Source organism: Acartia tonsa, chromosome 2 (assembly GCF_053477335.1).
Source record: "Acartia tonsa isolate MP-2025a chromosome 2, ASM5347733v1, whole genome shotgun sequence".
NCBI lineage: Eukaryota > Metazoa > Arthropoda > Copepoda > Calanoida > Acartiidae > Acartia > Acartia tonsa.
The window spans coordinates 4,153,016-4,260,944 of NC_137261.1; the positions used below are offsets into that span (position 1 = coordinate 4,153,016).

At 30.8% G+C, this 107,929-nt stretch overlaps 3 protein-coding genes across 4 annotated transcripts; 1 reads left to right on the forward strand and 2 right to left on the reverse strand.

Annotated features, from left to right (window-relative positions):
* Positions 1–5,873: 5,873 nt before the first annotated feature.
* Positions 5,874–23,155, reverse strand: LOC145312678 (uncharacterized). Its single transcript, XM_080151937.1, has 11 exons — positions 23,068–23,155; positions 22,318–22,521; positions 20,527–20,556; positions 19,824–19,902; positions 18,431–18,550; positions 17,923–17,998; positions 17,355–17,420; positions 14,313–14,408; positions 13,234–13,293; positions 11,410–11,498; positions 5,874–6,107 (listed from the first exon to the last, which is right to left on the reverse strand). Exons 2-11 carry the CDS (start codon positions 22,471–22,473, stop codon positions 6,097–6,099), a joined length of 783 nt encoding a protein of 260 aa, XP_080008063.1. The 5' UTR covers positions 22,474–22,521; positions 23,068–23,155; the 3' UTR covers positions 5,874–6,096.
* A 390-nt stretch (positions 23,156–23,545) lies between these two features.
* LOC145312363 (uncharacterized) lies at positions 23,546–75,008 on the reverse strand. Its single transcript, XM_080151601.1, has 19 exons — positions 74,943–75,008; positions 74,398–74,482; positions 72,651–72,758; positions 70,635–70,701; positions 66,482–66,550; positions 64,113–64,205; positions 60,934–61,002; positions 60,072–60,149; positions 59,733–59,803; positions 57,796–57,889; positions 56,370–56,448; positions 53,817–53,973; positions 53,261–53,307; positions 43,924–43,992; positions 43,241–43,300; positions 36,101–36,192; positions 27,824–27,956; positions 27,463–27,552; positions 23,546–23,760 (listed from the first exon to the last, which is right to left on the reverse strand). Exons 1-19 carry the CDS (start codon positions 74,965–74,967, stop codon positions 23,546–23,548), a joined length of 1,701 nt encoding a protein of 566 aa, XP_080007727.1. The 5' UTR covers positions 74,968–75,008.
* A 4,960-nt stretch (positions 75,009–79,968) lies between these two features.
* LOC145334233 (uncharacterized) lies at positions 79,969–82,339 on the forward strand. 2 transcript variants are annotated; one of them, XR_013884776.1, is made up of 6 exons: positions 79,969–80,054; positions 80,611–80,696; positions 81,147–81,226; positions 81,404–81,478; positions 81,694–81,757; positions 81,969–82,339. XR_013884776.1 is itself a non-coding variant. In XM_080179612.1 (5 exons), exons 1-2 carry the CDS (start codon positions 80,166–80,168, stop codon positions 81,207–81,209), a joined length of 594 nt encoding a protein of 197 aa, XP_080035738.1. In that variant the 5' UTR covers positions 80,070–80,165; the 3' UTR covers positions 81,210–81,226; positions 81,404–81,478; positions 81,694–81,757; positions 81,969–82,339. The 2 variants fall into 2 exon arrangements, 1 of the variants encoding a protein (XP_080035738.1); XM_080179612.1 differs by lacking the exon at positions 79,969–80,054 and having other exon boundaries at positions 80,070–80,696.
* Positions 82,340–107,929: the final 25,590 nt, after the last annotated feature.

The window sequence follows — 107,929 nt, forward strand, 5'->3', positions numbered from 1 at the left end:
TTTTTTTTAATGTTTTTAACTAATAAATAAGATACTTATTTTGTAGTATTAGGATAATTGCAATTGTTAATGTCAGTTTGTCGGGGAGTCTTATTCGTAGACATTTGCTTTTACAGATTTAGGTAGGAAATTTTAAAAGTCTATCATTTTTATTTTTATAATTTATGTCTCTATTCCCCCACGCACCTTTTAATCTTTCTATATCTGAATTGTCAAATATACATATTAAATTGTATCCCCCCCCCCTCCTCACCCCCCCCCCTTAACACACACCCATTATCACATATGCACATTACCTAATAATATTAAAGCCATCCTATTACCTCCCCCCCCCCCCCGCCTTCAGCATCTATCTGACCAATACGTGTGGGAAAAATCCATATTTTCAAAAAATTTTCATAATAAAGAAAATTATTATATGAATTGGACGCTATAATTTCTACACTAAACACAGTAGCGTAGCTACTCTACAAGTAATATTTAATGTATGCCTTAATAACTAGCGAATCTAAAGACACTTGAGATAAGGAATGGTGTAGGAGTCGATCCTCTGCTAAACAGTCCACTCCAACAGTTGTAGAAAAGCTACTCTGTTAAAACTCTGGCTAAATTTTAAATATATTTTTAAGGAATTTAAAGTTATTTTTAAGCACATTGTAAAAACGCTTTGTGGGTAAACCTTATAAAATTATATAATACTTGACTCAATTGACCGAAAAAAATATATTCACCATGAAAATTTGAAAATGTAGCATCACAAAGTAAAAATTGTAAGTTTAGCTATAAGTATTGGGATAAATTTGAATATTGACAGTGCTTAATCTTTATGCCATATACAATATTAATTAGATTTGCCCTATATGCAACCAGCTACTCTACGTAGATGGGAAGACATATATAATTGAATAGGACGGTTAAAATGAAGTTTTTTCTTAGTTCTACAACTTAAAACTACAAATTAAAACACTATTTCTAGCATTATAACCTAAACCCATCCCGTGACCTATGTAAAGCCAATCCTCAATCGGTTCAGTGGTGAGCGAGATCTTACCTGACAGACAAAAGCCTTGCTTCTTTAAAGAATGGGATTAATAGCTTATTATATTTTACTCTAAACTATGGATTATTTTCTTGTTTTATTCAAATGTTTTTTACCCAACTACCTTTTTGTTTTTCATTTTAAAAGTAAAACAGCAAAAGTTTCACCAATTGCGTCACAAGAAAAGATGTTTTGCAAATAATTGATAAATGTTTGTAAAAACATAAAATAATTTCAAGAAACCCGATGTAAATGTCGTCTTACAAATGAAAAAAATTTAATTAAAAAGATTCATATCTCAGAATTTGTATGAGTTATACTTTGGGAATACAAAGATATGATTAAAAATAATTAAAGCCTATAATAGCGTGTTTATAATTGACATCTGTTAGGTTACAGCGGTCCTCGGCTATAAGGTTGGGGCTTGATGGAGGCATAATGGAAAGCTGTTTTATATAGAACTGTCTAATTGCCGGGCTGACTTCAATTTTACCTTTCCCAATTTTTTTTATTCTGAAAACAAACTTAACAGTGCTTATTTTTAAGTTCTTCAATAATTGAAGAAATGTTTTTGCGGGGGGGGGGGGGGGGGGTGTGGTCAATTATTTTTAAAAGCAACGTATTTCTCACCTGATATCCAAGGCGGCTGATTTTTTTTTATTTTCATATACTAATCCATACTGTATATAGCTTACTTGGACCGTCGATCTGAAGGTCATGTTACTGAAGAGCGATACGAATTTTATGAAAAAGGGTTCCGTGATTTTCACTTTACAGTTAAATATTTGTTTTTTATTATGGCAATGATTTACTTTTTCTGTTGATCTATCAAAATATTTTGTGCTTCGCTACTTATGGAAAAATATGATATCCTGTCAATGTGACTGAAAATTAGGTCATAGTATAGAAATAATTATTAAAAATTCAAGAGTTCAAGTTGAAGTGTGCTATTGTTTCAAACCTTTATAAAATACAGAATATTCTAATAAATTTTAGTAGTATCTTTTAAAGCGTAGCTTCTTCAAACGTTAAATTTGTTGATCGTATTGATGCTCGGTTTAAATGCTAAGGCTATTCTATTATATAAAACTAGCGGCTACGCCCCTAGAAGCCTCTAGGGGCACTTATGGTTGGAGGGGGAAAAGCCGACATCATCCTATTTTGAATTTGAGTTTCAAAAGAGTAAAAAATATTTTTTTTTTTTGGGGGGGGGAGGCGGGGAAGACTCCCTCCCAAAAATAGTTTAAAACCTTTCAAGGACCTATAAAAAGCTTTACTGTAAAGGAGGACAATATCGGTTCAGCGGTTAGCGAGATCCTTCGGGACAGACAAAAAATGCTTACTACTTTATAAAATATTTTTTTTGGGGGGGGAGGGATTTTAACCCCCCAAGAATATAGCTTAAAACCACCACAAGATAAATAGGTATAAACCCTGAAGAGTAGAATCAGATCGGTTCAGTGGTTATCGAGATCTTAAGGGACAGGCGGACGGACGGACAGACAGACAGACATCATTCTACTTTGTATTATAGAGGAAACTAAGGTTTTTTGTCTGAAGTTTAAGATTTCAATAACTTCTAATCTAATTGGGTTCTCTTTTTTAGGGAAGCTTCACAAAGGACCTGGGATGGTTTATTATTTTTTCATTTAATCCTTGGGATGGTTTTAGAAAATTTTCCAGGCACTAGATGCTAGGGGCACAGCCGCTAGTGTTTCTATAAAGTAAGCTTTCTTTTACCGTTTTGCTTCCAATATTTCACTGTCTACTTTCACAATTTTTTTTGTGAGGATTCCCTGATCCTTAAGCGTCTTCTCTATAATTCAATTTGTCTGTCCCTTTTGAAATTTACTCTGTCCATACATCTTGTTATTTAATTTTTATGAGACAAAATTATCAAAATATTGAGGGTGAAATTTGCTGTAACTACTCTAGATTTAATGAAAACTTCCAAAAGTTCCAAACAACAACAGTTTAAATCTCTTGAAACAGTTTTATGTCTGAACCAAATTTTTCTTTGGTGCCACTTCACTTTAAACTTTCAATAAAATTTATACTGTTTTAGAGAAAATTTATATATATATGCTTTAATTTAATTTTACCCGGAAAGACGATAAATAATAAACAATTGTTTATACTATTGGGGTATATTTTGTATCGTATACCTGGATATACATGCTTGGTTTCCTGTCAAATCTGCCAAATTATGTCGATAAAAAAACATCAATTTTTTTCAATTTCTCTGTATTTTGAGAATTTTATATTAACCCAATTTAAGCCAAAATTTGATATTGTTAAGTTAAGAATAAGGGGAACGGACAATGTCTAATTATAGAGTAGACTCACTACAAAACACATACATAGATGTTTGTATCACAAAGATCTAAGCAATTACTTTACAAAAACAAAAATACTATAAATTATAGAATTTATTTTACAATCTCAATAAAAATTTCACAATTTGTATAGAGTGTTGGAAAATGCATTAAATACATAATATTATAGAAATCAGGAATATTGGAAAGTAACAAATTTAAGTATATTATACGACACAATTAATAAATACTTTAAGTCAGAATGAAAATAAGGGGGGGGGGTTAATGCAACCATCTCGTAATCAGTGAGCAAATGACACTTAGAATTCGAATTTCGATCTGAACTTTTGCATGAGTAATCCTTGGTAGGTCTATTTTCCCTAAATCGAACAAAAAGTTGGAAAAGTAACGGCTAGCGGCTCAGCCGTTCAGCCGTTTTTAGCCTATTTTCAGGGTAAATTCATCATCAATTACGTAGGAATCAACTTTTTAAAACATATTTTTGGTTTAATTCATGTTAAATGATAGCAATAATCATTTTAAAAACTTCTAGCACCAACAGCTACCGTGTAGAACCGTTTGATAGCGTTTTGGAGTAGAAAAGAGAGGTTTCGTGACTAATTTGCAATATAGATATCAAAAAAATGACAAAACAGCTGAGCCGCCAGCCGTTAGCCGTTACTTTTCCAACTTTTTGTTCGATTTAGGGAAAATAGACCTACCAAGGATTACTCATGCAAAATTTCAGATGGAAATTCGAATTTTAAGTGTCATTTGCTCACTGATTACGAGATGGTTGAATTGTCCTATCGATTTCAAGCTTTGAAAGGTGATTCTTTCAGTAGTTAGGTACGATTAAGAAAGTGTAGCAACTCTATAATCATTACCAGAATGTCTGTATGTCCATTTTAAACATGTCGATTTTTTTTACTTTTTAACAAAATTTTTTTATGTGATTTGATCATCCGAATTATCTATTTTTTGGTATATTGATTCCTGGGACAACAAAGTATAATGCTATAAGCGAAGCAACTCTATAATCAAGTCCTAAAAATGTAAGTATGACCATAAACATTATCCTGTACATAGGCGTCCAAGGGGGGGGGGGTAATGGGGCGATTACCCCCCCCAAACGATTTTACCCCCAAAATTTTTTTCATTTTACCCCCCCCATTCAAAATTTACCCCTACCCTGGGGGTGCAGTAGGCACCCCCAACCATTTAGGAGGGGGTATTTACCCCCCCCCAAACAATTTTGGGAGGTAAATACCCCCCCAAAAATAAAAAATTTCTAATAAAAAAAATTTTTGCGCGCTTCGCGCGCATTGTTAATACTATATATTTAATAAAATTTAAATTACCCCCCCCCAAAAATTTTACCCCGGGGGTAAATTTTGGGGGGGGGGTAAACTAAACTTACCCCTGCCAACAGATTTCAGGGGGGGTAATTACCCCCCCCCCCCAAGCAAATTTTACCCCCGGGGTAAAAGTTTTGGGGGGGGTAAAAAAAATTTATAGTCTGATTATTCGGTTCTGACAATATACAAGTGTTAATGTCCGTTTGACCTTTAATGTTGTTATATAAATTGAACTTACTTTTGAAATTAAGTTAATTAATTACAAAGAAGGGGAATGGAAACCTTTGAGTTGAGGAAAAGTTACAACACCTAATCCTAAAATGATAAAACCTTTATGAAAGATAGATACTATGAGACGTTTAGGAAGATAATAAAAAAGGTGATGAAAATTACAATAAGTTTTACAAACATAACCTTTAAAAAGAAATATAACTTAATATATTTTAAACTTTTAAACTATATTTTATTACAAATATTTTTTTTTTCAATAAACATGTTTGCTTTAACAAATACATACATCTAAATGACTTAATGGTTACAAATAGTGTGATAATATGAATTACATTTACTTAGGTTATATATATTCTTTAATTGTATAGCACCATTTTTCCTTTATACAGTGTGTTTTTTTATGAGAACTTTTTTGAAAGCAATTTTACCCCACTTATAGTTATCAGAATTTAATGATTAATGGCTTATTTTCTTCGTTTTTTAAGGGAAATTATGAAACAACAAAAAAAAATACAGTTTTTGTTGAAACAGTACAGTAAAGTTGAAAATTAAAAACTTAGGTGTCAACATATAAAAATGGTTTTAGCGCATTTTTCTTTAAAAAATGGATTTTCTGTAGTCGACTTTGGGGGGCCAGTACTCCCTCCCTGGTTGAGATATGACCTTCAAACTTTGATATGTTCTAGTACATGTCCCTAGTAGTATCTGTATACATTTTTAGCTCTATATCTCAAATTTGAAGTTTACTTTTTCAACAAAAACTGTAATTTTTTTTTTTGTTTCATAATTTCCCTTAAAAAACGAAGAAAATAAGCCATTAATCATTAAATTCTGATAACTATAAGTGGGGTAAAATTGCTTTCAAAAAAGTTCTCATAAAAAAAACACACTGTATATATTGAAGCATTAATGTACATTGTACCCAGCATTATTATTTTATTTAATATTTTAATACAAATTAAAACTGTTTTTTTTTCTCGAATTATTTTCTATTTCTCTTTCAGTTTGTAATTATATTTTATCAATTGATATCCAAAAATATTTTCACATATGAAGAAAAGTGTCCATTTATAAGTATTCCCAAAGTTTGTTGAATTTTTATTTTCACTTGTACTATCCAGACCGTGAAATTAAAGTTGCCTCAAACTCCTCTTCAATCTTTACCTAAAAAATCAATATAAATAATTTTTTCCAAATTCATTTTATTTTATTAAAGATTACGTATAAACCTTTTTTTATCGTTGAGTCTAAATTAATCTAAATATAACTCCAATAAACAGTATAACAAACATGCACCTAAATAAAATGGTGTAAATATCATTTTTAACATTAATTAAGAGGTTCCATGCTGATTCCACCAACAAAGGAACTGCACCCAATAAAGTACACAAAAAATGCTAGCCCCTTGCGAGCCTAAACCTTTGCCTAACCAATGTGGGGGCTGTCCTAACCTAATAATGTTAAACCTTAAATAACCTAACTTGGCTTAAACCAACCCAATTATGTGAAATGGGTCCAATCTCATGTGAATGCAAATCTGTGTTTAACTAAAGTTGAGGATAGGAATATATGCAAAAATAAAAAAACACACATGCAAAATAAACTTATATTACATGCTGCCCATTTAAGAATCTTTGTTAAAACAAGATGATACGAGGCAATCAGCTTATATTAACAACAAAATTTATTCGGAAAAATATCAAGAAACCTATTCGTTATTTCAGCTGTCGTTAGGGGACAACACATCGTAAAATTGACGACCTCTCCATTTGCCCCCCAAATATTTTTTTAGATCCATTTCGCATGTTGGTTATACCTTATTCCTGCGAGATAATTCAAGTATAAAGTATCTGTGTCTGTTATATATATATACCTCTATGTTTTGCTCTTTTCTTCTTTTTTAAAATTTAAAAAGATAAATATAGCTATAATTTCACAGTAAAAAGTGTTAACATATATTATGAGAAAACCAATATAATGTCTACTGAAAAAAGTATAAGCCAATACCATTATCACAAGGTATTACTGCTGTATACATATTGTACATATTTGTATGTAATTATATTATCCTGCTGGGAGTGGATTTTATAAACAAGAACAAACTCTCCCGTGAGTACACAAGGAAAATGATAGAGATATGTAGGCATAAAACAAATAATCCCTCTCAGATAACTGGACAAAGTGTATGACAAATCAGCCATGTGACGTCATAAAAATGAGAGAGTATCCATCTCTTTTTTATGGGTTTTCTTTCCCACTTTTCCTCTCATCTCCCTCATTTTTATGACGCCACTTGGATGATTTTTGAGACACTTTGTCTAGCTACCCTTCCAATATTATCATGGGATAATTTTTTTGCCTTAGGTAACCTTTCATTGTTAGAAGAAGTTAGGATTAATACTTGCATTGATATTATCCTCCTTCATGGACTCAAACCTGACACCATAGCTACCCGAAGACAATCGGGTACATTAATATATACACTATTATTGTGAATATTATAGGTCCAGGGAGGTTTTAATGTTTTTGAGCTCCTAAGAGAAATTACCGTAGTAAAAAAATGACATATTCAATAAAAATTAAACATATAAATTAACATGTGGGAAAATCAAAACAGAACAATGTACAGTGTGCTTGAATAAAGGTTACAGCTAACTTTAGGCATCTTTCATTATTATCATAAAAGAGGCTACGACCCTAGGGGCCTCTGAGAACAATTGAGGAAATGGTGGGGTTAGTCGACCACTCAACTTTTCATTTTATTTTTAAATAGAAAAAGTAAAAAAAAATTGTGAGGCTGGAGGTTAACTTCCCCAAAATAGTTATACACCTTCGCTGGACATATGAGAAGCTTCACTGTAAATGAGATTAGCGAGATCCTTTGGTAAATACAAACATCCTGCTACTTTTAGATAAAAAATAAACTGTATTTATCAAATTACATTAATATTTTCAACAAAATAAAAATATTTAATAATACAGAAAATATGCAAATTCCAATATATTATATTAAATCTAAAATTTTATATATACTGTTTGTTCTAAAAAAAAAACAATTACATAGGATAATAATATTATGTCAAATACACAACTAATTCTTAGAAATTAAAAAAAATTACATATTTTTTTAGGAGCTTAGCTACCCTATAAGTGAATTTGTTCGGCAATTCTGTGTTATCTACTATATTCTCTCACCTTTATACATACCATAACATACCATTGATAATAAAAAGGAAGGAAAGAAGTAGGTTAAGCCCAAACTTCAGTAACATTTTGGCCAAAACTTAAAAATAATCCTTCAAATAAACAACTACAGTGTGTTTTTTTTTTTATGAGAACTTTTTTGAAAGCAATTTTACCCCACGTATAGTTATCAGAATTGAATGATTAATGACTTATTTTCTTCGTTTTTTAATGCAATTAATAGAACAACAAAAAAAATATTACAGTTTTTGTTTAAAAAGTACAGTAAAATGTAAAATTCAAAACTTAGGTGTCAACATCTAAAAATGGTTTTAGCGCATTTTTCTTATGTTCAAATCTTCTACCTTTTGCAAAAATGGCTGCAAAACGCTTCAAAGTTGAGATCTAGAGCTAAAAATTTATACAGATACTATTGGGGACATGTACTAGAATATATCAAAGTTTGCAGGTCATAGTTCAATCCGGGAGGGAGTACTGGCCCCCCAAAGTCGACTACTGAAAATCCAATTTTTTTTCTAAAATAAGAAAAATGCGTTAAAACCATTTTGATGTTGTCACCTAAGTTTTGAATTTTAGATTTTACTGTACTTTTTAATTAAAAAACTAAAATATTTTTTTAATGTTCTATTAATTGCATTAAAAAACGAAGAAAATAAGCCATTAATCATTAAATTCTGGTAACTATAAGTGGGGTAAAATTGCTTTTAAAAAAGTTCTCATAAAAAAAACACACTGTATTTAGATTTTATTTCCAGAAACTTTATTTTTCTATCTGAATCTGTAATGAAAAAGTTTATAGAATATGTAATCTTCAGGCTGAATATTATGTAGGACAACTTCATGCAACAAATGTAATAACTAAGACAAACATGTATTTTTTATCCTACATACGATTTTTAAAATTATCATTTAAAAATCAACAACACAAACAAAGATTTGAGTAAAATGCTAGAATGGATGACAATATACTTGGATATTATAACAGAGAAAAATTATCGTTGCTATTTCCCCTGTCATTTATTGGTTAGTTTGTTTATGGAGGTGGAAGGGGGAAATCGTTATTTTAGCGGTTTTTGCTTTATTAGAGAACATAAAAATCTAGTGTATAATCAATGTTATAGTATATCAATTAATGTGACTTTCATGACAAAACTTAAATATATAGAAAAATGTAAGCCTAAATTTTCCATAGCTGAGCATTATTTCTTAAACCTTTGCTTGTTTCTAAATATTTAAACTATATTAATACTAGGGTTGGGCCGGATATCCGGCCAATTTCAATATCCGGATGGATACCGGATTTAAAACTAACTGGATATCAAATATCCGGCTGATTTAAAATGTCGGATATCCGGTTATCTTGCCGGATATCCGGTTATCTTGCCGGATATCCGGTAATTTGTCGGATATCTGGCGTTTTCCAGCTATCCGGCCCAACCCTAATTATTAATACTATATTTAATTAAAGCTAAACTAAGTTAACTATCCATGCTGTTAAGTAAAACGATCCTCCTTGGTTAGAAGTATATGTTATGAGGATTATGGTTATTGCTGATAGGTGATTCCTAAATAGATTTAATAATATTTTATCACATTAAGCTTCTATTAGATCTGGTACTGTACTCTGTTGTGATATTTGGAAAGTAAAACTCTTAAGGAACCAACATACGTTATGAGCGGTGTGTTTTAGTGTTATGTTATGCTTCCAGGAAAACAGGATAAGACAATGGATAAAATTTTTCATAATGTAAAAATTTTGCTTCTCAAAGTAAACCAATTTTTAAATGAATAAGGGATTTAAATATATCTAAGTGCCATTGTCATATCCCTACCTGCATCTTAGAACTATAAAGGATTGAAAAATGTAAAATAAAAATAACCAGCATAGTTTTAAATTCATGCAAAAACTTTTCTGTAAGTATACAGGGATATATTTTATTTTAATTTAGTTCAATCACAATGACTCTATTTTAAATGTTTTTTTATTAAATTATATTTCATTCCATCTTTACATCTTAACTTAACAATTGTACGGTACTGAAATTAGTTGAGAGGTACTATACAACACCCATAGATGCAAGGTATACCTAAACTTTTTTGTGATTTAAAATAATATTAAGTTTATGAAACAAAGAAGACTTATAGGAGGACTTTTAACCTTAAATGCGTTTATTAAGGCTTAATAAATGTTTCAAATTTTAGACAAATATATTCTTTTTAACTTTTTAAAAATGATGATGGATAATGAATGATGAAATAATGTGGACAATAACTAATATTTCCTTTTTAAACTTACAAGCAAATATGCTCCAAAAATTTGAATAGCTCCCATTTTATTCCTTACACTCATAAATGTATGAGCATAGTTGGGTATGACACCTGCCATGTTAATGGTAGGCTATGTCTACCTGGGAGACACCAGTTGAAACACCTGAAACTTTCAGTCTATTAGATCAATATTGGATTCCTTTCAATTAATTTTTGTTTATTTTAGTAGTCCTTAAGTTTAATTTAGATTTACTTTGAGTTTTTAAAAATGATATTCAAGCAAAAGCAAAATAAACAAAAGCATTTTTTGTCTTGTATTAAAATTATGTCTAGTACAGCATTTTCATTCAGCAAGCTTATGGTCCTTTAGCTAATTTTTGTTTTTAATTTATTTGAAATGTTATTTGAATTATAGAATTAAATCAATATGAAGTTTAAACACCTCATACTAATTCATTTAATACTTATTTAGATTTAAAGTACCATGTTAAAATTTTGGATGTATAAGAATTTCATAATCAAGCATTTCTTTTTGTATGTACAAAATAAAAATCATACTTTATACACATTGTAATTGCATTTAATTCAAAATAAATATTAGGTATAAATTCAAATTATGGGGATTAATAATGTAAAAATTAATAGCACTGTTAAATATCATATAAAAGAATTAACATATTCTACCTATTTTAATATTTTTACAATAACTCTCACTCAAGGGTTTTGGACGCTTTACATTTATGTATGCAATAGTTACTAACACATTTTCTTTCAATATACAAAGAACGGTGTATCACAAGAAAACTTGTGAATGATAAATCAAGTCATTGGGGAGAAAAGAAAGAAAATTAATTAGGTTGAAAAATATGCAACAATAAAATTTGTGACCCTGCAAAAAATGCTAATGTTAGATGTTAGTAGTATATAATCACAACCGAACCTTGTTGTACGTTTTAGTCTAGTCTTCATTTGATCTGTGCTATACATTACTAACCTTTTTGTCTTTCTGGTTTTGGTGAGGGTTTAACGTTGTCAATAAAAGCAAACAGGAGATTTTTATATTCTGATGGGATTTGGCTATCTCTGAAATACAAAAACAAAGATGACAAAATCCACAAGTTAGGAAGGTCAAAAATATTAAAAGATACCAACAAAGGAATAAATAGAGTATTAACACTTATGCCCCATTATCTAAAAATTAACAACCATTAAAACAGCTAGAAATCAAAATTATGATGTTACTATTTTAAAATCTATCCTTTCACATACAACAACTAAAGTCCCATAAAGGTTAGAAATCTTAAAATATCAAACTTATAGCTAAAATATGTGAAAAAATGTTACTTGTTCTTTCATCTTAAGACAAAATATCCCTTAGATAAAAGATAAAAGGGGTAAAAAATTTGATTAAAAGCATTCTGACTGCCATGGATGATCCATACTAGAAATGTTGACAACAAATCAAAGGTCTAGCTTTAATAGCATTCGAGTAAATCCTGCTTCCTCCATTTCTTAAGGTACGTAGACAAAGTGATTTATAGATAGCCTCGCTACTAAATGTTCTAAAATAAAAAGAAATAAATTCTGGCTGTATGATACACGTTTAAATGCAAAGGATCTAAAAACATTTAATTCAATTTTCTTCCAACAAAAAACGTCATAGTATAGATGAAATTAAAATGTCAAATTGACATTTAAACGTGTCTTATGTAATAAAAGGAATAGGTATTTAGAAAAAAATCAGATTTATTCCAACAAACTAATATTTTTCCTTGGCAATTCGAAAACTTTTATAATATGAAATTAACTTCCTTGTTGACTAACGGATTTGAAAATTTTTGATACTTAAACCTTAATTGAGTAATATAACAGCAATCGTACATGGATGTTTAATTGCCATTATTTCCAAATTTTACTTTTACTTTTATTAACCCGCTTTTATGATATTAAATCTGTATAAAACTTTACTGTTTTTATACAGAAATATTGTAAGTTTACCCTTCCCCTCACTTAAAGTTCCCCTAGAGGCTTCTATGTTTTTTTTAACGCTTCCCTGGTATCTTGATGTTTGCTTTGTATCGGATATTTAAATGTCATTTCTGTTCTTTTTTGACAATACAACTTTTGCAAATATTTAATAAGAAATTATTATGTAAATTTTAACACGAAAATTTTGTTCTATACATCTTAGATTTCGTAGTTGTTCTTAATTCAATAATAGTAGCAAAATATCTCATTCTTATTCACTTTTTTCAATATTTCCCCCTTTCACAGGCACAAGCCTATCCATGTTTATTTGATTCTGTTTGTTTTGCAGCATGTGTTTATGATTATCCTTGTTTATTAGCGTTCATAAAAAATATTTGTCACTGCAGTTCCTTTTGTATACGGATAATTAGTCTTTTATTCATACCTTTATTTATAACTAAACCTTTCAAAGTATTATAAATGGGTAGACAAACAAAATTAGGAGAAATTGCTTGGGGAACAGTTCGTTTCATTTCATAGGAATCAATACAGTTTTAAGTCGTGAAATAGTGCAGCTTCTGTAGTCTTATTAAACTAGCAGCCGCGCCAATAGGAGAACATAATTATTTTTGTAATAAAATATAAGTAAAATTATCATTATCATTAAATAGCAAATTCTATTGGATAGGGGTCAGTGATCAAGATTTTTGACTGATCTTTTGGAAGAGACAGTCTCTACCTTATTTTAAAAAATATTGTACATCAAAAATATCACTAGCCAAAAATGTGCTGGCAATCATAATAATTTGTCTACCTTCGTATATAATGTTGATTATGATAAATTGTTTACCTCTTATTAATATGACCTTGGAGCTTCTCTTTACTTCTGCTGGATCTCTTGGCAATAGACCTGCACATACAGGGGAGATTTACAGTCATTTATCTATTAATAATATTTATACAGGCTGGCCAACAAAAAAAAAAAACTATCGTTCTACCAAGTGTAGGTATACTTTAAAAGATTTTCATTATTTAGTTCGTCAGTCTGTCAAGTCTTAGCCCTCTCGTTTATAAATGTATGCTTTTATAGTAAAGGGGTAGTTTCACGAAATGCATTTGAACTTAATTTAGTGAACCGCATATTTTTTGCTAGTTAATGGGTTAAACTATATTTATATGGCATATATTTGAAAGAATTTAAATTTTCTACCACATAGTTTTAAAAATATCAATACTTGAAAATCGTCTTTTTGTGATATAAGCAATTTAAAAAGACGATTTTCAAGTCTTGATATTTCAAAAACTACGTAGTAGAAAATTGAAATTTTTTCAAATATATGCCATATAAATGTAGTTTAACCAATTAACCAGGAAAAAATATGCGGTTCACTAAATTAAGTTCAAATGTTATATGTATATTCATTTAAAAATAAGTTATCCCTAGGAGATTCAGTGGGGGAAAATAGTTTTTCGTTTGTTTCTTTATTATTTTAGGTTAGGTTAGGTTATATCGGGTACTTGGTAGCCCCGGGAGTTACAGCAAGGCAGGTTGGGACTTATTTTTCAATTCGTTTTTTTTTAATCGGCGGGGGTTTCAATGTCCAATATACACTTTCAGGGAAAGCATTTCCCTTGTTTATTGACGTCATATCCAAAGAAATAGATAAAAAAAAAAGTTGGAGAGAGGTAATAATAAAAGATTGTACTTGACCATTTCTAGTTTCCTGTGATTATATATCATCTGTCAAAATTAATGATACCATACTCTTTTTGTTTCCCTTCTGGCTTCATTAAATACGGCACAGGGTCTTAACAATCAGAATTTCTATCATTCTTCAGTTTTGGGGTAAAATCAAGACCAACGATTCATTAACCCCAGCCGTTTTGACGATCTTAATGAACTGGCACAATAATAAAATAGGTAATCACCTGATTAGGTACATTACAAGAGTGAGGTACGTAAATGGTGGTGGGAGCAAGGAATCCTGGTCAAAAAACTGGATTGCCAGGTTCAAACGGGCGTACCTGAAAATGTGTTGTAGTTTTTAAGAAGCAGTTTATAGTGCTTATAAAAAATCACGTCATACAATACAAATGACCAATGATAGGTCAGTTTATATTTTACCATTGGTCAATTAAATTGTATACTGGCCTATCATTACTCATTTGTATCGTATGACGTCATTTTTTATAGGTTCATTAAGCTGCTTCAGTTTTTAATGTTACTTTGATATTAGTTCTGGTCTAATTTCAATTCATCTCAGCGCAATGTTTATGTTTTAGTATTAAACAAGGATGACAACATCCATAAAAGCGAAGCACTAAAACAGTAGGACAAAATGACATGAACACTTATATAGTGTCAGAACTGAATAATCAGAATATAAATGTATAAGAGTCGAAGCAAAATTGTAAGTAAATTTGTTGAAAAACTGCTTTATACAGGATAATGTTTAGAGACATACTTACATATTTAGGACTTGATTATAAAGTTGCTTTGCTGATAACATTATACTTTGTTGTCCCAGGAATCAATATACCAAAAATCAGATCAATCGGATAATTAAATCACATAAAAATTTGTTGTTAAAAAAGTAAAATGGACGTACGGAAATTTTTGTAATGATTACAGAGTTGCTACGCTTTCTAAATCGTACCTAACTACTAAAGGAATCTCCATGCAAAATTTGAAATCGATAAAACAATTTTAACATGCCTAAATTAACGAAAAAAGCTATCCGTTACGGACGGACGGACCGACCCTAATAATAGAAAAGCTTCGCTTTTAAAAATATCTGCTACATATTTCTATTAGATGGAGGGATGGAAAAACACCAGAAAAACATTCTTGGTTCCATACATTGTAAAAGTAACAAGATGTCTGGCTGTCTCTTCCGCTCTACCGATATGTTTCTCTTTAAAGTGAAGCTTTTCACGGCTCCTTGGAAGGTTTACAAAAATTTTGGGGGAGATACCATCCCCCTCCGAAGAGAAATTACCCCTAGAAAAAAATGCCTCAATCTCAAAAAAAATTTAAAAAATAAAATGTATGTTATTGTGTATTCTCAAACTTTTTCCCTCAACTAATGTAATTGTTAATGTAATAATTGAAGTATACTACAATTATTGTTTTCGGATAACATTTATATTGATTATATTTATCAATATTTGTACTTTTTGTTTTTATATTGTATTATCGTGTGCCTCTTTGTAATTGTATGGTTTTATTCATTATGTAAGAGTAATAGCATAGTTGGGGGAGGGGGGGAATCATAGTCAGGGATGGGGAGGACATAAGTTGATCTACATCTCCAATAATGATACTCAAAATTACCACGTCTCTAGTTCCAATTAGTGGTTGAAAGGTTTGGGCACTCAACTTAATGAACCAATCAATCAAATTTAATAAAAGTATCCAAAGTTGTTAAGAAAATGAATTAAAAAACATCATCACAAAGCTTTGGAGACATGTGTAATAAACGTCATCTCTTTCCATCAAGATTTGATAGTTTTATCAAATCTTGATTAGTTGGTTCAATATAGCAGTGATCATATTGTTAAACCAATGATTTAATCTAAAGAAGGGATGAATTTGTTTATTGTCATTGGAAGTGTATATTGTTTTTATCATCTACTATCTTATCCCCTTCAGATCTCTCTTTATTTTAAAAATAAAGGTACTAAGAAAGAGAAGGAATGTCTGATTGAGCCAATAGGAGAATCGCATCGGTACATACATTTGATTTCATTGGTTAAAATTTTGTACAAATCTTGTTACGAATGCATGTTTTTTTTCATTTCATACATAGTTAAAAGTCAGCTGTATTCTAACGAGGTGGATTCTTTAAAAAAAAGTTAGGCTGGCTACTCGCTGGTGAGGCAAAATTATTTTTGTGAAAAATCCTCCAAAATCGAATAAAAAAATTTACAAAAATTAAATAAAATCTTAAAAGGGTTATTAACATATGATTTTGTTTAATTTTTGTAGATTTTTAATGTGCTTTTGGATGATTTTTCACAAAAATAATTTTGCCTCACTATCGAGTAGCGAGTCTATAATTTCTTAAGAATCCACATCAGCTTGAGTCGAAAGTAAACAATACTTTTGTCTGCTAGAAATGTTCCTCCTTAGATTTGACGAAAAAAGGGTTCAGAATATGCTTCTAGAACACAGTAATAGTGTCTGACTGATTATGACGTAACAAAAAAAATTAGCCAATGAGAGGCCGTTATTGACCAATGGTAAAATTTATAGTGGCCTCTCATTGGCTAATTTTTTTGTTACGTCATAATCAGTCAGACACTATTACTGTGTTCATGCTTCTATTCTTCTATTTCTATTATTTTAAAGTTTGTATTGAAAATATGTTTTTTAGTTCTTTTTAATTGACCCATCCGTTAACTTACGTATTATAGACCAAGATTGTATTTTTTTTATTTTCTTTCTAACATTTTTTTCATCTATTATACCAATGAGCGTTATGGAAATGTTTAATTTTATCGTCAGCTAACTACAAACATCAATTGTAAAGTTGCTTCGCTTGTACAACCAAGAATTTTTGGTGCAATCACTGTACAAGTATGAAATATTGTTCCCATTTGGCAATATGCTGTTTTTTTTGCATGCAAATTTAAAATTTATACTCAATTTAAACTTGTATTTTAGCGGAATTTTTGTGTATTTTTGTAATGTTTTCTTTACAAAATATAAAAATTTTACGTGTCAAGTCTTGATACCGGACGTACGGTTAAATTCTGAACCTCGTAAAAGTGTCGAACTATGACGTCAGAAAAAATTAACAATTAACCAATGAGAGACCGCTATATATCTTACCATTGGTCAATTACAGTGAATACTGGCTTCTCATTGGTTAATTGTTAATTTTTTCTGACGTCATAGTTCGACACTTTTACGAGGTTCTTAAAATCTAGTTACAGAGTAGCAGGGTTAGATACGCTACTAAAACTTACTTCCACTGTGTGTCTAGATTATCGTAGATTTTTCTGTAGGTAATTGTCATCATGACAATCAGAATTCTAAAATTCATATCCAATGTCATTTTATATTTTAGAGCGGGTGCACCCCTAGAGGACTAGGAGGATTAGGAAAATCTGTTTATCATAAATATATAAAAAAAAAACTAGATGGCGCTAGTATATTTAATCTTATTTTTTTTCGATTTCTCTAAGGAGGTTGGTTGTGTTTTCATGTATAGGAATGAGCAACACCCTTAATAAGAAAGATGCGATTAACCAATCAACGATCATTGTCCATAAGAGGGCCTAATTTTGTACAGTTCATACTATTTGCAATTGAGATCTACCTCGCGAGTATAAAGATCTAAAGTTTTTTTTCTAAAATATTCAAAACTAAATATCTATTCTACGCAGTTTAGATATTTTTTTGTCTTTGTACTTTTTAGGCTCTGTACAATGTACGTACATTCTTGGGTTATGTAATCTCACTAACCTAACCGACCATTATTTATAGGATTTTTGAGCAAAATTAAATTTCAAATTTTTTGGACAATTATTTTTCCTAAGTAGAACGACAGAGACTAAGAACTGATAGATAACCCACATAGGTACCACAGCTGTCTTCAGGTTCTCCTCTCCTAAACAATATATAATCGTTAAATCATAGAATGGCTGCGCCCCTCTGGCAAAATTAAAGGGTGGATTCACACTCATACATCCACCTTTACAAGGGTTAACACACCCCTTATTCATAAGGGGGAGGGGGGGGGGTGTAAATTTGCGTCAATTTAACAATTAGGTCCCGCATTTTTAATTCTTAGTGGGTTATTTGACAACAAGGAGGGTGTATACACCCCTGACACTAAAAATATACCCCCATTTTGTTTGTAATACACCCACTCTATATTGAATCAAGGGGGATTCAAAGTTTTCGGATGCGCTTTGCAGAAAAAAAACTAATAGCCAAAAACCATCCTTGGATCTATAATCTATATAAAGCTTTCATAATAAGAAAACTTTATAGATGTCCCTGTCATAAATTTTGAAGAGTATACACTAACTATACCTACCTAATCTCCTGGAAATAATACAGTCAAACATATCACTCTTAAACAGTTTCCCAGGTCCCGCCGCCTTGATTCGCTCCACCATACAGCTGGTGTTGTACATGGTGGCCATACGACATGCACCTAAAATAAATAGGGTTGATAACTAATTATAAAAGAAGTAACAATTATTTCTTTCATCGTATTATAAACGGCTTTCCGCGGATATAGAATGTACAATTATAAGATTAAACCCAGTTTTTTAGCACAGGCTAAAAAACTGGTCTTAATCCTATGATTGTACATTTTTATATTCGTAGAAAGCTGGATAATGATATAATACGATGCTAGACATAGTTTTTTCGTATGGATGAGAACCGGTTCCTATCCACCGGATTCGAATGAATACGAGAAAATACTATTATCAGTATCCAATTCTGTAAAGTAAAAATAATACGTTGTGTGTATGTGTGTGTCTTAGAGACAAAATTCTAAGAATCAATCCATTAGGTAGTCAATATATATTCATCATCATTTAAGATTTAATATATAAGATATATTATCTCTAATTTAAAGAATAGAAAATGACTAAACAAACATTTTTAGTAATTGCATTATTCACCATAATCTAAAAATTAATAATCTAATAAATTTAATAAACCTTGCATATAATTTTATCGAAAAAGGCTATGAAAAAAATATATTTAATTGAGTTACAAGCATACAAAATAAACATATTAAATGAGGAAAAATGAAGAATAATATGTTTACAAATATTCTGTGTAAATTCGCTTAGATGAACATAAATACATTTATAAGATTAGCATCAAATATGGAAATTTAAAGTAGAGTGTACAAATTATATTTTTACTTGAAACTATTTGGTTCAGCTTTGACAATTCAGTATGGACTTCATTTCTTCAAACCAATTTCTAAATGGGCTTATCGATTTGAAACCCCCCGTAAACCAAAATCGAAGAGGGTGTAAAAGGTGTGAGCTTTAAGTTTAATACAAAAGGGGGGTATATTTAATTGCCTAGGGAGTGGACACCCCTCCCTAGGTACAATTCAGAAAGCATTGTATATCAATTAACGTTACCAGAAATTATGTTGGTCCATTTAAAATATTAATTTTTACTTTTTGGATTACAATTTTTTATATGATAGTAGTATTTTATTTAATGTTCAATAAAATTTTAAGGGCATTTTTGTTTCATACCTTTTCACAAAATATTTCGTGTAAAATTTTTTTACTTCTTCAATAATCAATATTTATTTACTTTATCTACTAGTTTTACCTACTAGTTTTACCTACTAGTTTTAATATTTCAATATAACATATGTTGTACAATACATAAACTGGATAAAACATTTTTCCTTTTCAAAAATTTTACATTCATATATGTACATATGTTACCTATAGAATTAGTGTTAATCTCAGCAGATTTCTTCACCATACTTGACAGACAGTCTGCATCGAATGGTAGGTTTGTTACCTAAATAAATTAATCCTATTATATAAAGTGGTAAGTTTTTTTGTCTTTAGCGAAAGATCTCGGTAACCTCTCTTAAAAAAGATCTCGGTAAAATCTCTGAACCGGCATAGTCCTCCTTTACAGTGAAGCTTCTTATAGGTCCTGGGTTGGTTTTAGGCTGTTTCATTTTTATAAAAGAAAAGTCTGTTTTTATGCTATTTTTCTTCCCTTCAATGTCCCTTTGTATAGTAAGCCTCTAGATGCAAGGGGTGAAGCCGCTAGTATATAATAAAGTAAAAAGTTGTATTTCTGTATGTCATTAAATCCGTTTGAAATTTAGATCTAAATTTACTGGGTATATTGGTTAACAATTTTTAATAAAGTTGTGTTAAGATCATGGGCAGGTCATAGGATATTTTTTTGAATTCTCTTTAATTTAACCAATATAACTAGATAAGAAGGCTTTTTTTTAATGTATTATTGAAGGCGACTGAAAAGTATAAATTATGCATTTTAAAAGTTCATTATGAACAAGGATGAACTCAAGGAGAGAGAGAGAGATAAAAATATAAATAGAGCAGCTTTACAGATAGAAATATACGAGCACTTTAAGAGTGGCATCGCTGATAAACAAAAAAGTTTTACCTCATCATAGTCGGGATTTCCTCGGAATGGCTGAAAATAAAAGTTTAATTACTAAAGATTATCATGTCATATTCGACAGCTTTACATTTAAAATATAAGACGTCAATTTAATGGCGTGCAGAGTTTTGCTCAGGTTGGGTTGGATGTAAATCCTTGAGGGTTATCCATTCTTATATTTTGTTTTAGAGGGTGTTGATACCCCCTTTTTGCATTTAAATACGTATAATTAACCTAATTATGCAATTTTGCAACATATTTAAAGACCGTTTATGGCAAAGTATTTTCACAAAAAAAAGGTTTTTTAAGGGAAATAGTTTTTTAATTGTTTTCAACAAATATAGAGCCATATAAAAGTGTTTATAGATTTTTGGGGTTTAATTTGAGAAAATATAACAATTACAATTTCTTATGTTTTTTACAGTGTACTCTTTTGAGTGCAATTATCCTTGTTCATTTTACATACATACATAAAATATTTTGAGAGAGAGAAAGAGAGAGTGTGTGAGAGAGAGAGAGAGAGAGAGAGAGAGAGAGAGAGAGAGAGAGAGAGAGAGAGAGAGAGAGAGAGAGAGAGAGAGAGAGAGAGAGATAGGAAAGAGGGCAGAAGTTATAGTTTAATTAAAGTAAACAAAATTTAGTAACAAAATTTTCTCCCAAAGTTTGAGGGGGTAAATGTAATTCATTTACTCTGAACTTTGTTCAAATATGCTAGTGTGTCTTGGAAAATGCAAAATTTAAATCATGCATATAAGAAATGTTCTATAAGAAAAATTTAATGATAGATAAATTAACATTTAAATTGCTTTATACCACTTTCTTACTTGGCAATCCGTTTAAGCGATCATAATTCACAGATCTTGTAGCATAAAAAAAGGGGTAGCATACAATTTAGAGCATTAACAAAAAGCATATTGATAATGTCTAAAATCTATTTTTTTATGTCTAGTAATATTCAATCCATATTAAGATTTTATTTAACATTTTAAAATGAAATCAAATTTAAAGTTTTTTTTCTTAAAGTTAATTAAATTGAACTTCATCTCTTGCTTTGCAAATAACAAGCAACATAAAGTTAAATTCATTACTTTGAGGTTTACTCTGGTTTTTGGTTTCCCAGATTTTATTAGGGATTACGCAATTAAATTATCTTGTGTAATGATACTCTTTAGTATTCAAAAATTTAAAATTGATTTTTTCATTCGTAATTATCTATATTAGAAAGTAGCTTGATGTCTGTCCGTCTATCTGTCCGTCCGTCCCTTAAGATCTTGGTAACCACTGAACCGATCGGATTCTACTCTACAGGGTATATATATTTATTGGTTCTGTGGTGGTTTTAAGCTATTTTCTTGGGAGGTGCGACACCCCAATCCCCCCCCAAAAAAAATCACCCCCCACCCCCCTTTTTTTGTTTATGGGGAAGTTAGTTCACATAAAACTATTGGCAGCACTAGTAGTACTTATTTTTTTAAAAATTATTTCTTGGGGCAAATCCCCTAGTGGCTAGGGAAAAATCCGCTAGTATTTAAAAAAGGAGATTTTGAAGCAATTTGACTTTAAAATAGCGTTTGATCGTTAGCCGTTTGTATCTCTTATAAATGTTGAATTATTGGCAATTCTTCGAACTTAAAGTTTAAAAAAAAGTTTTCATAGCTTTTAGAGCAACAAATGAGACAACATTTATTAAATATGATATTATTAATTACTAAATATGAAAATTTATTTAGATTCGTAAACAATTATGATAAGGATACGTTTAAAATACATGAAAAGATGAAAATGGAAACTAACCTGCAGTAAGACCCACGCAAAGTATGAGAAAATGCCATGGGTGCTGGTACTCGACCCATTGCCCATGTAGTTGAACATGTAGGAGACACCACAGCTGAAGGCAACCATGATGACAAAGAAAGTGAGAAGGAACATGCAGACATCCTTCACCATCATGTTGATGCTCAGGATGATTGGTCCGAAGTGTTTGGAAGCTATGCCAATCTAAATGCATATGTTTAGGGAGAATATATTATTTTCAAAAAGTTTAAAACACAATTGAAAAACAAAACAAAAAACAATCTATGAAAGAATTTTACAGCTGAAACTAGAAACATTTTTTCTCGTATTCATTCGAATCCGGTGGATAGGAACCGGTTCTCATCAATACGAAAAAACTATGTCTAGCATCGTATTATATCCAGTTTTCTACGAATATAGAAATGTACAATCATAAGATTAAAACCAGTTTTTTTAGCCCGTGCCTTTGGCACCTCGGGGCTAAATAAACTGGTTTTAATCTAATAATTGTACATTCTATATCCGCGGAAAGCTGTTTATAATACGATGCGAGAAATAACTATTCCATATCAGGGGGGGGGGGGGTCATTTCAAGTTGTGAGAAAACATACAGCTTATACATATACAGACATTAGAGTTACTGATAAGCTTCGTTGATAAAATAAATCAAATAAAGAGTAATAAATGGTGCTAAGTTAAAGTTTAGAAACACAAACAAACATTCCATTAACTAAAATGTATTAAAAATACCTTGATAGTTTTAATGATGGCCAAAGTAAAAGCCACACCCCAGAAAATTCTTCCAGCCGCTTCAACAGCCGCCACTTGAACTATCGGCCCGTCTGAGTAAAGCAGCTTTCAAATAATTCTATTTTTAAAACTATTTTTGTTTTCTTTTAAATCGCCTAAAAAAACACATAACAATATTCAAGATATTTTCAAATAACCATGTGACATTTGACACTATTAGTTAAAGTTACTTTTACTTTTTTATACTACCAGCACAGCTCCTAGCCTCTAGGACCTCTGTATTGTAGAAGTAAGAAAAGTAGGAAAATTACCTAAAACCACAATTAGATGTAGAAATTGAATATCCTAAACAATTCAGGAACCAATAAGAAGCTTCCTTAAAATCAGTTCAGTAGTTAACGAAATCTCAAGCCACGGACAAAAAACCTTACTACTTAAACTTACTACAAAATCACATTGAATGACGTAGACATAAGGATCAAGATATTAAAATTGAAAGCTTTCCTAGCATATACTCTAAAGATCTAATGATAAGCCCAATGAGGAACAAAATATCCATAGTAATATTGACAATATTCCAGCAGGTGAAATATCTTTTCTTAAATCTTCGCTCGTTTGGATTAGGACCTTCTAGTTTCCAGAGGAAGAAGGCTGTGCCGATATCTCGTAGACTGTATGAGGTTATAAACACTCCTTAATATAAATAATCATTATCATAAAGTTAAAGGATCTCTGTGTCCGTGTGTGTGTGTGTGTGTGTCTGTACTAACCGTATGTAGAAGGGCCATAAAAAATACAATAGCAAAGCTTCTCTGTAACTTAAAATTGCGTATTAAAATTTGTGCCAAAATACAGAATTCTGTTTAAAATCTATTTGTTTTATCTAAATCTTTTTAAATACTTATGTGGTACAGACTGAATAGTACAAGTAAATAAACAACACATTGCCAAAGTTTGCAAACACTTTCAAATAAAGCAATGTAGAAATGTTACATTAAAATTAGATAATTTAGCCAATATTATGACCAATAAACGTCATTCAATTCAATCAAGTTACGTAGCTTTTTCTTATTTATTTATGGATTTCTTTAATTTCCTTAAACTTCAATGCAAACTAATATTTCTTCATTTTAAGTACATATTTAAATTTCGCTTTTACTCTTTTTAATCTAAGCCTTATAATACTCTTTATTAATATTAGACTAACTGTAGAACAATGTAATATTTTAAACCATAATGTAAAAAAAAGTAATTTAAAAATAAAAGCTGAATTATGAAAATTAATATTAAAGAGTTATAAAAGAAGAAAATATGATTTACACTTATAAAATATTCTGCTTGTTAAAACTTTTATTTATTTTCTTCCTGTGTTACTGTTACTATACAAACAAGGATGACAATCTACCTTTTAGCGAAAAGCATTGCTTGATTATTTAAGCTTTCTGTGATTGCAAATGGCAAATTGCATTCAGAATCGTCCAAGCTTTTTCTTTTTTTTTGGGGGGGGGGTAAAAATTTTTTAAGGGGAGGGTAATTCGTTTTTTGGGGGGGGGGGTAAAATGGCGCGTAAATTAGATTGAGGGGGGGGGGGGTAATTCCCCTCCCTGAAATCTGTTGGCAGGGGTATTTTTTGTTTACCCCCCCCAAAAAAAATTTTCTCCTTGGGTAAAATTTTTTGGGGGGACAAGACAATCAACCAACTAATAAGACATGCAAAGCAGCCTCACTGATAAAATATTTTGTTTGTGAGTTGGGTATCAAAATAGAGGAGAATAAATATGAACAAGGAGTTATTACCTACATATAGGGAACTTATGGGATGAGGTGATACTATGGATTATTATAAACAAAAGTAACCCTTCTTTAGATTAAAATTATTGGTTGTAAATAATTTTAGTTTGTACAACTCAATCAAGATTTAGGCGAAGGAATTAGATGTCTTCTTTCTTTAACATGTTTACCACCTACTACCCCCTCCCCACTAATTAATGTTTTAACCCTTTATACCCCATGGAAAAATCCTAAGCACGCTCCTGATTAGCAATCATTTTTTCTCGTATTCATTCGAATCCGGTGGATAGGAACCGGTTCTCATCCATACGAAAAAACTATGTCTAGCATCGTATTATATCCAGCTTTCTACGAATATAAAAAATGTACAATCTTAAGATTAAAACCAGTTTTTTAGCCCGTGCCTTCGGCACCTCGGGGCTAAAAAAACTGGTTTTAATTTTACAATTGTACATTCTATATCCGCGGAAAGCTGTTTATAATACGATGCGAGAAATAACTATTTTCAATCTTAACATTCCTACTTTATGTAATAATCCTTGAACAGGATAATAACAATTTAGAAGTACAAACATGTTTTTAAAAAGATTTTTCTGGCAGAGAAGCCACTCTAAAGGTTAGACTTGTCTGTCGTCCATAGGTTTTTAGTCTCAAGGATAAGTAAGTAACGCAGGAACATTCATTTTTTAATTGATGAAAATTGATACAATTTTACATATTATGTGGATAATTTTCCTGAATATTCAGAAAATCTATAATACAAAGTAGAACGATGTCTGTCTGTCTGTCTGTCCGTCCGTCCGTCCGTCTGAAGCTTAAGATCTCAGTAACCACTAAACCGATCGGATTCTACTCTTCAGGGTATATACCTATTGGTCCTGCGGTGGTTTTGAGCTATTTTCTTGGGGGGTGGGACACCCCCAACCCCCCCAAAAACCAAAAAATCCCCCCCCCCATTTTTTTTACTAATTTTACGAATTTTATGAATTTTACGAATTTTACGAATTTTACGAAATTTACGAAATTTACGAATTTTACGAATTTTACGAATTTTACGAATTTTACGAATTTTGTGAATTTAATCGCAAAATGTTTTCCTGCTGGGTAGGTGCGAAAATTTGTGATCCGTTCTGCTGGGTAAGTAATAGAAGATGTAATTATACCTCTTGGGGCAAAGCCCCTAGAGGCTAGGGGCGAAGCCACTAGTATCTATAATACAAAGTAGAACGATGTCTGTCCGTCTGTCCGTCTGTCCGTCTGTCCGTCTGTCCGTCTGTCCGTCTGACCGTCTGTCCGTCTGTCCGTCTGTCTGTCCGTCCGTCCCTTAAGATCTCGGTAACCACTGAACCGATCGGATTCTACTCTTCAGGGTATATACCTATTGGTCCTGTGGTGGTTTTAAGCTATTTTCTTGGGGGGTGGGACACCCCCAACCCCCCCAAAAACAAAAAAATCCCCCCCCCATTTTTTTTTTTTTTTTTTTTTTTTTTTTTTGCAGAAGATTTCCTTGGTCCTTTGTTCAAAAATATTTTTTATTCCAGCATTTATTTTGAATGAAAGAATAGCAACATTCTCTCACTAAAAACAATAAATATTAATTTTTTACGAATTTCGCCTTAATTTTTTTTATCACCTCTTGGGGCAAAGCCCCTAGAGGCTAGGGGCGAAGCCGCTAGTAATAATAAAAGTAACATCAGTAAATCAATTTTAAATTGCTAGTGAGTTAAAAATACTTAATTTGATGGACTTAGGACATACTCAAAAAAAGTTCCTAGGTATTTGTCAATTTTAAGATACTCAACAACATTAATTATTAATTTTTTCATATTATTTTCTTTAACACATTTTTCCGTAAAAAAACTGTACATTCAAGTAAAAATAAATCTTATTTATAATTCTTTTCTTTTGTCATAAAAAGTAATAACAAAATACAAAATTGTACTATAAATACAGACAAAATATTTTACCTAAATAAGATATATCAAATAAAAAAAAGTATTCTATTACATAAAATAGTAAGTTTTTTTACTAGTTTTTAAAGTTACTAAATCTATCGAAAAATTTCGTCGCTCGTATTACTTGAATTGATTGTGTTTAAAAATAAATTTTAAAAAAGGTAAAATTCAATCTTGAGTTTTGGGGCCAGTTTGACCATCTAGATATATTATATCTATTTCAATGTGCTTAACGTGAATGGATATCAAATATACGTGGATATTAAACAGTTAGGGAATTGAATCCATTTTTATAGAAGCAGAAATATAATCTATAATTACGGTTTTGGCCCTCTAAAAAACGTAATCTAGCATTCCACTTTCCCCTCTCTTGGTAATGATATCATCAACGCCTATATGATTTTTGTAATCTACCATTCCAATTTTGCCTCTCTTGGTGATGATATCATCAATGCCGATACGATTTTTGAAATGTACCATTCCACTTCCAAGAGAGGCGAAACTGGAATGGTAGTTTACACTTTTAAACATCGACATAATTGAAATCATACATACTATTTTTAAATTATCACTATTGTATACATGATAACGACAAACAAATTAATAAGCGTATACATAGAGTAGCGAAGCTGCTAAATAATTTACTTACCTAAGAGAGCGTCAACCCAGTAGATATAAGGTACAGGAGGCTCCAACACGTATGATATTATCAATGTTATAAATATCATGTAGGAAAATGCTAGAAAGGTATCATTTTAAGCAATTGTAATTTTAGTAATTATATCTTTGGAAATCTTCATTGTATCATTATAACAGATCTTACTAACCACTAAATAATTTTGTTATCCATTATCGGTAATCTAAAAATATGTCCGGGAGGGGTTTAAACTATGTATATATTTTTAATTTAAGTACTATGTTGGCTTTAAACTATTTTCATGCCCTAGTTAAAACAGAGTAATTTAGGGAGATGTATAGATTATTTTGCTATAGCTTTAAATGAAATATTCCTGTATAAATAGCTCTATTGAGAGGTACCCTCCACTCCTTACAGAACCAAGGTATAGGTGTACTTTTGGTGGCACTGGGGTACACGCAGGGATAGAACAAAGGGTACAGGAACAGCAGGAAGTAACATGGAACCTGAACAAAATTAAATATGTAAAACATTGAATCTAAATTTAAGAAGTTTTTTTATTAATATATCATGAAAAAGAATGTAATTATGTCAGTCTCTTTATATCTTCCTGGTGACAGGTACACCGTAGTTTAGGAAAGAGGGTAAGTTTTAAAAGTACAAAAAGAAATAATCACATAAATGCTGTATTAAAATTAAATTATTATTGTTTTTAATTTTTACATTCTTTCTAATAAAAAAATATATATTTTTAACACCTGAGAAAAATCCATTTGTACAGAATATTTACTGCACAAAATCGAACGCTGAATGTTCTGTCACCCAGAGTTCTTAATTAGTTTTTATCCTTTCTTAAACACTATAAACTAAAAATTGCCAAAAACTTCTTTAGCCAAGTTTATTGAACTTTAAATAATTTCCCTATATTTCTTTCATTAGAAATACATTTATGCATTGTTCTCCTTTACAGTATAGCTTCTCAAATTTCCAGGGCAGGTTTTTAACTATTTGGGAGGAGAGTACTACCACGCTCTACAGGTAAATCGCCACCATAAAAAAATGATCCAGCCCAAAAAATATTTTTTTATATTTTTCTCTTTAAAACTAAAATTTAACGATTGGGGGCCGTAGACTTACCCTTACCCCAATCTCAAATACCTCTAGAGGCCACTAGGGGCGTAGCCGCAAGTATTGGCTAAAATAACAATGTAATGTTATCTCTTTAATAAAATGTTGTAACCGTGAGAGGTTGTGTTTCGACAATACTACAAAATTAAAATCCAACTTTTCTTTTTTATCCTGTTTTCTCATTGTCCAAACTTTTCAACCAATCATTTTAATTGTTAAAATATCGTCTATTGTCTTATACCTTATGATCCCTTCATCATTTCTTTATCTCTATTATTTTTCATCCCTTATAATAAAGTTTGTTTTGTTGCAAATATAAAATATCATGTGAATATAATATTATGCAGAAGTGAATGCACACCGAGATAATGGCATGTGGAGAATGTCTTTTATTAAGATTATTTCTGGTATACGCAAACACAAAGTTATTTTTATATAAAATTGTTTCCATTTTCTGAAGGTTTTTTGGTTCTGTCCATCACGTCACGTTGACATAAGACTCATGTCATTTGAGATTACTATTAGCAGGGCAAGGCTCGGCAGCCGTCCAGTAGCCTCGACTAATTCCTTACATTTAATACCGGTTTGGATGATTTGAAAAAATTTTGAGATTAGAGCTTTTAAAAGTTTTTGTCTCGGGTTTGAACTTCTGATTTTTTAAATTTTAAAAGGTTAATATCCATGAGGTTTACAGGCGTCTGACGCGCGGCTGCCGAGACCTGCTTATTAAATTTCCTATTAAATAGAATAAAAACCGTAACACCATCATCATGGGTGTCTATCTATTTGCCTAGTATTCTTTCTCGTATTCGTTCGAATCCGGTGGATAGGAACCGGTTCTAATCCATACGAAAAAAACTATATCTAGCATCGTATTATATCCAGCTTTCTACGAATATATTCTATATCCGCGGAAAGCTGTTTATAATACGATGAAAGAAATAACTATTAAATACTTGAGCTATTTCATTTGACTCTTCCGTTGATCTAACATTCCAGGTTCCTATATTGCAGCTTTCTTAAGAACTTATTGGTCCTGTCATCAAGTTGGTAGCTTTCTATTACATGTTATCTTATTTCAATTTTGTGAACCAGTTGAGTTTGTTGCATTGTTTTTACTACCATTGGATCTTTTGTTTGGTTTCATACCACTTCCTCCATGCAAAACCATCAGGTCCCAGGTGTCTAGATCCTGTGAAGACGCTAGTTACATTACAATCCTTAGAAAAAAGTAACATAGCGTCTGTTTGTTTATTTGTCTGTTTGTCTATTTACTGTTTTAAACAATTACAAATTAAAAAAATAGGTTTTGAGATTCAACTCCCCTCTCTTTAATTGTCCCTAGAGGCCTCTAGGCGCGTAGCCGCTAGTTCATCAATAAAGTAGCCACTTATTTTGTGCACACGTTTTAACATTAAATACAGAAGAAGTAACCTATTAATAATACAAGAATTACAGTAAAGCTTTGCTCACTTCAATAAATCTAGAGAAAAACTCGTCTCTTGTGTAAGTTAGTTTTGCAATAATTAATTGTAAAAACCTGTAATGTAATCAAGATAAAAGCACTTTACAATTACATAAATGACATACCTATATTTTCTTATATCAAACTATATAGCTTCAGGTGAAATTACATAGAGATAAGTAGGTAAATCTAACCCCACATGTGTTTACCTATCAAACTAAATAGGTATGCTTACCATATAAATAACTTTCTCGTATTCATTCGAATCCGGTGGATAGGAACCGGTTCTCATCCATACGAAAAAACTATGTCTAGCATCGTATTATATCCAGTTTTCTACGAATATAGAAATGTACAATCATAAGATTAAAACCAGTTTTTTTAGCCGGTGCCTTCGGCACCACGGGGCTAAAAAAACTAGTTTTAATCTTATAATTGTACATTCTATATCCGCGGAAAGCCGTTTATAATACGATGCGAGAAATAACTATTCCAGTATGACTTCGAACCCGATTAATATCCGATTGAACTGGTTCGCAGACATACTAAAAATCCATTATTTCGCATTTCAGACAATTTTCCACGAATATTAAAATAAGAATCATAAAACTAATAACAATCTGTTAGCCCTGGCCTTCGGGGCTATCAAAACTGGTTGTAATCTTACATTTTAATATCCACGGAAAGCTGTCTATAATAAAATTCGAAAAATATATGTTATCGTGTTATAATAACCAAGCATAATTTGTTTTTCCTCTTAAAAAGTTAAATTGTTAACTAAATTTTGATATAAAATTTAGTGTTTTGTTTTTCTTGGGAAGTCGAGGTAACCCTCTCCTATAATACAGTTATAAACCTTCCCTGGATATATGCAAAACTTTACTGTAAAGGAGAACAATGTCGGTTAAGCAGTTAGCGAGATCCTACGCTACACACATTTATAGATTGATATAGCAACAAAAATAGCCCAGTATAAGAGTATACGATCCTTTTAAAAATGATAAAACTAAAATAATATTAATGTAGATGGATTAATTATGCATGTAATAAGTAGACATAAATAAGGACAACATAGACTTTAAAGGGTCCACAGATTTTGCCACGTTAAATAAAGGAATCAGATCAAACCATATGAAAGAATTTATGGATAAAGTTATTACCTTCTTATACCTAAAAATAAAACAGGTATTGTCAAATCTAAATTTAAAGTTTGACATCTTGAAATATTTTTAAGCGACTTTCCAAGTGTGAGTTATTTGATTATGATATAATTTTTGTAAGATATATTTTCTAGTAGTATGGCTTCGAAGCAATTAATTAACCAATTTTGAGCTATACTGAAAAATAATGTATCGTATTTATTATATCAATTTTGTACTTATAATAAAATAATTATCATAAAAACAAGGCCCGGGTCAATTAAACTTAAATCAATTTTATAATTTATAATTTAACTATGATTTTGTCTATAATACGATGCGATAAATAACTCTTAACATTCTGTGGTATAGTATCTGAAATCTAACATGGCAAAATTATTGGGTCCTATAATAGACATGTTTACATATTCATGAAGAAAACAGGAGTAATAACACAATATAAAGATTGATTCTAAGACACCACAGAAGGAGGGACAATGGGATATATTTATTATATTAGACCCCAATGTTTTAAAATAATGTTTTCTTATTCGTTGGCTTAAAAACTTTGGAAACTTTTATTTAATTTTGATTGGTTGGTTCATTAAGTTGATTATCCAAACGTTTCAACCACTAATTGTAATCTTTAGAATTAGAAATTTAGTGTAGCATCATTGGTGATGTACATAAATTTATTGTCCATTGTCTTATCCCTGAAGACACCATTTTATACAATATTCAGAAGGAAAAAAACAAAACAAAAAAAGGCCTATAACAAATATTTTGTACTCCAAGGAATAAAATTTCTTAAAGCATCAAAAATGTTTTATTTAGAGGCATATCTTATCCATAATTAAGGCCTGTTGTACGTTAGTACGGCCGTATGTCTCTCCGAGAGAGACAATTGCGTTTTTTTTAAAATCATATTTAGGCTTGTAAAAATTTATTGTTTGTATTTATGTCCAATTGAATTCGATATTTTGATTTCAAAAATTTGATTTTTTTGAGAGTGCAAAGATTAAAATTCATTCCAAATTCGCGAACACAGTAATAGTGTCTGACTGATTAGGACGTAACAAAAAAAATTAGCCAATGAGAGGCCGTTATTGACCAATGGTAAAATTTATATTGGCCTCTCATTGGCTAATTTTTTTTGTTACGTCATATTTTTTGCACCAATACTCACAGCATCGCAACAAGCCTAATGTTTATTGCTATGAAATCTTAATGGTATTTTGTCTATGCGTAAAGGACATGCTTTTATCCACTAATAGAATAAGGATAAACATGTCCATTAGAAAAAAACAAGGTTATATCCCTCAATGTGCCAATCGAGCACTGAACCCTTTTATTTTTTTAATTAGTAAAAATAAGGTGGATAGGTTAGTTTTTGTCTTATGCCTTGCACCTGCGGGGATCTTCGGGTACCCAATACGACCTAGCCTAAAGTAATAAACAAACTAACAAATAAGTCAACTAACCTTCTCCCCTAATTTTTAATCCAGTTCAAAAAAAACAGGAGGTTTTTGTGCTTAACAAGGGATTTGGAGGTAAACTGCCGAACCAACTCGTGTTGGAAAAGACATTTTGACATTATGATATGATTTAATGCATTATCAAAAACCTTTCAAGTATCATCAATATCCAAAAAGTCGTTTAAATAAACAGTCAGAAATTTATGTAATATTTTACTAATTCGAATAATATTTGTTTCATCATGTAACAATATTAAAAAAATTCGCGGGTTTTGTTAAGTATCATCTAAAGCTCCCCCCCCCCCCTTTATATGACCATATTAATAATTCCTCTTATTTCTATGTTACCCCCTCCCCTCATCCATTTCTAAAATACTACCTACCAAACCTTGAACCACTGTTATCATTAATCCCTTAGTGATGACCGGAAGAAATTAACCCACCAAACATATTAATATAACGTAAGATTTAATTTTTTGTTTTCGTAACTTTGTCCTAAAACTATTTTATTAAATATATGTATGTTACATATAAGCATTTTGAATTATAATTCGATTAATATACAACAAATCGACGCATTCTATTGCATCAAATTATATACACATTTGGAGAAATGTTTAATTTTTAAAAGTAATATTAACTATAACACAGTTAACTACAAAGTTGTTAACATGCAAATTAGCAAATCTTAATCAAAATCAAATCGAATTGAGTCTGACAATCGAACAAATTACAAAATAGTAAGAAAATTATATCATTTTAAAAGTAGCTAAGGGTCATCATGTTTTTTTTTAATAATGAATGTATGCACTTTCTGTTAACTATTACATATTGGATAGCAGGATACTCTTTCTTGTTACAAGATTATCTTAAAATCGCGATAATATGATTCTACATGAATTAGTTTTGCTTTTGATTAATTTACCTCTATTTAAATTAACGTCCACTCAAGATCTACTACAAGAATAACCAAATTTACTCCTCCTTTTTTAACCCAACACAAACAATTTTAAAGAATCAAGTAGTTATTATGACCGGAACTACCCACTTCATAATCGGTGTTAAAACCGGGGAGGAAGGAGAATTGACAATTTGGGGACTTTTTAAAAATTACTGGATTGTAAAAAAAATACAGTGTCCTTTTCCATTAATAATTTTACACATAGAATTTTATAATTTGTTTGTCGCATTGGGCGTTCACATCATTTTATCGGCTGTTAATAACCAAGGTGTTATAGGAAAATAGAAATTTATCTGCCCCGATTTTCTAGTCCGAAATATTAACCAGCTAAAACTAAATTTAAATCATCATAATTTATGTCTGGATGTTATATATAATTCTATAATCCATTGAGTAAATTAATTCTTTTTGGGATAATTTTTTAGATAAGTAAGGTTAAATTATGTTCAGCAATGATATAAGAATAATAATAAATTTTACTATTGGTCGATTACAGTGTATACTGTCTTCTCATTGCTTAATTTTAATATATGACGTCATTTTTTTGTGGCAATTTACGCTGTCTCTTTGGAAGAAAAAACAAATCTCTATTAAGGCACTGAATCTTTTCAGAATACAAACATTTCCAAACGATTATCTATCAAAATATATGATAAAATGCGATTTTATAACCCTCACCCCATCCACCTTATTTCTAATCTCCTCCTACTTAATATGAAACCACTGTTATCGCGTGGCATGACCGGAAGGACCGAACATAGCCTTATCTGAACACGTAGCGGTCATGCAACCTGCCCCGCCCACTTTACCTGTATTTAAATCGCCTCAATTTGCGTTCTTAATCAGTTTAAAATCATATTTGATAATATCAACAACTAAAATGAAAACACCTAAGATCCTTCTGATAATCGCAGCTGTAGGCTTCACAATGCCTGTCCAAGCCAATGATGTGGCCGAATTGGAATCTTTGATTCAAACCCAGATATCATCTGCAAGATGCCAGTTGACATGTGTAGATGTCCAGAACGATTCCACCGAGCACGAACGTTGTATGCGTGTTTGTCTGACTGGCGACTACAGTGTTTGTGATTATGACTGGCTGTGTGTTGGCAGCGGCTGCCGCAGGGCTTGTAAAACCAACCAGCACAAGTTTATATTCACAGACATTACTGTAAAAAATTGTCGTATGACTATTCCTGAAACAGAACTGAACCGCGATGTTCTGTATATTATCGGTGCCAAGGATAAGAACAACATGTGGCGTCTGTTAGATGGCGAGTCCAGGCCAAACGACATTTTGAATCTTGAGGCCGATGATGTCTCCAAGTTTCTTGCAATTGGTGTTCTTGGAGTTAGCAGTGCCGGAATTGTTGAGCGCCAAACCATTTCCATTGACGAGTTTAGCTGTGGAGACGACAACATTGTTGAGGTTGAACATTCTGAAGACTTTACTGTTGATTCCGACAACCTGATGATTTCAGAACACAGCAGTTTATATGTCCATGGAGTTGACAATCAAGAAATCAATAGGTTTATCCTATTTCTGTTAACCTGTTTAATCTTAATTTGTTCCTGTGTACTGCTTATTTTGTTTTCAATGTACCTGAAGCGCACCTGCACTAGGCAATCAGCTGTTCATCATGATAACTTAGAGGAGAGTAATGTTGATAGTGAACAATTCATTGAAAAAGGAATCCCAAGGGACGGAAGCTATAAACAGAATGTAGTTAAATATGATGAAATAATTGAAGCATAGTTTTGATTTTAAATCATTGTATATAAATGTTTTATCTCTAAATATATATTTTAAAATCTAGCTAAAATGTTTTTATTATTTCATTTGATAGTAAAGTAGCATGACAAATAAATGAGGTTATATTTGTACAAGCACTAAAAAGTTTTAGCGAATCCGATTAGGATTGGTTTTTTAAAATGTTTTTCAATGTTTTATTTTGTTATTAGTGGAAACATTAACATTTTTATAAGCACTAGAAAGTTTTAAATTACCATGAAGATTAGGTTTCTTTTTCATTGTTTTCAAAACTTAGCGAAAATGAAAACATCTAATAATGTTGACGCTAATCTTTCCGTATAAAAATTAATTTGCTTATTAATTTGACCAAACTTAAAATTATGTGTTAAGAACAAAGTTGATAAAATTATCCCAAACAGAAAAATTGTGTAAAATTGGTAAATGTCTGTGAACCTAGTAAAAGTGCCTGACTCTGATTATGACGTAAAAAAATTAGCCAATGAGAAGCCAGTATACACTGTAATTGACCAATGGTAAAATTTATAGTGGCCTCTCATTGGATAATTTTTCAGAGTCAGACACTTTTACTAGGTTCATGCCTGTCAATGTTCCTGAATACGCTACCATTCACTAATAATACCTGCCAAAAAAAAATTTGTCATTTGTTTGTAATTGGCACATTGGCAAAAAGAGTAAATTGCAACATAGCTACTCTATAATCAACTCTACCTGTTTTAAGACATGGAGAAATCTAGAGAACCAGGGCATATCAATCCATAGAGTGTTTGTGTATGCATAGTTGTCTTCCACCTCAGTTTCTCCTAAACATAATCTATATAGTTGCTGCGCTTCTTGATTAAAGTAATTTTTTTCATGGAGCAAGTTCTTAAATTTTAGACATACAGCTTTTCTATATTTAATGTGAATCCGACATATGTAACAATAGACCGATCATGAATTAAAGCTAATTTCTAAAACAAATATGAAGATTTCTGTAATGACATAGTATAAATTAGAAAGCGTAGCAACTTTTATAGCCGTGACAAAAACGGACACATAATTTTTTTTAAACACAAGCATCTTTTGTTTTATTTATAAAGTTATGATACTTTAATTATTGATTCCTCTAACAATTAAGCACAATAACTGCGACTAAAAATTTAAGTCTTAAGAAATTCCTTGTTATGACTTAAGGGGATGCTACAGGAAAAGCAGAACCCAATACAAAAAGACAGACGGACAGACAAAGCCCATTTTACTTTGTATTGTATCAATATGTAAATAATTGTATTAAATGCATATAGTCTTACAATGCAATTAAGTTTATATTATCAATTAGTAACAAATACAAATAAACCAATCAACAAAATTATACAACAAGAAACAGAATCTTTACTCAATACAAAACTATTGGATCATGGAAACAAAATTAAGTAGTGGGTTCCGTCATATTTTCGCAGTAGCTTTTGATAGGTTATTTTAGGTTAGGTCAGGTAAATGTTAATGATTTCCCTGCAGGGTTAGAGCCCCCCACAGCAGCTAGAAATGGGAGAAAAGCTACAATGAAAATAGGACGAAACCCTCTACCTCGTTTCCTTCCTATGAGCCAAATATTTAAGTTATCATTCATAGTTTCTTATACTTTTATACATTTAGCCTGAAACTTTCCTAATATCAAAACTAAGCATTTTCTAAAAATCAATTTGTTAGACCCACAAATTTCAAGATACTTTTTTATAAGAAATTTTACAAAATTTAGACAGTATTTTTAACTTGAAAGATCATTTATTAGAATAAAATCTTCATGCAGTATATGATAAATATTTATCAACTAGAATGAATACATCCTTAGTATTGTAGAGTAAGTAGAGTTTGGAAGAGGGGTGTAATTTGGTGTAGAAACTATGTAGGCTTTTTCCCCGAAAGCCACACGCAACCCTTTAAAAAAAAACATCAATCTAACCCCCTGAAATTTAGGGGATATTATTAACCTCTAAAATCTTTAAAGTTTTTAGGATGCGCTTTTTGTCATACTTTAAAGCACCTAGGTAGTTTTTTATAGTTTTGTTTTAAATTTCATACACCAAAATGTAGGTTTTTACTCATCCATCTCCATCCCTTAAAAAGCATGCACGTCCTTGCTTGTCATCATGAAATTTCAATAGTTATATGTAGTAGTCTATATTACTATAATATAAAGTAGTATAGATTTTTTGTTTTGCTGGCCCGATTACTTTTCAGAGAAGCTTTAAAAATGTCTTGTGATGGTTTTAGGATATTTTACTGACCTCCCCCACCTCACCCTAGAGGCTAGGGGCGAAATAACTTGTATATCGTAATTTGGTGGACATAACATCCTTTTTTTCAAGACAAAAAAGACATTACTTATAAGTAGTAATGGCTGACATTTCATCTACCTGGCGTTATTATGACTGCATTAACTTAAAAATGTGAAATATTCAGACCAAAACTCTTTACTATAATTAAAGATAAAATAGCTATGAAGTAGCTCTGTTCTGTTCACAGTCAGGCAGAAATAGAATAATGAAGACAATATAGCTTTATATTGTTCCATGTCTGTTAATACAAAGGATGAATAGGAAATCCTAAAGTGTTGTCCTGATAAATGTTATAAAGGTTTATTTTTCACAGGAACAAAATGGACAGGTAAATTAATACTTAATACATGGTTCATGATGGAGGTTTAGGTTTTGGAAAGGGTTTATTTATCTATCAAAATATTCAAAACACAACAATTGTTCATTAATATACAAATATTGATTCAACTTTTTGAAGTAATAGTTTGACCTTAAGTACTAAATTTTCGGGATCTAGTGCAGTTCACGGTAAAATGTTCCTGGGAACGATTATCATCAAAAACGATGACCTTTAAAGGCTACAAACTGCTGAACATACATGTTACTCCAGCTTAGCATATGCATGAAAAGGCGTACACATACTTTAGGTTAGGTAAAGCAAGGGTTTGAAGACCCCTGCAGAAAAAAAATCGGTTATAGTCCTTTCCACGACATCCCTCCATAAGGGGCGATTAGTCGTATTTTTAAAATGGCTTTTTATATGTGATTTTAGGTTAGGTTAGGTTATATTGTGTTAGGTGATTGCCCCACAGGGTTAGGTAATTGGCCCCGCAGGGTTAGTCCCCCCGCAGGGGCTAGAAATAGGAGAAAAGCTACTGTGAACAATACGAAGAATCGCCCCTTATGGAGGGATGTCGTGGAAAGGACTATACCCAAAAAATCTTATAATTGAAAATAAAGGTCTATTTTTAGATATGAGTAAAAGCAAAAAAAGTGCCATTAGAGGAAAATCATAGCGAGTCTGGTTAACACTTCGTCCTATTAGAGACGTTAAAATGTACTTACTGCTGCTCTGTCAGACATGTAACACTAAAAGTGAGAGTAGGGAGAATGCCTTTGCCTATAAACAAGCCTGACTCATTACCATGTTCAGTTTAAACTTCCAGACAAAGGTCGTGCAATCAAAGGATTGGTTATCTGTTGGATGGGATCCTTTACTTATTCAAGACAGTAACAGCTTATATTTTAAAAGCATTATAAATCCTTTTCCTCTGTTGTTGGGACTTTTATAAAAGGAACAATAGAAAATAGTTGAAAATAGAGCTTAGAAAATAAATGGTTACACTACTTATGCGGAAAAATATACATTAATTATAAAGTAAGGCTTCTCTCAAATGAGTGTATTTCTACAAGAAATTCTTTGATGATTATAGTTATTAATTGCAAAATTTTAGTAAAACCATTAACATGTATGTTGCACTTTTTGGTTATACTATAATAGTTATTTCTCGTATCGTATTATAAACGGCTTTCCGCGGATATAGAATGTACAATTATAAGATTAAAACTAGTTTTTTTTAGCCCCGAGGTGCCGGAGGCACCGGCTAAAAAAACTGGTTTTAATCTTATGATTGTACATTTTTATATTCGTAGAAAGCTGGATATAATACGATGCTAGACATAGTTTTTTCGTATGGATGAGAACCGGTTCCTATCCACCGGATTCGAATGAATACGAGAAAGTTCTTTATTGTATTATTGACTGTTGAAATGAACCAGGGAGGGTCAGGAAGGGATCATATACGTGTACCCAATCTCTCATTTGTATTCTTTTAAACTTTGGGTACTTTTTATATAAAAAAATCCTGATTCTTTAGTTTAAACTAAAAATATCGGGTATAGTCCCTTTCGTGGCAACGCCTCTTAAGGGGCGATTCGTAGTATTTTGAAAATGGCTTTTGATTGGTTATTTTAGGTTAGGTTGGGTTAGGTTATATTGGGTTAGGTGATTACCCAACAGGGTTAGGCGATTGGCCCCACACGATGAGAGCCCCCCCCCCCCCCCCCCCGAGAAATCGGAGAAAAGCTACTGTGAAAATACGAAGAAACGCCCCTAAAGGGGCGTTGCTACGAAAGGGACTATACCCAAAATATCAACTAATAGTTTTAATCTTCAAAAGGGGTTCTTTTGTTTATAATTTTAATTTTTTTTTATCGTCCATTGTCTTATCCCTCAATATCTATGAAATGAAATGATTTGATTTAACTTTACATATATGAATGTTGTCACTATTGTTCCATAAACGTATTTAATTAAGCGTCTGTCATTTAGATCAAACAGATTCAAGGTTGGTTGATAATTGAATCAAACTTTAAAATTCAATGGATCAGAAAAATAAATGCCCTAAAGGTAAAATGTTATATCAAAATAAAAAATCTTTTAAAAAATATAAAACTTTCAGAGCTATGTTTTTGTTTACTAAATATTTTTTTGTAGTTAACGTCTTCTTTCTTTCTTTCTTTTGTAAGTAAGGGGCGTCGTAATACATTTACATATCTTCCACTTGGTCGTGTAAGAAGGAAGATTATTGAATGGTTTGGATACTCAATAGTCACGTACATAATACTGTGCAACCCTTAACGCAGGCTCCTCTGCAGAGAGCGTCATTCGTTACGTTGACTTAATTTGGGACACATGCCATACAATATAGAGTAGCTGCCATGAGACAGTAAGTCATAATGTACAAACACACATTTACAATTATTTTAAATTTAGAGAGTCTGCTATAAGTGTCCTTCTAGCAAATGCATGCACGGAAATTTTCGTGGTGTCCCTATTATTGTATAAGAACTATTTCAAAATCGCATTTTAATGCTTGGTTTAGGATAGGCTAGAATAAGCAAGGTAAAAAGATACCCAAAAGGATATTACCACGTATGAATAAGGTCCCATAGGGGATTTTCTGGACCAAAACAAGTATTAGAGAAATCTCCTAAAATTTTTTATTGTCGTTTGAAAATGCCTACAAGCATATTAAAAACAATATGACACCCACTGACTCATTTCTGCAAAAGTAATAAGCGTATTCTAATTAATCTGGATAAACTTGTGAAATCTAGTAAAGGTTTTGTGTGAAGAATGTCTTCATTGTAGTAAAATCTCAGCGTATTTAAATTCTGAGCCGGGTTTTAGCCTGGCTCTCCATCCATTAAAGATTTGTGTAAACAATTCAAGCAAACATTATCAAATTTACGGCTGTATGGTTTATTTCATATCTGAAAAAAATATTATCGTCTTTATTTTGGATGCATTTTATTATTTATCTCTAAGAAGGATCATAAGAAGGATTGGTTTTTCATGTAAGGATTTATTTGTACTCAGCAGGTTTACATTTGACAATATAAAGCCATGAAGCAACTGTATACTAATTATAAATTCTGAAAGCATGCAAAAACAGATAATTAACATTAGAAGTATATGTAGAAAAGAAAAGCAATTAAAATGTAGTTTTGAATTATCAAAATGCATGCAAAGAATCTTTATTTAGTATAGGACATTATAAAAAAACAACATGGATGTCTTTTGAAGAACGGAAAATAAAAAATATGATTTAAAATTTTAAAATTCAAACCTATTATCAACTAAATACTTAGAAATTAGGTAAATAGAAAATTAGATTGGTTTTCCATTGTAAAAATAGATTTTTTTTCCCTATTCTATTTTGTATATTTTGTCAATAACTATCAATAGTTTTTATTCAAATGCTGTGTATTCAAAAATAGATATCAAACACAACAATTGTCAAAAAATGGTTGAATAAAAACGTCATAATCTTAATATAACGTATACAATCTTTAAATTGATTATGTTAATTACAAAAACCTCACCACTTCATTAAATAGAATTTTATTACTAAATACATGGATATAAAAGCAAGGTAAAAAGGCAAAAAAAAAAAAAAGGAAAAAGAACTACAATGTACAAAAGCAGCATAAAAAATGAAAATTAGAAGTTGCAAATATAAGAAAAAAAGTGGTTTTTGAAATATTTTAAAAGAGAATACTGACATACAAATACAAAGACTGAATACTAGACAAACCATAAACGAAACAATTGTACAGAGGATTCGCTACTAAAATACTTCCAGAAGAGTGGAAAAAAAATTTCATGCAAAAAAAGTTATTATTATTATGTACAAAAGGACAATGATAAAAAACAACTTTTTATAAATTCAAAATAATTTTATATTTCTTTACCTAGCCCTGTTAATAGGCAGAAAAAGAAAAAAATTAATAAGGTTAAAAAGGGGTAAAATATATTTATACAAAAAATAAACAAACGTTATTTTAAAGCCATATATTCAGTGAGGGAGTTATATTGGACTGTATTTTAACAAAAGGTTTTAACAAGTTTTTTCGTATTCATTCGAATCCTGTGGATAATACGAAAAAACTATGTCTAGCCTCGTATTATATCCAGCTTTCTACAAATATAAAAATGTACAATAATAAGATTAAAACGAGTATTTATAGCCCCGAGGTGCCAAAGGCACCGGCTAAAAACCGGTTTTAATCTTATAATTGTACATTCTATATCTGCGGAAAGCTATTTATAATACGATGCGAGAAATAACTATTATCAATTGTTTGGTTTGAACAAACTAGCTTTGTCCATAATGATTTAGGTTTATAGCCTTAATGCAGCCAAAAATATTACAAAACAAATGGGATAAAAAAGATAAATATGAAGTTAAGTTTATTGTTTAATTCTAATTTTGCTAATAAAACTAATTATATTGTAGATGTTGAAATGTAAAATAAGAAACTATTTTCTATTTTGTTTAAGCAATAGAAACAAAAATTTATTTTTGTTTCAATCTAATTGTATTTACAAAGATTTTAAACCAGATATTTTTAGCAGCCAAAAAAAGGTTTTTATCGACTATTATTTTCAGTTTTCTCCACTAATATTTTCTGGGAAATAATATCAATACTTTAACTATTCTAGAGGGATAAAAAGGATATGTATATTAAGAGATATAAGTTTTCCGGAATTTTAATGTAGGGAGGAGATTTGAAATCTGCATCAAATTTTAAGGATTTTTTATAAAATTCATTTTTTGTATAATTCTTTATCTAAAAGCGGAAATACAAATTAAGTTAATTAATTTTGGCATCCGTGATAGGTGGATTTAAAAAATCAGCGCTCTGATTGGATGTCGTAAATCATTCAACCAATTAGAGCGCAGGTAGTTTAAAATCCACCTATCCTATTGGTCAAAATTAATTAACTTAATATGTATTTCCGCTTTTAGATAAAGAATTATACAAAAAACGAATTTTAACAAAAAATCCTTAAAATTTGATGCAGATTTTAAATCTCCTCCCTACATTAAAATTCCGGAAAACTTATATCTCTTAATGTATATACCAAACATAAAAACATAAATGCGGGTTTATTGTGCAGATTTTCACATTATATATTCTATACAAATATTATTCTGATTTTAGATAAATGTGCTTTAAAAACTTTGTAATTATAAAAACTTACCAAACTTTTTAAGTAGGACATACTGAAATCTTTCATGGGCTACAAATTTCATTCTGGAATCTAAATATATGAAGAATTGTATATATTTGTGTATTATTTATCCTAAAACTATAAATAAACAGCTTAAGAATTAAATGAGAGTTGAAAAAAATTAATAATGCATGAATAAGATTTAGACATTATATTTCACTGTCAAAGGCTGTGGTTAAGTCAAACTGTTATTAAATAACACTAATTTAATTTTATAAAACTTATATTGAAAAAAAAACAGCAAAAAGAATATATTTTCAACCACTATTCTATTTATTATTACATATTTTTATTATTGTTATCGATTGAAAACTTTGTAATATTTATAAACTAATGTTACAATATGAGTACAAATGTATATCTAAAAAAATAAACTCTAAATATCTTACATTTAACTAAAAAGTGAAAATGTTCACAAATTGTCTAAAGATGTATGGGAGTATTTTCGATGATTTTATAAAGAAATGTATATTAAATAAATTTTAAAAGTAAACTTAGAAGATCTTTATAGTGCCTATATAAAAAGGATTAACGTCATTATAGAATTGTCCATCTTTCAGGAAACTACGGCCAAAAGTTTTTTAATTCGTCCCCTTTTTTATAGTCACTATAAAGAGCTTTGTAAACTTGCAACAAATTAAAAAATAAATTACCTAGAATCGCAAGGATATAATTTGCATGATTGGTGCCATGGTTCGTTTGCAAAAATGTCTCCACTTCTCCTATATTGATAAAAAAAATCATAAAAGTTTAGTTTATGTCTTCTGACAGACAGTTTTATTGTCTGTCTGCACTATAAGATCTCTATAAATGCTTGACTAAGCAGGTTTTCATTATTGTTTGAGGGTGGGGGGGCAAGGTTTATTTATCTATTTTTGGGTTTAAAAACGCTTCAAAAAAGGCTCCTGAGAATAAAATGAAAATTTATTTTTGCTTATTTTTTGTGCACTATATAACTTGAAACTAGCGGCTACGCCCCTAGAGGCTTCTAGTGGCATTTAAATGTTTTTATTTTATTTTATATATCTAATTTAAGATATAATTCTATAATATGTTTCTACGCAGCGCCACTACGCTACGTAGAGACACTCATACGCTAGCGACACTATGCGGCAGGAATATTTCAATTTTTTCGATTTTATTGTGATTTCTCTTGAGAGGGTGGTGGTACCCTCCCCCAAAATAGTTTTAAACCTTCCCAGGACCTATGAAAATCTACCCTGTTAAGGAGAACCCGATCGGTTCAGCGGTTAGCGAGATCCTTCGGTACAGACACACGGATACACAGACACACAAACAAACATCCTGCTACTTTAGTATAAGGATAAAGGCTACCACCCAGTAAAACATAAGATTCAAAGAATTATTAATACAGTCTATGTATTTGCAGAATGAAAGTAAAGGTTCATATGAAGGAAGACAAGTATGATCTGTTAAGACAAAGATAGAACACAGTAATAGTGTCTGACTGATTATGACGTAACAAAAAAAATTAGCCAATGAGAGGCCACTATAAATTTTACCATAAGTCAATAATGGCCTCTCATTGGCTAATTTTTTTTGTTACGTCATAATCAGTCAGACACTATTACTGTGTTCCAAAGATATCTAGGTTGCGTAAGATTTCTTGCTTGTCTCAATTAGGAATATACGGACAAGCATATGTTTAGGATAAAACATGAAATTAACTTATTTAAAATTTTCTTTTTTTACAGTGGATCTGCAAAAACATAATATCTTTCGCAAATTTTCCTGGCTCGTATTCTCTCCAAATTGTGTAGATATAAAGTAATAATGTAGTTATTAGGGTCAGCTGAATCTTAGTTTCCGATTTTGTACATATCACCCTCATCCAATCTCAATATTTACTACTAGCTAAAAATGCTTCAAAATTCCAAAAAAAATCAAAATTTGAAAAATTTAAATTAAATCTGAAAAGCCTTTCCCTTGGACCGGAGTAGCTGAAAACAGCTTTTGCAATAGTTTAGTCATCTGTCGTACAACTTCGGAAATTAGGGAACAAATGGGTAATCAATTTTTAGTTGATCATTATTTAATACCTATATTTGAGACAACTTTTACTACACAGAAACTCCCAATTTTTAACAACAACAAAATCCCTGCCCCTCTCGGAGAGCCGCGAACCCGCGACATACGGATAAGGAAACCAACATTCTATAAATGAGCTATATTGGAGTCCAATTATTAGTTGTGAAAATAGACGATGTATACAAAAACTTATTTCTTATAGTATACTTTAAAATTTCAAGTTCTTCCATGTCTATCATCATAGCTCAGGGGTAGAGTTGAGGTTCCATTCAGAGAGTTTTCAGTTCAAAACTACCCAAACACCAAATTTAATTTTCACTGTCTGAGATAATAAGTAATACAAAATTTTAAAATATTTTTAATCATTTACATTATACATTATACAGTCACTTAAAATATTAAAATATTTTTTTGATTTGTTTTTGGTGAGACTCAATCTTGCATCCATTAAACCAAATATCAGTGGTAAAACAAATTATTTTCTCACCAAACCTCCAAATCTCTACAGGGGTATGCGTGTTTTGTAGATTTATTGTTTTAGTCTTACTGTAAATGCCAAAATATAAAAGATTGAAAAAAATATTGTTTCAGTGGTGTGTCTTGAACCACCATCCTTGGCATCTGAAACCTGTTGCCTTAACCGAAAGAGCTAATTTAGCATGAGACATATGTGAGTGTTTTACAGTCTTCTTTTAAATGCCAAAGTATATAATATTGAAATAAATTTTTTTTCAATGGTGTGTCTTGAACCACCATCCTTGACATCTGAAACCTGTTGCCTTAACCAAAAGAGCAAATTTAGTATGAGACATATATGTATGTTCAACAGTATTACTTTAAATGCCAAAGTATATAATATTGAAAAAAATATTGTTTCAGTGGTGTGTCTTGAACCACCATCCTTGACATCTGAAACCTGTTGCCTTAACCAAAAAAGCTAATTTAGCATGAGACATTTGTTTGTGTTCAACAGTCTTATTTTAAATGCCAAAGTATATAATATTGAAAATAATATTGTTTCAGTGGTGTGTCTTGAACCACCATCCTTGACATCTGAAATCTGACGCCTTAAGCAAAAGAGCTATCTCAGCATGAAACATTAATATATGTTTTACAGTCTTCTTTTAAATTCCAATGTATATAACATATGACATATGTGAGTGTTCTACAGTCTTATTTTAAATGCCAAAGTATATAATATTGAAAATAATATTGTTTCAGTAGTGTGTATTGAGCCACCATCCTTGACATCTGAAACCTGTTGCCTTAACCAAAAGAGCTAATTTAGCATGAGACATATGTGAGTGTTCAACAGTCTTATTTAAAATGCAAAAGTATATAATATTGAAAAAATATTGTTTCAGAGGTGTGTCTTGAACGACCATCCTTGACATCTGAAACCTGTTGCCTTAACCAAAAGACCTAATTTAGCGAGAGACATATTTTAGAGTTCAATAGTCTTACTTTAATTTAGTGTTCAATAGTCTTACTTTAAATGCCAAAGTATATAATATTGAAAAAATATTGTTTCAGTGGTGGGTCTTGAACCACCCTCCTTGACATCTGAAATTTGACGCCTTAACCAAAGGAGCTATTTCAGTATGAAAGATTTATATGTGTTTTACAGTCTTCTTTTAAATGCCAAAGTATATAATATTGAAAAAAATATTGTTTCAGTGGTGTGTCTTGAACCACCATCCTTGACATCTGAAACCTGTTGCCTTAACCAAAAGAGCTAACTTAGCATGAGACATAAATGAGTGTTCAATAGTCTTATTTCAAATGCCAAAGTATATAATATTGAAAAAATATTGTTTCAGAGGTGTGTCTTGAACCACCATCCTTGACATCTGAAACCTGTTGCCTTAACCAAAAAAGCTAATTCAGCATGAGACATATGTGAGTGTTCAACAGTCTTAAATTAAAATGCCAATGTATATAATATTGAAAAAAATATTGTTTCATTGGTGTGTCTTGAACCACCATCCTTGACATCTGAAACCTGTTGCCTTAACCAAAAGAGCAATTTTAGTATGAGACATATATGTATGTTCAAAAGTATTTCTTTAAATGCCAAAGTATATAATATTGAAAATAATATTGTTTCAGTGGTGTGTCTTGAACCACCATCCTTGACATCTGAAACCTGTTGCCTTAACCAAAAGAGCAAATTTAGTATGAGACATATATGTATGTTCAACAGTATTACTTTAAATGCCAAAGTATATAATATTGAAAAAAATATTGTTTCAGTGGTGTGTCTTGAACCACCATCCTTGACATCTGAAACCTGTTGCCTTAACCAAAAAAGCTAATTTAGCATGAGACATATGTTTGTGTTCAACAGTCTTATTTTAAATGCCAAAGTATATAATATTGAAAATAATATTGTTTCAGTGGTGTGTCTTGAACCACCCTCCTTGACATCTGAAATCTGATGCCTTAAGCAAAAGAGCTACCTCAGCATGAAACATTAATATATGTTTTACAGTCTTCTTTTAAATGCCAATGTATATAAGATTGAAAAAAATATTGTTTCAATGGTGGGTCTTGAACCACCATCCTAGATATCTGAAACCTGACGCCTTAACCAAAAGAGCTATTTCATTATGAGAAATATGTATTTGTTCAACAGTCTTATTTTAAATGTCAAAATATTGTTTCAGTGATGGGTCTTGAACCACACAAGTTGAGACTTGATATCTGAAACCTAATGTCTTAACCAAAAGAGCCATATAATCATAATACATATATATATATTTTACAGTCTCAGTTTAAATGCCAAAGTATACAAGATTGAAATAAAATATTTCCCCTTGCCCTCATCTTTCTTTTCCTTCTCTGCATTAACACAGCATTCTTTTTTTTAAACCTACCTCTGTTTATGTTACAACATGTTGTGATGAACACAACATGTTTTCAAAAACATATTTGAAGTTGTCTTTTTTTTTTAAATCTAAAGAGAGAGTGAAATAAAGTGTATGAATTAAAATTTCAGTTTATAAAGGTTAGTAAATCAAATTTTAAATTGGTTATTAAATCATGCCAATACATTATAAAGATTCTAAGAAATGTAAAACCAATTTGGGCAAGTATTTACCAAGAAAATTATTTTATCTTAAAATTTTGTTTCTATATTTTCTTACCTATAGGGTGACGACAAAATTGTTCTATAAGATCATAATAGGTAACTAGCCAATAGCGAGATATTTATATCGAGCCAACTCTAGTAAAAATATATATGAAGGAGAAAGATGATAAGACATCAAGTATGTCATTCTTTCAAAATCTAGTTCTCATTGACCTAAAATTAAACTCGAAAAAAAGTACCTACTCTTGTTTTGAAGAAACTAGTAGAATATTCTTTAAATTTACTTATTTATCCCTATATCCCTGTTCTGACTCTAGAGAAGATCAACTTTAACTCAAGGTTTTTGTCACATTTAGTTGAGAGTACAGATATTACAAAATATTTCCAATGATAAATGGGAGTAATTTCGCTTTTTGTCTTACTATACCGTTTTTCCTTCTTTTCTTAATGTTTTTAGATTTGTTATTTGGAGTAAATAATATTTATGTGCCCTTTAAAAAAGGAAATAACGAATTTATTTTTTCCAGTAATGTTGAAAACAACGTATGGAATGAAAGTTTAAGCTCAATGATATTTTTTCTGTATGGCTTCGAAACCGTTTAATATCCGCTGGATTAGAAACGGTTATCAGCCATTAGTTGGCTGTAGCAATGAAAACTTTGAAATATTGTAAGCAAACACTCTACAATTAGCTGTCCAGCAAGTCAAACATTAAACTTGGAACTTCCCCCTCGCTGTTTTAGGGGTGAAAGGCCATTACAGACAGGAAGATAAATATTTCATGAATTTACAATTAAGTAAAGAGAAATTTTACTCTATTATTTAACAAAAATTTTAAGATTTCTGAAATCTACTCTGAAAGTATAAAAATGAAGAATGTGAATAAAAAGCAGGGTAAGGTTAATCCTATGAATGAATATATAAAATCTGACCTATATATCATGTGCAGGGTGGCTAGCAAATATACATTGACAAAAAATGTATTCACTATCTATTTCATTACTATTACCTATTGCTGCTATGTCAGATGTGTTTTTAATAAAATTATATCTTTTTTCATTCCCAATAAATAGCCCTAATTCATTTCCTTACCATCCACAAATTGGACTATAAAAGTAAAGTATATTATAAAGGAAAAAATGGCTTTGACCAATAATTCAATGAATGTTTAAAAAATAAATTATCTCCTATTCATCACCAATATATTTCAGTTACATAAATTAACCATCTTTAGAAATCTCTTGTATATATGAATGAAATGTCTCTATGTTTAAAAGTTATTTTGTTGGCAGCCACCCATCAGATTAAGATGTTGGATGTGTATGTATGAAAGTACAATATGCTATGAATAAGATAATTGGAATATTTTCCCAGAGATCCGGTCATAACATCAAGAATAATATCATAATAAGTATTACCTTGATTTTTGCAGGAAAAATATAAATTTCATTTGATTATCATATCCTTTATTTGTAACTCTTTAATTTTTTTTGTTATCTTACAACCAGCACTAACACTCTAGTTGCTCTAAAATTTGACACAATAACAGATTTCAATTCTCTATTGATTACAATACCCAAAAGTTCTAACTGTAAAATAAGTGATTTGCGCCTGTTAAGTGACAAAGGTATTTCCCTACTTTAACCAAGCAACAGCACATAGTGCCTTCGAAGGTGCTTTGACTTTAGTGTCAGAACCTAAATTAGGACATAGTGCATTTCATTACCCTAGGTTAGGTTACTTCATTTCACTTTTCAATAAAATCTAAAATGTAGCGGTTTTTGAGAAAATTAGATTTAAAAATTTCAAGTTCAATTTTCACCCACTAGGAGTTACCGCATAATCATGACAAGAAAAGCAACAACTTTGCTTTTATAAAGTCAGTCATAAAACCTCTCTATATATAATTTATTTAAGGCTGAATTTCCGTGACCTCAGCAAAGCAATTGATTAAAATGGCCATTAATTAACCCACTTCAGGAGTGGTTTTATGAAGAACTTTATAAAAGCAAAGTTGGTAAAAATTTTAAATAAATAATCTTTGTTTTTCTTTGGTGAAAATTGAACTTGAAATTTTCAAATTTAATTTTCTGAAAAACCGCTGCATTTTAGATTTTATTGAAAAGTGAAATGAAGTTACCTAACCTAGGGTAATGAAATGCACTATGTCCCAATTTAGGTTCTGACACAAAAGTAAAAGCACCTTCATTTGCACTGTGAGCAGGTATCATTTTGTAATGTCTATTGTAAGAGTATTTGATGATCAGACCCAAAAATGACATCTCCCTGATATCAAGACTTTACTAGTTATTTCTCGCATCGTATTATAGACGGCTTTCCACGGATATAGAATGTACAATTATAAGATTAAAACTAGCTTTTTTAGCCCCGAGGTGCCGAAGGCACCGGCTAAAAAAACTGGTTTTAATCATATGATTGTACATTTTTATATTCGTAGAAAGCTGGATATAATACGATGCTAGACATAGTTTTTTCGTATGGATGAGAACCGGTTCCTATCCACCGGATTCGAATGAATACGAGAAATTCCTTTATTATTTCAGTATCTTTTAAACTAAAGAATGTCTTCAAGTATAAAATATTATTTCAAATTTCAATTAGAAATATCTTCTGTTGCATGTCAATTTCAATGTATTATTACTCAAAGAAATTTAATTCATAAATTATTAATTTTCATTTCTTATAGACTTGTGAAAAGATGAAAAAAATATAGGGTTAGTTGCACGAAATGCATTTAAACTTGAATTTAGTGAACCACTTATTTTTTGCTGTTAAATGGTTTAATTTAAACTGTATTTTTAGGACAAATATATGAAAGAATTTCAATTTTCTACCACGTAGCTTTAAAATATTCACATTTAAATCGTGACTTTTACGTACACAAATTAGACTCAAAATCTGTTTATTTTTATTTCACATATCTTCAAAGCTAACCAACATTTCTCATATATTTGTTCTATCGTATATTGGCAATAAATTACAGAGTCATATATATAGTGTAATAGAAATATATAATTCTAAAGCAATCACCATAATTCATTATAGGATAGAAAAAGAATTGATATATTATCAAATGAAACTTTATATTTATTGTTCTAGAACCTATCTATCTTTGTACTTTCGGAAATTTGGTGTGTACTTTTTGGGGACAATTTAAGATTAAATATAATTGAGAGAAAAAAAGTTTGAAATAAAATTATTACATGTATATTTTTCTTTTATCGGTATTAGAGATGATTAATTACTAAATTTAAAACTCAGTATGTTTTCTAACCATATGATAAAAATTTCTTGTATGTCCAAAGAAATGATCAATGATATAATCAATCCTCTGATTACAAAATCTTTGTCTGTAAACTTAGCTGTGGATTGAAAATTGGCCTGGACCTGGACTACTTTTAAGGATTACTCCTCAGCATTTAATGGAAGTATTTATTATTAATTGCTTAACCCTTACTAATCGAGGGGAAGAATGCGTGGAAGGCGTTAGACGCTTCAGGGGCGTCCAAGCTTTTTTTTTTGGGGGGGGGGGGGTAAAAATTTTTTAACGGGGGGGTAATTCGTTTTTGGGGGGGGTAAAATGGCGCGCGAAGCGCGCCGCAAATTTCCCCCCTCCCCCAAATTTTTACCCCGGTGGTAAAATTTGCTTAGGGGGGGGTAATTATCCCCCCTGAAATCTGTTGGCAGGGGTAAATTTAGTTTACCCCCCCCAAAATTTACCCCCGGGGTAAAATTTTTGGGGGAGGTAATTTAAATTTTATTAAATATATAGTATTAAAAATGCGCGCGAAGCGCGCAAAAAATTTTTTTATTAGAGATTTTTTATTTTGGGGGGGGTATTTACCCCCCAAAATTGTTTGGGGGGGGTAAATACCCCCTCCTAAATGGTTGGGGGTGCCTACGGCACCCCCAGGGTAGGGGTAAATTTTAAATGGGGGGGGGGTAAAATGAAAAAAAATTTGGGGGGGGGGGTAATCGCCCCATTACCCCCCCCCCTCCCTTGGACGTCTATGAGACGCTCGCCCTCTCATTTACATTTTTAGTGCTCTAGCTCTGATAGGCACTGAGATTACAGCCCCCCTTCCTCCAAAGCGTTTAAGGTTCAGAATGGGGCCCGACTTTTAAGCGTTAAAATAAGAAGATGACTTTTTGTAAAAAAATATAAACCGCTGATATTATACTATATATGTAACCTATTTGACCAACCTATAAATTACAAAATATCGCATATGAACTAGGAAGGTAATGATATAAGGAGGAAAATTGAGATGGGATATATATATATATGGTAATGGATTATTTTTCCAATATCCATAAAACAACAAAATATTTATCCCTGATACAATTTTATTAGATAACCCAATTTAGAACAGGAAAATTAGAAAAGACGTATTAGAAAGATTTTTAAAAATATTGTAATGGAACAAATCACAGCTCACATAAAAATAATGCCCGTTCGCTGTATTTAGCGGAAACACTAAAAATACATCTGTTTTTAAATTGAATATCTGCAACTTTCATGCATAGAGTCGACGCATCTGAAACCAGGCAATACTTTAAAACACTTTTTCAACAATCTGAAGCCGAGCCACCAAAAACTATATAGATACAGTTCCAATATTTATAATATTTTCTTTTAAATGTAAGCCACCCAACAAACTTTAGTTTTTTATCCATAACTTGGACTAATAACTGATTAGCCGGTGCCTACGGCGCCTCGGGGCTAAAAAAAACTGGCTTTAATCTTATAATTGTACATTCTATATCCGCGGAAAGCCGTTTATAATACGATGCGAGAAATAACTATTATTTAATTACAATTATCTTACCTAGATCTTCGCATTGTTCCAAAAGGGATATCACATATTCTTCACATCTATAATAACCATAAGAGTTGTATGAGTTTTTCGTGCAAATTGCTAGTATAGATTCGCAAGATATCACGAAGAGAACAATTATCTAACATTGAATTTTCAAATCTTTGATCTTATTTTAGGTTAGAATAAGTAATGTAAGATAGTTCCATAGGACCCCGCAGGTTAAGACCTTCTCGTAGGTACATAGAAACACGTTTTTGTAATAAAAAAAAAACAAGGGGGTGTTCTGTAATCCACTCGTCACTCCAAGGTATTATTTCATCTTTAAAGCATATACTATTTTTTAAAGTAGTAAAGTTTTTTCGTATGTAGCACAAGATTTCGGTTGTTACAGATCCGATTGAGTTCAAATTTTAAGGAAGCTTCATAAATGCCCTAGGATGGTTTAGGTTGATTTTTATTGTTTACATCTTAAGATGGTTTAATGCAAATTTTCTGCCTTTGAAGCAAAAGGTGCATAATAATTATAATGGAATAAAATACGAGGACAAATGCCAACCAAAGTTACCTATTTTCAATCTCTTCATATTCTCTTTTGTACTCAGGAATTGTAGATTTTCTAAAGTTAGCCTCCACCGCAAACTCGAAGCACATCTTGACGGGACAGAAAAAGTCTGAAGATTCATTTTCTAGGCTGGCCACTATGTAGGAAGGACTAGCTAGAGCTGAAACAAAAATTATTTAATTAATAAGAATTGTTACTGTTTGTATTGTGATTTTAATTTAAACGCCTTAAAACCAGAAACATTGTACTTTGAATTTTAATGGTACCCAAAGTTTTATATTTACGTTTTCATTAAAACTTTGGGTTTCTTGATCAATTTTGACCAATATCTAATCTCTTAAGATTTGAAATATACTAATTATTTATATCTATTGTAAAGTTTGTATGTAAATTTCTCAAGATTCTTCTTTGCCTATATTTGCACGTTATGAATTTGTTTCCCTTCAGGGGTAGCTATTCTAACAATCAATTCTACAAAAAATCACATATCCTTTTAAAGTATGGTGGAAGTATATTTTGTTTTGCCAAGGAACTTAAGAGGGGTGGGTAAAAAGGGGAGGAAAAAGGGAAGGGGGTTGTGGGGAAATTTTCCTTTATAATTGTTTGCCAGAATATCATTCCCTTTTCCCTGGTTTCCCTTGTTTTTAAAAGCGAAGCTTTTCTATAATTAGGGTTGGTCCGTCCGTCCGTCCGTCCGTAACGGATAGCTTTTTTCGTTAATTTAGACATGTCACAATTGTCCTATCGATTTCAAATTTTGCATGGTGATTCCTTTAGTAGTTAGGTACAATTTAGAAAGCGTAGCAACTCTATAATCATTACTGAAATGTCCGTACGTTCATTTTAAACATGTTGATTTTTTTACTTTTTTAACAACAAATTTTTATTGATATAATCATCCGATTGATCTGATTTTTTGTATATTGATTCCTAGAACAACAAAGTATAATGTTTTAAGCGAAGCAACTCTATAATCAAGTCCTAAAAATGTAAGTATGTCCATAAACATTATCCTGTATAAAGCAGTTTTTCAACAAATCTACTTAAAATTTTGCATCGACTCTTACACATTTGTATTCTGATTATTCAGTTCTGACACTATGTAAGTGTTAATGTACGTTTGTCCTACCGTTTTAGTGCTTCGCTTTTATGGATGTTGTCATCCTTGTTTATTTATCGAATTACTGTTAATTAAACACTAGACGAGACACACATTGTTTTATAAGACAATTAGTAAGTGTACTAATGATTCACTAAATATAAAGTATATTTTTCGTACATAATCTATAATACAAAGTAGCTTGATGTCTGTCCGTCTGAAGCTTAAGATCTCTGTAACCGCTGAACCGATTGGATTCTACTCTTCAGAGTATATATTTATTTGTCCTGTGGTGGTTTTGAGCTATTTTCTTGGGGGGGGGGGGGGGACACCCCTAACCCCCAAAAAACTAAAAATCCTCCAATTCCTTTTTTTATGTAGGCTGTAGGGCTTGGCATCAGCCTGTAGCAGTGCCTTTTTTTTAACAAATCTGCACTAGGCATCAGCCTGTAGCAGAGCCTATTTTTTAAAACAAATTCTATAAAGGAGGGTTTACTTCCCCTTACCTCATAGGACGACGCCGCTAGTTATATTATATATTAATAAAAATTCGTTAAAAGTCTTGCTTAATTAACAAAATATAAAATGAAAACTAAGCAGTTATTTATTTTCTGAAAATGTGTCTCCTTATCATACTTTTTTACTCCTAATATAAATTTGATGGTATTTTATGGTTTGCACATTCAGTAGGAAGGGAGGGGGGGGGGGATGGAAGGATCGAACATATAATCTGATGTGAATCCATTCAAAGCGTATTCTCTTCTTAGAAATGTAATTACTCTATAATTAATTTCGCAACGTCAGAGTATCTTGGATTTTAATTGTATTGTATAATCTCAAGCTCAACGTAGTCAATCTTGACAGTCCTGCGTAACAGTCAAGACTCGACTGTCTAAACCTTCAGTTAGAACAATCCAACCATATAACTGTTTTGATTTAATTAACCCTGTTTCTACGAAAGGGAAATATTTGCATTTCATTTATGTGATACTAGTGACGCCATCCGTAGTATCTAGGGGTGGCTCTGTATTCCAAGATTGAAAAAAAAATTGGCGAACTTATCATTTCAATAGCCATCGAAGTCTTAAGCTTCAGGCAAAAAAACTTAATACGTTATATTATGATTAAAAAGTCGGAATTCCTAGGATATAGATTTACTTGTTAAAATTTAACAAAATATCTTTTTAAAATCTCAGTCTGCTAGAAATTCTTTTTAAGCTGGACGAATTTTTGTGTGTGATTGATCATAAGAATAATACATCAGGGAGTAAGGGAGGGGACAATGGGCAATTAATTCAATTTAAGAGTATTGAGCCTAAGACTCCTAAAAATTGAATATTCGATCCATTGTCCCCTCCCTTACTCCCTGGTAATACATCCATTTATAGTACTAACTTATTCTTATACTGTCACGTGTTGGGCTGTTTGTTGGTTGTGCTTTTATAAGTGAAACTTACCTTTAAAAAGTTCAATTTTCTTGAGAGGATCTGTCATGTTATCTCTCTGTTCTAATCTATACCCATATCGATACAATATCTAAATAAGATATAAAAATATGAGTTGAATAATAACAAAATATTGTCATTTGGTTGGTTGATGGTTAGGTATATCATATATGTAGAGTAGAGTAGCTGCACTACTAGCAAGAGGAAAAAGTTAAACTGTTTCAATCCATATTTCTTTTTAAAAAGCATTTTTTATGGTAAATAAAGGATTGATCCAATTATGTGTAATCATTTACTGATATTTAGTTCTGTCTATATTTACGTTTTGCTAATTACATACAAATTAGTTTTGCCGGTGGTAATATTTGTTAAAGAAAATATATAAGGTTTAGCTCGGTTTTGTTAGAAAGGGGTTGCTTTTAAATCGGCCCTGAAGAATATTCAAATAATATTTTCGACCCTCCCCCCCCCCCCAAAAAAAATATCCTGATAATTCTTGACGTACAGACATAGGTTACTTTGTATTATTGATTGGCCAAAAGATAGTCATAGGTTCCACAAATAATAAGAAATTTTACTTTCCAATTACTAATAGCATTCTAAATTTTGATGTTATTGTGTATTGTGTATTTTAACTAGCTTGAAACACTTTGCAGATTTAATAATTAGGTAAACCGAGATAATGTATGATTTAAAAACTAAAATTTGTTATCTATATGTTATTCATTTAGCTATCAATGAACATAAATGTAATTTGGGTTTATCCTTTATTTATAGAAATATCTGTCAATATATATCCATTATAATTGTCGTTCTATATATGACAATGTATCTTTCCACTATCAAAACTGGTGTAAACTTTTTACAACAAAAAATTAAAGATTCTTACTTCAAAAAAAGTAGTAAATTCTTATCCTTCATAGTTGTAAGAAGCAAAGTTACTCTATAACTTTATCTTTACAGTTGGGGTATGGCACCCATAATACTTTTGTTGGAGCCTCTCTCTCCCACAATTTGGGGGTAAAATCTTTACCCTTTAGCCCCACAAACCTGCGTTGTACGCCCCTGGTCTGAATTTTTGTGCAGAGATACCTTTGAACTAAGCTATAGGCATACAGCATATAATTTACTTGATCCAACGGTCTGTTGGTCATGCTCTGAAAGAAATTGAAATTGATTTACTCGGCTGTTATGGAAGATGGATCGTAAAGATTTCGCTGATAAATTGTTGTCTTCGCTTCTTATGGATGTTATCATTTTTGTTTCAAGAAATCTGCAGCAAACTATGAATCAATGAATCAAAACAAAGTTTAATCTTGGATAGTCCTAAAGGTGAAAATTACAGAGAGATAACTAGAGAGTATTTGCTTACCTACACTCAAAGTTTGCTGTGATATTGATATAAAACAAATTTAGGAACAACTATTCAATAATTTACCTTTACTCGTTCGTAGTCATTTCGTTTTGCAGCATGAACTATTGAGCTGCAGTTTATTTTTAGCTGCAAGCCTCCACCAGCAGTATACATTTTACCTACAGTTTAGATATTACAAATCTTTAACATTACATTTAATAATAATTTTTTGTTGAAAATTAAGTAAAAACAAAGGTGAAAGCTAAAAGTGATAATCTTTTTTTTAAATATACAATATATCTGTAATTTTTCAATGGCTTGCATTACTTTCAAAATTTATCCTATACTTTAAAAACCTAAAAATCTGTAGTATCGCTTATACTATACAATGAATGGATTCCGATTTACTATTACTTGGATCTAACACCAGATTATAATGTACTCTAATAAAGTGAAACTTGAAGCTGGTTAAAATAACGATCTCCCCATTCACCCCCTTTATAAGTGAAGGCCATGTGAGTAACCTAAATTGACGAAAAATTGTCCCCTGTCATAATATTCACGTATATTCTACATCTATTATACTATGGCTTATCCGTCTGTTTGTACAATACTATACCTTAAATCTAAGTAACCGTTAAAAACAGAAAATTTTTGATTTGACAAATATGTTAAATTCGGTGTTTTATCGAACATTTCTACAAAAATTCACTTCACATACTTCAGAAAAACGAGATCATACCTGAGCTACTTATAGACATAGTTATTCTTGTTGTTAAATATATTAGGTTTGTGGAATGAAGAACTTTGTGCGAAGGGGACTTGTATGGTATTAATGAGAGGCTTTATTGAAAATAATTGTTTTTGGCTAATCCAGGAAGTTGGTAACTTATCTGTATAGCACTTCTAAGGTAAAAGAGTTTCTTGCACACACAAAAAAAAAGGTTTGATCCTTATGTATAAGTAACAGGATGCTCGTCTGTGTGTATCTATCAAAAGATCTGGCTAACAGCTGTCCGATATGGCTCTCCATAACAGTAAAGCCATGTACAGGTCCTCTCCTAGGGAAAATCATTCTAAGAAAAAAAATTACCGCCCTTTACGCCTTCACCCCCAAAAAATAATATTTTTACTTTGTTTACTAAAATTTAAGGTGGTGGGTTGACATTCCTTTCCCTCCCCACCTCTTCAAATTGCCCTTTTAGTCCCCTCAAGTATATTTATACTACCAGAAGAATAAATATGCCATACAAAAACATTGTTTTTGCATTTCTAGATATGAAATAATTAACGGAATGTTATTTTTAATTTATAACAATGCAATGAATCAAAAATTCTTGATAAGCATAACAAAACAAATATGCTCAGAGAGAACCTCAAAGATTAGCTACTTTATCATTAAGGCTCATAAGGAAATACGACCATAAGTGATTTTTAATTTCGAAATTTTGTCATTCTTTCAGATTTGTGAACAAAAGTTACTATGTATAGAAATTGTATCCTTTAGTTTTTCACTCTTTCTTAATGAGCTTACTGAAGCTTTGTGTACTTGGAAAGTATCCAACTAAGAATCAAAACCTTTTTGTTTTTGCACAATTTTATATAGAAGGGTTAACAAGGATATGAACAATAAACATGCATAAATAGCAAAGCACAAAAAATATAAACCCATTCAGTAAAATCCAAACAAATGGACTGACTAAGTCTAAACGATAATTTATAGAAGGTGTTTTAAAATTTAGAAATAAAACTTCCCAAGAAAAAATCCTCTGTAGGATTATTTACTGACAGACTGAAAAATTGAGTTATAGAGTAGATGTTAAACGGCCATAAGAATTTCCACACACAAAATCACTCAGCTTTATATCTTAGATAAAAGCTGATAAAATATCATTTTCCCTTTCTAAAAAATGCTTAAAATTGAATATTCTATGGTTTGCTTTTCTAAAGATTTATAAAATAAAAAAAATAATAGAAAGTTCCAAACGATTTTAAAATTATCATTTGTTAAAGATTTGTTTCCTTTGGAAGAAATTTTCTTAAGTCTTGTGTTTTGATTCCAGCGTAGAATATTGTTCAAAGTATCTGAATTCTAAAATAAAATATTTTACATATTTAAGAAATAACTATCAAGGATTGTAGAGAACAATGAATATATTATTACTTGGATCTTACGCCAGATTTTATGTTCTCTAATAAAGTGAAACACGCAGCTGTCTAAAATATCCATCCTCTTTATCCTTTCCCATCCCCTCCAAAAGGATAAATGAACTGATTAATGTTCTTGTTAGCCGGCTAAATTTACGACAAATTTTCCCCTGTCAATATATTTTATTTTCATTTATACAACTAAAATATACCTGTTCTACAGTAGCGGAGAAAACAGCGTCCTCAAGTAATTCAGCCGTGTCTGTCAGGGTTTTCATCTTTTTGTTAGACTTAACAGAAAAAAAACATTTGAAGAATAACAAGTCCCTAACTTACGCAGCAAAAACAGATAGACATAAGTTGCAGTTGTGTTTGAATTCTGGTGAAGTTCTAGGAATATGTCACTCATCGAGACTATGATTATTACAATTATTGTATAATCTATCCTTTCATTTTTCTTCTTCTTAATACAATGCAGGTGTTTTAAAATGAACGTAACTTGAAGGGAGGAAATGCATTAAATTCAATGCTCTTTTTATATTCAGTACTGAAGAATTTAATAAACTCAGTATAAGAATGATAATAATTGAATTGGAGCAGACTTTTTTATATATAGGAGAATACATTATCTATAGCAATAAATTTAGCAGAGAGATAGAAGAAAAATTTTCCTATTTCAATTTATTGCACTAATTAATACAAACCAAAACTGTCCCATTAAATTTTAAAATACAAAAATGTTTGCAAAGTTTTATAAGTATAGATTGAATGCAAATATAGATTGATATTATAAACATGTCATATTCCTATAACCAAGCCCCTTCTCCACTATCTCAGCTCCTATTAGAGCTAGAGTCTATAGTGTGATTCCTATTTTCATAAACATTGTACGACAATGTAACAGTTGGTTACTACATTTACTTCTTTATAAGCAATCTTTGCTTTGTCTGCAGGATACATTTATGAAGGGGGGGATGCACCATTACCCCAACACGCAGAAATATTAAAGTTATTCTAATTTTATAATGTATCTTTTTCTATATTGGGACAGATTTAGGCGTTAGGAAAGTGTACCTGAAGATACTCAAGAATCCCAATAACTAGATTATCACAGGAAATTCTGACTGCAGATTTGATGGCTTCCCTGTAATTTCCTCTTTAAACTCTTTATTTCAAGCTTAACATAAAGTCAGGTTGCTACGTAGTAGTTAGTGAATTTTTAAATATGTAAAATATTGTATATAAAGGATGATTAGTATATAAAGGCATGAGTATTGAATTGATATAAAGTATTAAAGTATATAATATGATCAATAAAATTATTTTTTATCCAGTTTTTTTGGTATATTACAAATACAAAGTTTGGTTTGTTATCTCTTATTAGAGTTTCAATCTTTTAATTAAGTTTTAAGATTTTAATCTAAAATCAAATTTACAACAGAAATTAGTTTCCCTCCTACTAATCAAGATTGATTTATTGTAAAGTTTCAATCAGTTTAATTGTACTAAAAAAGCAAACATAATTTAAAAAAAAAAACTTGTTATAATTAAATTATAATAACAAATAACATCCAAAAAGAATGTGGCAATATTTGATTATAAGTTTGTTACATTCATATTATTATTCATGTTGTCTTAATTCAATTAGCTGCCAAAATATTCATTACTTATTAAAGAGAAATGTTAGGATTTTCCATTGAGAAATTAATTTTGTCATTTACTAAACCTCAGACTTACAAAGTAACTTTATTGCCTGTTATATAAAGTAAAATAAAATTAAAATATGTCAAAAACATAATTTTGAATATTTTCTAAAAATAAAAGGGTAAAAAGAACATACTCTGACATACATATGATTATGTATTATCAAGTATTTCACATTTTTTGGTTTGATGTTACGGGTTGTCTATTAAATGAGTTTTTGAGAATTTTAGTAGGATAGCTTTGATTAATCTCGAAAAAAACTACATACCTATAAAAGTTGAAAATTAAAGATAAAAAATTTTGTTTAATTATCAAATTTTGAAAAATATTAATAAAGAATTATAGTTAAATTTCAAAAAACAAAATCTTTTTTATTCATGTTTTCATATTCTCATAAAAACATATTTATGCAAAACATTAACATATTTCAGATGCAAACCAAGTTGTCTGGAATTTAATACTCTGTAAATGGAAATTTATAAGTTTACTTGGTATTTCACCACAAATATCATACATTCTACTTTATCAAAATTTTCAGTACATAAAAAACAGAAGATTTGATAATTTGTATTCTTCATATAATATTTTCAGTTTTACCTTAGTAAACTGTTAACTTTAATTACTTTCAAACAAGTTTGACAACATCTAAAAGAAGCAAAACACATAAAAAAAACATAGATAGACAACCAGATAAAATAATTTATAGAGCAAATGTTTAATGGCCATAAAAAGAGAAAGAAGGGGGGGGGGGAGTTAGAGTAATTATAAAAAAATCAGCTTGAAAAAATGTGGGATGTCTGATTAAAATTGTAAAATTCATATTTGTTCGTAAGTTAACCTCTAATGGCAGAATAATGATGCTTATTGGTATAGGGAATTTTCATTAAAGATATCACAAAAATAAAAACATTTTATTTAATTAGATATGATACTACAGTATGAATTAATATTGACAAAGTCTTGTATTTTTTATTAAAAAATTTTTGGAAGAATTTTTGATTGGCAAATCTAGAAATATTATTGTATTGTTGAATGGTTCATACAGTTGACCCAATTCTATTTAATTCTGTGTAAATACATGATAAATATTCCATAAGCTGCAAACATGTTTAGAATTAGTTTCTTAGTCTTAATGTTCACTGATAAACTAGGCCAAGGTCTTACTATTTCAAAATGTTGAAGGTTCAATAAATTATGAATTAAAAATGCACATGTATTCAAAATATTGGATTAAGAGTTTAACATATAGATGTAATTATTCAATTTTATTCTTTTAATTATTATGGTTTTGATTTACGCTAAAAACCAAAGCTATCAAATGGACTAAAATTTTTTATAGTTTTCTAAATTTCAATACTTATTATACAGGAACATAAAGTTGGGGCAATGAAAAATTAATTCAATTTTAGATTTCAACCTAAAAGTTGGATAAGAATTTATAATAAAAATGATTTTTGTAAACATCCAAAATAATTTTGTTTAATTTGTTTCTTGTAATTGTGATGATTATTTATTGAGTTTGGTTTACTTAGATTTTAATATCTTTTTCTATGCTAGTCCCCAAAGTTTTAAGCTAAGTAAGCTAAGTTGCGTTAGTTTAAGTACCCAAAGTCCAAGACAACCGAAAGAATGAATTTGAATCCATTGTCAAATCCCTATCAAATACAAATCATCTTAAACATCAAATTTGCTTCTGTAATCGTATTTTTTCTTATTTTGGCTTATTTATACTAATAAATAACAAGAAATAAGAAATATACATATAATATCTATATAATTGAATATATTGAAAGTTATAAAAGTGCAGATGAATGAAAATATGAATCTAGTCTATTGCAAGAATATGACCATAAAAACAATCCCATTCTATTTCTTTCAGATTTCTGTGTGTGTTTGATGTTTTTACAATATTGTTGAAGTTTTATTTGATTTCTAAAATGATGATAAAATTACTGATTGCCTTGTACTGGTTAGACTGATTTACTAAAAGGCCCTATGCCAAAAGTAATTAAATTCATCCCCTTTTTTAGAGCACTATAAAGATCTTCGCATTATCTCATGACAGCCTGTGTCTCAAATAATTTGTATGTAGCAAAGTATTTACCCAATTAAAAATAGATTGAGTTTTTTAAGGAAGCCTTTCATTGTGACTCTATTTCAGGAAAAATTATGCTCGAGACTCCATTCTCTATTTTTTAATCCCACATCAATGGCTAGAGACGAATCTAATAATGGTAGGTATAATTTGTAAACTTTCTAATTTACTAAGAAATTTTAAATCTATAGGATTTTTAAAGGAATATCTTTTTTAAAAAAATTTCGATATTTTTTTCAACATGAATGAAACTCTTGGAGTGTGTGTAATGTGTATTTGCATTCAGAAGCAATCACCAAATCTGGCTGCTATAGTTTTATTTATAACAATTCATACAAAACTACAAAATATAATAGACAGTGCCTAATTTTGGAACCTTAGCCTTCCTATTGTAGAGTCAGGTTGCATTTAAACATGAACCAATTCTATGATTGTAGAGTTCAAGAAAAATATTCCTGATTAGAAAAGTAACATTTCTTCTTGTTTCATCGTTGGCTTGCAGGAAAAAATCTAGCAGCTGCTGTATTAAGGTCATATCCTGGGTCTCCTTAATATAGATTAAATATTACTAGCGGATGTGATCCTATAGATCCTCTTGGGTACTTTTAAGAAATAGATGCTTTGTGGTCTTAGAAATCCATCAAAAAAATTGGAGATGCTTGAATAAGCTCTGAAAAGCAGTAAAAAAGGTAAAATTAGTCATTGTCATAGAGTTTCATGATAATTAATAGTAGAACTATTGGGAGGCTATACTTGTTATAAATTAGAAACGCTACTTATTGAATCCTTATATAAAAGTAATAAGATGTCTAAGAGTATGAAAATATACTGAAATAAAAGACACATCAATTCATTGTGATTCCTATACGCTAAAATTCTGTATGGGCTGACTTATTCCTGTGATATTTAACTGTTACATAGTCTTGAGAAACCACGCTACACCAGACATAAGAAAAATCATCCATACTTACAGTTAAATCAATTCTTATAAGGAAGGATAGTGAAACAGTTTTCAAAGGGTTAGACAATATTGATATCTTATTATCATAGAAAGAAATGTGTAATAGCCGAGATTACAATAATATTTGGGTAAAGATTTAATGCTAATGATATATCAGGCAATATAATGGTTTTTAAAATTATTTTTTTCTGTTTTAAGTCAGTATAATCATTTATTAGGGAAATGGGAAATCAAGTAAATAATTGTCATTATTGAGAAAAAATTTCTCACTTAGCCTGTCAGTCTATCTGTAATGCTCTAAAGGACATCAAATTTCTATGGGAGAAATGTGTTTTTCTCTTTGGTTATTTAAGACAGAAGGCTTGTTGATTTTCACTGTTCTTAATTTTACATTTAAGATCTTCGCAACTTTAAATCCTTGTTTTATAGAATAAATTTTCTTGTGTGTACTAAAAGGTTGATCTTTACAATGAATTAATTTCTCATAATAGTCCTCTATATTTTCCATCTTGTGTAAAAAATCAAACAATGTTATTTTTTAGATAAAAAAATGAGTGAGAGGGAGGGAATAATGTTCCTCTGATAATTGTGTGGATATTACCTTATTTTCCAAGGAAAAATGTTAAAATATTTGAAGATTTAGAATATCAATTGAATTTGAATCTTTTCAAGGCTTGTGGTTCTGTTAGAATCGTTGAGCAACATGTTATTTTATTGTATATTTCTATAGAACTTGCGGATGTGCCATTAGAGCCATCTAGAGGCACTGGAGGGAATGGGGGACGGACCCTCCACAATACATTTTAGTCTTAAACTAGAAAAAATTTTAATTTGGGGGTATTTTTTCCGGGGGCGATTTCTATTGAAAGGGTAGAGGTATCATCCCAAAACTTACGAGAATCTTCATTGTAAAGGAAAACCATGTTGGTCCATCGGTTAGCGAGAACCTTTGATATAAACTCACAGACAGACAAACATCCTTTTACTTTATTTTATAAGAATATCAACTTTTAAAGTATTTTCCGATAAATGGCATGGTTTTTTAAAGCACAATATAATATTTGATGTAGAATTTAAGTAAAAGGAAGAATACAATTTGAATTTGGTAAGTTTCTTTATATAACAAATGTGTAATTTTCACCTTTAGAGTACCAAATATGAATTATGTTAAATTATCTTAATTTTTTTAGTTTTTTATTGCGTTTGCAAAAATGATGAAAATGTTCCTTATTGAAAACAAGTTTTTATTCTCATTAAAAGCTCATTTATTTAGGCCTTGTCGTTTCTTTTAGAAAATCTTCCAAATACACTTTTTGTTTACAGTGGATCTAAAGGGATACGGCAATGGACGTAAAATTAAATTGACGTACAAAATTAAGATTACTTTGAATTTTAAATTTAAATGAGATATTACGTGCTTGATAAAAAAAAACTTTTGGATCTGTACTATTTACAGTTAGATGTTTTCCATACTAGTTAAATATGGAAAAAAAATTAAATTTAAAAAAAAAACAAAGAAACCTATCGATAATCCTTATCCATATAATAAAAAAAAACAGAATAAAGATCTCGCTAACCGCTGACCCCGTATGGTTTTCTTTTACACTGAAGCTACTCATAGTTCCTGCGAAGGTTTATTGCTATTTTGGGGGAGGGTACCACCACCATCAGAAGAGAAATGATATCTACTGCCCCCCCCGAAAAAAAAAAAAAAATATTTTTCTTTTTAAAACTAAAACTAAAAATCTGCTAGTATATTACATTGTCCTATATAGAACCTAATTTTTAGGTGGCTGGTTTGGACGGACAATCATAATGCCATTCGTCACTGTAAGTGTAACATTTCAAGAAGAAAAACCTACCTTTACACAGGCTCGGATACATTCTTTACTGAATTTCTTCTCACTCAAGAAACTTTTGTTACTGTCATCCTGAATTAATATAAAAATTTATGGGATTGCTATGTATTCTGATCCCTATTTTTACAAATGCAATGAATTTATGGTTATTTGGATCCGGCATCAAGTTATCATGTACTTTAATAATGTGAAACTTGTAGCTGGCTTATATTCACCAATGATTTTTGAGCTTCTACATATAAGCTTTTTTGAGGGGGCAATCTAATGTATTTTTAAAGTTTTTTAGGGGTAAAATGAGGGGAGAGACACCTTTATACTCTCATTCTCTTTAAACGTCTATGTCCTTTGCAAAACCGTAGAAAATGTACAGAATTCAAAAGAGACAAAAAAATTTAAGATATTATGTATTAAGTGAGGTAGAAAAGTTTATTAATTCAGCAATTATTTGGAGAATAAGGATTAAAACTCTTTCTTAATTTACAAACTTTTCTCATTAAAATTTGGTTGAAATCTCTTTTACCTACCATGGAGTGGCTAAACACCCACTACCCATTTACACAAAAAAAGAACCCTGAAATCGTCAAGACGGAGATATAGCCAACAAGCGTAATAAATATAAAATGATATTTGGGGAGTAGATAAAAAAGTCTTTAATTCTACTAAGTGTGCCCCCCCCCCCCCCTCCCTAACGACAGCTGAAAATAAATTACAGGTTTCGTGATTTTGTCCGAATTAATTTCGTTGATGGTATAAGCTGCCGTGTTAGGCTAGATTTTAAGTATTTGCAGGTTAAATAATTATAGAAGTATTCAGCTACTTTAAAAGAACTTAATTGCAGTTGAGGTTGTTGAAAAAAAAACAGTATTAGCTTTAAATTAACTAACATGATGAGCCTGTACAATTACATGATTTTGAATGATTTTGGAGAATTATATACTCAGCTCTGTTCCTACTTTAATAAAAGGAAAATACCAATAATTTTACAAATTTAAATAATATCAGAGTAAAAGCATAAACTAGGCCTCTACTTTAGTAGTAGCGAAGCTACTTTGTTATTTGCCTTGTCTGCCTGACCGTCTCCTCGTCATTGGGGGAAGTGTGATTATTTCAGCTGTTATTGAAGTTAGAAGGTAGAAATTTTTAGGCATATAATTCTCTAATTTTTTAATTATAATATTTGTTTTTTTGCTACTTGGATATAATCATCCTTGTTATAAGTAGCAAAGAATACATGAAAATTAGAATTGAGGATATTCGTTTATGAAAAATTCTTTTCTTATACATAAGTTAATATCCTGTTCATTGAGATAATATAAGGATTCTTAATTTAGAAATTTTAGTGTATAGAAAATATTAGATTTTGTACTGAATAAAACTAATAACAGAAATTTAATTTAATTTCATGGACACTTCAAGCTTACTTGAACCTTTTCAACTCCACTCTTTTCACCCAGATAAAGGGAGATTGGGGGAATGAGATTTTTATTTTTTTTATCAAGAATATGGCTTAAAACCATCACAGGACCAGTAGGTTGGTAAGAGTAGAGCCCAATTGTTTCAGAGGTCAGACATGGTTTTATAATAAATTAAAGAAAAGCTACGATATACAAAACAAATTAATATTATTCATTCTTCATTGGCAAGAAACATGAACAAAACTATAAACTCAATTATCATTCAATGGAATTATAGTATCATATGCAGATACACAATATGATAATGTAACTTGCTTAGAGCAAAACTTTTCTACAGTTATAACCATTAGAATGAAATTATGCATTGTTTTGAAATAAGGATAACTGAAAGAGTGGGTGAGTGGCTTTTATGCTTCCTTACAGGCTTTGTTTTATTGTTCTAGTTTACTTAAATCAAAACTAAAAGTACTAATTTGAATTTATTTTCACCTTAATATAATGACATTACCACTCATTGTGGTGGCTATTATAAGTAGAACCCCTACATTACTCAAGTCAGGGATAGGTATAAAGAATTAAGCCCAAGTTAGGATTGTAAGTCTGATATGTGTTAAATAAATGTATAACCCGGAACCAGTCTTTTTTGTATGCTAGCAAACTACTTTATGCGCTTATGTAGCGACTTAGTTGTGTCAATATTTTCGACGCTATTGGCAGATATTCAAATACTCAATTGAGATTCGTTACAGGGTCCGCGGAGAGGGAATATACAGTTATTTAACCCTTTTCTTTTAGATAAATATATATATTTAAAATGTAAATGTCAAACTCGTAAGATTTTAGTTCATTTGTTAGAGATGTTATCATGCTTGTTTTATTGCAGTCAAATTAAGATGTACTTTTAACATTTGACCTTATCTTTTTATTTTATTAGAAAAAACTTCTAAATGTCGAAAGTATAAAGAACTATATTTTGAGCCATGCTACTCTATACTCATATTTTTAGGTACAATTGATCGAGATATTGTCCTCTATGTGATACGAATAAAAACCGTATTTCGAACCACGCTACTTTATACTTATCTCGATATTAATATTGATATTTATTTTTTGAGCCAGGCTACTCTATACTAATATTTGCAGGCATAATAAATCTGGATATTGTCTACTATATAATACAAATATAAATAACTATATGACACACATAGAAAGAAATCTCAAGAGAAATAAGCAATAACCTATTTCTTTTATAATCCCTCAGAATTTTTACATATAAGCACTTGATTTTCTGTTAAAGGAGGGGGGTGGGGGTAACAACCCTCCCCAGTAGATATTGGAGGGAGTATGCGACTATATGGAGTTAAATAAAATTGGCTTAAACTGTACCTTTAAGATTGAACATATTTATGATGATATTTTAATTGAAGAAAATTTATAGAGACAACTATATAATCTTAAGTTGATATAAAAACAGCAAGGTTTTTAAAACTAAATGATGGTATTTAAAGTTGAGTTTATGATGGAAAATGTACCGCTGTAATTTTGCAAGGGTTCATACACTCTACACGCACAATTCATAAATCAAGCCAACAATTTTTGTCAGATATAGATAACTTGCTTTTCTTTTTGCGAATGCTTTTGTATACAGGCTATAAGATACATTATTACATACTAGCGGCTATGCCCCTAGAGGCCTAGAAGTAAGTAGTGAAGGGTTTAGCTTTTTAAAAGTTAATGTTTTAAATTAAATTGTAAAATTTTTTGTGAGGAAAATTTAAAAGACTCGTGGAAATTTCCATGAAAATAATTGTAACACGTTAATAAAAAGGAATTTTTAAAAATAAGCGGAAAAGCAACTTTTTGGCAATTTCTAAATATTTGATTTATCAATTAGTATACATAATTTAGGGGGCAATACTGATTCAATTCCCCGCATACACTTTTATAGGAAATATAAATTTACACACAATTTCTTATCCAAGATTACTGCTCAATCTTTACATGTAAGAAATCAATCAGTAAGCATATGCTACAACGTATACCTACTTACATATACAATATATATGTCTAACACACTACACCAATAGTATTAAAACATTTTTTGTATAATACAAGCTGGATTTTTAGAAGTGGCAATGAGGGAAATGAGGAAATATATTTCAAAATAATCCAATACACAGATATAAAGCTTCTCTTGTAAACACTACTAATATACTTCATGAAATTAATTGAAAATAAGAGTAGCTTAATCCCGGCAGAGACCCTAACTCTGTGAGGCCTATGCCGACATTACCCTTACCCAGTACACAATTTAACCTAATTTAACCTAACCTAAAAAATAAACAAAACTGCCCCTCCCCCTCTTATTTTAAATTGATATCAAAGTAAGGGTGGGAGGCGTTCAAGTGGTTACTTTGTGTGATAGCACCAAACAGCCTGTTAAATCTAACTATTTTCAGGGACAAATTGGATAGAGTGTCCAAGTCCAATGTTCCTCCCTCCCTTGTTATATTATTATATTCATACAGGAGAACATTTAGAAAAAAGTCATTAAAATTCTTCACAGGTTTTATCTCATACCTTGTTATTTATATCATGTACCAAAAAATATTTCTTCATACCTTTGTCATTTATGAGAATGATTTTACACAATTAACTGTGTAAAGATAACTATCACATAACTATTCAATTTGTGATCGGTGCGAAATCACCAAAATTACAAATAAGATCCAAAATGATACCTGTAAAAATCTGAGGTCTTTGTCTTTGATAGCTTGAATTATGGATTCTTTGCTCAAGTCTCCAAATCTGAACAAGGATTGTTGGGTTATTAAATATGAAGCCCTTTAAAAAAACTATTTTCCTTAGAAATACTTGTTAATATTTGATTTTTAAACTTTCATTAAAAGTAAGGAAATTTTTAAAAAATAAACGGTTTTTCCTTGTATTATGTTATTGTTTTATTATTCCCTTGGTTCAAAGCTAGTTAAATATTAGGTGATAATTTCGTATTTGGGCTAAAGCTGCTTTAAAATTGGTTTCTACTGCTGCTTTGACAGGCCAACATACCGACATAATGAAGCTAAAGAAATATTTTTTATGTATAAATATAAAATACTTCAGTTTTCCTTATTTTTGTTTAAAATTGACGGCCACGTCTAGCTTGAGTTATTTAGGATTCATGATAAGTAACCAACAATATGGAACAAAACATTTCAACAATAACACTAACAAAAAGGTTTGGGTATGGTCGGTTTCAACAATCAGTAACGTTATCCTAACCTTACTATAAAATATAATCTATCAAAAGCTTATGTGAAAATACGCCCCTAAAGAGGTGAATTTTTTGGTCCTTGGCACAGCGTAAAGTCTGTATGGTTCTAAAAAAAACTAATTGTTTTCAAAAGTCTACAAATTACTAAGTATTCTTTTTTTGGCGATTATGATAATAATGTTATGATTTGATAATAAATGATCTGAAATTGAAAAGATAATAGATTTTGAATAATGAATATTAAATATAATTATACATATCTATCCAAACATAGCTTTTTGTATAAAAAAAGTATTTATGTTTTGTTAGCATTTTTTATTATTGACAGTATGTGAAGTATATTTGTTATTCTACATTTGTATATGTAGTACAATGTACGTGTTGGAAAAGTGACAGATTTCCAGCAATTTTAATCATGTTATTTTTATGTGGATATTGGCCAATTCATTGATGTATAGCCCAATTCATGATGAACTAAATTGCCCCTTTTCAGAATAATCTTTATTTTTTATATTGAAAAGATTGTGCACTGCTGGTTTGTTTATCTAATGAAGATTTATGAAAGCCAACGAATGACAGAACGTTTTTTCATTTTTCATTTTGCTTGTTTCTCTCAGTTTGGGATGAACTGAATGTACTTAAACCTGTCGTTTTTTTCCCTAAACCATACAACCATATCCCATAAAAATAGGATCAACGCTTTTTACATTAAGTTGGTTATTGGTGTTTATTAAATATCTGATTCAAATTAATTAAAATCCCTGCATAAATATCCATGTTACCCAAAGAACAGGAGTGCCTTAAAGGCTTGTATAACTTTGTTGATATGCATCTATTTGTTAAATATGCTTTATACGTACGTATATGCATACAACTCTAGTAAACATATTATTGATAAACAGGATATTTATCAGATGAGAAGGGTAAACAATACTTTTTTTGGGCATTTCTTTTTTCAAGTTCAACAAATTATCTGATCATTATTTATGTTTCAATAATTAGTTTAAATCTTAATTTTTTTAATCTTTTCAAACTATTCCTGAGATAGTAATTCATTAAGTGACATACACAGGGTTTTGCCAGGGAGGTGCACCAAGGGGGTATAATATAACAAGAAAGGTTTTTTTTATTTTTAGGGTGGTGAATACAATCCCCTAGATCAAAGGTCCCAGTTAAAGCGAGATTTTTTTTAAATTTAAAGGAGGTGTGACTTTTTTACATTAACACACCTCTTGGCTGTTTTAGGGCATGTAAACTCTTATCAATTGGGGTATAGGTGGGTATAGGGTGTTTGACACCAAGGGAGATGTATTCAACCCCCTTAATTTTGGCAAGACACCACCCTTCTGCGCGCCTCTGATTTTATTCTTATTCATTTAAACTTTATAAGAATTCTTTATTGCGGTCCACGAATATCATATCAATATTTAAAGAAATTTATCTTTAATATTGGCACTCTCCTTCAGAATAAAATAAAATATACCTGTTTAGATTATTGTAGAATAGTTCATCTACAGATTTGATTTCCCAAGAAAATTTCATCTCTGGATAAAGCACTGACGTTCCAAGATTGTTTCCAATACATATACAACTGAAAATATTATTATTAAAGCCAGCCTTTCTTACATTTTGACTTTGTCCGCATGTCTACTCGTCAAATATTGAAATTAATTACTATTAAAAAGCATTATAGTAATTTATAATAGTAAAAAAGTAGCTTGATGTCTGTCTGTCCGTCCGTCCGTCTGCAGCTTACGATTTCGGTAACCACTGAACCAATTGAATTCTACTCTTTAGGGAATATATCTATTAGTTCTGTGGTGGTTTTAAGCTATTTTCTTGGGGGTGAGAAAGAAGATTATTTAAAATTTACCAGTTATGAACAAATCCTTATTTTTTTACGAATTTTGAAATATCAAAATTACCATAAAAATAAATTTACTTTTGGCGAACTTAAGTAACGTGATTCTTCATTAAGTGTTTTCTATTGAACGGATTTAATATGAATTCCCAGAATTTAGACTATTTCATATAAGTTTAAAGAAATGAATGAAACTGTGAAAGATTTTTGACAGAATTTATTCTAAAAAAATGGTACTTAGATAGGAATTTCGTGAGCTGGTTTTTTTTATAAATTATTAAAATTAATTGAAATAATGTTTTTATCTTATGCTAAAATACAAATAATTCATCAACCTACATATTTTCTTAAAGTAATGCATATAAAGGGGGAGCAAAAAAAAATGCGTAGATTTTTAAAATTAAAATTGCGCGGCTTGTGTTAATAGTAGAAAAATGTTACGCATACCATTAGAACCGATAAGAAGTCTATTTTTTGGAAATATAAGAATGATTCCTCTGCTACGTATAGTTAGGGAGCTACGTGTTAAAATGTCCCAACTGACTTAAAACTTGACTTGCGAGTAAATTTTTGGACATTTTACCACCTAGCTCCTAGATTATTTGTAGCACAGGAACCGTTCTTATATTTCCAAAAAATACAGTTCATAGCGGTTCTAACGGTATGCGTAACATTTTTCTACCGCGCAATTTGAATTTTAAAAATGTACGCACGTCGTTTTGCAAGAATTAGTGTCTAATATTTACTAATATACTCGCAAGTCAAGTTTTAAGTCAATTGGGACATTTTAACACGTAGCTCCCTAACTATACGTAGCAGAGGAATCGTTCTTATATTTCCAAAAAATAGACTTCTTATCGGTTCTAATGGTATGCGTAACTTTTTTCTACTATTAACACAAGCCGTGCAATTTGAATTTAAAAATCTACGCATTTTTTTGCTCACCCTTTATTTAAAGAAAACGGGTTGATTTTTGTTAAAGTAAGGTTGTCATCAATTATGTACATGTTAATTATTTAATTAACCCATTTAGTACGTCCTTTAAAGTTAAAAGCGTTGTTTTTTTCATTCTATATAATTATAAGTATTGTCAAATGTTTTGGTAAAGTCAAGATGTAGTAAATTAACAATTTATACAAAACCACCCAGCCTTTGTTTCCTTCTTCTATTATATCAATTATTTTGTTAGATTCGAAGTGTCTTCAAAATTAAAAACTTTTATAAATGTTCAATATCTCTAACTAATATTGCAATAAAAATACGTGGGTATTCCTAATTCGAAATAGGTATAGATAAACGCAAAAAAAATTATAGCTTGACCTCTTTTATCTTTTAAACTACTGTTTTGTTCAAGTGTGTAATTAATTACCTGTTAATACAGGAACAACTAGCACTCCTCTCTCTACCCCCAGCATTTCCATTCAATTGAACCATCTCTTCTTTTTGCTCCTCAACTATATCGATGATAAATTAGTTCAAATTTTTGTTAAATATAAGATTGATTTATTTTTAAATCCAAAGATAACGATATCCTTTGATCTTATGAGGTATCCAAATATCCTCTCTCTAAAAATAAAAAGTCACCCAAGGCAGAGGGGGGGTAATGCAAGGCAAATTAAAATATTAAGAAGGATTTATTACACCCCCTTTCGCACGTCCAAGTTTCTAAGCCTTAATTGCATGGACAATATCCATAAATGCAAAGCGAACAATAACTCTTGTAGAGTGTAACAAGAAGAATAGTAATTTGTCAGTCAGCATTCAAAGTTTGAAATCGGTATGATAATTCTAACGTATCTAAATTAACAAAAAGAGCTAACCGTTACGGACGTACGGACGAACTGACCCTAAAAACAGAAAAGCGTCGCTTTTAAAAGGCAAATAGATTTTTACTTTTTTTATCTTAAAATTTACCAAGCTTTTCGTTGCTATAAGACATGTTTGAAACTAACTACATATCAATCAAATCATCATATATCTGAAAATAAGTTTCATTATCAATATTTTTCTTCATTTAAAAACAAAACTATACTTGCTTTAAAATAGAATAAAATGAATAAACCTTCATATTTTAGGTTTTAAAAAAACATAATATATTGTTTAAATGTTAAATATTTAAAGAATTTCTATATTAACTTTAGAAAATATACATATATGCGTACATATATTTAAAATATCCATGTGACATCCTATTGAGAGTCATCTATGTATTGACCAGCAAACAGGGATGACAACATTTATTAAAGGGAAGCTCTAAATTCAAACGAACATGAACATTTGTAGAGTGTTATAAAAGCAAAATATCAATTTTAAAGTAAAAAAGAAATTAGATGCTGTGAGTATTGGTGCAAAAAATATGACGTAACAAAAAAATTAGCCAATGAGAGGCCGTTATTGACCAATGGTAAAATTTATAGTGGCCTCTCATTGGCTAATTTTTTTTGTTACGTCATATTTTTTGCACCAATACTCACAGCATCAGAAATTACATGTAAACTTATTGCTAAATTACGTCAATATAGGATTCTGCTTGAGGACATACTTACAATTTTATGACGTGATTATAGAGATGCTTCGCTTTTAATAATGTACCTTGTTGTCCTGGGAATAATTGTTCCAAAAATCAGACGAATAGGATAATTATATCATACACAAAAATTATGTCAAAAAGTTAAAAAAAAACAGCATGTTTAAAATGGAAGTGCAGGCCTTCTGTTAACGATTATATAGTTGCTACGCTTTCTAAATCGTACCTAACTGTTACTGAATTTATCACCCAATTAATGTTTGATATCGATAGAACAATTCTAACATGCCTAAATTAAAGAGCTAACCTAGGAGGACAGACGTACAGACCCTTAGTTTATAAAATCCTCGCTTCTAACAATCTGACTCCTCCTTTTCTTGTGTATCAGAATATTTACATTTTTCATTAACACTCAACATAGATGAATGTAGAGAAATTATCAGGTAGTTTTTATTCAGAATAAGTAAGCCATTTAATGATAATAAAATGTTTATGACTTTTTATAAAAAAAAGGCTTAAATTATTTTATAAAACTTTTTATTTTTACATAGTGAAATAATTATTTTAAGCAAACAAAAAGGGTCAGTTAGTTATCTGAATTATACATCTATACTTATACATCTATTGTAAATACAAGTGACAATAACTAACTGATTGTCAGTCTATAGCTATCTTTGTTTGATATTAATAAAAACAACTTTTTCAGTAAAATAGGACAGAAAAAGTTAGATGAGAAGAGGCTCATGGTGAAATTGCTATATTATTAACTAGCTGCAGCGCCCTCGCCTCTAGGGGCTTATTGAAAACTTAGGGGTTATTGAAAACTTCCACAATCAATATTTCATGAAAAAAAATTATTTACATGATATTTTTTTAGTGGGCAGGGGGGGGGGAGGACGTGAATTTTTTCGGGAAAAAAGTGTAAAATTTTTAAGGAGAAGATTAAGCTTAAAACCATCACAATTTCAAGGACAACCCAGTCAGTTCTACTTTGTATTAAAGGTAATCATTTTATTACATTAAAAATCGGATTGATTATCAGTTTGATATTCATTTTAAAATAATTCTTTATATCATAATATGACGACGAAAAAATGTCAGCTAATTATTTTACTTGTATTAATATCTTAACTAAATATTGCATAACTCTCTCTTATATATTATTAAATGTAATATTTATAAAAATGTAAAATAATTTTATCTAATTAACCTTTACAAAGAATATTTACTCATGTTATTGATAAAAATTGGAAATAATCTGAAAATAAAATTAAATTACTTATGTCTGTAATTAAACATTAAAAATAATGTAATTGCAAATAACATAAAACAAATAGCCCTCAAATTTATTCTTAAATCTGTATGTTTTTTTATAATCTACCTCCTCTCCGCGTTGCAAAGTTGCATTTTTCAATCAAACATAAAATGCTAATGACAACTTTTCTGAAGCGCATTTAGCCAACAAGAAAATAAGCATGTTTAAAGTAACAAGGATAACAACATACATGAAATCGAAGCTCTAATATCAGATGGAGGACAAATGAACAATAACTCTTGTAGAGTGTCAGAACTTAATTAGTTATAAATAAATTCGTTGCAAAATTGGAATCAGTGTTCCTAAAATTAACTGTTATTATACTCTTAGATTTTTTAAAAACTAGTTTTAATCTTATAATTGTATACTCTATATCCGCGGAAAGCCGTTTATAATACGATACGAGAAATAACTATTAATAACTTAGTAATAATGATAATTATGTCCAGCAAAAAGAGAAGCAATACTAAGTTAACTTAAACACAAAATGTCATAATGACCGAAAGAATTGATGAGTTGTCAAAAAATCTTGGGTAGGATATTTTCGTTTGATAGGCTTTACAATTTATCTCAAGTTTTAAAAATAAATAGTGAGATCACGCAAGAGATATAATCATTCAGACGGACGAATGAACAAACTATCAAAATAGTATAAAATATCAATCAAAATATAAAAACAGATTTTAAAATGTCTTTTTAAATAAATAAGATAAATCAAAGTATGAATAAAATGTACTTATTTGAATATTAAAATACAAATTCATTTCATGCCCACACGTCCAGCACAGAGGGGGGGATATTCAAATATAAAACTTTAAGAATCATGGAAAGAAAACGAATTGACGGGTTTCGTCGTATTTTCACAGTTGCTTTTGATTTTAGATGAAGTAAATGTTAATAATTGCCCCGCAGGATTAAAGCCCTCCGCAGGGCCTAGATATAGGAGTAAAGCTATTGTGAAAATACTACGAAACCCTCTAATTCGTTTCTTTTTCCATGATCCAACTTTCATTATCGACATAAACAATTGCAATTGTATGTCACCTATTTCTTGCTTTCAAATAAAATATTTAAAATTGAACCTCGCTGTTTATAAAATTATAAAATTTTGTTTAAGTATGATTAATCTTTTTTGGGAATCGGCAGCTGCGCGTCAGCGGCGGCTTATCCTCAGATTTAAGTTTTTAGATGCTTTCAAATTTTAAATCTAGACTTCCGAATATTTTAAAATTAGAAAAAGTTGATATTCTTGATGCGTACAGGCGGCTGAAGCGCGGCTGCCGAGAATACTGATGCGTACAGGCGGCTGAAGCGCGGCTGCCGAGAATACTGATGCGTACAGGCGGCTGAATCGCGGCTGCCGAGAATTGAATCTTTTACTTGTACATTTTATTAGATACCTACTAAAACATGATTCGGTGCACACAAAATTCTTTCTAAAGGCGTCAAAACTCTGATATAACATTAAAGTTACAGTGACTTGAGACAGCCTATTCTACTGTCATATCTCTAATAATTACGGGTCTTGAGGACCGGACTCTAATTTGAAATATTTTGCTTTGAAGTAGATTGAATAGGTAATTCTAAAATATACATATTGCTGCACACGCATAGAACGCATAAAAATATATGGAAATTATTCACTGGAGTCCAATTTTCATTAGATTATTACTTTTGCATGCCGCTACTCTATACTTATCATATCAATTCAAGTAAGTTATTACGAATGTTATTTCCGAATAGAAAAGCATAAGGCCTCACTTTAAGCCCTTTTCTAATTTACTAATAAAAATCAAATTTGAAAATATTTTTTTATAGGCTACAATTAACACGATTTTCCTTGTTTTTTTTACATGAATGTATCAAAAACTTTACGTGTAAACATTAGACTTAAAATATCAGTGAAAATGTGGTATTCGGCAACCCTGAGCCATGTTCTGTGGCAACCCTGACCTTGGTTCGGAGAAGGGCCGAGGGCCCTCCACCGAGTACCGGGGAAGGGGTCAGCCTGACCCCTCCCTATGCTTTAAAATTAATGATAGATTTTGACAGCCTTATTATGGTTAAGCTGCATTGTTTGGTTCCCCCACCCTTTCCAGGGATGGGGGATCATTATTGCCCAATCTGATTATTGTATATGTATTTATATTGATTTTGCTTTAGTATTATTTATTCCAATCTGTGTATTTATTATTTGTTGTATTATAAGTTAGTAACCTTTGGACCCTGAATAAAGTAACATCTGAATAGACTTTGTTTGTTATTTAGTGATAGCTAGAGAAGCCCAGCTTCTCTATAATTATACGTGTCCACGTCTGTTCGCCAAGAGAAATCGCCCATAGAAAAAAATTACCCCCCCCCCCCCAACCCAAAAAAAAATTATTAAAATTAAAAATGGAAGGGGGGCAGTCCCCCCCCCCCAAAAAAAAAATTTTGTTTTTACTTTTTCTTTTAAAATCTAAAATAACTAAATTAGGTTATCAAATTCGACTCTCCCCTCCTCAAGTGCCCCTAGAGGCCGCTAGGTGCGTAGCCGCTAGTAGAATATACTTGGATATTATAACAGGGGAAAAATTGTCGTCAATTTAGGGTTGCTAACGTGACATCACTTAATGGTCAGTTCGTTTACAGTTGATAAAGTCTAAAGTTTAACTAGTCCTAGGACAAACGCAGGAAATACATACGTCAGAGTCGACAAAAGTCCGAGTGAACACGTAACCTAATTTGAACCATCATTTTGGGTTTTGTTTTGCCTTACCCCTGATGGAGGCTTATTTGTAAATATACTTTCATAGTAAAATTTAAATTATTTTAGATCGTTTACTTCACTCTTTTTCCATCACACCAAGTACATTAAAAGTTGAAGTTTACTGTCCTTTTTACAGCTAGATGTTCTTTTTAGTGATGTGTGTTGTGTTAACTTTTTATTACATACAATAAAAATATGCAGCAAAAAATGCATTTTTCTGGTTAAAAGATAAACTTGTAACTAGATGATAAATATGTAAACATACATTAATTATGTTTTATTTCTTGATAATAGTTTGAAATGTATAAATTGATCGATAGGTAGAAAGATAAAAGGTAAAAAATAAGTCGCTAGTTGAACAGAGAAAGCTGAACAGTGAACATTCATTTTTCTATATTCTCGACTCGGCTCATGTATTTGTGATTAAATAGATAGGTAAGCAATTTTTACATTAAACAATCAAATATATATAATACATATATATTTCATACATACTGACTAAAAAAGAAAGATAATACACATAACAATTCCCACTACTCAATAAGCATGGATCAAAAACTCGAAAATTTAAAAACTAAATTGATAAAAGATTCATCCGATTTTGTACATGTAAACGACAGACAAAAATTCACTGAAAAAATGACAAAATTACTCAATATTGAGCTTGAAAAACTCAAGATAGAATTGGGGGTACTACCTAAAATACAACGAGAATTCGCTAAATCGAAAAACTGCTTCTTCTTAGCCACCCAAAATGACCAAAATACAGAGGAAATTGACAACATAGTTAGGGACATCCTTAATGATGGACTTGAGAAAAAAACGGACGGAAAAACAGACACAAAAAAAGAGATTGAAAAATCTTTCCCAAAAATGATCAACAACCCACCCGTTAAGATTCCCATGGGCGGAAAGACGGACAAGAAAGAGAAGAAAAAAGCAGGTTGTCTCTACAAAATCTCTTTTACTAACAATAAGTTCAATCTTTCAGATGATACAGGCTATTATCCAGCTGAAATCTTTCTGATGGGTCTTGCAAGCTTTAACAAGAACAAGGAGAAACAAGATTTTGTCCAGGTAACTAGAGAGATACCCCACTGTGCTAAACAGCACGTAACAAAGCTTAATGAAATAGCGTACAAATTACGAAAAAAGAACTATAAAACGAGACAAAACATAGACTTCAAAACATATAGATACACATTAGAAATTAAAAAAGCGGGCGAAAATTGGCAACCACTAACTGAAGTTGCAAATGCCTTCAAAACCATCAAAAAAGATTGGGAAGAGGCAATCAAATTACCCTATATACCATATGAAAGAAAAAAAGACAATTAAATATAGAAACTAAAAAGTAAAACATGATTGTTACTAATTATTATTTTCTTACCCTTCATGAATATTATCTTCCTTGTTAAACAAGAGCAAATTCTCTCTCTATACCGTCTTCCTCGCAAATAGAAAGCAAAAAATTGTTTCTCTATGATGACGTAATCCTATATTCACTAAAAAAAATATTTATTTCAGGCCAGTAACATTGATACCACCAAAAACAACAGTATTGTTAAAAACAGCAAGAACAAGGATTAACTGCTAACATCAAAGAGGTAACTAGCAAATTTGAACTTTAATACTATACAATAAATAAATCTTCTATTACACACTTATAATAATCTAACATTCTATATGACTTACAAACCCTATGAAATTAACTAACAGTTTTATTATCCAACTAGAAAAAAGATACTACTGAACACAGCTAATATTGTTTACTTATATTTTAGCCGACACCAGCTGTAGAACTACACCACCCTATAAGACAACAACTATTTTGGTCTTCTTCACCACTCTACTGAAAGGTAACTTTCATAAGAATAATTAAATGATTAATTTAACTAAGTTAAAATATTACCTTAAAAATTATAAAACTCGCTGACTTAAAACTTATGAAACTCCTATCTTTAAAAATGAATAAAATTATGCTGAATGATTAACTCTAGCCAAAATTAACAACATGCATATTAGTTAACCACACTATAAAAAAATATATTCATTACTTATACTTATATTTCAGCCGGTAGAACCACACCACCTTTTAAGACAAACTGTTTTGGTCTTTTTCAACACTCTACTGAGAGGTAACTTTCGAAAAATTAAATGATAATTTAACAGTCCACTAAGTTAAAATATTACCTTAAAAAAATAGGAACTCGCTGACTTAAAACTTATAAAATTCCTACTATTAAAAATGAATAAAGATTTGCTGACTGAGTAATTCAAGCTAAAATTAACAACTTCACACTAGATAACCACATTATAATAAATATAATCATTTATTTTATATTTCAGCCGACACCCACCAGTAGAACACCTTGATACTTGATACTTGATGAATTATCCATAACCATTGATTAGTAACATTCATGATTCATGATATATAACAATATTAAAATGCAAGTAAAAATACTAGCTATGATTTATAAATTGTTTTTTTTTATGCACTGTACATAAATAAAATACTACAATTTTGTAATTGCTAAATATAGTAATATTTTTTCTAATCTGTACTTATCTAGCGTTATTTTTTTCTTATGATTGTTATGATTGTATCTCAGTCAAGAAAAAAAAAAATTCACATACACAGTATGGAAATGTTAATTAATGCATTGATTGTCAACCAAACTAAATATGTTATTAATAAATTATTACATTAATCTTGATCATATTTTACTTAAAATAAACGAACTATGAACTATAAGAGTAACAAAAATAACAAGCTTAATACAAGCATAAACACAACAGTATCTCAATAAAATTTCTATTCTTAAGTAGATCTTTAAGAGTGACAAAAATAACAAGCACAAATCTTTAAGTAACATAACCAAATATATCTAGTACTAAATTACATTAATCTCGATTATAGTTCTTACTTAATGTTCAAACAGACTGTGACAATACAACAGTATCCATTGATAAAAAAAAAAAATCATAAGCTAACTTGCCAAAAAACTAATATTGCTCTTGCTATCCTTACTATGAGTAAATAGCATAACACTCGCAAAATGTAAAAAAAAGAAAATAGTTCATTCCTAAATTATTAAGCAGCAACCCGATTCAATCTTTTCTTTTCATGTAGACTTAAGAGTGTCAAAAAAAAAACAAGCAATAAGCTATTAGTTTCACGAGTAAATTAAGATGCATGCAAATGATAAAAAAGAATATAGTAAGCCAATATTTATTAAGCAGCAATATGAATAAAATTCTAAGAGTGGCAAGAATAACAAGCACAAAATTTAAAGAACCAACATAAAATATCACTCTCGAATTTCCTTGATGTATCAAGGAGCATAGTGTGATACACAATAACATACATGGATGTATCCAGAAGCATAATATGATACACAATAAGATACATGGATGTATCCAGAAGCATAGTGTGATACACAATATCATGGAGATGCGACATCTAAATTTCAAAATTCTTTGAACGTACAGACAAGATTCTTTTAATGGCATTAATTATCAACACATAACAAAAAAAACTATTTCTTGAAAGTATACATGAGTAATTATATACTCAAAATCTTATCAGCAACAGATAATAAATTTCAACACTTTCAAATACTTACCTACTGTAATATGTATGTTTAATAAAATGTGAAAATTATTAAATTGCTTACCGTTTCCTAGTTTATTCATAAATATATTCTCCTATGGAGACCATTTTCATAATTATCCTCAAGACGGGGGGGATAAAGGCAGAAAGGAAGGCTACAAAAACTAAAAAAAATATAAAATTTAAACATGAATGACATTAGTAATAATGTACAAGGATTACCAACTAATTTCCAACAAATAACTATAAATATCAATAATACTGAATCCAGTTATGTTGATTGCTCTCACATCAAAAACCTAAAACACTTCAGCATAGCTCATCAAAACATTAGGAGCATTGACAAAAATTCAAATAATTTTCTATATCTACTAAATGAATTAAACTCTAACATAGATATAATATGCTTCACAGAAGTATGGGGTAACATTAATAACCTTATCATTCCTGGATACCACGAACCAGCAACATTACTTAGAAAAAACAAAAGAGGGGGGGGGGTTAGCATATACTGCAAAGATTACATAAACTTTAAAGTTATAAAAGAAATGACAGTTATAAAGGGTCATATTGAATTCCTAACCATCGAATATAAAACAAAAAACAAAACCAATATCCTTTCAACTCTCTACAGACCCCCTTCACAATGTACACATGACATCGAAAACTGCATTAAAGATATTAAACTGCTCTTGGAATATAAGGACACACATTTCCCAAACACTAACTATGATATACTTGGAGATCTAAACATGGACATCCTTAAATATAACACTATGGAAAGTATTAGAAAATTCTACCAGACCTTTGAAAATCAAAACATAATACCCCTAATCAACAGACCCACTAGAGTCACTAATAACACTGCTTCTATCATTGATAATATACTATCAAATAATTATAATAACAGTAAAAACTATATCATATGCAACTCAATTACTGACCACTTCTTAATCATTAAATCCATTCAAAAAACAGATATCACCTACAAAAATACTACCAACACTTATCACCGCAGAAAATTTAACACTGACAACATAAACCACTTCTCAAATAAACTAATCAATGAAGACTGGTCGCACATTCTCAATACAAACAACACAATTGACAAATGGAATAAATTTTTCAATAAAATAGACAATATATTTAATGAATCATTCCCAAACAAAAAATACACTTTAAAAAAAGATAAAAAAAAGACACCAATGCTTCGCCATGGATAGATGACGAGATTAAGAAACTATTCAAAATTGAAAGGAAATTATACCTTAAAAAACTTAAAAGTAAACTACCTTTACATAACACACAACACGTAGAGTTTAAAAAAGAGCTACAATCCAAAATTAGGAAAGCTAAAATTAAATACTATGAAAATGAATTCAAAAAAACTAAACACGACTCCAAAGCTATGTGGAGATCAATCAACAAAGCCACAAACAGACACACTAATAACAAAAAAAATACTAAACCTGACAAAATAATAATTAACAATAAAGAACTAACTGAAGATATCGACATTGCTACAGAGCTAAACAAATTCTTTAACGGAATTGGTACAGAGCTATCAAATAAAATTCATACAGACAATACAAAACAACAAGAATACATAAATAACATACATGAACAAAACACTAGGTTCAAATTCAAAAACATAACAGCTGATGATATAACAAAAATAAATAAGACACTAAAACCTAAACTATCTGCAGGACCAGATGGAATCCCAAGTGTCATAATCAAAACCATCTTACAAAAAATACCCAGAGTATTAGCTAATATAATAAACAGCTCACTACATTCAGGTATTGTTCACAACAGATTAAAAGCAGCAATCATCGTTGCAATCTACAAAAAAGGCAGCAAAACCGATCCTAACAACTACAGACCAATCGCTCTTATAAATGCCATTTCCAAAGTGCTTGAAAAAGTTGTTGCTCACCAACTAAGAATGTACTTAGAAAAAAACTATATACTTTCATGCAAGCAATTTGGATTCAGATCATTACACTCATGCATACATGCAATGATTGCAACTATGGAAAAAATCGAAAAGGACAAAGATAATAAGATGTCAACATCTTCCATATTCATAGATCTTACCAAAGCATTTGACACCGTTGACATAAACATACTACTAACCAAACTAAAAAAAATAGGAATACAAAATACAGAACTCAACTGGTTCAAAAATTATTTAAATGGCAGAACACATACATGCAAAATCGGAGAAAAATTCTCCAACTTTCTAGCTTCAAAAATTGGGGTGCCACAAGGATCAATACTAGGACCATTACTTTTCATCATTTATATAAATGATTTACCAGACATGATCAAATGCTTCATAAACCTCTTTGCAGATGACACCATGATTGCAGTAAGTGGCAAAAACAAAACAGAAATAGAAACCCTAGGAAACACTATAATGGCAGAAATCACTGAATGGTTCAACCACAATAAACTAACCCTAAACCCCACTAAAACCAGAATTATAAATTTCAACACAAAACAAGAAATTAACATAAAAATAAACGATACCATCATACAAACTGTTAAAAGCAATCACATTAATACTCAAGAATCCTCTTTCAAATTCCTAGGATTTCTATTAGATGAAAAAGCAAATTTTGATAGCCACATCAATAAAACAATAAGTAAATTAAATACATGCAATCATATCTTAAGAAACATAAAAAAAGAGATTCCAACAAAGCAAAAAATACTATGCTACAATGCACTAGGAAAGCCTTTCATTGAATATGGAATTAGCATTTGGGCACCAAACAACACAAAAGCTTTAAATACAATCACTACTATACAAAAACGTATCATTTTAAACATACATGGTTCATCACGAAGAATCCACACTGAACCACTCTTTAAGAAATACAAAATTCTTAAATTCAAAGATCTAATCACATACAATAACCTATTAATAGGACACTCCGTTTTCTATGAATACGCACCAACTGCAATTCTAAACTTAATAAAAAAAGAAGTTCCACATGAGAGACTACGCAGGAATATTTGGAACTTGAAAATAAACGGAGCAAACAAATCATCTATAACAAAATTTACCATTCCCAAAGACTGGAATGAACTAAATATAGAATTAAAACAAATAAAAAACAGAAAAAAATTTAAAAAAGCAATACTAAAACACTTTATAGATAAATACAAACTATTCATAAACTGTAGCGATCATAACTGCAATATCTGCTTCTAAAACCTACACAGTAACCCTTGTACATGTCCATAAAATAATTACTTATAAACATACTCTCAGCCTTCAGCCTGCCTTGTCCTCCGCCGTCTTCTCACAATCAGTAACATGAAAATTATAATTAAGTCATGGGTAAATCTACAATAGTATCTATTATACAAATGTAGTGCCATGATCTTCCTAGTTATATTAATTATCTTATTATTGATATTGTTTATTCAATGTAATGAACTTATATAATAATTGTTATAATTAGTGGAATTAATAAATATCTAAAAAATATCTAAATATATATTATACATTGATATTATGGCGAAAAATTGTCGTCAATTTGGGTTGTTAACATAAAACTCATTTATTGGACAGTTCGTTCATCTAGTAAGAGGGGAGTGGATTGGGTAAAGGGGAGGGTGTAAGGTATCATTATGTTTCACTTAATTAGAGAACATGAAAATCTGATATAAAATCCATGTAAATTCATTACAATAATATAGATATAAAGCTTGAACCCTTCAAAAAAGGGCTTTTAATGGTTTTGTACCCCTTGTATAAAAAGAAATATGCATCATAAATGATTAAAGATTTGTAAAAATTCGAAAATAAATGGGAAAATGAATAGATATTTTTAATGAATCTTTTAGATGGACGAATAGATTATAGATAGATAGGCATACAGAAGAATAGATAGATGGGAAGAAAGAAATTTAGATAAATAGATAGATATTTTGTAAGCTTAGGTTGATGAATGACCAGTCCTATACTCCATTAATTCTTTCTTCATTCACCATTTAGAGGGTTCTTATGATATAACAAAATTTTAGAATTATTATAATGTCATTTTAAATTTTGGAACAAAATTAAAAATTTAATTTTTGGAGTGACTATAGCAAAGTTGTATTTGTGTATCAGATAATTGCAAAACTAGATTTTTATAATCTAACCGCAGAAAGCTGTCTATAATACGATATTACTATTGCAAAATTACAAAAAGGTATTGCCATTTTTAAAAATTTAATCAATTTGCTGTAATTGAGAAATACCAATTTGTTTGTTTACCACCTTCCCTTTCAATATATTATCTCTTTTCTATATCCCATCCTCTTTTTTCTCCTTTCTCAATCTCTTAATCTGTCAAATGTAACCCTCCCAGAAATACGCCTATATTACCTTTCTCGTCGAGTTTTTGGTGACCACACAAGTGCTTTAACTAATTGTTCAATTAAATGAAGTTTCAGCGTAGATTTCAAACTAATTATTTTGTATACAATGAAAAATATTAACCCCAATCGCCTAATTGTTTTCAAAGTAAGATCAAAACCTTTTTTCCCGTTACAAATGATAAATTGACAAAAAGCCTAATGATAAAACCCATAGGTGAAGAAAATAGTTTCATATGTTACAGCTTAATATCAATACTTTTGCATTGATTTTGTGTTTTAAATAATCAATTCACGTTTATGAAAAAAATATTTCGTCCTGAACGAACATTCTGGTAAAATGTGACCTATCATAATTTTTAGCACTTTCTAGACTAGGATGAAACCTATTTACCCAGAAAAGGCCAATATCTATATTTTCTTTATTGTATATTTTGCGTTTGTACAGTTTTTAGATTTTTTTTAACAATTGTAATTGAATTGATCTACAACCCTTCACTCTCCCCAATCTATCCAAGTTTATATCGGAATTATTTATATTACTTTTTTTTGCTTTGTCCCTGTTTCTTGCTTAAGGGACAAATTGCTTAAATTCTTGCTTGTTTGACTTTAGAAGAGCATTTGATACATTTATTTACTTAGATATAGATAAAGCCTAAAACATATTTTTAAGATTACTAGCGGCTTCGCCCCTAGCCTCTAGGGGCTTTGCCCCAAGAGGCTTGATCAAACCAATTTTTCGTATTTTAGATTTAAAGGAAATTTTTTTTTAAATTTTGGGGGGGAGGGAGAAATTTTTTTTTGGATGGGGGGGGGAGTAGTCGACCTCACTATTTTAATTTTAGTTTTAAAAAGAAATTTTTTTGGGTGGGGGATATTTTTATTTTTTGGGGGGTTGGGGGTGTCACACCCCCCACAGAAAATAGTTAAAAATCTTCCCAGGACCTATGAGAAGCTACCCTGTAAAGGAGAACCCGATCGGTTTAGCGTTTAGCGAGATCCTTCGCTACAAACAAACAGACAGACAGACAAACAAACAGACAGACAGACAAACAAACAGACAGACATCGTTCTACTTTGTATTATAGATGATAATTAAATTTTTTGTAAAAAAAAGATTTTCTTACGCTGGGATTTAATTGTATAAAAAAATAAACAAACATTCGGAAATAAAAATAAAATCAATGTATATACGGATTTGGACTTGATTTTAAAAAGGTAAAGGCGACAGACTTCTTATTCTAATTTTAGAAAAGCTACGCTTTTATGAATCCTTGATCTTTTTAAATAAATTACACATACATACATATATATAAATGTCTAACTTCAATACCCCCACATTATTTTCTCAATATTAGAAAAGTAAATTGAAAATAGAAATAATATTTTGTTTTCAGAGTGACCAACTTTCCACGCAGATAAGGGTAAAGGATCTAAATTTTAAAGTATGGTAAAGTCAAAATTCTTCTACCTGGCGCAGTCATAAAAAGTGGCCGCTTGAGCACTGATAATCCCCCCCCCCCACTCCACCCCCTTATATTAAAAAAGAATATTGTGGGGTGGGTAGTTTTTCATTAGGATCGGTTAGGTTATATTGGGTACTGGTTAGCCCCGACTGACTTGTTGAACTGCAGGTATTTGCCTAGGGACCTCCGAAGGGGCTAGGTATAGAAAAAAAAACTCTACTTTTAAAAAAAATGTATTCTAATCGGCACTTTGTGTGGAAAAAAACATTCAACTTACGACTCTGATTTATTTGAACTATTATTTAAGTTTAACTGACTTCAATCTGTATGAAAGTTTTTTTTCTTGATAAAATGTTAAATGTTAACTACAAATAAAATAAGTTTTCTAAAAGTTTAGAGGCTGCTAAATGCAAATTGACTAAACACATAGCCTCTATATTTGTTCATCTTAATGACTAAATGGTCAAAAAATAAGCTAGAACAGTCATGTAATGAAATAAAGCTATTCCAGATTATTTGTAAATAATGTTATGCTCCTTCAAATAATACTTAAGTTGGACTATGCTTCCAGCCGTTAGGTCTTAAGACTCTGTAATTTTTGCTATGCTGTTACATTAAGTATATATTAATTGATATGGGGGACTGAATAATTATCCTTAATCCTTGAAGCTGACCAATATATGTAATGAAACATTACCCCAAACTTTTATCAAATACAAATATACAATACTTACACTTAAATAATACTAAATTATTATTATCTTCAATTTTATGTAAATTAAATACAAGTTGCTTCTCCTCTAGCCTCTTTGAGCTTTGCCCCATATAAGAAGAGAAAACAAGGAAAGGTGCAACAAATTATATCTCATAGTTTTTTAAAGAAAACAAGGATGACAACATCTATAAAAGCGAAGCTCTGAAACGTTAGGACAAACGAACATTAACACTTGTATAGTGTCAGAACTGAATAATCAGAATATAAATGTATAAAAGTCGAACGAAACAAAATTGTAAGTAAATCTGATGAAAAACTGCTTAAATACAGGATATTGTTTAATGACATACTTACATTTTTAGGACTTGATTATAGAGATGATTCGCTTATAACAATGTACTTTGTTTTCCTGGGAATCAGTATTCCAAAAATCAGACCAATCGTATAATTTTATCGCATAAAAATTTGATGTTAAAAAAGTTGAAAATCAACATGTTTAAAATGGATGTACGGACTTTCTGGTAACGATTATAAAGTTGCTTTACTTTCTAACTCGTACCTAACTCCTATAGGAATCATCATGCAAAGTTTGAAATAGATAGAACAATTCTAACATGCCTAAATTAACGAAAAGAGCTATCCGTTACGTACGTACGGACGGACGGACCGGACCGACCCTAATTATAAAAAAGATTTGCTTTTAAAAATGCTGCGCTAGTATATTTTTATTTATTGGAGGAAGGGACGACCCCCGCTCTTGGAAAATAGCTTAAAACCATCGCAGGGCCAGTATAAATATTCCATGAAAAGTTGAGCCTAATAGGCTCAGCGATTACCGAGATATTAAGCTTCAGACAGTCAGACGAACGGACAGATATTTTTCTACTTTTTCTACTTAGATTTAAATACTTACAATTTTTTTACACATTGACCCATTTTGTAGACAAGAAAGAAAATTATAGGAAAAACAAATATCTTAGGTTTTTATCTACTTGAAGTACAAAGTTAAAACGGAATATAAGTTTTTAGAGAATTTCTTTAGGTTGGCTTATTTCTAACTGTAGGCGTGCAGAGGAGAGTATGTCCATTTCCATGGCAAAATTTAGAGAGTTGGAGACACCTCCTTTTAGGTACAACCCCTTGACATAGGTCTACACCTCCCTAATGCAGCCATGGGGGATGTCAAGTAAAAAGTCACACTTGCCTTGAAATTGGAGTTGTCTAGACCTCCAGAGTCCACGACTCCCATTTTGGACTTTTAAATTTTGATGAATTTAATCAAATCATGTTCTTTAGAAACTTATTATCTCATAAAATAAAAGATTTTAAACATTCTGTATGAGGAAAAGTAATACAACTATTTCTCAAACTTTCATGTTAAATTTCTTTAATATTTAATATTTTTTGTCGTAAATATACTTGTATAAAGTCAAGTATAAAACTTTAGTCAGATTAAATGCCCCCTAAAACCCCCTCCCTCTCTTTTCTAATCAAATGCTTGGAAAAGGTAAGAAATAAACAGAAAAAAAACTCTAAAATCTATATAATTCTACATAACAATAAAGGTATATTTTGTCATTTTAAATCTTTTTAATTGTATTTATTTGTAAAATGGCATCTGCATAATATTATTGCATTAGGTATCTTTATTTTTACTATCATTCTGACAATCATAATAAAACACGAGATCACTTGAATTTAATTTTCTTTTAGACAATCCTAAGGCAAAATAAGTACACATGTTTCGTTTAAGTAATTTTAGTATGTACGTACATCCATGGATGACTCATAAAGAGCCAAACCTTTTTTAATAGTAAGTATGAGGTCACTAACATTTAACTAGTACAGACAACCAACTCTTTGGAAGTTCAAAATGTGCATGACCATGATATGCACCTTTTTTGGGCCAAGGCATTCCCACTAGTAGTACTATTTATGTTGCCCACCTGACATACCAGCAATAGATACGACTTTCAACCCTCTTTAGTTGTGACTTACTTCTATGACATATCAGTTCATTTGCTGTTAGGATTCTATTCTATTAAAATAATTTCTGCAACTACAATTATATTTTTATTATTAATTAAATTATCTTATACAAACATATTAAGTTATTGAGTGGCTGCGCATTTAGATATATCATCATCAGTTTTATGTGTAGAATAGAATTCAACATTTTATATACAAACATTTGCCAATAATCTTGGGGGAAAAGAACTTTTGGCTTTACTTCCAACAATTTGTTGACCCATAATTTTTTGAGTATATTCAAAAGCGAAGCTTTTCTATGATTAGGGTCTGTACGTCAGTCCGTCCGAGACGGATAGCTTTTTTCGTTAATTTAGGCATGTTTGAATTGTCCTATTGATTTCAAACTTTGCATGTGATTCCTGTAGTAGTTAGGTACAATTTAGAAAGCGTAGCAATTCCATAATCACTACCAGAATGTCCGTACGTCCATTCTAAACATGTTGTAACAACAAATTTGTATGTGATCTAATTATCCGATTGATCTGATTTTTGGTATATTGATTCCTGGGACAACAAAGTATAATGTTATAAGCGAAGCAACTCTATAATCAAGTCCTAAGAATGTAAGTATGTCCATAACCATTATCCTGTATCAAGCAGTATTTCATCAAATTTGTTTACAATTTTGCTTCGACTCTTATATATTTTTATTCTGATTATTCAGTTCAGACACTATATAAGTGTTATTGTTCGTTTGTCCTACCGTTTCAGTGCTTCGCTTTTATGGATGTTGTCATCCTTGTTTGTAAAACGTTTATCCTAAAATATTAAGTAATAGAAATTATTTTTCAAGTATCTGCCCTTTAAATATTAAAAACAAACGTATGAAACAGAAATCCTGATTAAAAATATGCCATACTCCTTAATATCACAGAAAAAAAATTCATTTGAGTCTTTAAAATCATATTTTTAGAAACGTTTTACTTTGATTTTTTCCACATATTTTTCATAAAGGTAGTTGAGGGGACAGAAGGCTTTATTGTGAGGTTCATTTAGAAAATATGGTTTAATAAATAAATTTTGGAACATTTAAGAAACTTTAAAATAAAAGAGTATTAAAAAATTGTAAGCATCGGTTAAGATAAAATATTGTTTTCCCTTGATAGTTACCAAGTAAATTGCTTTTACTAGAAACAACAACAATAATTTAAGTAAAAATTGTATCCAGTAATAAGCTCCTAGCCTTTAAGTTTTACTTGAGAGAAAATGGGTTTATTGATAACACCGTGGAATTATTAGAAATTTGAAATTGGTTGAAAAAGGATGAATGCCCTGGCTCATTAACAGTGTTGACTTTTATGACATGGCTTACATGTATTCGACATAACGACATTATGACTTTGCTCAAATGTTTCTAAATATAACAATAATAACAAAAAATTAACAGAAAAACCGCAAATGACCAAGATTCTGCCTTCCTAAAAGTTCAATCAATCAATCAAATAAAACATAACTAAGATATCTTAGCGTACAGAAAGACAGAAATACATTCGGCGAGTTCGTATTTTAAAAACTTATAAACTAGGTTAGAAAGTTCCCACGCCCCATCCCCCCCCCCCCTCTCTTCGTTTTTGGTTTAAATCATTCATTTTCATTGTTTAACATTGAACCATTCATTTTCTTCTGGTTTCTTTTACAAATTTTAAATATAGTTCAGTGGATAACTTTTATTTCATTTTTCCTTATTGATTTTAAATCTATAATTTTTATATTATGTAATGTTACACAATAAGTCAGAAGCATTGGTCTGTCTGTATTTTGTGCAGTTGAGTCCTGTGGCGTACAGAAGGTTTTTCAAGGAGTATGTGTGTTTGTTTCTCTGTCTCTGTGTTAAAGAGTTAAAGACTCTAGGGGGCTAGGTGTCGCTTCGGGTACTAGACCTCTCTCCACGCACCTTGGAACATACATACATACAATACTTATGATTGCGGTGTAAAGCGTCCAATCACCTATCAGACAACCAACTCTCTAAGATGCACAACCTTTGTCTGAGAAGTCCCAACTGTGTATGGTAGCGAGTTGCGCCTGTTTTGGGCCAAGGAATTCCCCCCACTCTAACTATTTACGTCGCGCATCTGACATAGTAGCAGTGGGAACCATTTTTAACGTCTTTAGTTATGACGCGGTGTCGGACCGAGATTCGAACCTGTCACATTCCCGACGACGAGCGGATGCGCTACGTGTTGAGCAACGGTCACGGGTCTGTCTGTCTGTGGGTACTGAAAGATCTCTGTAGCTGTCGGACCGAAATGGCGTTTCTATTCACCAAAGCTTCTTATAGGTCTGTCTTTAATATTTTTTCTTTTAAAACTAAGACATTGGTCGAACTCCCCCCCCCCCCCCCCTCCATCACAAAAAGGGCTATCTAGAAGCAAAGGCACTAGTATTATTTTTTTTAAGAGCTATTTTTTTAAAATTGTGTTTTGATACTTGATAAAAGAGGTTTTTACTTTTAAAATTGATATAAAGTACTTATGCTATAATTATGATTATTTTATCAATAACAGTTATAATTACTAGCAGTTTTATGGTTTTTTTTTTCTAAGGAACTGTTTCCTTATACAGAAAATACAAAAAATATTTAAATAGAAAATATAACAGATTACATGTGTCATTTCACTTTTTCATATATTTTCGAGTATGACACCTATATTTTATTAAAAGGGTTAAAAAACATTTGCTATTTAAAAAAGACAAATACATCTTTTAGCAAAAGAGATATTAATATACACCAATGCGATGCATCAAAAAAATAAATAAGAGAGTAATGAAAGAGATTATTGAATATACATAGACGTCTAAGGTAGGGGATAAAGGATTGTTTACCCCCCTCAAACTTTAAAAGTTCTCATTTTACCCCCTTAAAATTTTTAAAAAACCGAGTAATGAAAAGAGATTATTTTATAGACATAGACGTCCAAGGTGGGGGATAAAGATGTGTTTAGTTTTACCCCTCTCAAAGTTTGAAAACCCTCATTTTACCCCTATCAACTTTTTAAAGAAAATACATTAGATTGCCCTCCTTAAATCTTAAACCTTTCACTTTAACGCATTCTTGTAAAGATAAGATTGGACGTTCTTGTGTATAGATGTGTTTCGCATCCCCAACTCTTTCTATAATCTTGTGACAAATGCAGAACGTTAACTAAAACCATAAAGTGATTCCGAGATTTTCTCTATGTGTCATTTATGTGGGAACGTGTGTGTGTGTATGTGGGGTGAGTTTGTGTGTGTGTGTGTAATTCAGAGAGTATATGTTTCTCCGCCTTACTACCCCACCCACTCTTGTACTTTTCTACAGGCATGTATTTTCATAAAAGGACAACATATTACAAGCTAATATATGCTTAAATCCTTATGTGATATTAAATAAATAAATTCTATGGACCAAAACCTTATAATGTAAGTCCGTAGTCTGGTTTCAGAGTAAAAGTTTGGCGTATCGGTGGATGTGTGTTCTGTAAGACGCTTGCGGATGGAATAATTTGTTTTGCTTCGATATTTTACATTATTACATTTTCTCTCTCGTCATCTCTCTCTCTCTCTCTCTCTCTCTCTCTCGCGTTTGCTCTATCCTCTATTTATCCATCTATTAAGCTATCATTCTTTCTTTCTTATGCATTTTAATTCTATCTTGCTATCTTCTATTCTTTACCAATTTGTTTTAAACCAGCAATCCATCTATTTATCCATATATCTAACCACTACATATTCATTTTCATCGAATAGCTTTATCATTCTATCTATCCATACATCCATCAATTGAGATATCCATCCATCTGCTATTCACTATATCAACCAATATATTCACAAGTCTATCCATTCTAATTTATAGTTATCTATCTGTCTATATTTTTTTCTATCTGTGGGTTTGTCTGTGTGTTTGTACCGAAGGATCTCGCTAACCACTGAACTGATCGGGTTCTCCTTAACAGGGTAGCTTCTCATAGGTCCCGGGAAGGTTTATAACTATTTTGGGGGAGGGTACCACCACCCTCCCAAGAAAAATCGCCCCTAGAAAAAATTCCCCCCCCCTAAAAAAAAAATTTTAATTTTTTTTTTACATTTTCTTTTAAAATCTAAAATAATAAAATTGGGTTATAAAATTCCTCAAGTGCCCCTAGAGGCCTCTAGGGGCGTATCCGCTAGTTTAGTATATTACACTATATCTTTCTTTTCATCCAACAAATATACTACTCTATCTAGTTGTAACCCTAGCTACCAAGTTATTACCCAACTATCTATCAATTGATGACATGGTATGCATATCAAATAGTTTTGTAATGTATAGAGAATAAGTAACTAAGTAGTAATGATTATTAAGAGTTAATCCATCTTATATTTCTTATTTTTTCCTTGCACATGAGTTGGAAACCAATGTAATGAAAGATTGGGAAATAAGTTCTTAATAAAATTTGCACTATTTTAAGACATGAAGATGTATTATATTTCTAGTAATCAGTTCCAATTAATATTTACTCTTTTTAAAGTGTATCAAGCAATATTTCCATTTTCTGAAAAAAGCATGGTTTGAAGAAAAATTAAATAGTTTACTAAAGAACAAGGCAATTTTATTTTTAAGAACTTTAATATAATACATCTAATGAAATGTCTCAGAAACTTTTATATTTTTATAACTGAGTTTCAATAAATCCTATAAGCTGAAGATCAAGGCCCCGCATTAAGTATTAAGCCATTCTCAAAGCCCGTAAATTTAGAACTAGGTTCCTCTAATAAAATAATCATCAAATAAATTGTTGGGATAACATTTATAAAATAGTTTAAATTTTTGCCTAGAATTTTATAATTTTAGACTTATGTTTTCTTCTTTTGAATTATTTAATGTAAAAAAGCCATATTTGGAGCCATATTGGAAAATATCATTCTTGTTTTCTGCTAACTTGATCACAATAAACCTTTCATCTTTTATAATGAAAGAAATTAACTTAGGGAAGATAAAGTAAGACAAACCATTTATTAAGCTCAAGGACATCATTATGCTTTTTTATATTAGGGGGGTAAATGAGGATTTTTCCATTTTTTTTTAATGTTCACTCAAAACTTTTGAGGGAGCCTATGGCACAAGGACGTCCAAGGGGGGGGGGTAAAGTGGTGATTACCCCCCCCCCCCCATTAAAATTTACCACTACCCACTAGGAGGTGCCGTAGGCACCCCCAACCATTTAGGAGAGGGTATTCCCCCCACCCTCAATATCCCCCCAAACAAAAGTTTTTTTGTCGTGCTTCGCGCGCATTTTTACTACTAAATTTACTGCTAACAGATTTCAGGGGGGGTAAATACCCCCCCCCCCCCCCCCAAGCGAATTTTACCTCTTTGGTAAAAACTTTAGGGGGGTAAACAAATTTTACCTACCCCGCCCCCCCCCCCCCCATAAAAAAAGAAAAGCTTGGACGCCCCTGCTATGATACGTCAAAATTAATTTTGGGGACACTTTAATCCTCCCTAAAACATGATTTGCCACTACACAAGCATTGTGATTTGTGTTGTATCTTACATTGGCCTTGATTCAGTAATTTGAAATTGCTGAAAATTTCTGTGGGATATTGTTGGCGTAAAACTGATTTTTTGCTGTAACAAAAGGGAAATTGGTAAGAAGGGTGGGGGGGAGAAGAAATTTTTACATAAAATTGTTGGTCAGAATCTTGATATGATTAACAAGGAATGGCTAACTTCCTCCCAGCTATTCTCTTTAAAGTACGTGGTGTCATCTATAGTCAGAGCTGATTGGTCTCTTTACAGCACAGCACGTGATTAACACTCTTGCCCATTAAATCTTGAAGCCATGCTGTTTATTCAAGGTAATATTGATGTTGAGAATATGAAAAAGATATACTTAAAATGTGGTCTTGGCTTACATATAACTAAATATATTTAAAAATTTACAGAGCTGTGAAAAGTAACAAGCTATACCTAGTAAATGCTATATGCAAAAATTTTACGGCCAAAAACTTTTATACAAACCTTCAACAAGCGCTAAAAACTTTTTATTATTTGAACAATGCTATTTCCCATAGAATAAAAAGAGGTAGTTCCATGAGAAAGTTTTGATCAAGAGTTAGCAAATATTTCTTTATGAGATGATTCTTTTTATAAAAACAAGGATAGAACATCCTTAATAGAGAAGTAAATGAAAATTGAACTTGAAATTTTCAAATCTAATTTTCTCAAAAACAGCTGCATTTTAGATTTTATTGAAAAGTGAAATGAAGTTACCTAACCTAGGGTAATGAAATGGACTATGTCCCAATTTAGGTTCTGACACAAAAGTCAAGGCACCTTCATATGCACTGTGAGGAATAATTATCTAAAGTTTAAAATTTATAGAACAATTCTATCAAGCCTAAGTTATCAAAGTGCTTTCAGTTACATACACACCTATGTCGAGATCTCAATTATAGAAATGCTACACTTTTAAAAAGTATTTCAGCAAATTATCATATCCATTCGTGATGGTTTTAAATTTTACTCGATATAATACTTTTTATATCTTTCAAAACAAATATTACAATACACGTGTAACTTATACTTGTTTCTCTTTTCCTGTAAATGTAACTTAAACAATTTTACCCCAGTAAATTAAAATCTTGAACACCATTCATGAAACTTCCCTTTCAACGGTTAACTTTCTGTCTCTACTAAGTACCTTGATAGGCAATGAAACACCTTCCATTATTTCTGAAATTAATTAAAAATTAGGATAATATTTTGTTCGTTTGTTTATTACTTTAGGTCAGATCAGACTAGGTTCTATTGTGTACTGGTTAGTTCCGCAGGGTATGGCCATCGCATGTAAGCCCTATACTGGAAAAGTAATTGGAATTAAGGAAAAGAAATGCTCCTCCCCCTTAGTTTCGAAATACTTCTAAAATGAAGGTGTAGATTTCAGTGCTCAATAGGCACTTTGTTGAAAACTATCAAGTTTCTTTTATGTTTACAAGAATAAGTTTGAATTGTTTGGAGTATGAATGTTTTTATTGTATATTGAATATCTGCAAATTTGTACAAGCAAATATTTTCTTTTATTCATTCGAATCCGGTAGATAGGAACCGGTTCTCATCCATACGAAAAAACTTTGTAAAGCATCGTATTATATCCAGCTTTCTACGAATATAAAAATGTACAATCATGAGATTAAAACCAGTTTTTTTAACCCGTGCCTTCGGCACCTCAGGGCTAAAAAACTGGTTTTAATCTTATAATTGTACATTCTATATCCGCGGAAAGCCGTTTATAATACGATGCGAGAAATAACTATCTTTAACTTCGGTCTGTTATTTATAATAAGGCATTTATAACCATTTCATTATTAAATTCATATGGTTAGATAAGTATCGAATAACTATATGGTACTGAATTCAGACTTTCAACATATTATTAGAGAAATGAACCTGTAAACATTAATTTTTACATTTTTTAGCTTCAATAACATGAAAATTATTATTTTTTTATGCTAGCTTTGCATATTTGATTTATTACACCTATTTTTTCAACAAAACTTTTATTCATTGTTTTTAGGTGCAACTCAAAAGTTTTCTTTTAAATGGGTGGTGTGTCTGTCTCTTATACTTTGCCGTTTCTTAATACGTAAAAACCATAGGATCTTATCTACAGACTGAAAGTCGTAGCTGTGCATGGTAATGAATTTATGGCTTCGGTATTCCTCAAAAATTATCTAAATATTCAAGAAGCTATATGACATAGCAGCAGTAGAAACCATTTTTACGTATTTATTTACGTGGAATTAGGCTGAGTTTCGTAACCTCAACGATGCATGACCATACAAATAAACAATTTTCTTTTTTGCTTCTTACACAACTTCCAGTTAATCATCGAAGATAATTTTTGCCCGAAGCTTAAGATCTCAATAACTGCAGAACCGATCAGGATCTTTATTTTAGGTAAGCTTCACATAGGTCATGTGATGGTTTTATGCTGGGGATGGTATTATGTTATTTTTCTAGCACCTCGGAATACAGAACCGCTATTGTATAATATATAAAAACAGATAATTTCAGTTAATTTTTACGGAAATAAGCATCAAATGACAGTAAAAAACGTTTGTGGGGTGATTTCTAGGGGTGATTTCTCTTGGCAGAGTGGTGGACGTGGTATTCTCCCCAAAATAGTTATAAACCTTCTTAGAACCTATTTGAAGCTTTCTTGTAAAGGAGAACCATAAAGGATAAGTAGTTAGTGAGATCCGTCGGTACAGACAAACAGACACATAAGAATTCTAGGGTAAAACAGGGTGAAATAAACATACAAGTTAATAAAAGTATCTGTAAAAAATAGTACAACACACAAATTATATTAATCTATAATACAAAGTAGAACGATGTCTGTCTGTCCGTCTGTCTGTCTGTCCCTTAAGATCTCAGTAAGCACTGAACCGATCGGATTCTACTCTTCAGGGTATATACCTATTGGTCCTGTGCTGGTTTTAAGCTATTTTCTTGGGGGGTTGGACACCCCCAACCCCCCCAAAAACAAAAAATCCCCCCCCCATTTTTTTTTTTTTTTTTTTTTTGCTTAAGATTTCCTTGGTCCTTTAACGAATTTCGCCTTAATTTTTTTTATCACCCCTTGGGGCAATAGATAGAGTTTTCTTCAGCTCCAGTGATGGTTTTAAGCCATTCAATATTAATATTTAGGTACTGTGTTGGTTTTTAGCTATTTTTTCTAGCCCCTCCTTGCCTCTTAGATGAAAGAGCCCCTAGAGGCTAGTATCCGCTAGTTTTTATGTAAAGATGTAAGTTTTTTAGTTCGTCCGTTGAATTTTAATTAAACATTGAACCGATAGAGTACTTAATTTATAAAAACTTCATGTTGGTCCTGGAATAGTTTATGAATTTGAATCTTTGGAAGATTTTAGGCTACTTTCTGCTTCCTCCCTCCTCATTCGAACACTAAGTCCCTGAATTCCATGGTGAGCGTAGCTAGTTGAAAATAAAGTATCAAATTTTGTACAAAAGATGAGAAAATGTAATTCACAGTTGTTCTTAGTCTTACAGATTTCATTTCTTTAACAAATGAGAACCAATTAGTGATGTCCATGGACACTGGGTATAGGTCAATGCGAGAATTATACATGAGTTTTTGAAAAATACCAAACACCACCCTTTTGCTAAAATTCTTTTTTTTTTAAGGAGAGGTGTTATGTTCGACCTTACCGCGTTTTCATAAAAGTAAAAAAAGAAGAAACCATATTTTCTGCTGCTATGTCTTTAATCTAATCCTCCTAATATATAACGTAGTAAGGGTTTTTTTGTCTGAAGCCTAAGATTTCGATACAACTGAACCGATTGTGTTCTCCACATTAGGTAATCATCAATATGTCCTGTGATTGATTTAGACTATTTTTTCTAGATTTAATTCTTGGGGTGGTGTTGAATACACATCACAGACAAAGCAACTTTTTACCATAAACTGCAAACTTTCAGACAATGGCAGTCAATCAAAGGATTGCTATGTTTTTTTGTACCTTACTCGCACTAACTCGTTAAATAAGAAGAAGTTCCCCCCCCCCCCCCACCCTGTTTTAGTATAACAGTAATAGAAAACATAGCCTAACATGCAGAATGTAATTAACAAGATAAAATATACTATTTCCCTATCCCTGGCAATATGAAAGCACAGCGGGGATAAATGTCTTAATTTATCTTAGCTCTTTTATCCTCACTTATGCAACTTAATCTATTCTTTTTGGATTGCTGATTTCTTTTTTTTATAAAGCAAATAAGGAAATAAGGCATTGTCTTTGTTTTTTGTATTGATGCTCTATGTGAGTTGATCTTTGACTGAACATCTCCATTCTGACTAAACATTAACATTCTTTAATTGAATAATCTTTGTCTGGTGATTCCAAATGTACACGGTAAATATTGTTCCTGTTTCTTGGAACAATGCATTCTCCATACTCTTCCTTTCAAACACTTTTGAGAAGAAAAATGTCATTTTAATTAACTTTTTATTTTTTTTTAAATCACAATAAAATTGAATGTCGTTTAATACTTAAATCTTTTTAGATTTTTAGTTTAATGAATGCTCTCGTCCTTGTTGAACATATATGTAAAAGGTGTTTTAAAAAATAATTGCTTCTTTTTTTCAATACAAACCCTACAGTTTTGGTCAAAAATTCATGCTTAAGCAATGGCAATAAGAAAATAATATTAAATTTTGAATCTACTCACCTCTCCAGAGCACTACAGCTCGAGACCTAGCCCTTGTGAAATTTTCTTATTTTATTTTAAAAATTAAGAAAGGGTTGTCTTTTTTAAAAAGAACAAATCGTCCTAAGTATTTGAAATCTTGCATATAGACCCTATAATGTTTAACCAGGTTTCTACCTCAATATTAGGCAATTTGGCATAAAAAAAGACAGACCCGTCAAACACTGAGACATGACTGTCTAGTTCTTGATGTTTGCCAGGTCTTTCTTTTTATATTGTATTGGCTAAGACTATGTTAGAAACCTGGTCAAGGTGTCTATAGAAAGGTCTTTACCTTCCCCATAAAAAACTATTAACATTATGGGGTCTAGCTATTTAAGGGTTTGTCCTTGTTTAATCTCATGGTAGAGCAAAATTCACCATAAGGGCTAGGTCTCGAGCTGAAGTGCTCTGGAGATGTGAGTAAATTGAAAGATCTATATTATATTCTTATTGGTATTGCTCGAGCAAGAGTTGGGTCATTTTTTATTAGTTTTTGACCAAAACTGTAGGGTTTTTATTGAAAAAAAGTGAAGCGATTGTTTGTTTTTTGAACACCCTTTATGACAAAACTTATTGAAAGTCTAGTGAGCACTTGTTTCTGCTTAATTGAATAAAAGAGAAGATATGATGTGTCTGTTTAGATACACTACATTAGGAAACATATTTGGGGACATATTTATCCTTATAATAAAGTAACAGGATGTTTATCTGTCGGTTTGTACAGTAGGTTCTCGCTAACCGCTGAACCGATGTGGTGCTCCTTTACAGTGTAGCTTCTCACTCATAGTTCCTGGGAAGGTTAATAGATATTTTGTGGGAGGATACCACCTATCACCACCCTCCCAAGAGAAATCACGAAAACAAAAAAAAACGCCATCCTGTGGATATTAATTGTAAATAGCTGAAAGCATAACTAACACCATCTAGCGGCGAAAAAAATATTTTTGTTAAAACGCTCATTTTAACATAGATTGGAAAGAAACGATTTTACGTGTCCCTAGAGGCCTCTAGGAGCGTAGCCGCTAGTCTTAAATAAAATAATTACACAAAATGAATAACTACTGAGCTAACTTAAAAGATAAAATGAAATTCTCATATATATATGTACATGTATATTAATATATGTAATTTGTTTAAATTTACTCTTGTCTTCCATGCTCTATTTTTGAGAAAACTAATTTCAAGAATAAAAAGGATACGTAATAGTATACATATTTATAAGTAATATTATACAATATAAATACTCATTTACTATTCTTTAACATGGAATAATCTAGAGGTCCCTAAAAGGAATGTTACTCAAAAACAAAAGCAAAAAAAAAATAATAATTTTTTTTTGTAAATAAAATTTTTTATGTAAATAATTCATTGAGTTAATACTTGATACTTAATTTGTGTCCATTTACCACTGCCATTATTCCATATGAATTTGTTGATTAACATTCTTCAACAACTATGTATGTGTGTATTAAATTCAAGCATAAACATTTTCCACTACCAAACAAGATAATATTTGAATAAAACTAATTAATTGTTTGTAGTTATAAATAAAACAATTAAATAAACAAACAGTCACACAGAGAAAAGTCCTGTTTCTTTAATAGAAGGACTAGCGACTTCGCTCCTAGCCTCTAGGGACTTGGCCCCAAGAGGTAATTTAAAAAAAAATTAAGTACCACTAATTTTAAATTAAGTGCCTAAAAAATAGCTCAAAATCATCACAGGACCAGTAGATATATTCCCTGAAGAGTAGAATCCAATCGGTTCATTGATTACCGAGATCTTAAGGAACAGACGGACAGACATCATACTACTTTGTATTATAGATATGGACGATCACGTAACTTAAAGATGTAATACAAAATTTTGGATTTCTTATCATATCATAGATTCGAAATCATCACTTTATTTTGGGTCTTTGGACAGCATGAACTTCTTAAAGCATTGCTATTTTTTATCCAAACCCTGCTTCTTCAATTTTTTGCTTACTTTCCTTGTAAGAGTAATGATTGATTGGGGAAAAAGATAAAACTTCAGGATAAACTATTAAATGCTGTGCTAAAGTCGAACATACATTAATTCAACTATATAAAGACTAAAAGGGAATAGTTATTTATCGAATAGTATCATAGACAGCTCTCCGTGGATATTAACTAAAAAATAATCAGATTATTGTTAGGCCCAAGGAGCCAAAGGACCAGGCTAATCAAACTGGTATTAATTTTATGGGTTTTTTTTATTTAATATTGATGGAAAATTCTCCTCAAGATGTCATTGGAAGCCCCCCTCCTATATAAAATTCTTATCAATAGTGTCAAATTTACTCTTTAGCTAAATTAAACCCAGGATAAATAACTTAAAACCACCACAGGACCAGTAGGTATATTCCTTATAGAGAAACCCCCATCAGATAAGTGGTTATCAAGAATTAAAGCTTCAGAAAGACAGACATCATTCTACTTTGTATTATAGAAGATAATTGAATTAAATTAAAATACAAAAACCCAAGTAGACATTGATTTGAATAAATTTCTTGAAAATTTAAATGCTGAATTAATTAATTAGATGCGTAAACATTTAACATAACATTTAAATAAAATACAGTTTTAGCCTCACAATTTCAAGAAATATATTAATACAATTTTGGGGTATAGTCCATTTCGTCGTATTTTAAAAGTAGCATTTCCCCTTATGTCTAGCCCCTGCAGGGGGATCTAACCCTGTTGGGCCAATTGCCTAACCCTGCGGGGCAATCACCTAACCAAACCTAAAATAAAATAACCTATCAAAAGCTACTGTGAAAATACGACGAAACATCCGTTAAGAGACGTTGTCACGAAATGGACTAAATGGAGTATTGCTGTGCTTCTTGAGATGGTTTTTATATAAAGTTTGTTAAAATGTAAACAAAGGTTTAAACTATAGAATGATGTGACAAGTAGAGTAAAACTTTATGATTTATGACGGCTAACCCCCAGTTAAGTTATGTGCACACTGCACACAAAACAAGAAAAATATGTATATGCTAACACTTTAAAAGATTGGAAAAAAAGCGTATTTTTAGCATATTTCTGTATTTAAACGAAAGTACTTTAACCCAGGTATAAGGTATAACCAACAAGTGAAATAAATATAAAATAATAATTGGGGGGCAAATGGAGAGGTCGTCAGGTTTAAGATGTGTTGCCAACGACAACTGAAAAACACGTAGGTTTCGTGATTTTCCCCCGAATTAATATCGTTATTGGTATAAGCTGACTTTAACCAAACTTTGCACAATTTAAGATGATGAGAAGAAATTATTCACCTATCCATGTCTCCAGCCTATGTAAACTTATTTATGATGACACAATACCTCGTAAATATTAAATAGAAAAATAGAAATGATAAGAAAGAACGATAAATATATAAAGAGCTAATATACTTGATGATTATGGTCGGGTTCATAAAATGTAAGACCCATGTGATCCAGATTCTGAGAAGGCATGTAAACTATCCGCTGTTACAAGGAAAGCTTGCCTGTAAATCTGGTTCCGGTAAAGAGTAATTAATATTAAGAATATAATGGCGATGTTGTTTTCAGGAGTTGTCCAATCAGGACAAGGTGGGTAGGTTCAGGTATAGAAGTATTAAACTAAATAGTCAAGTATAATGTAGATATTAATATTTGATGATGAAATATTAATTATGGTGTTCTCTATTTTTAATAGCAAAGCTTTTCTATAATTAGGGTCAGTCTGTCCGTGCTGAACGGATAGCTTTTTTGTAAATTTATGCATGTTAGAATTGTCCTATCGATTTCAAACTTTGCATGGTGATTCCTTTAGTAGTTAGGTGAGATTTAGAAAGCGTAGCAACTCTATAATCATTACTAGAATGTCCGTACGTCCATTTTAAACATGTAATTTTTTTTTACTTTTTTAACCGATTGATATGATTATTGGTTTATTGATTTCTGGGACAACAAAGTACAATATAATAAGCGAAGCAACTCTATAATCAAGTCCTAAAAATGTAAGTATGTCCATAAACATTATTCTGTATCAAGCAGTTTTTCAACAAATTTACTTACAATTTTGCTTCGACTCTTATACATAATTTATATTCTGATTATTCAGTTCTGACACTTACAAGTTTTAATGTCCAGTTTTTCTACCGTTTCAGTGCTTCGCTTTTATGGATGTTGTCATCCTTATTTTTTTGTTAATCCGATCACCATTTACCCTACAGCTACAAGCTGTTAAATATGTAACACCGAATTTACACTGTACAATTTTTGTAGTAGACGATAAATCAAGGAACGATATAATATCAGACACTGATAGACAAAATATACATCTCAAAGCTCATTTTTCATTCATTTTTATTAGCTCGGCTTCTCTATAATTTCAAATATCCGACCGTCTGAAACAATTTTTTGGGGAACGTGATTTTCTCAGCTCCTTTTCAAGATAAACGGCTGAAATTTCATGTCATCATTCCCATTATAATGGAGCTTATTTAAGTATAAACATCCTAGGCGGCCCGACTGCTTTAATGAAGTGTTTTAGCCGCTATTGGCTTACACAACAATCTTCCACTTACTTTTAAGTTTAGAGTTTTGATTTCAACTTTGGAGTGATTATGTATTTTCATTAATTTTGTTATGAAACTATTGATCTGATATTAACTTATAATAACTGAGGTCAACCTAAATAGTCTTCTGTAAACATGGATTTATTATTACGTGGCTGTTACACCAGATTTTCATGTTCTTTAATAAAGTGAAACTCTTAGCGGGCTAGAATAACTATACTTCCCATCCACCCCTCCTACTAGAAGAACAAACTAACCAAAAAATTAGTTCCATGTTAGCAATTTTTTCACCTATCATAATTTTCAGGTATTTTCTATATCCATTTATGTTAATTAGACAACAAAAGTAAAACTTGTGAGAGGTCACATAAAAATCTTCTTTAGAACTAGTCACTTGTCGCAGTGCTATAAATATTATAAGTTATTAGGAATGAGGTTTTCCTGCTTCCGTACTGCAAATGGTGATTTGTATATTTTATTCATGTTCATATATTTAAACATTAGCCTGCACCAATATGCGACTTTGCAATAGAGAAGTTTCGTATATGATTTATTATCTTGTTAGCCTAGGGTTTATAATTCTAAAGAAACAAGTTACTAGAGGATAACAGGGACGTCAAAGCTTTTTATTGTTGGGGTGAGGGGGTTAAATGCTGGGTTCAATGTTTGACGCGAGGTTAATCTAATGCATTTTCTAAATTTTGAGGAGGGTAAAATGAGGGTTGCAATATTTGATGGGAGTAAACACCCCTTTACCCCAAACATTTGGACCTTTAGAGGAAAAATAATTTCACACAAAGAAGTGTTGTGGACAAAGTTTATATCAGATTGACGTAGGTACTTTCTAGTAACGACGCTTTTTAAATCGTACCTAACCTAATTACCAAGAATCAAAATTTGAAATCGATAGGACAATTCAGAAACGCTTCGCTTTCAAAAAGCTGAATAGCGCTAGAATGATTTTTACAAATTATTCAACGTTGTGCAATTTGTAAACTATAGTAAAAATTTTCCCCATAAACTAAGTCACTAATTACACTAGAAAAAGAGATGCATTATAAATCAGAATGTATTCCACTGCACTGTAAAAGAAATTTTTAAATATAAACTTTAGCCGGCCAAGTCAAGTGCAGCTGCCAATGACAATGCGACTTAACCATGAATTTTTCAACTACTCTTTTAACTAAATAAAAATGCACTTTTAACAAATTCAACAAAGTAGCTGTAGTAAACACTAAAATTAAACTTGTAGCATTAACATATTGCAGAACAGGGCCTAATAAATTTCAATTATTC

Excerpts from the sequence above, each read along its gene's own strand:
- LOC145312678 (XM_080151937.1), bottom strand. The coding sequence starts at position 22,473 with ATGATGGTGAAGGATGTCTGCATGTTCCTTCTCACTTTCTTTGTCATC. Across the intron at positions 17,421-17,922 it reads GTCTCTGTCGTTCTACTTAG|AATTCTGATTGTCATGATGA; the intron begins GAAAAATAATTG and ends TATGAATTTTAG. Across the intron at positions 14,409-17,354 it reads AATCTAGACACACAGTGGAA|GTACGCCCGTTTGAACCTGG; the intron begins GTAAGTTTTAGT and ends ACACATTTTCAG.
- LOC145312363 (XM_080151601.1), bottom strand. The coding sequence starts at position 74,967 with ATGTCTTATAGCAACGAAAAGCTTG. Across the intron at positions 64,206-66,481 it reads GTATCCGAGCCTGTGTAAAG|GAGACCCAGGATATGACCTT; the intron begins GTAGGTTTTTCT and ends ATCTATATTAAG. Across the intron at positions 23,761-27,462 it reads CTGGGTTGACGCTCTCTTAG|GAGTGTTTATAACCTCATAC; the intron begins GTAAGTAAATTA and ends ATTTATATTAAG.
- LOC145334233 (XM_080179612.1), top strand. The coding sequence starts at position 80,166 with ATGGATCAAAAACTCGAAAATTTAAAAACTAAATTGATAAAAGATTCA. Across the intron at positions 80,697-81,146 it reads AGAAACAAGATTTTGTCCAG|GCCAGTAACATTGATACCAC; the intron begins GTAACTAGAGAG and ends TATTTATTTCAG.